This window comes from Clinocottus analis, unplaced genomic scaffold (genome assembly GCF_023055335.1).
Source record: "Clinocottus analis isolate CAN_PGR_092001 unplaced genomic scaffold, fCliAna1.0.p SCAF_13, whole genome shotgun sequence".
NCBI lineage: Eukaryota > Metazoa > Chordata > Actinopteri > Perciformes > Cottidae > Clinocottus > Clinocottus analis.
In genome coordinates this window covers 14,082,535-14,210,000 of record NW_027175854.1, presented here as the reverse complement: position 1 = coordinate 14,210,000, position 127,466 = coordinate 14,082,535, and the positions used below count along the sequence as shown (strand labels likewise).

The window sequence follows — 127,466 nt, the reverse complement described above, 5'->3', positions numbered from 1 at the left end:
AACTTCCACCGCCAGCTGTTCTGCTGGATCGACCGGTGGGTGGGCTTGACCATGGAGGACATCAGGCGGATGGAGGAGGAGACCCAAAAAGAGCTCGAGGAGGTAAATATCCCACAAATGATCCTCTCGGATCTACACAGGGGGGGCCCGGACTGAAGAGGTGCAGTGAGCGTAACCTGCGGAGGTCTCCCCCGCTGTGAATGGTGATGTCGAAACGACATGCAGCACTTAACCCTTTTTACTCCGACTGCTCTGATTAGATGCGTCAGAAGGGAGACGTGCGAGGAACCTCTGCGACGGACGTGTAGAGGCCGTCGCTGTAGCTCAAAAACACTAGTGGCAGGCTGAGTAAGTCTCACCGGAGGGCTGCATGTGCTCGGGTCATTCTCCACCTCCTCCATCTTCTTTGCATGTCTTCACTTACTCGCACCCTTTTGTCTTCTTTTTTTTTGTGCAACTTTCCACTTCATTTTTTCACGTCTGACATGTTGTCTGTCTTCATGTCACTAACCGTTGTCATGGACTCACCGCTCCACGTCCTCGTGCAGCTCGTCTTCACTTTGTTTTGCTGCTCAGTGTTTTGTGACCGTGTGACTACAGTCTGGGGTCCTTTTGTGTGTTTTTACTGCACTAATAGTATTAGTATTGTACTTAATAATATTGTTCCAGACTCCTGGTAATAATAACTCAACGGCAGTGTGTTGTAAAGTCCAAAAGTCAAAGTTTTAACAGACAGGTGGGTAGGTAGGTGGGTGGGTAGGTTGTGTTGGAAGGTAGGTGGGTAGCTTGTGTGGGTGGGTAGGTAGGTAGGTAGGTAGGTAGAAAGGTGGGTAGGTAGGTAGAAAGGTGGGTAGGTAGGTAAGTAGGTAGAAAGGTGGGTGGGTAGGTAGATAGGTAGGTGGGTAGAAAGGTGGGTGGGTAGGTAGATAGGTAGGTAGGTAGGTAGGTAGGTTGTGTGGATGTATAGGTAGCTAGCTAGCTAGAAAGGTAGGTAGATAGGTGGGCAAGTAGCTACATATGTAGGTGGTTGTGTGGGTGTTTGTAGGGCTGCAACTAACGATTATTTTATTAATCGATTAATCGGTCGATTATTTTTTCGATGAATTGGATTTAAAAAAAAATAATTATAACAATAATTTGCAACCTTTCATTACAAATCAGAACTCACAGTGCAAATTCACAGTGCAAAACATCTTAACAATAAAGAATTTATAAAAAATAAAGAAATACAAATCAGAAAACTTAACAGGATTTGTCAAAACTTGTTCTCTACACTCACAGGCATGCACACTCACAGACATGCACACTAACAGACACACACATGCAAAGACACACATGCACACTCACAGACACATTCACAGAGATGCAAACTCACAAACACACACACACACACTCCCGTACTCACAGACACACACTCACAGACATACACATTCAGAATTTAGAGAACAAGAGATGAGAATTCCAGAAGTAACCACTCAATGTATCAACAGATAACTTACGGACTGCATTTTACCTAAACAAAGGTTGTTAGTTAGAGTCGAACTACGGATCCCAGCAGCACTTCCTCTGCATGAAGCAACATTATATCAGACTGTTAAACGCAGGTCTGCCTCAGAGGAGATATTTACATGTTGCTTCTCTTGAAGCAACGTGTAAATATCTCCTCTCCTCGTGTAAATATCTCCTCTCCTCTGACAACAGTTAGCCTAGCTGTTTAGTTATTGTACACGCAACGCGACTATGCAGCGACATACGAGAAGGTACAGGGCTGCTTCTGAACCTCCTGGACCTGTGCGCTCCTCTCAACTGTTTTGTTCAATACTCAAACATCTCCGCGACTTATTGAGTGTCGTAATAATCGCGCGACACAACGAATCGATAATGAAATTCGTTGCCGAGTTTTTTAATAATTGTTTTTTATCGATTTTATCGATTTGTTGTTGCAGCCCTAGGTGTTTGTATACTTTATTTATTCCCAAGAGGAAATGGGTTTGTCACAGTAGCAGCAACTTACATAGAAGACACAAAAAAGACACAAAATTAAACGATAAAGAAAATGCAAAGTATCTGCAGTGTTATAAAGTAGAATCAGGACATGAAACATGACCACGGACTTTCCAACACTGGTTCAAAAAGGTTTGAGTGTAAATAACTAATAAAAGCCAGCGGGAGCAGGTCGAGCATGACGCTGCTGTTTGACCCTCTAACTCCTTCCTTCTCTCTCCTCTCCTCTCTCCTCTCCTCAGCTGCGTAATACAGGTCCGATTCGAGGCACCAGTGCTGCTCACGAGCAATGAGGCAAATCAACCAAACCCCGTCACGATGATGTCATCAGAGACACGTCCACCACGATGAGGAGGCGGCCCCGACGTTGCGTCTTCTCCTCCCCGTCTCACATGATTCATTGGGGGGTTTTGATGATGAAGATTGGTTACCAGTACTGTACAGATTCTACCCCGATCACAAGCCTCCTGCTCACCACAGAAAACATGTTTTTTTTTTTGCATACATGTGTGTGTGTCTATATATATATATATATATATATATATATATATATATATATATATATATATATATATATACACAAAACCAACAAAAAAAAGAAGAAAAAAAAAACTCTTTGCACAGAACGTAAATTGCCTGACATGTAAATTGTTAGTTGATTATTACGACAGGCTTTTGTTTTTATTCAGGTGTGTGGACCGAGACTCAGAAGGTCGAGCCTTTTTAAATCAATTAGAATGTTTTTAGGTTCCCACAAACATTTGGTATTGGAAGATGTCAGCAGATTATTGGTTCCTTTGTCCCGCCTCCCCTCGTACGTACGACACCCGTCTGTCTCTGCTCAGTGCTGTCTGTGTTCTTGTCCCGGTGAAGACGTGTCTGGACGTCCTCCCCACCCCCTCCTCTTCCTCGTCCCACCGGCCCCTCCGTCTGCCAGTTAGTCAGGAATACGGATGTTTTTATTTTATTTTTCATGTTTTTTTTCTTCATTTTGAGGCTACGGTTCACAGCAAAGTTACTGTTCACGCATGATGGATACTTCTCTGATATTGACCCCCCCGTCCTCCCATCCCTGCCCCCAATATTGACCCCAATCTTCATCATCACAAGCGCATGTGGACAACAGCAACTCTTCGCTAAACTGTCATTGCATGTGTGCAGCCGCTGCAGTGCAGCTGTCACTCAAGAGAGTCTGTACAATACGTGTGTGTGTGTGTGTGTGTCTGTGTGTCGGGGTGTGTGTTATCAGCTGCCTTCGCTCTTAACAGACCGTGGCCCTCGAGGTTGGGGTCAGGGTGGAGGCTCCTGCTGGTCCTCCAGCACTGGAAACCAGTTCGAACCTCCACCAGCTTCTTTCTGTTTCTTTCTTTCAACATCTCTATCAAACTGAAGCGCGTCCTCAGCCGGTTCATCTGTGTGTTTGCTGCCGCTGCGGAACGACGAGCGCTCCGTCTGAATGGTTCCTGGTTAACGATTCAATGGCTTACAGTTCCATCTTTTCTTTTTTTTTCTTTTTCTTTTTCAAATGCTGGACTGAACGAGAGCTCACGTCTTTATTTCCGGCGTCACGCGGATCCTCTGCAAGTGGAAGGTTCCATGTCCTCTCTGATCATGACGTAGCCGTGACCGAGAGTCATGCGAGTGTCTCCTTTTAGGTTTTGTGTGTGTGTGTGTGTGTGTGTGTGTGTGTGTGTGTGTGTGTGTGTGTGTGTGTGTGTGTGTGTGTGTGTGTGTCTGACCAGTTTAAAAGTGTACTTTATATAATAGGCCCATTGTAGAAATGGGCATCGTGTACATAGGAACACTGACTTGAATGGATCATTCACAGCTACTTAGCGGCGCCTCGGGTCGATCGTTCCATACCGCTGCAGCACGTGTGGCGTCCGGGCCGAGGGGGACGACGTCCTCGCGCTCGTGAATGTAACGCAGCCCGGAGACGGACGGATAGCCGGCCGCGTCGAGCCGTGCAGGACGCGTCCCGACTCGGACGCGTTTCCACGAGCGCGACGCGGCGCCGCTAGAGCGCCGACGCACATGGAAGGAGGAGAGAGAAGTTTCCTAAAAAAATAAAATAACGCAAATAAATAAACGAGTCCACATTCGGATCTGCATGCACAACGGCTTTTTATTTTGTTATTATTCTTTTCCTTTTGTCCGTGTTTTGATCAAGAGATGCTGCACCGGTGGAGAAAAGTCCTTTATTATTATTATTATTATTATTATTTTTATTTTTATTAAAGGGCAGGGTCGGCTCTTCCTCAGAATCAAACCGGACTCGGCTGGACCTCGGGGTCCCAGACGAGGAGCGACGAGCCGGACCCGGTTGGAGGACGACTGGAGTCGACCCGCCGGCTCGCGTACCGCGTGACGTGGTAGCATTATGGGATGCCGGCCCGGGTGCGACTGAGGGAGAAGAGCTTTAGGGAGCGGGCAGAGGCCAGGACACCGCTGTCTGCGTCGTAATCATGAATACGCACTCGCAAAAATCTACTGTTTCTCTCTTTCCTGTTCTCTTTCTGAAAGACAAAGAGTCACAACGTTTCTGTTTTCTGACGACAACATTCAGGGGATTTGGTAGTGAATGTAATACAATTAGTTCATGTTTTTATTTTTTGGTTTGTTTATTTTTCCACGGCTTTCAGGCTGTGACATGAAGGTCTAGACAAGGGACATAACAGAATATCTAATAAATTTGATCAAATAAGAAAATCAACGCGCTGCTTTATTGTTTTATTTGTATGTTTTAATTGTGAGCTTTTAAGCTCTTCACCTCGCTCCCTCAACATATATAGATATATATATAGAGATATAGACATATAGATATATCTAGATAAATATAGATCTATATATCTCTACATCTAGATCTATATATATATATATATATATATATATATATATATATCTATCTAGATAGATAGATATAGATATCTATATATAGATATCTATATCTAGATATATAGATATCTAGATCTATCTATGGATAGATATATATCTATAGATATATAGATCTCTATATATATAGATATAGATATATCTTTGCTTCCTCAATAGATTTTTTTTTATGTTAGAATTTGAACTTACTTCAGGCAGATTGAGACACTACTTTCAAGAGTCCAGTAGAAAACAACACTGTTTAAATAAATCCTTTGATGTTTTTACACTGACCTCACGTCTGTTTCTTCAGTCATGAAGCTAAACGTCTCTTCACAACTGAACAATGCATTGACAAATCATAGGGTCAATAAATTACTAAAGGTTTGCCACGCACACAAATTGGACTGAAAAAAGGTTCATTATAAAGGTAGACATTGCTTTCTTAGAAGTACAAATTAGAATATAATCGAAAAAATGTACCTTTGTACTTGAGTAAATGTACTCTTACATTCCACCACCACTGGATTACTCGATGTATGGAGAAGGAGAGGTGGAAAGTACATATTCTAAAGTACAGTACTTAGTACTTTGTGTGTGTGTGTGTGGGTGTGTGTGTGTGTGTGTGTGTGTATATATATATATATATATATATATATATATATATATATATATATATATATATATATATATATATATATATATATTAATGCAGGCTTTGAATGTAGTACTTCTCCACTGTTGTATTCCTACTAAGTAATATTCAAGTACTGCTCCCACCACAGACTGCGCACGCACGCACGCACGCACGCACGCACACACACACACACACACACACACACACACACACACACACACACACACACACACACACACACGCGCGCGCGCGCAGACACACATTTAACTTGAACCCATGCGCTCGGCGAGGCAGCTCCCATTGCGCATGCGTGAACATTTCCCCCCCAGCAGGTAAACTCCACCATGGCGGCGGCGCGAGGCCATGTGCAGGATCCCAACGACAGGAGACTCAGACCCATTTACGGTAAGGACTCTACGGGGACTTTGAGGTGTGTTTTCCGGGGGTGGACATCCTGGTTATCCGCGCCGGTGGGAGCTGCCGGGAGCCGGAGGGGCCCCGACGAGGCCCCCCAACAGCCCCAAGACCACGGTGTCTGCTGCCGTGCAGCCCCCAATGACAGTGCACCTTCCCCGGCCTCCCACCGATCGTTTGACAGCTAGCCAACATGCTAATCTGTCAGCTAGCTAGGCTGCAAGTCGGAGGCTTTTTTTTTTTTTTTTTTTTTTTGTTAAAGAAGAAAAAATAAACAAGTTGTTTATTAATGCGGTTTGTGTACCTCCTTGTTGATGAGGGTTTCCGGTCTGGATCCGGAGCTAGCCTAGCTCCCAGCTAGCATCAGGTTCATAACAGTGGAAGGACAATGCTTCAAGCTAACTGCAGCTAGCTAGCTAGCATGGAGCTGTCACATCTCAGTTGAGGAGAGAGGCTTACACACAATAACTCGCATTCACTAGGTGTTAGTGGTGGAGGACGTATTCAGATCAGGTAGTAATATTACACTAGTAGTACTTTACTCCAAGTAAAAGTCATGGCTTAAAGTATGAAAAGTAGAAGTACTCCTTGATCACTAATATTTGTTGTGTCAGTGTTTTACATTGTTCCTGGATTAATGTTTCTGCAGCTTTAATGTGTGTTGCAGGTTAACTCCTTTATATTCTGTTTCGTTTAATCTACAGCACCGCATCACATTCTATAGCAGCATCACATGTTTGTAGCATCTCTGTCCAGTGACTACCTTCTATCTTTACACTTCATCCTTCAGTTTATCACTAACATTCATCAACACATAAACAAACACTTCATTTTTCATTTTATCACTAACACTCATCATCATCACATCTGGAGATACAAGGAAACCTGGACATGAAAGGGATGAAAAACTCATCTTAGAAGAAACTAAAGCCGTCGGACAAATGAATTAACAAGTACAATATGTACCTATGAGGTGAAGTACAGTAAAACGTATCACTGCTGGATCTCAGCGGTGCGGTCGTGTTCCTCACGTTTCTTTCGGCCTTTGTCAACCTCTGGTTCTCCTGCGCTGCCGGTTGGACCGGAGAGAGAATAGACGTGACGTAACACACGGCGGGCCGTCTGGTTAAATTTGGCGTCCAGCTGTCCAGACGAGGCTGAACTGAAGTGTCTCCGTTTGTGTCTGTCTGCATACTTCACCGTTTACACAATCGTTCAGAAGAGTTGCGGTGACGGCTTTACTGGGGTTAAAGGGTCGAGCCCCCAAAAAATGCTAGAAAACGCAAAAAAAAGGCTTTTACAATAATGTAAAACCCAAACTAATGTCTTGAAATTACCCCGAGGAAGCAGCACATCCTCGTAACACAAGCAGGAGACACGTGGTGTTTCCCTTAAAATATGATTTAAATAATGGATTTATAATCCTATAATCTCCTAGATTTAGATACACACAGAATTATAACCAATTGCATTCCAACTCATATGTGCAATGATTTCATGTCTTAATTGTACGATCGCCATCATTAATGTGACGTCGTTTTCCCCAGATTACCTCGACAATGGCAACAATAAAATGGCGATACAGCAGGCCGACAAACTGCTGAAGAAACACAAGGACCTGCACTGTGCCAAGGTGAGTGACTCGGGGGGGTTAAAGTGTTGAGTTGTGTGTTTTCTGCTGATGCTAGACGTCTTGTATGGATCCATTTGATTCCTTGATTGGAACCTGCGCATGTAAAACGATTGAAGTCGTTGGATAATTTGTAAGAATTTGTCATTTTTCTTTGTGCTTCTCGACAAGCTTTTCCTAAAATAATGTCACCTTATACCCGCCATATATGATACAATGTTACTCAGGGAATAAATCAAGGAAGTAGTCATCTTATCAGACTTCTATACTACCAGAGGAGTCGCCGCCTGACTAAGGATAAATGTATTCATGTGTTCTTGTTGTGCTTCATGTGTTCCTCTCTTCTTCAGGTCCTAAAGGCAATCGGCCTTCAGAGGACAGGGAAGCAGGATGAAGCGTTCAGTCTGGCACAGGAAGTGGCCACGCTGGAGCCCACCGACGACAACTCGCTACAGGCCCTGACCATCCTGTACAGGGAGATGCATCGTCGTGAGTACACGCACGCACACACACACACACACACACACACACACACACACACACACACACACACACACACACACACACACACACACACACACACACACACACACACACACACACACACAGTGACAGTCGTGGAGCGGCCGCGTGTTGAATACGTTGTCATTTGTAGCGGAGTTGGTCACCAAGCTGTACGAAGCGGCGGTGAAGAAGGTTCCCCTCAGCGAGGAGTACCACTCGCACCTGTTCATGGCGTACGCCCGCGTCGGGGAGTACAAAAAGATGCAGCAGGTGAGGAAGCTCGCGTCCGCTGCGTGAACGTAGACAGAATAGTCAGAATAATGAAGAGGATGTTGATGACTGCGTCTTGGCCCTTTGCAGGCGGGGATGGCCTTGTATAAAATCGTCCCCAAGAATCCGTATTACTTCTGGTCCGTCATGAGTCTGGTGATGCAGGTATGGGCGGACAGTTTTTTTTAACGGTCACATTCTCTAAATATGATCATGAAATAAACCTGCATGCTTGTTTTTGTCGCGCAGGCCATCTCCGCACAAGATGAAAAACTGTCCCAGACCATGTTCCTGCCTCTGGCTGAACGCATGGTGGAGAAAATGGTGAAGGAGGAGAAGATTGAAGCGGAAGCGGAGGTCAGTGAAGTGACCTGAGGGATTATTGTGGAAGCTTAACCCTTCAGGGGGGTCTTCATCCTTAGAAACAAGAGAATAATGGCAAACTCAAACATGTCTTTAGTGCAGAATAACATGGTTTCAAAGACATAAATCATAAAGAGAGGCTTCTTCCCTTTTTCTCACTGTTAAATAGTTTTTTGGGAGCTTGATTACAGTGGTTTCTGCATTTAATCATTATTTTTTCTGTGACTTGTAGGTGCAGCTGTACTATATGATCCTGGAGCGTTTAGGAAAGTGTGTCGAGGCTCTGGACGTGATCAGGGGTCCACTTGGTGGTAAGTGTTCATCACGGGTCATCACAGGTCATCATCAACGACAATGCAAGTTACTACGAGGAGCTTTTAGCTGCTTGTGTCAGTCTCTGGAGCGGAAGTGGGTCACAGGAGAACCAGACTGTCGGACCCTGCTGCTGTTAAATGAGAGGTTTTCTAAAGGGACCTCAGAGTGCTCAGAGACACTTCGTCCACAGAGGGCGCCAAAATCAACACCACGCGAAAGCTCCTCGAAGTGACTTTAATCGGCATCTTTTTAAACGTGCCGGTGTTTTCAGTCCTTTTGGCAAGATGTCTTTTTAAAAATCAAAGACGTGAAGTTAAAAAATAACTACAATAGTGTGAACAAGACGGGACACAAGTCATGCAGAGCAAGTAAAACACTGATGCACGAAGGTAAAAACATCCACCATTCTGTATCAAAGCAATGGGATGCTATTAATAACCACATGTTGCACACAGCAGGAGGGCTAATAAATACAATATAAACTAATAATCTTGTTCCATATGAAACACAATTGAAATATATCACTTTTTATGATAAACATGTGATATGTATGTGTGTGTGTATATATATATATATACACACACACACACACACACACACGTGTTGTGTATGTATGCATGTATATATGTATATGTGTGTGTTCTCTCAGAGAAGCTCACCAGCGAGCTGCAGAGCAGAGAATCAAAGTGCATGATGCTCTACCGGAGACTGCAGCGATGGCCAGAGTGCAACTCACTGGCTCACAAGCTGCTGCTCAAGAAGTGAGAACATGTGCCTTTTTTCAATATTTATTCAAGCAAGACTTCTGCGACAGACGAGACAAACTTGTGTGTTTGTGTGTTCGCAGCCCTGACGACTGGCAGTTCTACCCCTCCTACTTCGACTCTCTCTTCCACCTCATCGATCAGTCGTGGAGTCCTCCGGAAGAAGGCGAGCAGTGAGTGCAAACAGTTTTTAATATTTGTTTTTGTAGGTTTAGTAGGAAAAGTAAGAACGATACACTGGTTTTATTGTCCAAAATATAACTGTGTGAAATTCAGAGCTAATATTGGTTATTAAATATTAAATATTAAAATATTGGTTATTAAAAAATCTGGGAAATTTGGTTAAAAGTTTTAAAAAAAAAGGTAAATTTGGGAAGAAATTTTGTTAAAAATCATATAAATTTGGGAAAAAATCTTGGAAATTTGATCAAAAGTCTTCTAACTATGGTTCAATATCATATACATTTGGTCATGGAAATCCGTTGGTCAAAATATATTGGTTAATAAGTACATGCGTTGATACCATGCATATTTATCTATTTTTTAATCAGAACATTGCATTCTCGTTGATCAAACTTCCTGTATCTTCATAGTTTCACTTCTTGTGTCGTCTGAGATGCATGTAAACTTCACTATTAATAAACCTGTCTATGAGCGGTGCGCGCCGTAATGTCTCCATATCTTCTTATACCCCTTCGTAATGGTTGACGGGGTTCCTGTGCATGTCTTCTGCCACAAAACTTAACTTGCCCTGCTCGTCCGTGTCTGCCTCAGCTGTCCGGAGGGTCCGGTCCACCACACGGTGGCCGAGGTGACGAGGTTCGTGGAGGAGAGGATTCTGGGAGAAGACGGCAAGGACTCGCGCTCGCTCAGAGGACCGTACTTAGCTCGGCTCGAATTAATGCACCGGCTGCGAGAGCGGGGCTGCCCCGAGGAGAAACTGTTGGGTAAAGAAAACACACAGACTTATTAGAAAAGAGTTTCTTTATCCCCACCCCGTCCCTCCTTTGGCCTGGTGCTTCAGCCTCTTTGTATGTGGCTCCAACAGGTGATCCTTTAGAGCTAATGGTGCAGTTCTTTGCCAAGTTCGGAGACAAACCCTGCTGCATCACCGACCTGAAAATATACCTCCACCTGCTCCGTCCCGAGCAGCACGTGCAGGTGAGTTTCCAGCAGCGGCGTCGTGATTGGTCGAGGCTGTGAAAGCACGCTCTCACCCCCCTCCCACCTTTTCTCTCTCTGTTGTCTTCTCTCTGCAGTTCATTAACCGGGTGAGCGAGGCGGTGCCGCTGGGCGAGCCGGGCGACGAGGGCTTTGCCTTCCCAGAAGACACCAGGGCGCTGCAGAGGCACCTGTGCGTGTGCCAGCTGAGTCGAGCCCTCGGGCTGCATCACGCGCTCGACCCCGACGGGAAGCTGCGGCTCATCGCCGAGCTCAAGGCGCACTACCGCCACGGGCTCAAGTTCGGTGAGATCTTAAACCCTTTTTCCTCAGCGCTTGTTTCGGGGATAATCGTTCACGGAGCGAAGAGGCGCGTAAATGAAGCTTAACTCTTTTGGAAACCCTGCGCCAAAATCCTCCCGCGCCCATTTTAAGTCCCAGCATGCCCCATTCAGACAAGGTGCTGATGGCAGCAGGGAGGAAGGAAGCTGTATAAAACTATAGGAATTAAACAACGTGAGCTGGACACAACTCTCCCGCAGCCATCTTCATCCCTCCATCTTAATGAATATTACACAAGTGTTTTGGCTTTTAAGGCTCAAACTTGAACTGTTAAAATCATATTTCATCAAACTGAGGACGTTTTCACGTCTTTGCTGCCACTGAATTGTCGATGAAGTTATGTTTTTAAATTGGCATTCTGCTCATTTTACACATTTTGTAAATTATGTATTCTTCACGTTGAGGTGCGTTTAATAGACGTCTGTGTTTTAGAAGCTCTGACTCTGTGACGTCCGTGTTCAACAGGGACGAACGCGCTGAAGACGGAGCTGCAGTTCTCGGACATGTACTGTCTCATGGCTGCACACGTCTACATCGACTTGTGGGAGGAGACGGGTGAGTTCCTGTTCTCTTGTGTCTAAAGACGAGGTTCTTACGGTCATGGAAAACCTGGAAGAGTCCTGTAAAAGTGTTATATTCATGTGTTCATGACAGTTATTTACGCAGGCTCAAAACAGGCTCAAAATATAAGCAGGCATACATACAGGCATCGATATCAATGTTTATTCTTTAAATCAAACTATAGTCTCTCATTCGTTTGTTTCATTTAAGGTTTACTGTATGCTTTGAATCCTCATTGTTAGTTTAAATACTACATTTTATCACTTTTTACTGTTTACACACAGATTTCACAAATGTTTGCTCATGGACATTTGGTTTAAAGTTGGAAATCTGGTAAAACAAATCATGAAAATTTGGTGAAAAATCATATACTTTGGTTTAAAGTCATGGAAACCCATTGGTCCGATGTGTATGACCCCTGGTTGTTGTTGTTTTCGTCGTCATCGTCGTTGTCGTCGTAGGGGATGAGAACATGGTGTGGCAGAGCCTAGGCGTCCTGCAGGAGGGTCTCTCCGTCAGCTCCTCCAACGCTCAGTTCAAGCTGCTGCTGCTGCTGGTTTACTGCCACCTGGGCGCCTTCGAGCCTGTGGTGGACCTGTACTCCAGCCTGGACGCCAAGCACGTGCAGCATGACACCATCGGGTCAGTGCAGCGACGCCCGCCGCGCCTCCAGAGTCACGGCGACGCGTCTGTCAGCGCATGTCGGGATTATATGAACATAAACGGGATTAAAGGGTTTGAATCCCCTCGGGACATTCAGTCTGTGAGCCCTTGGCCGAAAGCAGGTTTCATTTACACAAACGTCACACACCGTCGTTACGGTCAGATTTTCATCTTTCCGACGCCCCTTGAACACATCGCCTGTGACGGGGGAAAAAAAGCAGCCGAGACTAAACTTAAAACTGTGATATTTCACGAAAAATCTCCACTCTACGGGTCTCATTTAAAGATTATTGAGCTAAATAAACTGTTTGCTAAATTTTTACATTAGTACCACTTAAAACATGTTGTGTGTATATAAATTTCATTGTGTTTAAATTTTTGTAGAATAAATGATCAATTTATTCAAATAATGTTTACGATTTACACCATTTAAAACCGTGTGATTCTGCACTAAAAACACATTACAGTTCTCTCTACTTCTAGTCTAGAAGTCTAGTTATTTAAGAGCAGGGCTTTTATTTTGAAGGCAAGATCAAAGACCACCGACGGTAAAATGTGACGTGAGAGAAGGAAAAAAACAAGACCTCTCGATACCTAAAAAGACACTTTTTTGCGCTCTGCTAAATATCCGCAGGAATGGAAGTGATTTAAGTCAGTTCATCAAATGTTTTTAAAAACTATTTAACGCGCGAGCTTTCCTGCGGAGACGTTTGCTGGACGGCAGCGCAGACGAGCGTAATGAAAGAGTTTGAAGCAGCGTGTTCTCTCTTCCTCTGCAGCTTCCTGTTGACGCGCTACGCAGAGTCTCTGGGTCAGTTTGCTGCCGCCTCTCAGTCTTGCAACTTCTCCCTCCGGTTCTTCCACTCCAACCAGAAAGATGTGAGTCCCTCCTCCTCTTCGTCTTCCTCCTTCTACTTTCATCTTTATATTAAACCTTTCATCCTCCTGCTCCTCCCCCGCCAGACCTCAGAGTACATCATCCAGGCGTACAAGTACGGAGCGTTCGAGAAGATCCCAGAGTTCATAGCGCTCAGGAACAGGCTGAACCAATCGCTGCACTTCGCTCAGGTGCGCACGGAGAGGATGCTGCTGGACCTGTTCCTCGAGGCCGACATGTGAGCGCGGAGCATTTAGCATGTTTTACCACCGCACGGGTGTGTTGTTAGTGCTCATGTGTGTGTTTGTGTGTGTGTGTGTGTGTTTGTGTTTGTGTTTGTCTTGCAGTGTGTTGAGTCTGGAGGAGAGCGTGAAGGCCATGTCTTTGTCTCCAGAGGAGGACGACATCCCCTGGGACACCATGAGGGACAACAGGGACCTCACGGTGTTCACCTGCTGGGACCCCAAGGACAGGTGAGTCCCACCGGGACGCCGCTTTTATTCTCTCGTTTTAATACAGCGGCTCTTTAAATATTTTATTTCGGTTTTCTCTATAATTTTACTGCAAACTATGCTATGATTTATACATGTATTATTTATTGATGTACTTTATTTATATATGTGTATTTATTAATTTACTTTATTTATATATTATATTATTTATATATTTATTTACTTTATTTATATATTATGTATTGAGGAGGAGGAGGAGAAGAAGAGGAGAAGAAGAATGAGACTTTACTCTGCTCTCTACTTCAGATATTCAATTTATATTCTTGTGGAAACAATTCTTGTTTTACAAAGTTCACCTTTTTTATTTAGTTTTAATCCCATTTTTCATGTTTTTTGTGGACGATAAAGCGCCTCCTTCCTCTCCACAGGCAGCTGACCGAGGAGCACCGGCGGCGCTCTCTGGAGGAGGAGTCAGTCTGGCTGCGGTTGCGCTCCCTGACGCTGCGCCTCCTCGCCTCGCTGGCCTCGCCGGGACACGCGCCACCGCCGCAGAACTCCGAGACGGCCAACGAGAACGGCGTCGGAGACAAGACGCCGATCCTCAGCGTCCTGCTCGCCCAGCTGCAGCGCACGCTGCAGACGGCGGCGCAGGTCGCTGAGAAACGCACACGGGTACGAAGACGAGTGAAGCCGACGCTAAATTGTCTCGAAAGCTGTATTCTTTCTCCTGACCATCAGGGGGCGACTCTTCTCATTGTATAGAAGTCTATGCTTCATGTGTTAAAGCTGCATTCTCTCTCCTGACCACCAGGGAAAAGAGTGTTTTTAGTGTGTGACAGAATGTGGAGTTCACCGTTGTTGTTGTTGTTGTTGTTGTTTAGTATCCTCTCCTCGGCCCCCCCGCCACCCGCCTGGCCGCAGCTCTGTCCAGCGGCAGCTGCCAGTGTCAGGCCGCCGCCCTGCAGCTGTCGGCTCACCTGCAGGACCTGGAGACCGCCGGACTTGGTGAGGAAGAGACGCCGTTAGCTTTGAGGTCGCTGCCGCCTCCTCGTCCTCTCACTCGCTCTCTTTTCTCCGTTCCCCTCTTTTCAGATGAGTCGTCGGAGCTTCAAACGCAGATCTGTAACGGTTTTAAATCAATAGTAGTGCAGCTTCAAGGTGAGGACTCTCCCAACGCGGTGAAACTCCAACGCTTTGTTGTTACACTTCTTCATGTTTTTCTTTCTCTGCGCAGAAATACTGAATAAAGGAAAAGGGGATTTATTGGAAATGAAAGAGGGCAAATTAAAAACCCGGCCATCCTTATTAGAAAACCTAGTCTTCTTTGTTGAGGTGAGGTTTATCCGCTGCCACACACAATATTCCTGCCTGTCTGTCAGCTGTGCACCTGATGTATTCGTGGTATTACTCTGCACAGACGGTGTGCATAGTCTTGTGGATGGCGAGTCACTGTGCCAAGATCCTCCGACCGCTCAAGACGAGTTTACAGAAGAAGAAGAAGAAGAAAAAGGATGTGAACACGGCTTTGGTACTCGAGCCTCTCGCGCACGTTTTTTTCTCTCCAGTTTTTAATAAAAGTATTTCAGAGCTCACTCTCACTGTGTCTCCTGCAGCCGGCGGTGGTCTGTGGGTTCCAGGAGCTGACGGGGAGCTTGCAGGACCTGCTCACCCAGGCTCTGGACTTTATAAAGGGGCAGGAGGCCGGCATCACGGCCCTGCAGCTGGCCGGCTTAAGCCTGGAAGGAATCACACAGGTGAGTTCTTGTGAAGCCGATACCGTATTCTGTCTCCTGACCACCAGGGGGAGACTCCTCTGGTTGTATAGAAGTCTATGCTTCATGTGTGTAATATTATGGTCTTATGGTCGTCTCTGTTTCCTGTGTTTCAGGACGAGGAGTCGTTTGCGAAGGCCGCTATGGACAAAGTGCAGAGCAGTTACCTGCGCTCGCTACAGGAGGCGGGAGACCTGCTGAAGAAGAGAGCAGAAACTATAAAGAACCTCAAGATCTGAACCTCGACCCACTGCCCAAATCCCAAATATAGATGACCCCCCTCCTCCTCTCCCACCAGCTAACTGCGAGTCCTACGATCCAAATCCAGTCGTCTCTCACCTCCTTCCTGTCCTGCATATTTCTCAACTCAGCAGTTTGTGAGCTCTCAATCTGGATTTTTATTTTCTCGTCTCTCACCTCAAACACACACACACACACACACAAATTCACACACACATTCACACACACACACACACACACACACACACACACACACATTTGCTACTCTTCTAGCGCACAAGCTTGTAAGTAAACTCGTGAGTTTATACGGTGAAAATGAGGAATGCTCGTTTTTTTTTTTTAACAAAATAAACAAATAAAAAAGAAACATAAAAGCAAAACTAGGAACAAGTGATTCAGCGTTTTTAGATGAAGTAAATTATTGTACATAGTAAAGAACTACCACAACTTAAATAAGAATATAAGACACAATATTGTAAGTTGCTTCCTCGTATGCCTCACTTTTGTTTTTTTTTCTGGTGAGAACAATCAAAGCACACACACACACACTTACACACACTCTGGGACTGTTAACACTAAGAGGAGAGTGATGTCATCGCGCTGTTTGTTCCAGATGTTTCTGTCCGTCATCGAGCAAGAGAAGGAACGAAACATTCACCTTCACCGACTGAAGTTTCCCTTGTTCAAGAATTATTTTGTTACAATCTTTTATGGTGTGTGTGTGTGTGTGTGTGTGTGTGTGTGTGTGTGTGTGTGTGTGTGTGTGTGTGTGTGTGTGTGTGTGTGTGTGTGTGTGTGTGTGTGTGTGTGTGTGTGTGTGTGTCCCTGAAAGTAGTTGCAGTATTATAAAGAGCAGTAGTGGGATGAGTTAAAGGACTTCTTTTTTTTTTTTCTTTTTTTTGTAAGTCTGAATTATTTTTTTTACCAGTAGAAGTGATTTTGAACACGTCGACAAAAGACGCACAAAATAATTCAGCTCGACTGACGGAATCCTTTCACACTCTGATTTTATAATTATTTAAGAGAACGTGTGATCATATCATCACCAATGTTCACTTTTGTTTTTTTTTTAAACTTAAATCCATGAAATGTTACTGCAGTCATTAAAAGTCTTTTTTCAACAAAATGCAAAGATAAATTATCTCGTGACAGAAATTATAAGAGCAGAAATTAATATAATGTGCAAGTTTGCAAGTTTTGGAACTTGTGTTTTGTGTGAGATTTTTGACTTTGACCCAAAGTACGGAAGCCCAGAGAGGACAGTTAGGGGGGAAACGACATGCTGGGGCTTTATTGTCTGATGCAATCTTAACATTTAATTTGTAGAAACTGTGTTAAGAGTTCATCACTCTGCAGATTCAATACTGGCATATATTTCCGAAATTTGACATTGTTTAATAAAAAATGTAAAAGTTTCAAACTTAAAATTGGGAATACTGCAAGTACAGACTTCCATCAGTTACGAGACATTTCCTCCTCCACAGAAACAGTTCCAGGTTTCTGCTTTAAGAAACGGTATTTAAAAAAAAAAAGGTTTACCGAATAAATTAGTTAGTTGTTGTAGTACTCATTTCAGCCACAAGAGGCTGCTGCTCTAAAAGAAACTTTAAAACATGAATTATTTCCTTCGAGGTGAGTTTTTATTTCCTGTCTGAGATTTCTGTTACAAAGAGAAACATGGCCGTGGTGCACATCAGCCTCTTGTGGCTCTATTAGCATTACAACAACACCTTTTTTAATTCATTTTTTTAAAACCTGGACACAAAGATGATGTACAATAACCTGTTCTTAAGTCTTAAACACAGAAGAGAGGAAAAACAACTTGCATCAGAGTTTAAAAAATGGAGGATTTTATTTCTCACTTGACCCTCTGGGGCTTCCATACCGATCAGACAAATCAAATCCACCAAGAATGTAATATTTTGGACCTAATTGTAACAGTTGAGGCAGCAGAGCAGTAGATACACACAGATCTGTCCTGTCCGCTCCCCAAAAAAAAATATTTCATCAGCTTCAGCATCTTCTCAGAAGATATCATCTATTACTCATAACCAGAGAGAGACGCTGTCAGACATCGTTTACAGAGATCACGCAGGAGCACTGATGGACGACTAAAGTGCAGGTTTTGTTTATTTTGCTATTTTTTATTATGAGTTTGACAGCGATGTGAAGGTGTTGACTAAACGGTGACTCCTCCTTCCTGCTCCTCTTGTATCCGCATACAAATCACATCTGCTAATAATAAATGCCTTTTTCTTTGAACCCTGGAGCCGCGCCGTCTGTGTGAATGGCTGTAGAGAACGTTTGTTTGTTTATTTGTTTGTTGTTAGGGTTCAGAGTAGTAGTTGACAACCTGGAGCCTCATCTCACCCATCGCCTTCTTTTGCTAGAAAATGGAAAACAGAAACACTGGAATTTTTATTTTAAAAAAAAAAGAAAAAGTAATGGTGAGAATTTGGTTGTGAAATGTTTTCACCCCTTTTTATTGATTTATTTACTTTTATTTAAATGTTATAGAGCTGCAACGATGGATCAGTGTACGGACAGAAAAATAGCCACTCTTTTGATAATTTATTAATTGTTTCTGCTCAAATTATCTAATAGTCAAACAATTTAAAGTTGTAACCATCGCAAACGAAAAACGAAAAACAGTGGATTAAGACAATTGACATTGAATTCATCAATACAAAAATAGTGTCCAAAATAATAAACATAAAATGTATACAAAAAATATCTCAACTTGAATTTTACATCTTGAAATTTGGTGTAAATTTTGATTTTCTATCCCCATCTATTTACCTATTAAGGGTGCAGTACACATGTCTGTCCTTCAGGTGGCGATGACACACGTTGGGTTAATTTATTGCTGATTCACTTGGTTTGCACACGAAGAAGAGCAGAACGCCAGAAACAGCTGTGACGCTGACAGACCCAGGTAGCTAGCGAGGTCTTAGACAGCTACAGTGTATTATCTATTAAAACAAAAATAATAAAGGTAGATCGTAGCAGTCGGCAGACAACACTAGTGTGACTAACATACTGGTGCAACTGGGCCGGGGGACATTTTACATTTCCTGAGTTTAGATACGGCTAGTTGTTGTTTTTTTGGTAGCCGTTAGCTCGCTTTAGCTCGCTAGCTGTGTTGTTCTGTTCTTTGTGAAAGTGTCCGTTTCCTTTTGTAACACATGAGTGTGTCGATGGTCGTCATCCGTCTGGAGCTAGCCGACCAGTCTCCTTCTCCCCAAGGGTTCCAGTACTCAGCTGGTGAGAATATGTATACTGTACACATGTACACATTTATACACTTGTTCTGATTCTCACAGCTCACTGTTCTTGTGGCGAGTTAGCCGGGAAGCTAACGAGCTGTTAGCTAGCGTTAGTTGTTTACTAAATTAAATTCATTAAATCTATTCAGTGTACTATACTAACAATACGTCTTAGAGGTACATGTTGTACTTATTACTTAAATACATCTCAGAGGTCATGTACTTTTTTACTGTACTACATCTCAGAGGTTCATATTGTACATTTTACTGTGCTACATCTCAGAGGTACATGTTTGAGTTTTTACTGTACTACATCTCAGAGGTACATATTGTACTTTTTACTGTACTACATCTCAGAGGTTCATATTATACTTTATACTGTGCTACATCACAGAAGTACATGTAGTACTCTCTTCCCTGATACTTGTGGGTCCATCTTGTCCGTTCATGCTCTTTGAACTGTCCTGTCTCTGTGTCCTCGTCCCTCCAGCTGAAGACATGTCAGAGAAGGACCTGCAAGACAAAGCTCTAGGCGTCGCCAAACACACGCTGAGCGGGAAGACGGATCTGGAACGAGCCGCCGTGCTGCACCAGCACATCGGGAGCAGAGCGATGGGCGACATGGTGATAGAAACCTTTGAGCCCAGCCCGGGTAAACACCAGCAGAACGCTTTCAACAATAACGATATCTTTATAGTTCATAACAATCATATGTCATCAGATTAGATCTTCAAACAAGCTCTTAAAGGATGAGGAGGGAACGATTTAACATGTTTCTTAGTGTCAAAATCCTTACGATAAGACCAACAATGAATACATTTTACTACCTTGATGCATTTTGAGGAGCACTTTGAGTCGCCTTGTTGCTGAATAAGTAAACCGAGCCTTCAATAGGAACCAATGTGCTTGGACTCGAGAGACACAGGCAGGAAGTCAGACCGCATTGTGAGGCGGACCAACACAATGTTGGTTCTGGTGTTTTCATGAGATTTGTTCACATTTATATGAACCTATGAGCTGCTTTTCCCTTTTTCAACACGTTGGATAATGTTTGCACGCTGCTGACCCCCCGCAGATAAAGGAGGAGGTGAAGACCCCGGCGGTTCAGCAGAACAGGACGGAGAACCTCAGGCAGAAGCGGCCGTTCTGGAGGGAACCGAGGGAACCGAGGCCAGCGCGACGCCCGACTCCCCTTCCAAACAGCTGCCGGACCAGATCTCCTTCTTCAGTGGGAACCCGTCCGTGGAGATCGTCCACGGCATCATGCACCTCTACAAGACCAAGTGAGTGAGAGAGACACACACACACACAGACACCGACATAGTAATACCATGTAAATGTAATTTTAATAATGAATAATAAGTCAAATTTAATGATAAAGAATACATGTACTATTTATAACAATAGGAGCGAACTTTAAAGTTGCCTGTGTATAAAATAAAATACATTAAATACATTGATTGTATACATTTAAATAAATTGCATAAAATAAAATACATTTAAATGAATAAATAAATTACATAAAATAAAATACATTTAAATGAATAAATAAATAAAATAAATTACATAAAATAAAATACATCTAAATAAATAAATAAAATAAATACATACATAAAATTAATTTAAATAAACAAATTGTTCTCGCAGCAAAATGACGTCTCTGACGGAGGACGTGCGCCGCAGCGCCATGGTGTGCATCCTGACTGTCCCGGCCACCATGACCAGCCACGACCTCATGAAGCTGCTGGCGCCCTTCAACGACGTCATGGAGCACATGAAGATCATCCGGGACTCCACCCCGAACCAGTACATGGTGCTGCTGAAGTTCTGCACACAGGTGAGGGGGTAGGTCAAAGGTCAAAGGTCTCTGTGACCTCAAAGGCCTTAAGTCAAGAAAGCCAAGTGCCAGTTAGGAGATTGATCGTTTCAATGTCAGTCGTATCTGATGTGTTCCTTCTGCTTCTTCTTCCTCTTCTTCTTCCTTCTTTCTTCTTTCTTCAGGCCGACGCAGACAGCTTCTACACAGCGTGTAACGGCCGTCCGTTCAACTCCATCGAGGAAGCCGTGTGCCAGATGGTTTACGTGGAGCGGGCCGAGGTTATAAAGTCTGAGGAGGTAAATATACCCGTGAAAATTGAAAATAACCAATTGATGGAAAACAATAAATGACATATTTACACGCCCCTCCCCTCCAGGGAGCCAGCCTGCCGGTGATGGAGCTCACCGAGCTGCCAAAGTGCACCGTGTGTCTGGAGAGGATGGACGAGTCGGTGAACGGCATCCTCACCACGCTCTGCAACCACAGCTTCCACAGCCAGTGTCTCCAGCGCTGGGACGACGCCACGTGAGTTGTGCAGAGACATACACACCATACAAACGCACACACACACACATATATATATTACACGTAGTACTAAATATTCTCAATAAAAACCTTCTTTTTCAAGTTTATTGTGAAGACAATAATAAACAATAAGACAATCCAGTCATGTGATCTTTGTGTTTGTCCCTTTTAGTTATTCTTCTGTTTCTCTCTCTCTCTCACACACACACACACACATACATATATATATACACACACACGCACACACACTGTTTCCAGGTGTCCTGTGTGTCGATACTGTCAGACACCCGAACCCGTGGAGGAGAACAAGTGCTTCGAGTGCGGCGTGCAGGAGGTAGCCGATATATCAGTCCATCTTCTTTTTTAATTCTCTCTCGGTCTCTTACTCCGTCAAGATGTCTCTCTCGTTCTCTCACTCCGTCAAGACGTCTCTCTCGTTCTCTCCCCAGAACCTGTGGATCTGTCTGATCTGTGGGCACATCGGCTGCGGCCGCTACGTGAGCCGTCACGCCTACAAACACTTTGAGGAGACGCAGCACACGTACGCCATGCAGCTCACCAACCACCGGGTGTGGGACTACGCAGGAGGTACGGGGGGAGGAGGTGGAGGGGGTGGAGAGTGGAGCGGGTAAGGGTGTGAGGGTGTGAAGATGTGAGGGTGTGAGGGTGTGAGGGTGTGAGGATGTAAGGGTGTGAGGGTGTGAGGATGTAAGGGTGTGAGGGTGTGAGGGCTTATGAGTGTGAGATTATCTAACTTTTCATCTTGTGAGCAAAGAGACGTTTAAATCGGGGAATACAAATTTTTCAATAAATTCACCCAATTGTACAGGATATATCTTCATGGAGTCGTGGTGTTGTTGCTAGTATTCACTTCTCAGACTGTAGTATTATGTTAAACAGTGTCGAAGTACTCAGCCATGAGTAAAGTCCTGCATTCAAAATTACATTTTAGTAAAAGTACAAAAAGTATTAGCATCAAAGTGTACTTAAAGTTTCATATTACTGGATTAAAATCATTACATAATAATAATGTTAATGTACTGTAACGTTGCAGCTGGTAAATGTGGAGCTCATTTTAATGAGTTTAATCTTCAATAAAACATCATTAATTATGAGTTACTAATCTGTCACTACAGTTCTGTTAGATGATCTTTCTCTCGGTTACTCGTTTCGGCTCTATCGTCTGGCAGCGCTCAAATGAAACGTTCTCTCGCGTTCTCCGGTTCTAGATAACTACGTTCACCGGCTGGTGGCGAGTAAGACGGACGGGAAGATGGTTCAGTACGAGTGTGAAGGAGACACCTGCCACGCCGAAAAGATCGACGCGCTGCAGCTGGAGGTGAGCGCTTCCTGTTGTTGTCGTCGTTGTTTTTGTTTGTTTTGTTGCTGAATGAACACACGCGTGACGCTGACCGTCGTGTCCGCAGTACTCGTACCTGCTGACCAGTCAGCTGGAGTCCCAGAGGATCTACTGGGAGAACAAGATCGTGCACCTGGAGAAGGAGACGACGGAGGAGGTACCGTACCCAGAGCGCCGCTTCGGCCCGTTGAGAGCGTTTCCTTTGGTCTGACGGTGCTGCGCTTCCCCTCCAGATCAACAACATGAAGGTGAAGTTCAAGGAGACCCTGGAGCGCTGCGACAACCTGGAGCGCCGCTTCGGAGAAATAGGAAAAGAGAAGCAGAGCATCGAGAAGAAGTAGGTGGAGATTCTGACTCATTTTTTATGTATGTATATTTGTTATATATATATATATATATATATATATATATATATATATATATATATATATATATATATATATATATATATATAGATATATAGATATATAGATATCTATATATATATATATATATATATATATATATGTGTGTGTGTATGTTTCATTCTTGACATTACAACACAAATGCTGTTAAAACGTTTATTACTGAAGGAAACCTATGAGGAAGTGTGTGTGTGTGTGTCTGTGTGTCCGTCCGTCCTGCAGGTGCACTCAGCTTGTGTGTGTGTGTCCTGCAGGTGCACTCAGCTGCACACTCGAGTGGTGAAGCTGAGCCAGGAGCTGAAGGAGGAGCAGGAGATGAACCGCTGCCTGAGAGCCAATCAGACGCAGCTGCAGTCGCATCTGGCAGAGGAGGAGCGCAAAGGAAAGGAGATCGGTGAGTGAGGAGGATATGTATGTTTGTATATATATCTATCTATATCTATCTATCTATATCTATCTATCTATCTATCTATCTATCTATCTATCTATCTATCTATATCTATCTATCTATCTATCTATCTATCTATCTATCTATCTATCTATCTATCTATCTATCTATCTACACACACACATACACACACACACACACACACACATACACACACACACACACATACACACATACACACATACACACATACACACACACACACACACACACACGTACGTTCCAAAAATAATCCATTATTATACATGTTTTAAGGCCGTAAAACCCCTAACCACACACTTTTATACACTTTTCTCAGACAGGCATTAACATTTTCTCACATTTCTCTCTTATTTAAACACTCTCAAAGTTTTGTGGATTTAAAAAATAAGCCCGAACATGTTTAACAAATTTCATTTTAATAATCCATCTATGAGGTCCTCTGACCACGCCTCTTTGTCCGGGAGCCGCTGCGCTGACTTTTTACCCGGACGTATTCTGTCCTGTACAGGAGACACTGCACGGAGGAGACTGATTGACAAGGTGTACAGGACAGTCCCTCAGCTTGATGAGGCCGCAGAACGCAATGCGCGTTCATACTGTACGCTGTGAAAGAAAGGCAACAAAAAAAATCTGCGTTATTTTTCACAGCTCTAATATCTATCTATCTATCTATCTATCTATCTATCTATCTATCTATCTATCTATCTATCTATCTATCTATCTATCTATCTATCTATCTATCTATCTATCTATCTTCACTTCTGGCTCGAGTTTTTCGGTGTGTGTTTGGAGGTCAGTGAAGGTCGTTGTGGTTCGGTTCCTTCGTGAGACGTTTGTTTGCTTCGGTGAAGTTAAATCAACACTTTGTGTCGACAAAGACGATGTGCAGAGACGTGATTCTCCAGAGGATGTTCACCTTCACTTCTCCCAACAGGAGCTTCTGCCTCCTTTGAGTTCCCTGTTTATGATCCACCATCTTCTACCTCTGACAGCAGTAACTCTCATTTGAGTTTTTGACCGTTGTTGCTTCTCCCTGAAGGTCTGACTCTGATCTTTCACCATCTGGGTTTAGCAGCAGCTCTGGATGTTTACTACAAACTCCTCCTCCAGTCACGTAGTATAATAATACATTACTCATTGTTTATGACCATGTTGTAGTGTGTGTGTAGGTCTAAATGATTATTTGTCGTACAGACAGGAAGTTCACACAGCTGTGTACGAACCGTAGAATAATATGTTTGTCTTTAGAAGAGAGGGAGCTGAGCTGAGAGTCAGAGATCAGGGGATGCTTCGTTATGACAGATATTCTTATAATAACCTGTCTAAAGGTGACGTCAAAATACTGTGTGTGTGTGTGTATATGTGTGTATATACATTTTCTGTATGTATAGATCAACATAACTCAATATTCAGGGCCTCGTGACAGTTCACCCTCTATGTCGTAGGTTTCAGCAATCCTCTGTGAGCGTTGTATTGACATGTGTCGTACGGGGTTTCCCTGCAGGCGAGCGTAAAGACGGGGCCATCGGGGAGCTGCAGGAGCAGCTGAGGGACGTGATGTTCTACCTGGAGGCGCAGCAGCAGATCGAGCACCTTCCTCCGGAGGCCCGCAGCGAGATCCAGGAGGGGCAGATCAACATCGGCGCCGGCCCGTCGGACGCCGCCACCGCAGGCTCCGCCTCCTCGTCCTCGGTCAGAGGGAGGAGGGGCCGGGGCAGGAAGAGGAGGTAACGGCCCGCTCCTCCTCCTCCCTCCAAAAACTATCAGACGCTCTTTTTGGTTCACCAGAAGAAGAACGGAGAGCCGGACGCCCGAAAACACACGACGACGCTGACAAAAACACGTTGAAAACCCTGCTGTCGTACTTTCTCCTGACGTCTGTTTGAAGTGTAAAGATGCGAGAGAAACAGAAGCCTGTTTGTCTGTTTTCTTCAATCCAAAATGGTTTTGTTTTTTTTTTTCAACGTTTTTTTTCAGTCAATTGTTTCCAACAAAACTACAGCTGAACATTTCTTTATTTCGTGTTATTACCATCCAGGTCAGAGATTCTCAACCTCATGTACAAGTACCACAGAGAGGTACTACTGTGTCTACCAGGAAGTACCCGAAAGTATTCAGAAGTAGCTACGCCTACTTGTAAAAAGAAAATAATAATTTAAATTGAGGAGCATATTTATGATCAGGTACTTTTACTCAAGTAACGTACTTTAGTATTATTTTGTGGTACTTGAACATAACTCGAGTATTTCTATTCTGTTTTACGTAAAACATCATCATGAAATTCACCGTTAAAGATTTAATTTAAGTTGATTGACAGGAAATGAATCGACTATTTTGATCGTAAATCTTTTTTCTTTCAGTAAAACGAAATCCGAACAGAGGTGATGACCTCTTAAAGGGACAGTTCATTAATGTTTTATATATTTCTTTGAACCTATAACGTATAAGACGAACTGTCTCTTTAAGAGGTGATGACCTCTTAAAGGGACAGTTCATTAATGTTTTATATATTTCTTTGAACCTATAACATATAAGACGAACTGTCCCTTTAAGAGGTGATGACCTCTTAAAGGGACAGTTCATTAATGTTTTAAGAGGTCGTCGCCTCTTAAAGAGAATGTACGGAAGCCCCGAGAAACCAAAAATCTTTCCTCTTCTGTGTTTTCTACGTAAACAGGTGAAGAAGAAAAAGTGTTTATTGTTGTAATTCTCATTTTGGCCACAAGAGGCTGAAGTTGGGCCGCTCACATTTTCCCTCCCAGCTGAATTTTATATTTCTTCATGAACTCCAAACACGAGCTACATATATTGTTTATATTTCATTACATTGTGTTAAGTTTTGTCACGTCGGTGCGCTTCTCATTAAAAACGAAGTGACAGAAAACGATAATTAAATTATCTTAAATCATCTGGAATTCTTTTTTTTCACTTGTCATTTTCTCTTAAATTATCCCGGCTAAACTTTTTTTTTATTGTAAATCTTTATTTTCCTGTTATAAGACAAAATAAAATAAAGAAGTTAAAAAGATTAACCGGAAAGAAACTTTTTCCAGCAGTTCTTCAGTCGGAAACACAGGATGCTTTTGACCTCCATGAGAACTGACAGCTGTTAGCTTAGCTTAGCATAAAGACTGTGAAGTGGGTAGCAGACAGCTAGCCTCTTGTTTGTATGCTTTATGCTAAGCTAACATTTAACTCACAGACACACGAGTGCCTGTGAGTTCTTAGCAAAAATTATTCCCAAAATGTTGAACAAATGTTTTATTTATTTTTTAAAGAGAACATTCAGCAGGAACAGAGCTGGAGTCACTCTGTGTGTGCGTGTCTGTGTGTGTGTCTTGTCTTTCAGTCCGCAAAGAAAAATGATTCAGAATGTTTTTTTAATGTAAATTCAATTTTTGCCATTTCAGTTTTCTTTGTCCTCTTCAACCTTTTCAATAACGTTTCCTGAAGTTGCTCCGAGCTGACGAGGCGTAGACAACGCGCACAACGCACACAACGTGCTCGTCTGGTTAAAGTTCAAGAGACACAAACAACCAGGAAAGCAACTCATGTTCATGCATCGTGCTTCAAAAGAAATTCAAAAAAGTTATCATTAAAAAGTGCAGTTTTTTTTCGTTGTGTGATTGGCTGCTGCAGAAGCAACACGACCCCGAGGATGACTAATCCCTCCTCCTCCTCCTCTTCCTCGCAGCCTCAACAGTTTACTCCCAGCAGCCTGTTGAACGTAAACTGTCCGGACGCGGCTGCACGCAGGATGATGACAGATGACGGATGTTTCCGGCTCTCTGCTCTTCCTTCTCCTCCGTCGGCTGTCACGTCTCTGACTTCTGCTTCTGAAGTCTCATGAAGTCTGAGCGCTGAGCGGCTGGACGTGTTGCTCACACGCTGCAGGGAAGTGATGCAGCATGCAAACATCTTTGCATGTCTATTTATAGAAAGTTAGTACACACACACACGCACGCACACACACACACACCTAGCTGCAACTTGCTGTCACTTTTTATTATAACGTTTAGTCACAAAAATGAATCGCAGTTTCCCTCAAAGACAAAATATATTCTCTCCTGTCCGATCACAAGAGGAACATTTGTTTTTTTTGGTTTTTTTTTGCTTGAACAATTGTTTCAGTAATTTAAGCCCAAAAAAAAAGATAAAGATCTTTTTTTTTTTCTCAGCTGCAACCTCCTTACATCTCTGATAAGCTTGCAAAACTAAATGTGTGTAACATTTAGGTTTAATTGGCAGAAATTGAATGCACAATAAATATAGTACAGGAATGACATTCATAAGCATGTTACACACACATGAATGTGTACTTTGCATGTTTTTGATCCATAAAACAAGATTCTCTGCAGAATATCTGACCGATGTCTGAAGCGTGAACCTGAACGCAGCATTTTAATATGGATCTTAACTGCTTTATCTTTTACTTTATGTTTAGTAAAATCTAAATAAAATAACAAGTACAAATAAAAAAAATGTCTGAACAATATCCACAGGAACCATTTAGTATTTTCAGAACTTATGTTTTTAAACATATGAATAAACAAGTGTTGAATTAATAACTAAAGATTATTAAAGGGTAAAAAGAAGTGAGTGAAAGTGAAATCTGCTGACTGAAGCGTGGTGGAACGTGTCGAACTAGAAAGTGGAGAGAAAGAAGGAGAGAATAAAAGAGGAGGAAAGAGGAGGGGCCAGCGGGTGAGGGACAGGCAGGAGGCTCTTCCTGTGCTGAAGACTGAAGCTGCTGGACGCTTCAGCTGGAGGTAAGAGCTCTCCTGTACTCTCTTTACTTTCTTCTCTTCCTCCTTTTTCTGTCTCTTTCTTCTCTGTGAGCAGTATTCACCTGCCTGCTCTCTCCTGAGGGAAACCTCCTGACTTCTGTCTCTTCTGTTTGTGTTTCAGCTGCTTTTTGGGGTTTTTGCAGATAAAAACTCTCAAAGAAGTCGAGAGAGAAAAGCTCACGAAAGAGGTACTTTTCTTTTTTTCTTTTTTTACACAGCAAACAACATCAAAAGAGCTGTAAAATGTTTGGTATGCGGCTGGTCCTCTCAGATCTCTCTCTCTCTCTCTCTCTCTCTCTCTCTCTCTCTCTCTCTCTCTCTCTCTCTCTCCCTCTCTCTCTCTCTCCCTCTCTCTCTTTCTCCCGCTCTCTCTTTCTCCTGAGAGTTTTGCTAAATTCCTTCGTGCTGAAGTCAAAAAGTCTTCAAGACGTCCAGCAGCATACTCCTCTTTCTCTCTCTCTGTCTCTCTCTCTCTCACTCTTTCTCTCTCTCTCTCTCTCTCTCCCTCTCTCTCTCCTGGCCTCCCGGGCGAGAACAATGCCCCTGTCATCGCGGCCTCGTTGTTTTATTGTGTTTCCTCGTCGCTGTGGAGCAGAAACATAATCCCAGAGTGTGTGTGTGACGAGCTGGAATATGGATTGTGTTTTATTGTATTTGGCTCATTCAGTGTGCTCAGCTTGACCTCCTTCTGGGCGTAACTGATAGTTCCTCTTTTTCCCCGGTACTCACACACTCTCCACGCATGCAGTGTGTGTGTCCTGCTGCAGAATCATTTCAATTATGTGACGATTCAACTAAAGTCAGAATGAACCTCAACTTTATTGATTTAAAAGCTGCAGGAAGTTGTTTTTTGAGTTAATGATACACGTGAAGCTGTTAGAGCTCCTCGGGGTGCTGCGTTTGCTCGTGCACAAGCGAGTGCATGTGCACGAGCATCCGTTCCTGAACAGCACTTCCTCCTTCCTGCAGGAACGGTTCCAAAGTATTTCATCTGTTGATTTGAATGTGGCGTTCAAAGGAGAAGCAGCGGCTAGTGACGGATGCTATCGAGACAAGAGAGAGCAAGTTATGGTCTCTGGAGATGTTTCAACAGCACCCAGAATGCACTGCAGCTGCATCTGTCACACGCTTTCACTCGTAAATCTTTTTCCTCACCAGTTACTGTTATTTCACTGTGAAGCAATGTTTCCTCCAGACGAGAGGAAGCAGCTGCACGACGAACACTTCTGTAAAGAGGATGTAGAAGTACTAATACTCAACATACTGCAAGTAACAGCACAAAGTACCAAAAGTAATGCAGAATAATATACGTATTAGACTTGATTATAATTATAGATGCAATAATAACTTTCCGATTCCAGCTGATAAAGTTATATATATTTATACACGCGCAGAGGTTCATCATCTGCAAAGAGATAATTTTAAACTCCCCAAACCGGATATTCTGCTTCCCCGTGACCTCGCCCGAGGTCAAACCTGTCTATTGAGCTTTCAACCAGCAGAACACCATCCTATGTTTAGGCCTCTGCTCTAAAATGTCTTCCCCAAAACATAAAGGGTGTATCTCCGCAGTAACTAGGGCTGTTAGAAAAATGTTGGTCTTATAATAGAAGGAACACGTGTGAGATGTTGTTCAGGTGTGTAAATATTAGTCTGTTACTGGTTAAGAGTAAATAAAGATGACACACAGAAAGAAAGGGAAAGGTATGTGAATATGTGAACATTATCTTTGCAAAGGTTGACTTTGATAAAGTGAAGCAGAACAAAGTTAGAGAGGGTTTAATACAGAGAACATTCGGGTCCAATGGCTTTATTGGAGCTCATTGGGGCCATTGGGTGGCCACATGCACTCTATCATGTGGTCATTGTGAATATATAAAAACAAATACTTATGATGAGCTGCTTCCTCGCTGCAGATGAGCGACCAGGACAGCAGCACCTCGGCCTCCCATACGGAGGGAGAAGTCGAGGGAGAGATGGACGAGGAGTTGGACGGCGACGGCAACGGAGACGAGGTGCGCCGGGACAGTCCCGTCCCGAGCTTCTCCAGCTTCTCCTCGTCTCTGCACGCCGTCGTCCGCATCAAACAGAAGTACCTGGCCATGAAGAAGAAGCGGCAGGAGATGGCGGCCCTGCAGGCCCTCGGAGGAGACGGGAGCTTCTCGGGAGCGCCGAGGAAAACCAGCCCCAAGATCTTCACCTTCGACGGACTCACGCCGTTCTCCTCCACCCTGTCGTCCTCGTCCTCGTCCTCCGTTCCCCTAAAGAAGAAAAGGAGGAGAAAAAAAGGGGTGCTGTACCCTAACAGGGGGCGCCGGCGAGCTCCTCCCAAGCAGGAGCAGAGCCGAGCCAAGTACTGCCTCTACCTGCTCTGCGCCATCGTCTTCGTCCAGGTGAGAGGAAGCGAATGACGAGGGCTTTGTGTGACGTGTCGGTGTAAATATAGACGCGGTGCGTCAGTGTTTGTTCACTAGAAATGTGTTGCAGGTCAAGGTGAGCCACGCGTCATTAGGCTGTCTCATTCCTTCATAATCATAACTCTTTGTTGAGGTAATCCGGCAGCTCGGTTGTCTCCCGGCTTTATGAATGACAAAAAGATTCCTATGACAGTTTGCTGATGTTTGCAGCAGCTGAGCATGAATTAAAAAAAGGCGATGACACGGCTTTGTGTCATTGTGGTGCAACCAGGCTGCAAACCAGCCGATGCGTCATGTGTTAAAGCTGCATTCTCTCTACTGACCACCAGGGGGAAACTCCTCTGGTTGTATAAAAGTATATGCTTCATGTGTTAAAGCTGCATTCCTTTTTTGACACATGGCTCTCTTAAGTTGCAGTTTGATTGACATCCAAGTGTTTTTCTGTTAGTAAGTCAAAGTAAAGTGTGTCTTAACTTTATATTTTTGCATATCTGTCACTCCTCTCTAGGTATACAACGCCATAGAGAACCTGGACGACCACGTCCTCAGGTACGACCTGGAGGGGCTGGAGAAGACGCTGAGGCGGGAGGTGTTCGGGCAGCAGGGGGCGGTGGACGGCCTGCTGGCCCACCTGAGGGACTACCTGTCCACCTACGTGCACAACAAGCCCCTGGTGGTGTCGCTGCACGGGCCCAGCGGCGTGGGCAAGAGCCACCTGGGCCGCCTGCTGGCGGCGCACTTCCGCTCCGTGGTCGGCGAGTCGCTGGTGCTGCAGTACTACGTCCTCCACCGCTGCCCCCTGGAGGCCGACGCCCCGCGGTGCGCCCACGACCTCGCCGCGCTCGTCTCGGAGACGGCGGAGCGCGCCGAGGAGGAGGAGAAGATCCCGCTCTTCGTCTTCGACGAGGCCGAGCACATGCACGGGGAGATCCTGGACGCGCTGCTGCGGCTCGTGGCCGCCGAGCGGTCCAACGCGCACCTGAACGCCGTCTACCTGCTCCTGAGCAACCTGGGCCACGCGCACGTCACCAAGCACACGCTGCACAACTCCTCCAGCGTGCCCGCGGTGGAGGAGCTGGCGCCGATATTGCGCGACACCCTAAAGAAGCTCCACCCGCTGTGGGCGGAGGCGGACGTCTTGCCGCTGGGCCTTCTGGAGAAGAGCCAGGTGATGGAGTGCTTCCTGGAGGAGATGACCCGAGAGGGCTTTTACCCGGATCATGCCAACATAGAGCAGCTCGCGGGGGAGCTTGAATATTACCCCGAGGTCGGGGGCCACGAATACGCCAAGACGGGCTGCAAGCAAGTGGTGGCCAAGGTCAACCTGCTGTGAAGATCCTCTGCAGGATAAAACGTTTGGAAATGTCTTTTAAAAGCGTGAAGAAGAAACGGCGCATTAGGAAGTTGAGGTTAATCGAGAGTTATGCAACTTGAGCGACGCAACTCGGGAGATGTGGGGGGAGGAGGGGCAAAGCTTTTTCAAGAGCAGTTTCGCAAGAATTTGAAGGAAGCTGCAGACTCTGTGGTGGTGAAATGTGTCGTCAATCCTGTGAAGAGGTTTGGAGTTCAATTTTTTATATGTTTTTTATATCTGCCTGCGCCAGGAAAGTGAAAACTTGGTGACGTTGAGGTCCGGCGATTATCTCGGGGCGACGAAGCCGTCGGATGGATTGGCGTGAACGTCTCCATGCAGACGTGCGTGTTCCCCAGAGGATGAATCCCAATGTCTGTGGCAATCGGATGACTTTCAATCCAGCGCCACCGAGAGGTTGACATTTCTGGGTTTGAGTGAAATATCTCGGCAGCAAAAAGATGGATCACTGTGAAATATTCAAGGTCCTCAGAGGATGAATCCTTTTTGATTTCATCCGATCCCTTGACCTTTTTATTTTGTCCTGACAAGTTAACATGTTTTGTTTTCGAGTGAATCATCTCAGTAACTATTGGAAGGATTGGCATGAGAGTTTGTACAGACGTTCACGTTCCCCAGAGGATGAATCCTTGTGACGTCGGTGATCATCTGACTTTTAGTCTAGTGCCACCGTGAGGTTGACATTTGTAGGTTTTGAGTGAAATATCTCCTCAACAATTGGATGGATTACCATGTAATTTGGTACAGATATTCACGTTCTCCAGAGGATGAATGGTTGTGATTTTTATCAATGCCATGACCTTTTATTTAGTCTTACAAGCAGGTGAACATATTTTAGTTTTTCAGTGAATAATCTCAGCAACTATTGGATGGACTTTAAAGTTGTTTTTTCACAGATATTCATGTTCCCCTCAGGATTAACTGTAATATCTTTGTAGATCCCTTAACTTTTCATCTTTTCCATCATCAGGTCACAACTTGAATGTGCCCACTAGTTTGCACGCTAATATGCCAAAGTAAGACGTTAAACACGGGAAATCATAAACCTGCCAAACATCAGCATGTCAACTTTGCCATTTGGAGCCTGTTAGCATGCTGACGTTAGCTGACTTAGCTAACGTCAGCATGCTAGCGTTACCTAAGTACTGCACAGACGTACAGGCGCGGCTGTCGGCTCTTAGTCGTGTCTCATGGTATTTTACAATTTTGTGGCAGAAATCTCAGAGATGGATATTTAAAGTGTGTACATTTATGTTTTGTGCGAACTGACCCTTTAAACCTTTTTGTATCCATCATTAATTCGGCAGCTCAACCAGAAACGATAGGAAATGAATAAATCCAATATTCATTCATGTAATAAAGTTCAGATATTTGTAATGAATTACTTTCACACATTTCAGAACAATTGGAAGTTGTTGTTAATGCTTTCTGATATTGCTCAAGAATCTGCAATGTGGATTTACTTCAACGGTAACTACGTTTATTTATTAAATACTTCTGCATTTATATACTACATGTTATGACATATGTTCTTGACCTGATGAGATTAAATGACTAATACGTGAATGTCCTGTATTCAGGGATCTTAGTCCAAGTAGTAAAGTAATAAAAACTTTAATGTGTGCTTTGAAATTAAAGATACTATTTAAACTCAGATGTCAGATATTTCCTTGCAAAAGAACAACACGAAACAAAAACGGGAAACCTTGAAGGAAAAGTTTGACATTTTGGGAGACAGTGGCCACTTAGCTTAGCACAGCATAGATTAGCATAAAAAATGGTTAGTCTTTCAAAATCAAAGTTGATTTAATTAAAAAGACTAACTTATTCAATCTAATTAATCATTTTACTGAAATTGAGGATTTTGTGTATTTTTCTGTGGTGAAGTAAAAAAATAAAAAATGGCGCCGTTCAAAAACCTCAACAGAAGCTTAAAATGTAATAAACTGACGGCCCGAAGTCAACGTACATTTTCATCACATTCAGATGAGAAAAAAAGGACGACAACTCGCATGAGACATGATTTTTTTATTATTTGAATTCTCTTAATTGACATTGGAAGAAAAATGAGGTACTGTGTCGACGTGACGAAGAAAAACGAGCCTTAAAATCACGATGAGAAGATGGAGAAAAAAAAAACATTTAGATTTTACTCCCAAAAAAAGAAAAGAAAAGAATCATGATAGTCAAACGACGGCCCTCTTACGCAATCCTACGAAAGCCTTTCGATGGAAGTCACTCGGTGGACTGTATTTTATGTACAGGTCTGAGGAGTGGAGGTTGTTGTTGTTCTTGAAACAAAGATAGATGGAAACAAAACCGTAGAAATGCAAACTAACTACACGAGAAGATTCCACGACATTGGTTTCACCTACCGGACGCCTCACGGGGACCAAAGGAACGTTTTGGGAGCTTCTGAACGGACCTTCGTCCTTCCTTTATTTATTTAAATACATCCTTAATTCGACCGGAATCCCACCTGGATACTTCAGTCACGCGTTGGTGAAACGTTGAAATGGATTAAATAACAACGAGACGGCCCCAAAAAGTCCAAACAAAAAACACTCGGCACCAATTTATTAACTTCCTTTTTTTTTAAACCATAATCAGCTTCCGGCTCCGCACCCACGGTGTCACGCTCGCATGCTTTTAGGAAGACGCGACACGGCGACAGAAGCTACACGACCGACGGAAAACATACGGGTGGGGAAATAAATAGCGTCACTTCTTCCATGAACGTGAAATCCAGTCGTCTCTCGGGCGTTCGAGGCTTCAGGAAACGTGAGCGACGGGGGAGGAAGTGTGAGGTGTTGATGACGGGGGAGTCCGGAGAGAAGCGACAACATGGTGGAGGGCTGTGTGTGCGATGGCAGGGAGGGAGGGGGCGGGGCTTCTGGATGGTGGTGGGCGGGGCTTCTCCCTCCTCTTCCTCGTGGTCCTCTTCATCACGCCTCCAGCTCGAAGCCCATCCCGACCTTGTGGCCGCCGGCGTTGAAGTTCTTCCCGTCGATCAGAGCGGAGAGCGTGACCTTCACACCTGCAGGGCACAGCGACCGTTAAGCACCTTTTATTATTATCATTATTAATAATCATAATAATAATCATAATAACAGAATGCCATTTAATATGTGTTTGACGTGAACAGGACTCGAGTAAGTGGACGATATTTGACCTGTAAATATTTACTTAAGTCATTTAGTGATTTATTGCATTCCTCCTACAAGTACACTAGTTTTATATTTTTGTATACACTCATGTACATTTGTATACATATATATATATATATATATATATATATATATATATATATATATATTTATAAATATATACATATTTATTTATATATAAATATTATAAGTGTGTATATATATATAAATATACACAAAAATAGATATGTATAAATAAATGTATATATTTTGCATTTTTCTCAAAACTAAATTAAATTGTTTAAAACAAAACAGAAACATTTATTTAACATTTTAACTCTTTCTTTTACTACGTTACTGTTTACTTTGTACTGCAATAAACTTTCTTTACAGAAGCTCTGCATGCTGTTAATAAAACAATAAAAGCCTCTGTGTGTATTTTCATCTGTGTCGATGTGTTTCCTCTTAGTGTCTTAAAGGCTCGGGTTCGGCTCCGCTTCCTGTTTTTCCGGTCCGATCGGGTTCAGAGCTCAAACCGCTTCTCTTGCAAACCGGCTGAACGGCGTGTGTCAACGACGCCGTTAAACCGTTTTAATAAACGGAGGTAATTAATTTTTGAAGTCATTCATAAATCTGTCAAACTTCTGAACTCCAAAACAAACCCGCCGGCTGAATTAAAAAGCAAGTCCGTTAAAAAAAAAATATATATATAAATATATATATATAGAGAGAGAGAGAGATATCTATCTCTATATATAGAGATAGATATATCTATCGCTATATATAGAGATAGATATATATATGCCGTCATCATGATCTTTCCGATGGTCCTTGAACACACCGTGAGCAAACCACAGAGCGAAGCTTTCAAAATGTTATTCTACGCATGTCATTATTTATTTACTTTAAATAGATTCTGTAAAAACCAATAAATCCTGAGCTCCTCTGAGAAACTACGACGTCATGATTTATTCACCGGAGACCAACAGTCACGTGACAACAAATCATGGAAACTTGCTTACATGCGCACGGCTGTAAAAAAAAAATCTATATTTATAGCACGTAGAGTCTCGATTTTAATGAATAGATTCTATTGTTTCTCCCATTTTTTGTGATATAATACATTATCAGGTAAATACTGTTTTTTGTCTTTTTTGTTAATGATTCATGTCGTTCTCGTGGCGTTATTCTGCACTGAAGACGAGTTCTCGATCCCTCAGAGATTTTATATCACAGAGAAAATCAAAGAGCACAGAGAGTTGGGATGCCTCCTCGCGGTCGGGGGCGTGTCCTACCTGGCCGGAGGCTCTGGGTGTAGCCCACCCCGATCAGGCTGGCGTTGTTGACTTTGGCCTGCGGGTTGAGACCAAGATGAGAAGCGAACATGGCAGAAACATGACGTGCGCGCGTGAGAGAGACGTTTAAATTGCCTTTCGCGGCAGTCACTCACAGACAGAGAGGCGTCTTTGTCCAGCTTGTATTTGGCGGCGATGCCGAAGCGAGTGTTGTTGCTGCCGGCGGTCCACGCCAGAGTCACCGCCGTCTCCAGCTCCTCGTTCACCTTCTGGTAGATGGAGCCGCCGAACTCGGTGCCGTCGTTGCTAAGGAAAAAAAAAAGGACGCAGATTTTAAGTAATAGAACAGACCAGAGGAGTCGCCCCCTGGTGGTCAGGAGGGAGAATGCAGCTTTAACACATGGAGCATATACTTCTATACAACCAGAGGAGGAGCACTCACACGTTGGTGTGCAGCTGGAAGTCCCCGGCTCGGTATCCGAGGGCGAAGTTGTTCTGGGCCAGTTTGGACTTGGCGGTGTCGAAGGCCATCTGGTAGGCGGCCAGCCAGCCCTCGTAGCCCAGCACGGCGGCGGCGTGGATGATGGGACCCTCGAAGTCCACATCGCAGCCGAGGTTCACGAAGTCGCGCTTGTAGGCTGTCTTCAGCTTCCCGCTCTTCTTACTGGAAAAGTGATTTATGAACTACTTTTAGCTTGAGAGCTACTTTTAGATTGAGAGCTACTAGTACAGTTTAACATATTACAACACAATAAAATACACAACATGTACAATGTGCGTAAACCTGTACAATGTGCGTAACATTGATTATTATTATTATAGAATCGTGCAAACAACCGCCTCCTTACCCTGTGTTTGGTACAAAAGACGTCTCTAGGGCCACCTTCAGTCCTTGGGTTAGCTGCGCACACACACACACACACGCGCGGTGGTTAAACCTCGGCGTTAAAACACTGCACGATTTGAATCATCCCGTGAGTGCGAGCGCGTACCTGGTCCTCCACGGTGACCTCGGTGGCCAGCGTGTTGTCCGTGTTCCACTTCTGGTTGAAGCTCAGGCCGAGCTCCTTCATCTTGTACTTGGTCTCCAGGCTGCCGGCGGCCTTCCCCGTGTCCGTGTTGCTGGAGCCGGACGTGTTGAACTCCTGCAGGACGAGGAGGACGAGGAGGAAAGAAGACGGAGAAGTGAGACGAGAGGAACGAGAGCAGAGCGTCAGTGTTAAACTCACGAAAGGATCAGATCACTAAAGCTGATGTTGTTGCTTTTATTCTATTTGTAGAGATTCCAGAGGAAAAGTCCAAAGCGCTGTAAAGAAAATACTCATTCGCAACATGTTTTAATCTAAATATTCTGCTTGTTGGCGTTTAGCCTTCAAACTCATTTAATAAATAACCTCGTTATAATACTCTCCAGCTGCCTGCACTATTGTATTTTAACACAATAACAACATTTTCATCTTGGGGGAAAAAAAAAAATCTTACTTTTTTTTCTATATTTTTTAGGGTGAAGACGTCCTAAAACACGACAGACTTTTAATTCTATAGTGGTTTATGAATATATATTTATATTTTTAAAGATATTTGGTACAGCCCTCGCTATTATATAATATACAAAGTATTCTCCACAAAATATAGAGACGTTAAAAACATTTCAAAATCATTATTCAACTGAAATAAAACAGCAGCCCCTGAACATGAATGAATTCATGCGAGACAGCAGAAACATGACAAACACGAATCGACAGAAAAACACAAGCATGACAAGATGAATATTGATATATGTGATTTAAATTAAGATACATTATAAACTACAGGAACAATCTTACATTTATGTTTAGTTAGTTAGTAATTAGTGCTATTAATAATATTTTATAGAACGAACTATTTATTTTTTAAACACATCTTCAACGTGTCGTATTTATCTTGTGTCGTGCATCGTCCAAATAATCAATTTAGTGATGAGTTGAGATTTAATTGAAAACGTCATCCTGAACTAAAAGATGTCTTAAAAACAAAGACATGGGGGGTTAGATCTGAAGGTGATGAGGCAACACAGAAAGCAAATAAATGTTATTAAAAAAAAACATACTGACATTCATGCTGTATGAACGATCAACACAAAGATGAATAAAACAACAACAACATCAACAACATCGGTGCCACGACGAGACGAGAGAAAGAAGAAACAAAAAAAACACGATGTCAGTGGTTAAAGGGAATAAACGAGTCGTCAGCGCCGACACCCATCTTACCATCTACATTAGAGCGAGCAGTCCGGGGAGAAGAGCAGCAGCATGGAGGCAGAGCAGCGGTTAGGGGACACACACACACACACACACACACACACACACACGCACACACACACACACACACACACACGCACACACACACCACAAAAACAAACAAGGGTTTGTCGCTTTTCTTTTAGGAAAGAGAGCAAAGCACCGGCGACGCCTGTACGCCGCAGAGCGCCAGGTTACAGCCGGAGGATTATTGTGGAGGTTTGCCACGTGATGGCAGCACAGGAAGCGTTGAGAACATGACAACAGGTCAACACTAGAAGAAGAAGAAGAAGAAGAAGAAGAAGAAGAAGAAGAAGAAGAAGAAGAAGAAGAAGAAGAGTCCTCACCACTCCACTCTGTGATTTGGTCTTCAGGTCCAGCTTCACCACGCCAAAGCCTTCAGGTTCAGAGACACACAGGTGAGTGTTTGCAGGAGTCCAGAGCAAGAAGATGTAAAAAAAAAAAAAAAAAGAGGCAAAAAAAACACAATGAAAACAGGAGACGGCTATCTTAGCTTAGCATAAAGTCGTGCACCTAATAACGTGATTAAACATGAGAGTTATAACATGATAATTACAGCATGTTGGCGTGTTGATTATCATGTTTTAACCCTGAGAGCCGGGCTGTTTATGCTAAGCTAAGCTAACGATTCCTGGCCGAAAGCGTCACATTTTACAGAATAAAAATACTTGACTTTTCTATATGCTTCCTGGCATCGTTGTGATAAAGTATCTGCGTTTGCATTACATATTTTACCCGTTAATGAGCTAACAATTTGTTCTCCAGCACACTACACGCCAACTTTAAAGATAAAATATTCAAAGATTACAACTTTGGTGCTTTTGCCCCACTGGCACTAATGTCCATCAGTGAATTTACATCCAGGCTCCGGGGTTCAAGTTGGTGTTTTATTGTTCATGTGCCGGTTTGTCGCGGCTCGTCCAGAACTCACCGTAGCCTTTGCTGAAGATGTCCTTGGCAGCTTTGCCCAGGTCTGAGTATGAAGGAGGGACGGCCATCGTGCTGCAGGACGAAGAGCAGAGAAGATTAAAGCTCAGCTGCTCTGAACCCAGTTGTGATGATTTAGTACTAAAGTACCGAGCAGGATGTAAGCTAGCAGCTTTTAATGGAAGTAAATGAAATCAATACACAGCTCCACGTGTACTACACTGACTCTCACTGCCGATACGGTCATATCAGAGCTGTTATTCTGTGTAACAATGTCACCACATGGCTATATATGTTATGCATACCTGCGCTGTGTATTATATTTCATATACTCTGTTACAACATGTATACATCTCATGTATTAATACTCCTTATTCTGCATAAAACTATTCACTTTTATTATAATTTAATTTCATGTGCAATGTGTTTTTTTTAATAATATATGTACAAAACAACTTTCTCCTACTTATTTTAATTTCATTGACAAAATCTCTCAATATTCATCGATATCACTTTTCTATTTTTCATTAGCTTCCTATACACTTAATTTATCTGTATTCTTACTCTTATATTTATTCTTTGTTGTTTGCATTTTACTTTCCTCGTATTGCTATTTCTTTAGTCATATTGTTTCTTTTACACTTAATAAATGTCATTATGTTCTTCATTCATGTATATTCTATATATTTCTTATTCTTCTGTTGTAATATTGAATGAGACTCCGGCAAATTTCCTTTGAGGTTAATAATATCTCGTTTTATTTTGCACATCTGGTTAGATGCTGAACTGCATGTTGCAGTGCCTGAACTCTGTGCAATAAAGATGAATCTAATCTGATCATTATCATTATCATCATCATCACCATCATGGCAGCCGGTCACTACACATGAAATGATGCAGTAGAATATATAACATATGATGATATAGTAGTTTGCAGGTGAGCTACTGCAGCAGGGAACAAGTTGTTCTTTTATAATGGTATAAACAAAAAGCCACATATAAAGCAATGCATTCCCCTCACAAACAAATGTACATTTAACGCTGAATAGGAGGACAAAGATATACGGAAATACTTGAAATAGCAAAGAGAGCAGATGCTGCAGAACAAAAGGACCTCAAGGTTGTAAAAGAAGAAGGGCCCTCATCCTGCTGCTGATGGAGATGTGTGATCAGCTGCTTTTACATTTTATTTATTGTTTTAAATACTCCCCCACGTGAACAAAGCTGCACTTTCCAGCATGAACTCCATGATTTGGTGTTGCACCACTTATTTTGGGAGACAAAGGACAGCAGATGGGTGAAAAGAGGTGTGTGCTGCTCGCTAGCTAAAGCTGCAGCATCAAGCTAACGAGCAATAAAAGAAAGAGGACACAGATGGACACTAGCTAACTTGTGATAGCTAGTTAAGCTAGTTAGCTACTGCTCATTGCATTTACACATTCACTGGCGGCACACAGAGCTAACACAGTGGCCACATGCATGAATCTCTGCACTATTAAACGGGGAATCGTCATCAAAACGGTATTAAACTTTGCATTTAAAGCTATCACGTCACATTACATAACAGCGCTGCCGTTAGCTTAAGCGCTCACGATGCTATGCTAACCTTGGGGAAATTTGTCACATTAATCGTAACGCGCGTGTTGTAAAGCTACGTTTTAATAGTAATATAATTGTTTCGTCTCCCTACCAGTGCTAAGGAGTCTGGAAGGGGGAGTCTGTGGAGTCTGGACTGTCACCGGCGGGATGCTGCTGACAGCTAGCTTAGTGTAGGAACGTCTATAGGGCACAATGAAGGAGACATATGGAGCATGCGCAGTACCAGTGAGAAAGACGAACAAAGAGTCGATAAGGAAAGCAAGATGGTGATCCTACAGATTCCTATTATTCTTATTTTGTTAGTATTGGTATGAATATAGTGACCATAAGATTTAAAATACGACATGATAATATTTATAGAAAAGTCTAATAACAGTAAAAGTAAAAGTAGCAATATTGTAGAGTAAAAACACCTTTACAAGCAAGTAAGTAAAACTACTTTATTTTAATTGTACAGAAGTATTATATGATACAAATACTTAAAGTGACGAAGAGTACAAGTATAACTACAAAACAGTTGAATGGCAAGTTTCTAATTTTATTAGTATTCTATTATTATAATAATAATGCAATACAATAATATATCGTGTGTGTACGTTGTGTTATTTTTTTTACATATATATGTATGTTTATATAAATATATATATATATATGTATATATGTGTGTGTGTGTGTGTGTGTGTGTGTGTGTGTGTGTGTGTGTGTGTGTGTGTGTGTGTAAAAAAAAATATGAGTACAGTATTCATATATTAATCTCTAAACCAAGAGTGAGAGAAACAGCGCCTTCTGCTGGCGAGCCGTGGTATTTCAGGTAATTCAATCTCTCCGGTCCTCCTTAAATGTTTGTGACAAAAAACATGGCGTTTTTTCGTTTTTCCCCATTCTTCTTCCCTCCCCGGGTCGCGTCTCCGCCCCGAGCCAACACTGACTCGACGTTATCAGCCGAGGGAAGGCGATTTTTTTTTTTTTTACTTTTTTTTTTTTTTTTTACTAACAGTGCACAGACGTTATCAGCTGCAGATCTGCAACTACAAGTCCAACGGTCACTGCTCGTGCAGCGGAACTCCTCTTTGCACTCTGCATCCGGGGCTCGCAGCCTGCTGACTGGGGGTTTAAAGCCGCCGCGCACAGCCAGTACTGAAGGAAAAGTTCTGCAGGTGAAGCATCGCAGTCATGTCGGGACCAGCGGGCTTCCTGAGCCCATTCCCCAGGCCTCGGTGCCTGGCGGCGGCCGCGGCTCCGGCGGGGAAACCCAAGCTCACGCACCCGGGGAAGGCGATCATGGCCGGTGAGTAAAGCACAAGTTCACGCTTTCTCATGCACGCACACGCGCACGAGTTGTTGACAAAGTTTTAAGCGCGTGCACGCCTTAGTGTGCGCGCGCAGATTTGGTCCAGAGGCTGTAGTGGTGTTTTCCTATATGTTCTCTTGAACGCGTGTTGTACTGTGAAGTAACGGGTTCCTGCAGCAGCCCTTTCTTCTTTTACGACTTTGAACCTTGTAAGAGCTTCTCGACAGAGACTAGACCGACCTGCTGGACCCTGGTGGTCTCTGGTGGACCCTGTTATCTCTGCTGGTCTCTGCTGGGTCAATCAGTGACAACATGTCAGTGTAACGTTGCGACATCGGTATGACGTAAGAAAAACTTTGCGGCTTGACCCTTCAAAGCTCCTGTAGTTTCTGTGCATTACTCACATTATCATCGTATGTTTGTAATATGAGAACCTCTAAAAGTAAAGTAAAGTAAAAAAAGTACAATATGTACCTCTGAGATGGAGTACAGTAAAAAGTACAATTTGTACCTTTGAGATGCAGTCCAGTAATAAGTACAACATGTACCTCTGAGACGTAGTACAGTAAAAAGTCCAATATTTTTCTTTTGAAATGTAGTACAGTAAAAAAGTACCTCTAAGATGTAGTATGGTTAAAAAGTACCTCTGAGATGTAGGATAGTAAAAATTACTATCTGAAATGTAGGACAGTAAAAAGTACTATCTGAGATGTAGGACAGTAAAAAGTACCTTTTGAAATGTAGTATGGTTAAAAAGTACATCTGAGACTTAGTGCACAACATCATTAAATGGCATTAAATTTAATGTGTACAGTAGTATCTGTACTGTCAGCAGGTTGCTGCGTGTTCTTTCTCAACCTTTGTGACCTTGTGACCTCTCAGAGGCCTCTGTCTCCGTGTCCAGCTCCATCACCATGACAAAGCACTTCTCCCTCAGCTGTTGTACACAATGTGTACTACATGTACGGTGTTTGGTGAGTCCTGGAAGTAATTAAGAGCCACTTGTGTATTTTATACTGCTGTATAATTATACTCCTCTATGTCCCAGAAAAGTACTTTTTACTGTACTACATCTCAGAGATGTATATTATACTGTACTACATCTCAGAGGTATATTAAGTACAAAGTATAAAGTATATAAGGTACATGTAGTACTTTATACTCCTCCTTTACCAGGGACTTTCAAAATACCTGCACAAGTCTCATTCCATAGACGTGTGTGTGTGTGTGTGTGTGTGTGTGTGTGTGTGTGTGTGTGTGTGTGTGTGTGTGTGTGTGTGTGTGTGGATTAAATTGTAGGTCTCTGACTGGAGGAATGTGCTAAAGGCAGAAATAAATCTTGTGAACACAACTGATGTTTTGTGTTTCTCTGCACGACGTTCTGGTGGAACCAATGCATTTTAAATAAAGAGATCCTTTTATTTATTATATATATATATATATATATATATATATATATATATATATATATATATATATATATATATATATATATATTAGTGTATATACACGCACACTAACAACATATTAAACATTAAATAAACATGTTGAAGTGTAACTTGTTTGTTAGTTTTTTCTTCACGCTCACATGTGGAGCCCATCAGCTTAGCTGGTGTGTGTGTGTGTGTGTGTGTGTGCGTGCGTGCGCGAGTGTGTGTGTGTGTGCGTGTGTGTGTGTGTGTGCGTGCGCGAGCGAAAGGGCAACACCTCCCTCTGGTTTGTGAGTCAGGCCATGGGGTTGGAGCCTCTGTGGGCGGGGCCACACGGAGCTGCGCTCAGCCAATCAGCGGCCGGCTGCATATTCGCTATTGAACTGCAGATGTGTGACATCCGGGGTTTTAAGGTGGAGCTGCTCATTTATGTGTGTTGCACTGATCATCACTAATAAACTTGGAAACATATGACCTCACCTACTATATTGTTATTAATTGTTGTTTAGCTTGAAAAAAAATCGTTTTTGCACATACAAAGTTTGCAATTGTAAAAAATAGAAAATATGAACGATTAAAATATGACAAATAAACAAAGAATACATTAAAACAAGTCTGTTGTTAAAGTTTCATGCACGAAAGTATCCAAAGAAATGCATATTTCATGAGGAAAAACTACTTTTCATCAATAATCATGAATATTTCTGAATGCTTCTCTCTCCCTAAGAGGAGTGTGTGTGTTTGTGTGTGTGTGTATGTTGACAGAAATAAAAAAAAAGAGAAACCGTTAAAATGATGATGATGTTGTTGTTGTTGTTGTTTGTTCTCTCAGGAGGGATCGCAGGCGGCATCGAGATCTGCATCACATTCCCTACAGAGTATGTGAAGACGCAGCTGCAGCTGGACGAGAAGGCCAACCCGCCCAAATACAGAGGCATCAGTGAGTCAAGCACATATATATATATATATATATATATATATATATATATATATATATATATATATATATATATATATATATATATATATATATGTATATGTATATGTGTAAATGTAATATCTCTCTCTAAATCTTTAAGTGTTTTCTGACGTGAGGCCTTGTTCAGTTCCTGGTAATCTGTCCGGTGGTGAACTTTGTTCACAGCGACTTTGACTTTAGAAACGCTGCCGGAACGTTTCCTTGTTCTACACACGAGGAGCTTTGAAGCTTCTCTGCTACAAAGAGTTTTACCCCTTAAGGGGAAGTATCTTTCCTGATTGAAGCTACTATCCCTGAATAAAGAACAACATAAGAAAATACTTTAAAAAAGCAAGAGGTTCATCACAAAGCAGCTGACCTGTTTAAAGATTTAGCTTTTCTTCTGTCGTCAGTGTAGAAGTCGTTTACAGTATTTTTAATGTATTTTTAAAAGTATTTTTTATGCCTTTTTTAATGTGTTCTGAAGTCTTTTTAAAGCATTTCTAAAGTATTTTCTAATGCTCTTTTAAAGTGTTTTTTAAAATATTTTTAAAGTGCTTTTTAAAGTATTTCTAAAGCGTTTTTAAAGTACTTCTAAAGTATTTCTAAAGTGTTATCATTTCTCTCCTGCAGCTGACTGCGTGAAGCAGACGGTGAACGGTCACGGGGTGAAGGGTCTGTACAGAGGACTGAGCTCTCTGGTGTACGGGTCCATACCCAAAGCTGCTGTCAGGTACACACACACACACACACACACACACACACACACACACACACTCTTACATAAAGGTTTTGTGTCAGAATGGGGTCGTTTGAACCTTCTCTTTTCATTCAGATTTGGGGTGTTTGAGTTCATCAGCAACAAGATGCGCGACGAAAACGGAAAGTTGGACAGCAAGCGCGGCTTCCTGTGCGGCCTCGGCGCCGGCGTGGCCGAGGCCGTGTTCGTGGTCTGTCCCATGGAGACCGTCAAGGTATGGGATGTACCATTACCAAGCTTTTATTAATATATTACTTTCCCTCCTCCAGTTCTCCTCCCGCAGCTCGTCAGTGGTCCGTTTTGATTCTCCGACACAATTTATTAATCGTGTTTTTTTTTTAAATTTAAGGTGAAATTTATCCACGATCAGACATCAGCCAACCCAAAGTACAAAGGCTTCTTCCATGGAGTGAGGGAGATTATTAGAGTTGAAGGTAAGGACGATGTCTTCTTCTTTCTTTTCTTTAATATTAATAATAATAATCTTTACTTATAAAGCACATTTCATCCAGACTACGGAGCTCAAAGGGCTGCACGTTAACGAAAGGAAAAGAGAATGTGTTTCTTTTTACAGATAAAATAAATACTTTTTTTTGGCGTGTTATTAAAACATTTCAACAGATGAATGAGAGCTGGAAAAAAATGTCCACTAAATTTTATTTGAAGGAAACTGAAGGCACATAAAGTGATGTTTCGGGGTCATAACTAAAAAAAGCTGCATCTCCAATGGTTTGCTGCCTCTGGTTGTATAGAAGTCCTATGCTTCATGTGTGAAAGCTGCATTATCTCTCCTGACCACCAGGGGGCGACTCCTCTGGTTGTATAGAAGTCTATGGTTCATGTGTTAAAGCTGCATTCGCTCTCCTGACCACCAGGGGGTGACTCCTCTGGCTGTATAGAAGTCTTTGCCTCTGTGTGTTCTTACGTGCCTGTCACAGGAGCTGACTCTGTGTGGCTCTTTCACCGTGATTTGTCAATTCCGGTGTCCGTCGACATTTTGTGTGAAACTACCCAATGAACACTCGGGAAAATCCCTAAGGCCCCACCCACCTGGGAGAAAAAGGCCTGAGACCCTGAAGGGTTACAGCAGGATGGTCTTCCTGCTCTTGGTGACGGTGTGATTCTGTGTCTGCAGGACTGAAGGGGACGTACCAAGGCCTCACCGCCACCGTGCTGAAGCAGGGCTCCAACCAGGCCATCCGCTTCTACGTCATGACGTCCATGAGGAACTGGTACAAAGGTGCGTGGGCGGATCTCATGGAAAACCTGGAAAAGTCATGGAGTTTTAAAATGTTTTTTCCCAGGCCAAGGGGGAAAAAAAGATAAAAGTCATGGAAAACCATTGGTCAAAGTGTATTTGAACCCTGGTATCTTCTTATAATCAAAGAAACAAGACAATCATCTGTTTGTATCTTTTTCTACGCTGAAGGCGACAACCCCAACAAAGCCATCAACCCTCTGATGACCGGGCTGTTCGGAGCCGTAGCCGGAGCCGTGAGCGTGTTCGGGAACACGCCGCTGGACGTCATCAAGACCAGAATGCAGGTGGGTTGAGTCTCATGTTCAACCTGCTAGAAGAAGCTTTCACATATTTAACGTATTTAAACCCCCGACGTCCCGCATGTGTTGTTCCACAGGGTCTCGAAGCCCACAAGTACAAAAGCACGATGGACTGCGCCATCAAGATCATGAAGCACGAGGGACCAATGGCGTGAGTTTACACAGAGAATGACGAGCAACTCTCTCCTGACCACCAGGGGGTGACTCCTCTGGTTGTATAGAAGTCCATGCTTCATGTGTCAAATATGTTGTAAAATAATTATAGATGTATTTATGCCTGTAATACTTTCAATGTTTTGTATAGGAAGGCAACCAGATTGTGTGACAATGAATTATCTAAATAACCTTTTCTAGTGTTTGAAGCTTTTGCGTGCATCTTTTCGTTCAGGTTCTACAAAGGTACTGTCCCCCGGCTGGGTCGGGTCTGCATGGATGTGGCCATCGTCTTCATCATCTACGAGGAAGTCGTGAAGGTCCTTAACAAAGTTTGGATCACGGACTGAAAAGAAATAAAATGGCGAGAGCTCTAGGCCCCGCGTTCACATCACCGGTCTAGAGCTCTGATATCTACCTCCACGTGATTTACAGAGCGAGAAGAAAGGGATCGGTATGTTCTTTGATTTTTATTTATAGCGCAGCTACAAGTGGAAGTCTCATCTGCATAAAAACAACAACAACAACATCCAGATTGAAGAGTCGCTGCTTCCATTCGCTGTTTTTCTTTTTTCTTAAATTCCTAAAGGGGAAAGTTCCTTCAGCGCTCAGGAAACGGAACGGGGCTTTTATTCAGATCGACTCAGAGCTCTATTCATGTTTTATATAGTTAATATAAAGAGGAACCAAGACCCGACACAATGTGATTTAGACACCGTAGTGTAAACAAAGACGATTATACTTGAAAAGAGAGATTATACTAGAGATAAAAGATTTTAAAAGCCCTCTTTATATCCTAAAAGACATTTTAAAAAAAAGCAATATTTCATTCAAAATTTGATGGAATAGTTCATGTTCAGACATCTTATGCTGCAGGTACGTTAAGAACTAAATGCCTTAAATTACGATGGTCAGATTAATGGAGATTATAGGATCCGTAGAGATGCAGGGTTTTATTCTAATGTCGCTCAGCCTCTTTTAGAAATGCACATTTCGACTAAACAGCTGTTGAGGCGTTCACTTTTAGGTTTTAAATCGACTAACTTAAGGAGAGAACAAGAGTGCCTACGTGTTGATTTTTTAGATCTTTTGAGATAAAGGATGATTTAATGGTCTACGTGCTTCAGTCACTACAGGTGTTTTAATGGTGCTTTGGTGTCGGAGGTTCGATTCCAGGTTTCTGAGGTTTTTTTGCGAGACGTTTGTGTTTTTCTCAAATTCATCAAAACTGCTTTTTTTCAAATGAACAATTTTTTTGTGATTTTTTTATTTCATTTTTTTTTTTAATTTTCAAGTGGCCTTTTTGTCGCATAGACGTGCCTGTTGGAGAAGTGCCATTAATACTAGTGCCTTCCATCTCATTCCAGAAGAGGAGAAGTGCTCAAAGATAGATTTTTATTGCAGATTCTTGTTTAAAATGTTTAACTTTTTAATTATTGCCTTTTTACATTTTACACCAACTGACGAGCCGACGTGCCAAATGCTGCTCGAAGCAACGTGTTTCTACTAATTGTTTTACCAATGTTTACTCCAGCGTATACATGCAGACTCAAAGTCCAAGCTACTTTAAATATCTTTTTTCTTCATATCTATGAAAGGAAATGACAGTAATTCAAACCAAGTGTTGTGCCTTCAGTGTAATTCATTCTAACAAGCTCACAAATAAACATTTGATCAGACCGGTCACTTTGTTGTGTTCTTTTTATAACCATCATGTAGTATTTTTTTATTTGGGGTATTTATGTTGTAATTTATGTACTGTTTATGTAGTATTTTATTATTATTATTATTATTATTATTATTATTATTATTATTAATATATATATATATATATATATATATATATATATAGATATATATATATATATATAGATAGATAGATAGATAGATAGATAGATAGATAGATAGATAGATATAGATATATACACTTCAGCAGAGACCAGTGAACGACACAGATCCGACTTTACCTGCAGACTTCGACCTGCAGGCGAAGCTCCGGAGGGAGGAGGAGAGCTCTGTTCCCTGCAGCAGCGTCTCCTCCATCTCCTCTTCTTCCTCTCTGAGAGGAGGAAGGAAGACCGCTGCCATAGCCAGGACTGAGAGGATGAGGCTGTGAGACCCTGCTGCTGTAAATGAGAGGTTTTCACCGCAAAATTAAAGTCCCTTGTAGAGACTTCAACTAAAACAATCAATACTACATTGGAGAAATACTACAAATACTGGGTCCTACATTCAAAAGTTTCCATAATGTAAAAGTACAAAAGTAAAAGCATTAAAATATACTTAATGTAACAAAAATAAAATTACTCATTATGCAGAATGATCCATTTCAGAATAATACACATTTATTATTACTGGTGCATCAATATGTTCACTTTTATGTTGCAGCTGGTAACGAGCTGATTTAAATTATTATACTTGATTGCATAATCCATAATAATAATACTAAATACTACATGGAGTGGTATGTTGGGGAGTATAGTACAAAGTACAAAGTCACATAAAATGCCCATGCTATGTAAGGTACCGCAAATATTGCATTTAACTACTGCACTCGGGTAAATGTACTCCGTTATCTTTGATTCTGTGCATTTATGCACCGTGACCTTGCTTCGCGTTTTATTTTTTTGACCACCTCGCGCTTGCCGTAGTTGGTCGTGCGCGCCGCCGCTGCTAGTCGGGACCGAATGAAAGAAGATGTTTGTGGTCTCGTGGCGGTTTTAAGGCGTCTTTAAAAAATCATGTCTCTCAACGGAGGAGGAAGCCGGGGCTTCTACTTCAACACCGTGCTGTCTCTGGCTCGGTCGCTGGCGGCTCACCGGCAGGCACCAATAGAAAAGGTAACGACGAGCTTAACGACGACGGGCACGAGCTTTTAAAGTTACCTGTCGAAAAGACGTCAAAAGGCCCGTGTGTTTTAATAACTTCGCCTCTCGGCCAGGTGTGTGTGTGCCCCGCGTGACGGTGGATGGAGGACATGTCATTGTCGAGACGTAATGGCGGCTCTGTTTTTAATCTTCTCAAAGCCGGAGGCTCGACGTCTCCCGCTGGAATCAATAATCAATGCTCCCGACAATCGATATCAAGGAGGCTCCCGTTCACACAGGAAGCGGCGTGACGTCACTGTTTTATAACGCGAATGGATTCAAATCAGAATCGTGACGTAATGATGTAGTCCTGTCATATGACGTAATAACGTTAGTTGTTGTCCTATAATATGATGATAATAACCTTAGTTGTAGTCCTTTAACGTGACGTGGGCTAGTAACATTAGTTGTAGTTCTGTCACCTGGCGTAATGACCGTTAGTTGTAGTCCTGTCACGTGACGTATTAACGTTAGTTGTAGTCCTATAATATGATAACCCTTAGTTGTAGTCCTATAATATGATGATAATAACGTTAGTTATAGTCCTAGAACATGACAGTAACAACCGTTAACGGCTAGTTGTAGTCTATAACATGATGATATTAACTGTTAATAGCTAGTTATAGTCTTATAACATGATGATAATAACCGTTAACAGTTAGTTGTAGTCCTATATGACATAATACCATACGTTGTAGTCCTATAACATGCCTGTTATAACCGTTAGTCTGCAACAAACAGCCTCTCGGTCCAGTGTCCTCATTTAATAAAACAGTTTATTCAATTGTATTAAGTTTTCGCGGGTTTTCAAAACAAGAGCATTTTTTTTATAGGTAACTGAGAAAAGTGTTGCTGTCACTGCTCAAAATAAAAGCACAATTCTTCCTGATACGAGATGGATCAATGAATCTTTTAACTAATTGCAGCGTTTTTCCGAGTGACGAGTTGTCCATATGTGTGACGGGATCGATCGATAATCGATGAAGAGCTTAACTGAGAGGCGGGAGGCTGCACCAACGCCCTGGGGCAACCAAAGCCCCACATTCACTGTGTCACAGTTGCTTTTGCTATTTTTATTACTCTCAACTTGTATAAATGTGCACCAAATAAACTAGGTCAAAAACTAGAGGCCGGGCAGGACTACAGTCTAGACTAGTTAGTTTCTGTGTGTGTGTGTAAATTAAGGTGTCGTTATTATGTGTTAGGAGAGTTGTTATTAAGTGTGTCAGACAGCCACAACTTACAGTCCCACCGAGAAGATGTGATCATTAAATCTTGTGAAACATTGCCCGATGCACAATTGCTCAGGGTAATTATTTAAGAGTTAAACTCAAGTCGTTGCAACGATGCGGTTGACTGATACTCGCTCAAGAGGTTTGGATTTGTGGTGTCGGGGATTATGGCAAGGCCACAACCAACTGAAGTTAAAGAAAAATGGGGAAATAGTTTTGAACTATAAACAGGAAGTAAAGCCACAACTTACAGTCCCACCGAGAAGATGTGATCATTAAATCTTGTGAAACATTGCCCGATGCACAATTGCTCAGGGTAATTATTTAAGAGTTCAACTCAAGTCGTTGCAACGATGCGGTTGACTGATACTCGCTCAGGAGGTTTGGATTTGTGGTGTTGGGGATTATGTCAAGGCCACAACCCTTTTGAAGGGATTAGAAAATACACCCGCTGAAGTTGAAGAAAAATGGGGAAATAGTTTTGAACTAAAAACAGGAAGTAAAGCGCAATACGTGCCGAGTGTGATGAAATAACTGCGGGAGCAGTTATTGCTAACTGCGGTAGCATTAGCACTGTCCACCTCTTTGACCTAGAATACGTCGGGCTGCAATTATTATTGATTATTCTGCTCATTATTTTCTCTAAATCACTAGGGGGGGAGGAAACACCCAGGACTTTAAAACCACCAAACATTCACAGCAGTAAACCCTTTCATGTTGGCATATTAAACTGGTTGCCATCTAACTTTCATTGCATCAACTTAATCGATATATTGACTATTGTTTGCGCCGTTTAGTTTGCGATGGTCCGAGTTGTAAACTTTAAACCCTGGGGTTCTGGTTCAGCACAGGCGACTCTTTGTTTGTACAATAACCTCCTTTCAGTCGGCGCCAGAACAGCCGTTGGTACTTAGGAACATATTGCATTTCAACTACTTTTTCATTAAAATGTTCTTTTTCCTGGCTCAATAAGAGGTTTAAGGTTGTTGCCGCCCAAACACAACAAGCTAAGCTTTGGCACACAACCAACTGAACCCCAAATCTCTTCATCTCTAGCTTAGCTTAGCGCTCCACAAACAGCATCCTCTGCATTGCGTATCGCATAGGGGGATAAATCCATCGCTCAGCTAATTAATGCTAAAGGCCGGTTTGGCTGGATTCCTGCAGCACATTTAGCCCCCTCTCCATCCTCCTCCAAAAAGAAATAAATCATCATCGCTAATGGAGCCCAGACGTGAGCGATGTGACTTGTTTCATCCGAACAGCTGGAGTCGGCAGTATTTTGATGGGCGTATCGTCCTCTCACAGGTGCAGAAGCTACAATGCATGTGCCCTGTGGACTTCAGAGGAGTCTTCCAGCTGGACGAGAGGAGGAGAGACGCCGTCATTGCACTGGGCGTCTTTCTGGTGGAGTCAGACCTGCAGGTGAACAACGTTTCTCCGACTCGCTTGCATGGCTCCACCTCGCGGGTCCGTTTGTTAAGCTAATGCGCCGTGAAATGCTCTGTGTTGCAGCACAAAGACACCATCGTCCCCTACGTCCTCGGGCTGCTCAAAGGGCTTCCTAAAGTCCAGTGGATTGAAGAGAGCTCAGAACGCAAAGGAAGAGGTAACGATACACCTGGAATATATCGCATAGTATTCACTTTAACCGTGTGTGATTTGGTACGCTTTAAGTGGAGATGACCAAATTATTTGTTGAACTTTGTGTCTTGCAGAGACACTTCCTGTCGCAGAGAACTTCACCTTTGGTCTCGTAACTCTCCTCTCAGACGTCGCCCAGCGGGATGAGACCTTGCGAGGACAGGTGTGTGTGTGTGTGTGTGAGAGAGTGTGTGTGAAGGAGTGTTCATATATTTGTGTGTATTTTTGGTGGCTGATATTAGTTCCTCCTCCTCATGCCGGCTGACACTCGTGCGAGATTTCTCTTCAGAACAAGAAAAAAATCAAAAAAATCACTTTTAGTGGACGTGCATTGACGGGAGCTGAATTGCACATAAGTATTACATTTTAATTTCACTGTTGGTGTCGTGGCTGCAGTGCTCTCGCTCATTACTCGGTCAATTTCAAGTCATTTAGACCCAAAAACATAGGGTTCAGTTAAAAAAACAACGTGTAGCTCACCCTTTAAGTTATTATCGTGACGTAATTATGACATCTTTGTCAGATCCTGGAGGCGATCATGGACATCATGCATGTCCTGCAAGACATCTGTAAGAATCCAGAGGCTCATGATAAAGGTACTGACATAACACGCCTTCTGCTTCCTTTGCATGTAGTTTAGCTTCTTGTCTGGACCTTTCTGTAAGGTTGTTTTTTTTCTGAACAGAATACCTGTGCAGGTACACCGTGCCCACCTTGCTGGGCGTCGCCCGAGCTTTTGGCCGATACAGCAACACCGACGAGCCACTGCTGTCCAAGCTGTTCCCTCGCCCGGTGACCCCCGTGCCGCCCTCGGCCGACGACAGCGACGCGACGCACCGCCGATCCTTCAACGACTTCCGCTCCATCCTGCCGAGCTCTCTGCTCACGGCGTGCCAGGGAGACACTCTGAGGCGGAAAGGCTCCAGCCAGCAGGTGCGGATCATTTTGGTAGAACGAAGAAACCTGAACCCAAACCCTGTCAATGAGAGAAGTGTTTTCACGAGCACCTTTTCCCTGTTTTCAGGCCAGCCCAGAGAGAGCCTGTCTGACTCCCATCTCACCCGCTGACCCTTCTGCTCAGTACTTTGAAGGTGAGCACCGGAGTGGAAACAGCTGAACTCTAAGGGTTAGCTTGGATGTTTGGAAGTATTAGGTTCTTCTCTATTGTCAGTGTATGGATTACGTTTGGAGAACCAGCGCAAGAGCAAAGTAAAGAAAACGGCTGTGATGTATTTTACCCACCGAAAATAATCTATTTGACTTTATGTGAACGCTATATTTTCTCTTAATCTCGCTGTTGGACAGAACTTTCTGTTGGGGACTGAAGCGGTGTTCCATGGCTTTTAATCAACTTTCCATGAAGTGAAGCTCTACCTTCACTTCCAAGACATCAGACTCCATTGAAAAAACATGCGATTTTTACCTGTCAGAACTCAGGACCTGCTGGTAAACCGCTGCCTTGATGGGTTAGTTAGTTTGTGTTATTGTATGACTCTGCTGAATGTAAACTAACTCGTTCAAACACAAAAGTCACACAATAACACAAACAAAACCAACAGTCGGAAGCAGCTGTAGACAAGCAGCTCCTGCGCTCTGAGAGGTAAAATTACTGCTTTAGTGAATGAACCCTTGTGGCTTTGGGGAGATCGTAGCTAACGTCTTCACCTCTTTCTCTGACTGCCAGATAAAGTAGTAAAAACCCCAAATAATCCCTTTAAATCCTCCTGCCTTCCCTCTCTAGGCTCCTACCTCCCCGATGGCAGCGCGGTGGACCCCGACTACTACTTCTCCACCATCAGCTCCAGCTTCTCTGTCTCCCCGCTCTTCACCGGCAGCAGCTCTGGGGAGTTCCATGTCCCTCTGGATATGCTCAGACAGCTCCTCCACATGGTCAGCAGGCACAGCAGATGCGTTTGAGAAGAGCAACAACAATTAGACAAACGTGCGGTTTCATTCTCTCCGTTTCTCTCCGATAGGTCGAACAGTTTGTGTCCGAATCGTTTTTAAAATCGCTGGATGAATCGCTGGCAGAGCTTCTAGAGGTATGACTGTTTGTCCTTTTTAATTCAGGGATCTTTCACGATCATGGAAAACCTGGAAAACTCATGGACTTATTTTAATGGTTATTTTCCAGAACTGGAATTATCCTCGTTTGCTCATGGACATTTGGTTTAAGTCATGGCAAAGTCGTGGAAATTTGGTTGAAAGCCATGGAAAGTTGGTTTAAAGCCATAAAAAGTTGGTTAAAAGCCATGGAAAGTTGGTCAAAAGCCATGGAAAGTTGGTTAAAAGCCATGGAAAGTTGGTCAAAAGCCATGGAAAGTTGGTTAAAAGCCATGGAAAAGTCATGTAAATCCATTGGTCAGAATGTGTATGGACCCTGTGAATAGTGTTTGTCCACCACTGGTCCTTTGATATGTTTCTGCTTCTTTCCTGTCAGTTGAATCCTGGTCTTCACCTCTACTACAAAACCTTCAGTGATCCTCTGTACGTCGCCATATTCAAAATGCTCAGAGACACTCTGTACAATTTAAAAGGTAAAAAAAATAATATCTCCTTTCTTTCGTAAAAATGAGCCGCATTTCCTTATAAACTCTGACGTACTCATATATACTCCCCAGACCTCCAGACGGACTTCGTGAAGGAGGTGCACGACTTCGTGCTGGAGCAATTCAGCAGCAGCCAGTCGGAGCTGCAGAGGATCCTGCACGACGTGGAGTACTTGCAGAGCGAGCTGAGCCCGCTGAAGCTGCGCTGCCAGGCCAACGCCGCCTGCGTGGACCTCATGGTGTGGGCCGTGACCGAGGAGCAAGGTGAGCGGCGCAGAAGCCCCATCGCCTCAAAAGTATAATGTTTCTCTTTCTTTTATTTATTTATTGATGTATTTTCCCGCCAGGAGCCGAGAACCTCTGCACCAAACTGTCAGAGAAGCTGCAGTCCAAGACGTCCAGTAAAGTCATCATCGCTCACATGCCGCTGCTCATCTGCTGCCTTCAGGTACACCATGGAAAGAGGAGATTCTGATCAGTTAAGCCCCGATGCTTTATTGATTTGATACAAAACACATGTAAACATTACATTTGCTGATTTGGATGATTTGTACTTCACTACATTTATTTAAAAGCCTTAGTTAGTACTTACTTTTCCAATTATTTTATTAAATATAATATTAAATTAATATGATTAGCTTAAGTATGTATATAAAGTAATTTAAGATGAGCTCCATTCTTAACAGCTGCAACATTAAACACAATAATTATAATCCAATAATTAAATATATGTTATTCTGGAAATGGGCCGCAAAATGAGCACTTTGAGTTTCAGTACATTTTGATGCTCATACTTTTGTACTTTAATTATTATTTAGCTAGTTTTTCTTATACCTAAATACTCGTACATTGACTACTTCCTGTTTTAATCCATTGTGTGTGTATGTTTCTGTGTGTGTCTCTGCGTATGTGTGTGTGTGTCTCCAGGGTCTGGGCCGTCTATGTGAGCGCTTCCCCGTGGTGGCTCACTCCGTCACTATGTCCCTGAGAGACTTCCTGGTGGTTCCGTCTCCGGTTCTGGTGAAGTTGTACAAATACCACAGCCAGTACACGACAGGTGAGTCTCATCAGGAGCATCGCTACCTCCCAGTTCCATCGCTTCATCACCAAAATACTCATTCCTGCGTCTTCTTCTTCTTCTTCTTCTTCTTCTTCTTCTTCTTCTTCTTCTTCTTCTTCTTCTTCTTATTCTTCTTATTCTTCTTCTTGTTTTGTAAGGGGGCGGTGAGATAAAGATCCACGTGACCAACGAACATTCCCAGTCAACCCTCAGCACTCACTCGGCCAAGAAGAGCCAGCCGTCCATGTACGAACAGCTGCGGGACATCTCCATCGATAATATCTGCAGGTGAGTTCACACACACGCATACCCTACTCTATATATAAATTTTAACACTTACAGCGGAAAACACCAAACACAATGAAAACAAATCATATTTTTTATCTATCTGTGCTCCATAAACTTCCCTTTTATAGTGAAAGCTTGTGATTTAGGCACTATATTGCAGAACAATGACACTTTCACACGTTAATTAATTAACTATACATATATATATATATATATATATATTTTATAATTTCTTTTTATTCTTTTCTTTTTAATAAATATGTATATTTTATTTTATTCATTTATGTTTTAAATAAACACATATATAAAAAATGTAATTTCTTTTTTTAATAAAACAAATATATTTATTTTATTTAATTTTTTTAAATAAATAAATTTAAAAAGAAATAAGAAATTAAAAAAAGATATGTATATATGTATTTTATAAAAATATATATACTTTTTTTAAATAAAAAAAAAGGATATATTTATATATAAATGTTTTTTATTCCGTGTTCTGCACACACCCCTCCCTTTGTCTGCAGGTGCCTGAAAGCCGGACTGACGATGGATAACGTCATTGTCGAAGCGTTCCTCGCCAGTCTGTCCAACCGCCTCTACATCTACCAGGAAAACGACAAGTGAGTCGAGTTTACCGCGTTCCTCTTGACTCGTTAAAGTCGAGACGTTAAAGTCCTCGTTTTGAAAAGCGTATTGTATCGACGGTGCCCCCTCTCGTTCACAGGGACGCTCACCTGATCCCAGACCACACCATCAGGGCTCTGGGTCACATCGCCGTGGCCCTGCGGGACACCCCCCGAGTCATGGAGCCCATCCTGCAGATCCTCCAGCAGAAGTTCTGCCAGCCTCCCTCCCAGCTGGATGTCCTCATTGTAGACCAGCTGGGCTGTATGGTCATCACAGGCAATGTGAGTGTTTGTACACAAGTGTGTTAACTTTTTAACTCTCTGAGGTTTTTGGGTGTTTTTTGTTTTTTTTTGCTCCCGTCACATTATTTATTTAGTGGATTTCTCTGACAGAAGCATTCGGAAAGATGAGAAATCTGACAATAATGCTGGGTTCTTAAAGTAAATAAATAAAATCCCCAAAAGTTTGCTCATTGACATTTGGTTTAAAGTCATGAAAAATTGGGTTAAAATGTGTATGAACCCTGTTAATGTTATTTTTCTTACAGCTTCTGGCTGGTGTTGTTTTGGCAATTTGTGTAAAAAAAACAAAGCCTCTCCATCACAAACTGTCATTCTGCTTGTGTAAAGGTTTCCATCATCTCTAACGTGATAACTTGTCTCCTAACCTCAGCAATACATCTACCAGGAGGTATGGAATTTGTTCCAGCAGATCAGCGTGAAAGCCAGCTCCATGGTCTACTCAAACAAAGACTACAAGGACCACGGATACAGGTGCGTAAATGAGCCGCTCGCAGCCCTTTTAAAGTGGGGGATATGCTGTGTTGACGCTCACTCTCTCCCCCGCATGCAGACACTGCTCTCTGGCTGTGATCAACGCTCTGGGAAACATAGCGGCGAACCTACAGGCCGAGCAGATGGTGGACGAGCTGCTGGTCAACCTGCTGGAGCTCTTCGTCCAGCTGGGTTTGGAGGGGAAGAGAGCCAGCGAGAGAGCCCCGGACAAAGGCCCGGCTCTGAAGGTACGGCGCGCACACGCACACACACACACACACACACACACACACACACACACACAACTACAAACAAATGCAAATGCAAAGTCGTGCAGCTGAAAAGTTGATCACACATAATGATATTTTGACGGCATATTTACATCACGGCAGTTTCACAGCCATGAAACAAGTTTCTGCTTAATTCAACATTTCCTGTTTCAAAATAAAAGTCTGTGTTAATATTCCCTTCTTTTGTTAGCTTAAGACTTTTATTTTTGATATAAATGTTAAATGTTTATGAGTGAAAAATATCAACTTGACCTGGAGTGTGTGTGTGATTGTTTTGGGCTTCCTCTCCTCCTTTTTGTCTCCGCAGGCGTCGAGCAGTGCTGGAAACCTCGGGGTCCTGATTCCGGTCATTGCTGTGGTGAGTGTTCATTGTTTTTTATCACCGTCTCCTGTCACGTTTCCTCTTTTTATGTTTCTATATACATATATATGGGTCATGGAAACCCAGCAAATTAGCTCAATTCAGCCTCTGAAACTGTGATAAAGCCCTGAATGCATTTTTTAACACTGTTTTTGTAGAGCATGCACATTCAAAAAGGGAAATACACTCACACATAAAAAGGATCCGGATTTCTTTTTGCGGAAGTCTTCTCCCCCTTCACATTACCAAACTAACATACATAACTTATACAATATATTGTACATCATGGCTCAGAAGTTTGACTATAATTATGTGGACATTTCCCCATGAATGTACAATTTCAGGACATGACTAAATACATTTGCTGCTCCTCAATCCTCAATTTCCCCTCAACACGGTAACAGACGGATATTTGCTTGTAATTTGTTGGGAAATAAAGAATATATTTACATTCTTCCAACGTGGTTCTCTTCAAGTACGCGAGGAACGTTGAGGACTGTTTCTCCCTCCAAATATACAACAATCTTTTTACCATTTCAGTTTCAAATGTTGATTTAAATCATTTTTCCGTTCATTAAATAATAGTAAATGCTGTTCACTGTTAATAACCACCATTGTATTTCTCTTCTTTCTTTCTTGTTCTTGTTCTTCTTTCCTTTTTTTGTTCTTTTTCTTGTTCTTCTTTTTTTTCTTGTTCTTCTCCTCCTCTTCTTCCTCCTCCTCCTCCTCCCTGTCAGCTGACGAAGAGGTTGCCACCGATCAAGGAAGCAAAGCCTCGCCTGCAGAAGCTCTTCAGGGACTTCTGGCTGTACTCTGTGGTCATGGGCTTCGCCGTGGAGGGCTCAGGTACAGCTAACGACTAACGTCCGATCGCGTGCTACGTGCTTCAGTGGATTTTCATTTTGCTGACACTTCGTTGTACCTCTCCAGGCCTGTGGCCGGAGGAATGGTACGAGGGAGTCTGCGAGATCGCCACCAAATCGCCGCTGCTCACGTTCCCCAGCGGGGAACCTTTACGCTCGGAGCTGCAGTACAACTCGGCGCTGAAGAACGACACCGTCACCGCGGTAAAGGGCGGCACACGCAATAGCCCGCATATAACGCTTTCCGTGAGGTCGACCTCCCGGCTCACAGGTGGGTTCGTTGTGGGTTTCAGGCGGAGCTGAACGACCTGCGCAGCACCATCATCAACCTGCTGGACCCTCCTCCGGAGGTGTGCGCGCTCATCAACAAGCTGGACTTTGCCATGTCCACATATCTGCTGTCCGTTTACAGATTGGAGTACATGAGGTAGGTACGTCGGCACTGTCGCACGCTGTCATGCGTGTGATTTAAAATTTTATATATACATCTTCATCTATTGCTCTGCAGGATGCTGCGGGCGCTGGACTCGGACCGCTTTCAGGTCATGTTCCGATACTCTGAAGACCGAGCGATACAGAAGGATAAATCTGGTGAGTCTGGAAAAGTCTTTGAAAAAAAATAAAAAACCCAAAGTGTAGTAAAAGTCCTGTAAACATGTTATATTCATGTGTTCATGATATGCTTTTAAAAGAAAGAGGCTCAAAATATAAGCATACATACAGGTATCTATATAAATGTTTAATTTTTAATCAAACTATTGTCTCTCTTTCATTTGTGTCATTTAAGGTCTACTGTATGCTTTGAATCCTCATTGTTAGTTTAAATACTACATTTTATCACTTTTTACTGTTTACACACATATTTCATGGACATTTGGTTAAAAATATGATTTAAAGTCATGGAAATTTGGTAAAAAGTCATGGAAATCCATTGGTCAAGATGTGTATGAACCCTACACGTGGTATTACTTCTTCTTGTAATCATATTTATTATCTTCTATTCCAGGCATGATGCAGTGTGTGATTGCTGTTGGCGACAAGGTTTTTGAGGTCTTCCTGCACATGATGGCTGAAAAGGTAACCCTGGTTTAATATGTTTTGTACGGAGTTCCTGTGCAGAGACGCAGAACATAGACGAGGGAATAAAAACATTAATACAAGTCGCTGGTTCATCACTGAAACTGTGTTCATCATTTAATGTCTGATGAAAGCAGAGAGAAACGGGGATGAAGTCTGAAATGTAATTTTACTGCCTCACAGAACAAGAGAGAAACATTTGCATTTTTCAGATTATTTTATTCATTTTGCCTGACTTCAGTTTTCATCCTTCAAAGGAGTTTACTGGATCTGCAACTATTTTGATAATCTCATACAAAAAAATACAAAATCTCCAGCTTCTCAAATGCAATTTGCTGCTTTTTCTCTGTTATTATAATCCATTGAATCTGTGTACTTTCAGCCCAAAACCAAAGCCCACGAGGAAGAGCTGGAGCGCCACGCCCAATTCCTCTTGGTCAACTTCAACCACATCCACAAGCGGATCCGCAGAGTCGCCGACAAATATCTATCCGGCCTGGCTGAAACGTGAGAGCCGACCCGACGGTTCACTCAGAAATACGACGCAGGGATTTTTTTTTTTAAGCGCAGAAGCCTCAACGGTGTTTTTCCCCCTCCTTCAGTTTCCCGCACTTGCTGTGGAGCGGCCGCGTGCTGAGGACCATGCTGGACATCCTGCAGACGCTGTCCCTCTCGCTCAGCGCTGTGAGTCACGAAATCATGGAGTGGCTTCAAGCTATATATATATATATATATATATATATATATATATATATATATATATATATATATATATATATATATATATATATATATAATTCAGTTCAGGAATTTACACTTGTATTTTATTGAATTTTTATCCCCGAAAAGAAATGCTGAAGGATTTTTGAATGGGTGTTTCTCAACACAACTAAAATAATTTTAACCATGTACTATTTAAAAACATTTATTTAAACATGATAGTTTTAACGCTCTAAGACCGAAGTCTTTGCTTCTCCAAAAGAGAATGAACGCTCAAGCTACAATGTTTTTTATTCAAGATTTATTTAAACAGGATCATGCAAACAACGATCTCCGGTCTGTTTTTGAAGGGTGAACGCGGTGTGTGAAAGAGTGTGTGTGCACCACGTCCATAATAATAATTCTTATGCTCTATTGCAGGACATTCACAAAGACCCACCGTACTACGACATCCCCGACACGCCGCACAGAATCACTGTCCCAGACACGCACGAAGCCAGAGAGGTAATGATGCTTCATTAGGAACCACGTCTCCTCCGGCTGTATGTGTAATATATATTTTTTTTAAAAACAATAAAATCATCATATCTTTTTAATTTTAGAGCATAGTGAAGGATTTTGCTGCACGTTGTGGGGAGATTCTGAAAGAGGCAATGAAGTGGGCGCCGTCCGTGACAAAATCCCACCTCCAGGTAACGCGATGTTACAACACAAGTAAACAAAGCACACATGGTTAACAAAGGCAACATTGTGGCCTTAAACGTGTTTGTAATCGCTCTCTTTCAGGAGTATCTGAACAAGCATCAGAACTGGGTGTCGGGTCTCTCGCAGCACACCGGCCTGGCCATGGCCACAGAAAGCATCCTGCACTTCGCCGGCTACAACAGACAGAGCACAACCCTGGGGGTAAGTCACAGACGCGCCGCTGACGCTGCAGGATCTTTGAGTCAGGTGAAGCGGCTCCAGAACGGAGCTCTGTGGGACGCCACAAACTGTAGCTGCTTTACAATGTTACGCACATTTATTTGCATCCCGAATACTCAGTTTACATAAAAGTCACTTTTACATAAAAATCACTTTTCAGAATCAGCTTTAATGGCCATGTACATTTTCACATTACATTAAAATCACTTTGTCATTTTTACATAAAATCACTTTTAGTCACTTTTGCATAAAAGTCACTTTGTCACTTTTAGTCACTTTTACATAAAAGTCAGCATTTGGTGTTTCATCTCTGAAAAGAGCCCAATAAAGTGGTCATTAATTTGTTTTCCCCTGTAGTCCACTCAGCTGACCGAGAGGCCCGCCTGTGTGAAGAAGGACTACTCTAACTTCATGGCCTCCCTCAACCTCAGGAACAGATACGCCGGAGAGGTAAAAAACACCAAATCTGAACCGTAATTCAACCGGATCCTGTGGGACGTGAACTCTGAAACTTCTGCTTCTCCCGGCTCATGTGTGCTCTTCTTCTCTTTCCTCTGCAGGTGTCGGGTATGATCCACTTCGCCCAGGCAGTGAAAGGACACTCCGATCTGAGCCGGCTGATGATCAAGCAGATGGGGGAGGCTCTCGACTCATCTCAGCCTGAGGGCTTCACCGAGGCCATGTTTAAGCTGGCCGCCTTGCTCATCAGCACGAAAGGTCTCTCTCTTTCTCTCTCGTAAAAGAGGCTTGCAGTGGTGTCATTATAATATCATATATTAAATCATTGGCTCCGTCTTGTCTTTAAAATGTCTGGACTTCTTTTGTGGTGTCTCCAGAGTGCGACCCTCAACTCCTGCACCACCTCTGCTGGTCTCCTCTCAAGATGTTCACGGCGCACGGCATGGAAACCGCCATTGCCTGCTGGGAGTGGCTGCTGGCCGCTCGAGTGGGAGTGGAAGTACCGGTACGTCCTTTTTTATTATTTTGAAGGTATTTTAAATGTGCATGTGTCCCCGTCAATGCATTTGTACATTTGAATTTTCTCATGTACCAGCCATATATTTCACTTGTATATTACTTATGGTGTTCAATACATTCAAATATAGCAGTTTTGGTTCTATTTAACATATCTGATTGTGATTTACAGTTTTAACAAACAATCTTTTATAAAATCCTTTGATAAAACCCTCTAGTTCATGCGTGAGATGGCGGGCGCCTGGCAGATGACCGTGGAACTGAAGATGGGCTTGTTCTCCGACGCCAAGGTGGAGGCCGACCCTCTGGCCGCATCGGAGGAGAGCCAGCCGATCCCCTGCCCTCCAGACGTCACCCCTCACCACATCTGGATCGAGGTCGGAAATGAAAAAACACATTCTAACTCGTCCGTGTCCATCGTCTCCTCCTCCGTTATTTTCGTCTCATATCTGAATAAACCTCACTTTTATTCACTTTTACATAAAAGTCACTTTTAGTCACTTTGACGTAAAAATCATTTTGACATAAGTCACTTTTAGTGACTTCTACATTAAATTAACTTTTAGTGATTTACATAAAGGTCACTTTTACATAAAGGTCACTTTTAGGCACTTTCACATAAAAGTCAGTTTTTTTCCTCTCATGCCTTGTCCTTCCCCTCCCACCTTTCTAGTTTCTGGTCCAGCGGTTCGAGATAGCGAAGTATTCCAGCGCAGATCAAGTGGAGATCTTCGGTAGTTTGTTGCATCGCTCGCTGTCTCTCAACGTCGGTGGGGCGAAGAGCAGCCTGAACCGACACGTAGCCGCCATCGGTCCTCGTTTCAGGTCCATGAACTAAGTTTAAAAAGGTGGAACGGTCTTCTTACCTGTTTGTGCTTATCTCATGTGATGTCCTCCTCTGCGCTCCAGGCTGCTGACTCTGGGTCTGTCTCTGCTGCACTCTGACGTCCTCACCAATTCAACTGTCAGAAATGTGCTCCGAGAGAAGATTTATTCTACGGCCTTTGATTACTTCAGGTAACACACACATTTGATTAATCAATTAATGTGTTTTTCTTTAATTGTTTTTTGCAGAAATAAGGTGTAAAATGTCCTGCAGTTTGAGTCAACTTTTGAGTCAACTTGTTATCATGCTAATGTTAGCATTTAACTCAAAGCACAAAGGATGGTACGACGGTTTCGTAAAAACTCACCGATTGTAATTTGGTTTCATTTTTTTCTGACCTGCCAGTTAAAAACTATTGTTGACTTTTCTTTCATAGACATTTAAAATTAAATTTTATGTTCATAACGTCTAAATTTAGTTGTTCCAAATATTACGATTCTAGGCTTATTTTGGACTTTTGATTTTCAAGATATTGAATCAGGAATGAACAGCAAACTTACAGTTAAAAATAAGACAAAAAAATAAAATATGAAATCAATATATATGAACATACATTAGCGAGGCAAGTTTATTTGCAGAGCACATTTCAACAACACAGCAATTCAAAGCATCCAAACATAATCCAAGTAAAACATAAAAAGCTAAAAATTAAATAAAAGTTGCAGTGCTGATTAAGAAATAAAATGCAGCGGTGAGATGCAGAAATGAATTAATGCCCTTTAATCTGGTTAAATTGAAGGCAACAGTACATAATGTCATAGCACAATAAAATCACATGCATTACAGGACAAAACATGTCACATAATGAAATAAAATAAAAAACAGATTGTGATTGTTCAACCCTTCTCTCTCCGTCCCTCCAGCGCTCCACCAAAGTTCCCCACCCAGGGGGACAAGAGTCTGCGCGAGGACATCTGCATCATAATTCGCTTCTACGCCAGCATCCTGTCCGACAAGAAGTACCTGGCAGCGTGCCACCTGGTCCCACCCGGTGAGCTTGGTACTACCCCGGCCCCGAGCACGCTCTCTGCCGGGATATTCGGATCGCTTATCGTGTCCAGCACTTCTCCGATTTCGCTCTTAAGTAAGCCTAAAGCGGTGGAGCTCGGACTGCACTGCCGCAGGGGCATGCTGTTTCTACGCACTGGCAAATCTGACGCTGTTGGTCCTCACGATGCTGCAGATAGATCCCGGTATCTATCCGCACCCTATCCGTCTCTTCATGTTTTCATTGATTCTTCTTTTTGGTTTTCTTGTTTTCTCCTTTTATTCCTCTTTCTTCGACTCCTGTCTTCCTTCTCATACCTTTTACAACTAATCTGTTTTTCATCCTTAAAGTGATGTTTAGACATGTGTTTGTATGAGGTACTTCTACATAGTTTTACTACAGCATATGGAGCAAAGCAATGTACTGCTGTGGACGTATTTGAAACAGCTGAAAGAGTCTCTATCAGTGTACATTATACGTATAATATGTTCACCTCTTTACTTTTTCTGAAGCTGTTATCTCGGCTCTCTTCAAACACACCAGACTCCATACACAAAAACAGCGATTTAAGCTTCCAGGACACGGGCGCTGCTGGTCTCCTGCTGGTCTCCTGCTGCCTCCATCTGTTGGTTTATTTGTGTTTATGTAATTTCATGTGATGTGAGTCTCCAAATATCATAAATAAACCAACAGATGATAAATAAACCAACAGATGGAGGCAGCAGTAGATCAGCAACTCCCCCGTGTTGCATGAGGTCAAATGATTGATTTTGTCAATGGAGTCTGGTGTCTATTGCTAAACTGCTGCAGTAAAACAACGCCTGTGGAGGAGAACCTCATGCAACTCCAGCTTCTAAACATCCAAACTATCCCTGAAAGCATCTGTGAGGAAAAGCGCAAATTTGTCATCCGCGTTAAGATGCATGATACTTCATCGTGTCAGCCCCACCCGTCTGCCCCTTCGCTTTCTACAGAAGTTAAAAAAAACAAAACATATATAAAATATTCTTTCTTTCACCCCAGAAAATCCTCTCCTCTTCATACCCGACGACCCCGAGAACAGAAATGGTCTCATTCTCATACACATCAAAGCGCTTCAGGTAGACGAGTCCTCGATACCGCTGATCCTGGAGCCGATCCATCCACACACCACCCGCGCATTAACAATAACATCTGACCCAGTATCAGTGGTTCAAGGCAGCTTCTACCGACATGTAAACCCTGCTGGTTCCCCCCCGCTTTCAATCGCATGACATCACGCCAGCAGAGGAGTAGCCGACGCCGCTCATCTCGCTCTCATCATCGACCATTTTACCGCTTTCTCTCGCTCAGACTTTGAACCCTTTTGAGTTTGCTGCTTGTGTCTCGGGCAAACTAATTGTGTGTGTGTGTCTGTGTGTGTGTGTGTGTAACAGACAACCAGGACCCGTCACTAAACAGTCTGTCGGTGATGAACGCCGCCGACCTGCGGAGCAACGTGGACTCCAGTGCTCGCTCCCAGCAGAGCAGCCAGGGATGGATCAACACGTACCCGCTGTCCAGCGGCATGTCCACCACCTCCAAGAAGTCAGGTGTGTATTGAGGAATACGTAAATAGATTATTTGACAGTTAAGAGTGAAGATTTTGAATCAAAGGAGTTAAAAATCTAAAATAAACACCCCAGCTGTACATGTGATGCACATGAAGCGCTGCTCCGTCTGTTCTCACGATAGTTCAGGGTTGTGTTTGTGCCGGAGAAAAAAATACCGAAGGCGTTAAACAGACCCGAGGTTTTTGTCCACAATCTCAGGGACATCCAAGAAGAGTAACAGAGGGACGCAGCTCCACAAGTACTACATGAAGCGCAGGACTCTGCTGCTGGCCTTACTGGTGAGGGACCACGACCACAAGGACCACGACCACGACGGGCTCCTGGTTTTAACTCTTCTCTCTCTTCCGGTCCTGCAGGCCAGCGAGATCGAGCGCCTGACGACGTGGTACAACCCGCTCTCCACTCAGGAGCTGGCCATCGCCACGGAGCAGTCGGTGGAGACCAGCATCGCCAACTGGAGGTCCAAATACATCAGCCTGACGGAGAAGCAGTGGAAGGACAACGTGAACCTGGCCTGGGGCATCGCGCCCTACCTGGCCATGCAGCTGCCCACCAGGTTCGTTCTCTCTCTCTCTCTCTCTCTCTCTCTCTCTCTCTCTCTCTCTCTCTCTCTCTCTCTCTCTCTCTTTCTTAAAGGGACACTACGCCAATTCTAAATCAACATTTAAAAGCAGCTTTCTTTTTCTATTCATTCTGTTTTGATGAGTTTCTATTGAATCTATGAATCTATTTGTAGAGTTATATTTCAGTTGTGGCTTTGCAGGATTGTTTCAGATTTTGTTTTCAAAATGTTCCATTTAGAATGTTGTAGATTCCTAAATGTATCATTTATTAAAAAAAAGATTTAGAAAAAAGTGTTTTATGGAACTAAATATTCTGCTTCAATCCATATTTTTTGGCGTTAAGGCTTCAAAAAATCGTTTTTATTGCAATTATTATTACCCATGTTATTCATATATTCCACTGCTTTTGTGGACCTAAGACCTTTGGTAAACCAATCACCAAAACAGTTTATCCACATGAGTAAAGTTATGTTTTCACAAGAGATATGAAGAATTTCCAAAATCAAGCTTCAATTTTTTAGCTTTAGGGCCATATTATCATGTTATACTTGTGCCTTTTGACAACGGTTCCCCATTACAGAAAGAAGTGAAAGAAGTTTGTAATGTAAAAATAAAAGACGACGTTCATGTATTTCAGCTTTCTATTTTCTATCTACCATGAAGTCTTGCTCTCACAGAAGAAGAAACTAGTGAAAAACACTGGTTTGTTTATTATTTTTGACCTCCTCGGTTTGCAGATTCAAGAACGACGCCATCGTGGCTGAAGTGACCCGGCTGGTGAGGCTGGACCCCGGAGCCGTCAGCGACGTACCTGAAGCCGTCAAGGTGAGCCCACTCAGTCCCATGAGGGGTGTGTGCGTGTGTGTGACTGTGTGTGTGTGTGTGTGTAGTCACATTTCCTCATGGTTTTGACCTCCTAGTTCCTGGTGACGTGGCACACTATCGACGCCGACTCTCCTGAGCTGAGCCACATCCTGTGTTGGGCTCCGACGGACCCACCCACCGGCCTGTCCTACTTCAGCAGCATGTACCCTCCTCATCCTCTCACGGCTCAGTACGGCGTCAAGGTGCTGCGCTCCTTTCCCCCGGTAAGCCACCCAGTCAGAGGGCGCGGTAGACTTTCAAAAGAGTCAAGTCTCAGCTCTTTTTGACGTTTCCTTTTCTCTCGGTAGGACGCCATCTTGTTCTACATTCCTCAGATTGTTCAGGCTCTCCGTTACGACAAGGTGAACGCAAACTTTCTGGATGTATCAGCTGGTTTCAGTCATCCTTTATGAGGCGGCGGCTCTAAACTCTGCCTCTATGTGTGCCGCTCAGATGGGCTACGTGAGGGAGTACATCCTGTGGGCGGCCCAGAAGTCTCAGCTTCTCGCCCACCAGTTCATCTGGAACATGAAGACCAACATCTTCATGGACGAGGAGGCGCACCAGAAGGACCGTGAGTGCAAAATGAACCCCACTATTTACACGTTTGAGACGCACAATTTCTTTTCGACACTTTAGAAACAGGAGGTGTTAAAAATAATTTACATTTGAGTGAATATTTTGCAGCCAAATTAAAACAAAACAGAAAAGAAATGCTCATACTTAGAGGGTCAAAGATTCTTAAAATATCACCAGGTAATCACATACATAATGAACTTTAATGCCATTTTAAAAATGTCTTAGAGATCTGTGTCTAAAATCCGACTCTGTTCCATAAGAAGAGTGATGCATGAGCGGGATGTGATGTTTTTTTGATGAAACGCATGAATATTTGTACTCGTTATAAACCCTGCATGTCCTTTAATCGTAAATGTACACGCTCGTAGCCGACATCGGGGAGCTGCTGGAGCAGATGGTGGAGGAGATCACAGGTTCTCTGTCGGGTCCGGCAAAAGACTTTTACCAGAGGGAGTTCGACTTCTTCAACAAGATCACCAACGTGTCCGCCATCCTCAAGTAAACGCCATGACTTGACACACTTATCAGCAGAGACGGGAAAAGGGGTTTCCTGGTGAAACGTAAACCATGATGTGTTTTCCTTTCCAGGCCGGTTCCAAAGGGAGAGGAGAGGAAGAGGGCGTGTCTCAAAGCTCTGTCCGACATCAAGGTCCAGCCAGGTGACGTACTCTTCTCTGCAGAGATCACAGATTAAAATATGTCTTTTTCCATTAAAAAAAACAGAAAATGCAACGTCATTGTGAGTCTGTCCACTTTTTTTTTTTTCAGGCTGTTACCTACCAAGTAACCCTGAAGCCATCGTGCTGGACATCGACTACAAGTCTGGAACGCCCATGCAGAGGTAAAAGGGGAGACTTCTGGGATCTGTGCAGATTAGAGTTATATTTCCAGGTATCTGAGTTCTGACTCCACTGAATTAAGAACCTTTATGTGAAGACCCAACGTACTCACAGATCAATTTTACCACCCTCTACTGGTAAATACAAATCTATTGGTTATCACACTGTCAAAAAAAAGTGTCCAAACCGAAGCAGACAAAACAAATTACGGCACTATTACCTGTAAATAACGAAATATCTAGTCTCACACTTTTTGGCAAGAAAATGGCAAATACATATGTTCATAACCACAAAAAAAACACACTTAAATGAAAGCAGAAGTCCTGTGATATGCCAACATGGAGCATTATTACCCAATATAACGGTGTGATTGATTAATCGGCTCCAACGCGTCGTCCTCTGCAGCGCCGCCAAGGCACCGTACCTGGCCAAGTTCAAGGTGAAGCGCTGCGGGGTGAGTGAGCTGGAGAGGGAGGGCCTCCGCTGCCCGGCCGACTCCATGGACGACGGAGAGGAAAATCCGGATGGGTCACGCCGGATTTGCTGGCAGGCGGCCATCTTTAAAGTGGGAGACGACTGCAGACAGGTACGGAGCTCAGTCGCTGGGGAGGAAACTTCTCTCAAGACCTTTTTATTAACTTTAACTTTTTTTGTATCCAGGACATGCTCGCGCTGCAGATCATCGGGCTCTTCAAGAATATTTTCCAGCTGGTCGGCCTGGACCTGTTTGTCTTCCCCTACAGAGTGGTGGCCACCGCACCCGGGGTAAGACCTCTGGTTGTATAAAAGTCCATGCTTCATGTAGTGAATTGACAGGTTGACACCAGAGACGTATATGGTGTCTCTACTCCTCCTCAGTCCTAATATGTTGACTGTTTGCAAAAGAATCCAAGATGACGGCGGCCAAAAACGGGTAATTATATTTCCATAACCGGGTGTTTGTTGTGGTCCTCAGTGTGGCGTGATCGAGTGCATCCCGGACTGCAAGTCCAGAGACCAGCTGGGCCGGCAGACGGACTTCGGGATGTATGATTACTTCCGCAACCAGTACGGAGACGAGTCCACCCTCGCCTTCCAGAAGGTGGGCGGGCTTTACATGTCTGTGATGTCATCGTGCAGCAGCGAAACCAACTTCAAGATATTATTAGAAATCATTCAATAATAATGCTGAATATTCTTCTGTCTTCTTATTTCTGTCTTCCTCCTGCTTTCTTCCTTCTTCTTGTTTCCTTCTTTCTTCTGTCTTCCGTCTTCTTCCTCCTCCTTCCTTCTGTCTTCTTCTGTCTTCTGTCCTCAGGCTCGCTATAACTTCATCCGGAGCATGGCCGCCTACAGCCTCCTGCTGTTCCTGCTGCAGATCAAAGATCGGCACAACGGCAACATCATGCTGGACAGCAAGGGCCACATCATCCACATAGGTGTGTGTGTGCGTGCGTGCGTGCGTGCGTGCGTGCGTGCGTGCGTGCGTGCGTGCGTGCGTGCGTGCGTGCGTGCGTGCGTGCGTGCGTGCGTGCGTGCGTGCGTGCGTGCGTGCGTGCGTGCGTGCGTGCGTGCGTGCGTGCGTGCGTGCGTGCGTGCGTGCGTGCGTGCGTGCGTGCGTGCGTGCGTGCGTGCGTGCGTGTGCCACAGAGCCCTATGACTCAACTTCTTTGGGTTGCTTTCTTGTTCATTGCTCTTCAGTCTGGTGCCTCCTATCAGCTCACCTGTCGTTCAGCCCTTTCCAACAACAAAGACATTGTGTAATGTTCACGCCTACCTTGGTTTTGGTGTTTATTTCCGTTCACAGACTTTGGCTTCATGTTTGAGAGCTCTCCTGGAGGAAACCTGGGCTGGGAACCAGACATCAAGCTGACCGACGAGATGGTGATGATCATGGGCGGCAAGATGGAGGCCACGCCCTTCAAGTGGTTCATGGAGATGTGTGTCAGAGGATACCTGGCCGTACGGTGAGGAACGGGAGAAGGAGATGAGCCGGTTATCCACACGGAAAGATACCTTTTTGTGTAACGTCGTTAACTTTCGCCGTTTGTTTGTTTCCTCTCCGATCGTGAAGACCCTACATGGACGCCGTGGTTTCTCTCGTGACGCTCATGCTGGACACCGGGCTGCCGTGCTTCAGAGGACAGACCATCAAACTCCTCAAGTAAGTCAGTGGAAGACATCTGATACCACTGTACAGGTATACATGAACAATTTGTGTGTTTTTAAAGTTGGCAATACGTAAGATTTCAGACCTGGAAAAACAATGAAAACTCTTCAGCATTGTAGGCTTAGTTCCATTCTTCTGTGCAAATAATAAAAGAAAAAATACTTTTTTACTTAAAACTCTAAGAATATCACCACAGAAACCCAGTTCATAGTACTGCAAATATATTAACATTGCAATATTTTCATCAGTCGGCTCGATCACGATTGTGTCACCTCCTTCAGCGGAAAGATCGTGAACATTTGAGTTTTTAACTTTATTGATCCTATTTTAACTTTGTATAAATACATCAATCTTTTGTGTCTATTGTTGAGTTCAAACGTTAGACAAAAATAGCTTTAACCGTGTCATATTAAATGTGTTATGTAGATTTAAACATTCAGCTAACAGTGAACAAAGTGGAGGGTTCAGCAGCTAAAGATACCTTTCCCTGAGGAAGTGGAGACCAAACACGGAGCCAGAAGAGAAGAAAGAACGCTTTACATTCATCAGATGTTGATGGTGTTCTTCTTCTTGCTGTGTATCCGTTGTCAGTGCATTTTCTTCTGCATCTTTTAAATGTTAATTTGTATCTTTTCTGTCCATCAGAGGACGGTTTAATCCTCAAATGAGTGAGAAAGAAGCGGCAGCATTCATCATCAAAGTCATCCAAAGCTGTTTCCTCAGCAGCAGGTATGAAAACTCCCCTCCTCTCTCTCTCTCTATCTCTCTCTGTCTCTCTGTCTCTCTGTCTCTCTCTCTCTCTCTCTCTCTCTCTCTCTCTCCTTCTCTCCCTCTCTCTCTCTCTCTCTCTCTCTCTCTCTCTCTCTCTCTCTCTCTCCCTCCCTCTGTCTATACACGCATACTGATGTATTATTTTAAAATGGATATTTTCCTCAGCGTTTTAAAAATACATTTACATTTTCTGGTTGCAAAAAAAAATCTAAGATGGCGACAACCAGAATGCCGCACTTGAGGCTTCTGCTAGTTCTCGGCTGTAGCAAGCTAGTGCTGCTGTTAGCTTGCTACAGCGGGGAGCTAGCGCTGCTGCTAGCTTCCCGCTGTAGCTGCTGCTACTGCCCGCGGGGCCGGAGCTGGTCCCGCTACCATCGGTGGTTGTCGGGGAACTAGCAGCAGCGCAAGCTGGCTACAGCGGGTAGCTAGCGGGGACACCCACCAAAGGTAGTAGTGGCTCGTAACCCGACTTTTGCGGTAATCCAGGACCTTAAGTCTATGATAAATTCACATAAAAGGTTGGACCTTCCAACAACATAGAGGAAAATATCCATTTAAAAACAATATTTCTCTATATTTCTGCACGTGTCACATGATACGAACTCACATGTTTGACTTTGTTTTCCAAACAGGAGCAAAACCTACGACATGCTGCAGTATTACCAGAACCAAATACCCTACTGAGAGTCTTCACGCCGAACCTCCACTGGTCTCCTCACAAGAAGCAAAGCAAAACTTTTTCTTTCTTTTCTTTTTGATGATTTTTAGAGGCGCCGGGTGCTCGTCACTTTGATCCCCCCAAAAAACGCTCTACCTTTTTTTTCCTTCCGTAAATCGTCGAATTTTTATAAATAATGTACTTCTGCGTTTTTTTAATTAACTCAAGAGTAGAGAACAATGTGCGACTTTTACCAAGCGATGAATTTGAATCGCCCTTTAAGTATTTTCTTGATTGTTGCTAACGCTAACAAAAGGGAGCCATATTTACCATTCGTTCGTCATCGTTAGCGCTTTCCTTTTACGACGCCGTCATCCACTTTTATGCACTTTATATCGGTCGCAGTACTTCATCGGCTTCTCCTGCCGTCTGACCGCGAGCTTGAACCACCGAGATCAAAACAATCTGAAGTTTAATCAGATGATCAAAAACGGGGCAGGATTTTAGATTTTTCCTTTTTTTTTTGTAGAAGACTAAGCTGGTGGATGGAGGAGAAGTCGAAGCAGGAATCAATCGGCATTTAATCCAACGGTAGTCTTTAGGAATGTAACGGTGTTGTAGAGATGTCACTACGCTGTAGTATTTACTGTAGTATTCACTGTAGAATCACGTCACGCTGAACTCGTAGAGCTAAATGTGAAAAACATAATCAAAAGATTCTAATAACTGTGCGACTGTGATCCTCAAAAGCCGGTCATGTCTCACCTCCACGTGTCAGCTTTTAGCTTTAACTTATATTTAACTTTATTCAGAGTTTTTATTTTTATTCCCACTACAGGAACTTAACGACCCGCAACCTGAACGTTTGAGTAGCTGCGAGGTCTTTTGTTCCCACTGTTTGAACAAACCCATGTGGGCTTTACTACTTGACTACTTCTTTCCTGGACGTATAGAAGTCTATGCTTCTTGTGTTAAAGCTGCATTATCTATGCTGACCACCAGGGGGCGACTCCTCTGGTTGTATAGAAGTCTATGCTTCATGTGTTAAAGCTGCATTCTCTCTCCTGACCACCAGGAGGCGACTCCTCTGGTTGTATAGAAGTCTATGCTTCATGTGTTAAAGCTGCAGTCTCTCTCCTGACCACCAGGGGGCAACTCCTCTGGTTGTATAGAAGTCTATATAAATGACTCTGCTTCTCTCTTGATTCATTCCCTCCTCCTTGTGTATATATATGTATGAGTTTTTACTACTGCAAATGTATAAATATTGCAATACTTTCCTCAGATCGTGGCTTTTATTAACTTTAAAAAATCTTTTAAGTTCCTGTAGTGGGATTTTTTTTAGAATTTTTTTTTTTACATCCAACATATTTGGACCCGTCTAATAACACAGTACCGGCATCATGTTTGCGTTCCCTAGTCCGGGAACATTCCTGTGTGTATCTGAAATATATGAATCCCTAAAAGCCATGTCTGCTGCCCGTAGAGGTAGAAACTGACCGTCGTGATACTTGACAGAACAGAAACCTGAACCTTATGCAATACACGTGTGAATATTGACGCTGTGTTTGTGGTGTGACTCCTTTCCATCCCGATGCCGACGTGCGAGGAAGTGGTCTTTGTTTTTTGTTGTTGCAGGTTTACTGTTGTTACATAATCAAGTGTGTTTAAGTACACAGAAAGTACTTGTGAGGGGAGAGTTGTTGAACACAAAAAGCCATTTTTAATGTAGTGGGTTTCAAAAATGTGTACAAATCTATAAACGTGTGTTCAGAGATCATGCGTGAACGCTTCTGATTTACAGATTAAATGTTCCAACAGTCTTTTGATTCATGTCTCTGTGTCTGTCTCTCTCTCTTTCCTGTCTGTCTCTCTTATCTGTCTCTCCAACTCTTTCCTGTCTCTCTCTTTATCTCTTTCCTGTCTGTCTCTCTCTTTATCTCTTTCCTGTCTCTCTCTTTCTCTTTATCTCTTTCCTGTCTGTCTCTTTACCTCTTCTCTGTCTCTACCTCTTCTCTGTCTCTACCTCTTCTCTGTCTCTACCTCTTCTCTGTCTCTACCTCTTCTCTGTCTGTCTCTATCTCTTTTCTGTCTCTGCCGTTATCTCTTTCCTATCTCTATCTCTTTCCTGTCTCTCTCTTTAACTCTTGTTCTTTCTTCATGTGATTTTCTTGCTCTGGTGTTTCTCAGTGAGATGTTTAATTAAAGGACAACACAAGTTAAAGTCTTCTTTTTTTCTGTCTTTCTCCTTGTCCGTGTCTCTCGTCTTAAAACAGTAAACATAAAGTTAAGAGCTGAGAGACATCGGTGCCTTGAGCCTGGTGGGTAAGGGTGGAGCTGTTATCCGTTAGGGAGGAGGAGGAGTCCTGAGAGTCTGTTGTATCTCGAGAAAGCGGCAAGCAGTTTAAAGAGGAGGAAGATTCAGATAGCGTCGGCTTAGTTTGTGATTTGTTTTTAGACTTTTAGCAACAACAAAAAAAACACACTTTTGCAAACCTTTTTGTGTTTTTCTTCTCTTTTGGAATTAAAAGGACTAAAGTCTACTCAATAATAAATAAAGTATAGGTAAAAGCACTACATTTGCCTCTGAGATGTAGTAGGATTAAAGTATAAAGCAACACAAAGTGGTAATACTTGATAAGTACGTAGTACTTGATACCTTTTTAGGTGAGTACTTTATGGTTACCTCAGGTGTCGTCTTCAAACAGGTAAATAAGCCCCGCCCCCTCCCCTGCCGCTGTTTGAGTGACGTCACCGGGATGGGCAGGTCACGTGGTAGCGTCAGAGGGGAAACTTGTTGGTTTAATGTTCCTGAAACGAGAGAAGAAGAAGAAGCGAGGAGAGGAAGCTAAACAAGGTAAGCGGAGCACTAACTAACGGACTGTTTTCACGTCCCGTAATCACTCGTATCGATCCGCGCGGCTCGATGTAATCGATCAGGAGCTTTTACCGGAACTTTAGAGAACTTTCTACTGCCGAACTTTCTTCTTCTGGCGAAGTTTAGCGGCTGAGAGCGAGACTGGACTACCAGAACCAGCCAGCGACATTTTAAAAACACAGCTCACACTGTGTACTACTATCAAGTAGTACAACTACTACAACACTGTAGTTAGAGCCATCTGGGTACTCGGCTTTTGACTGCACGCAGTATATGTATATTTATATTGTTATTGTATCACCTGTATAAATACACCTATATCGTAATAGCACCGCTTCCTCATCACAGGAGGAGCCGTCTGGCTACCGGATGATGTACTAGTACACAAACAAGGTGGGCCGTTATCCTAGGAGGAAGTATTCTCATCATCTACTAAAGTAAAAAGTACTAATGCAACACTGTAGAAAATACTCTGCTGCAAGTACAAGTACAGCACGGAAAACCTCACTCAGTGCATGAGAAGTACAAGTACTGTCTGTGTCAGTGTTTTATACTAGCACATGTTTTGACCATGAAGTACAAAGTACTAACGCAACACTGTAGCAATACATAAAATGTACATAAAGTAGGACACATAATTACTCGATGTATAGTAAAATGTGTTTTACATTGTACATGTTTTATGTATTAATATTTCTGTACTTGCATTGACAATATGTTACTGAAGTAAAGGAACTATGTACTTAAGGTATTAATAAAGTAAAAGCTTGTCATGCAGAATATATTTAGAATACTGCATTATATCAGTTTCATCACTTTTCATGTACATTAGTATTTAAAGTAAAAGTACTCAATGTAGAAAAGTGTGCTGCGACTGTTCTCTTACTAAATATTATATATTTAGATAATTATGACTTGAATGAAGATTTTACTGTTTGAGTTTACACTATTAATTCCTATTTTTTATTATAGATTTATTGATGATTGATTGTTTGTTGTTTAAACGTCCCAATGTTTGTTTTGTCCCAAATATACATTATTAATTAAACATCACAGTTATTGACAATTTAAGAAGAAGAAGCAAATCTTCACTGTTATGAAGCTGCAACGTTACATTTTAACAACAACATTGTTGCCAATTAATTGTCTGGTTTCATCTTCGGTCGCCAACAACAATTCAAATTATTGCTGAAGTGAAAAAAGCTTTTCTCTGATTAGGATCTGCTGCTTTTTCTCAGCTTTAAATCCCTCTGAATATAAATATATATACATTTGGACAAAACAAACAATGGAGACGTCGCCCTGTTGGACGTTGTGATGCTTTCTCTCCTCGTCTCAGACCCTCCTCTGTGTTCAGGACCCTCGGCCTCCAGGTTTGCATTCTGCGCTGCGGGCCAATGTAAGTGGTGCTGAGTGACTGCGTGTGAAAGAGGTATTCACAGTTCATACTCTCCTTAAACCTCTCGGTGATCGCTTCACATCTAACGGGCTTTTCAGGACTGATTGGGTTGTCAAGAATGTATTTCTGTGCTCCTGGTAAGTTTAGCATTCTGGGACACGACACACAAGTGCTTATTATTATTATTATTATTATTATTATTAATATTATTAATAAACTACAAAGACAGAGCTACGTATTTGGTTGCAGCACAAAAATGCATTCTTGACTCTGCTTGCATGGAGGATAACATGTTTCTCTGGTGACCTCGGGTACTTTTCTGTTTGTGGAGTAAACGTTGCATGACTTGTACTCGTGAATTTCTAATTTTAATTTCTGCTCTGTTGTTTTTCATCTTCTGGCTTCTTCCTTTTCTTCTTCTTTCTTCTTCCTTTGCTTACTGTTCATGGTTATAACTTGATGAGAGCTCAAACAATTAATTGATTGACATAAACATATGTAACTGGAACAATTTAGTTAACTGATGAAAGATATTACTGAGGATTTGCTGCTTTTCTGCCCTTTTATGATGGTAAATTTAATCACTTTTAGTTTTGGACTATTATTTCTGCCAAACAAGACATTTAAAGATGGAGGAAACATCTGGTTCTGACCAGTGAAGTCGATGCTTCTCTTAAAGCTGCGTTCTCTCTCCTGACCACCAGGGGGCGACTCCTCTGGTTGTATAAAAGTCTATGCTTCATGTGTTAAAGCTGCATTCTCTCTACTGACCACCAGGGGGCGACTCCTCTGGTTGTATAAAAGTCTATGCTTCATGTGTTAAAGCTGCATTCTCTCTACTGACCACCAGGGGGCGACTCCTCTGGTTGTATAAAAGTCTATGCTTCATATGTTAAAGCTGCATTCTCTCTACTGACCACCAGGGGGCGACTCCTCTGGTTGTATAAAAGTCTATGCTTCATATGTTAAAGCTGCATTCTCTCTACTGACCACCAGGGGGCGACACCTCTGGTTGTTTTAAAGCAACAAATCCTCAGATTTCATTAGATGGAAGCTGCAAATATTTGGCCTTTCTGCAAAAAAGTTCAAAATAGATGCCGATCAGCTAATTGTTTGAGTTGAAATAAAGAACAATGACTGGCAGCTGAAATTGAAAGACGTTTAAAGCATTGCCTAATGACTTTCATGTGCATCTCAGGGACCGACGCCATCCTCATGTCCAATGGAGGCTTTTACGGACGCACTGAGCGCACCCGCCAGTCGCCGCTCTACGACCGGGTGCCGCCTGACTCGCTGCCCCGAGCCGACTCCTACGACCGGCTGAGAGAGCAGCGTGGAGCCTCTCCCCTCGCTCGGAGCGCCGACCCTTTACCTCCTCCGCCTCTGCCGGACCAGCCGCCCGTGGGCCGCGAGTTCGACCCAGGCAGTGAGGACGAGGACCTGGACCGCGACGACGAGGACCCGGCCCTCGACATCAAACCGGTCCACCGTTTCGTCCCCGACTCCTGGAAGAACTTCTTCAGGGGAAGCAACCGCGGCAGCAACACACCGGGTTCCTCCGAGCCTGCCGCGCCCGCCTCCGAGCCCGCCTCCTCCTCATGTAACAACAACAACAGCACCAGCGGCGGGGTGCGCTGCTCCCCGCCACGCTCCCCCTCCGTTCCTGGGTCGTATCGCGACCCGTATGGCGGCTCGGGCGGCAGCTACAATTCGCGCAAGGAGCTCCTGGAGCTGCGGGACGCCCGCGAGTCCGAGTCGGGGCGCTCCCACCACACGGGCCTGACCTACGGCGAGCGGGTGGAGGAGTACCATCAGCGCTACGGCTTCATGAAGTCCTGGTCCGGGCTGCTGAGGATTCTGGGATGCGTTGAGCTGCTGCTCGGGGCGGTCGTGTTCGCCTGCGTCATCGCGTACATCCACAAGGACAACGAGTGGTTCAACATGTTCGGGTACTCGTCCCCTGGGGGAGCGTACGGCGGCGGGTACGGCGGCATCACAGGCGGGTCCTACTACTCGGGCCCCAAGACGCCGTTTGTGCTGGTGGTGGCCGGGCTGGCCTGGCTGGTGACCGTCATCGTGTTGGTGCTGGGCATGACCATGTACTACCGCACCATCCTGCTGGACTCCACCTGGTGGCCTCTGACAGAGTTCATCATCAACCTGGTGCTGGCGGTGCTCTTCATGGCTGCAGGTGGGCTTCTTTATTCATTTTATTTTAAAGAGACACGTGTACAACATTCAGGGTTCTCACGGTCATGGGAAAAAACTGAAAGAGTCGGGGGATTTTAAAAATAGTTATTTTCAGGCCTGGAAAATCCTTGAAAAAAAAATCCTTCTTAAATCAGTTCTTCTTACAAAGTCATAATATAGAGTTGTGAATATCTACCGTAAAAGTCATGTTACAAGCCGCTACTATCTTCGGTGTGTGTCTATGCTAGCTCCCCGCTGTAGCCAGCTAGCGCTGCTGTTAGTTCTCCGCTAGCTCCCCAACAACCACCGAAGGTAGCGGGGCCAGCCCCAGCTCGACGCCCGACTTGGGCAGCAGCAGCGGGGAGCTAGCAGCAGCAGCGCTAGCTTACTACAGCGGGCAGCTAGCTGAACACCCACCGAAGGTAGTAGCGGCTTGTAACATGACTTTTACGGTAATTTAATAAAGTAAAATGAGTCTGTTTTTCCACGCTAAATATTTGTTGTCTTTTGGTGCGCCAGGCATCGTCTATGTCCGGGACACGACCCGCGGAGGCCTCTGCTCCTACCCGGTCTTCAACAACGGCATCAACGGGGCGTTCTGCCGCACGGAGGCGGGCCAGACCGCCGCCATCATCTTCCTTTTCGTCCTTCTGGTGGTGTATCTGATCGGAGCCGCCGTGTGCCTCAAGCTGTGGAGGCACGAGGCTGCGCGCAGATACCGGGAGAAGCACGGCCGCGAGGTGAGCTTTTATTTTAAGCCTCGGGATTCTTCTCAAAATCAAAGGATCCTTCATGCTGACGACACACACACACACAGACACACAGACCACAATGCAACAGCAAAACCACAGATTCTGCAAACAGGCTTTCAAGGTTTGAGTCGGTGGAGTCCTGCTGGGGGGCAAACCCTGCACATTGTTTACTGATTTCTATTGTTACAAAAGTCCTTTTTTCATGTCTTGTTTGTTCCTATTTTGGTCTTTTAAAAGAGTTGCATTCTGGGACATTTGATGTGCTTTCTTGCTCAAAGTTTAACGAGAGGATTGATACCACTCTTGTGTCCGTGGGGTAATTAGGAAGCGCAGCAACCAGGAGACAGGTAGCTTAGCTTAGCAAAAAGACTGGAAACGAAGGAAACGGCTAGCATGGCTTCGTCCATAGGGGACGAAACCCTCTTAAAGCTCGTTAATTAACCCTGTGTTTTGGCTGTTTTACTCCGTACAGAAAGAAATGTGAGTAGTGATGTAAAGTCTCTGTTTTGTGAGTATGGTCCTCTACATAATTACATCAAGTGTCGTCCTTTTTCCCGAGGGCCAAAAGACGCAAAAGCAGAGATAGTGAACAATGTGACAGCTATTTTATGTTGTTCAATACATGTAAAAATGACACGTTGGCGCTAATGGGGCCATGCTACCTATTTCCCCGCCGTTTCCAGTCTTTATGCTAAGCTAAGCCAACCGTCTCCCGGCTGCAGCTTCGTATTCAACGCCCAGACATGAGAGTGGCATCAGTCTTCTCGCCTCCTGTGAAGCGTCGTCATTGGTTCCTTGTTAAATGGGGTTTTGTTTTTTGTGAACACAGATGTATCCCACCGACACTCGAGCGGCAGAAATCTTGGTGAGCGGCTGGCAAACACAATCACATCTGGGTTGACGAGCTCAATCGGCACGACGACGTTGACTCTGTTTGTTTGTTTGTTTGTTTGTTGTTTTTCCTTAAGATGGCGCCTGTGCCAGCTCCGGCTCACAGAGCTCCAGTGCAGGTCGAGGGCTCTTCGGTGGTTCCCATCAGAGCCGCCGCTCAGAAAGCGGTTCCGCTGCACATTTTACAGGGAGCGATCCCGTCGGGACACATTCCCAAACCGGTCATTGTGCCCGACTACGTCGGGTAAGAAGCTGATATAGTTCTCTTATAGACGCTCATATCGGTTCTTGTGTGAGAGAAAATATCAATTCATTTAAAATTAGGAAAATAATTGAAATTTCTTCGTTGTTATTTTATGTCAATAGTCTCTCTTGAGCAGCAACACCAGAAAGTTACAGATTTCCAGAATATTAAAATGTTTTGTGCAACAATTATAGTACAAAAATACTACTACTAAAATAAATAATAAAAATAATTATAAAAAATAATTATGAATGAGTAAAAATATACAAACAAAAAATGTATGAATTAAGAAAAAAAATGTAATTTTATTTTCAAATTAGTATTTATTACTTATTTTAAATAACATATATACATTTTTGTAAAAAAAAAGGTTTGCATTTTCCTTTTTAATTTTTTTTTTTAATTTTTGAATGTATTTATTATTATTTATTTATTATAAGCTCTGAGTTTCTTCTGAAAAACAAGTGTGTTTAAAAATGAAATGTATTATTATAGTTATTATTTTTATTATTATTATTATGACCGGCGTGACTTCCTCCTCCTGCAGGAAGTACCCGACCATCCGGGCGGACGAGGAGCGGGACCAGTACCGGGCCGTGTTCAACGACCAGTACTCCGAGTACAAAGAGCTCCACGCAGAGATGCAGGCCATCCTCAAGAAGTTTGACGAGATGGACGCCATGATGCGCAGTCTGCCTCAGCAGCCCGCCAGCCAGAAGGTGATCGAACCCTCGAGTCTCTCTGCTCTCTATCTTCTGACCTATAGTCCGTGTGAAAGCCTCTTTCTTCTCATTTTCATCACTATTTTTACTTATTTATGTATTTAACTTACCATTTAATAGAGTGTATGTTCACTAGGCTCTCATGGTTTCGTTGATGTTGCAATGCATCATGGGAATTGTAGGAACCCAGGGATTTATATTCTCCTCAAAGCTGAGGTGTGTGTGTGTGTGTGTGTGTGTGTGTTTAACAATTCCAGAAGTTACCTTTTGCATCTGTATATGTGGCACCCAATTGCATTATGGGAACTGTAGGATCTTGTATTTCTGTTGCTTTACGTGTGCTACTTCTCCTCAAAAATAAGGACTGAATTTCTCGTGTTGTGTGTGTGTCTAACAATGGCAAAATTATCCTTTAACATCTGAATGTGCAGCACTCTTAATTATATGGACTGTATATATTGCATTATGGGAATTGTAGGCTCGAGCTGGGGATTTAAATTCTCCTCAAAGTAGAGGCTTACAGTTCAAAGGTCGTCTCCAGGTCATCAGGTGTTTGTTGGCGCTCTGGGGGAACATTCTGCAGTCTTTGTCCCTCGTTACTTCCTGTGTTTGCACTTCCTGTTCCCGCTGCACTTCCTCCTCCACCCTCAGATTCCTCCTCTGCTCCGCCCGGCTGCTGATTTAAAAGTCAAATTAAAGGATTGTCTTGCGCTCCTTTTCTTCACTGAAAACCACTTGAACTCTTTGTCTCTCTTCTCTTCTCCTCTTCCTCTCTTCCTGCAGGAGGTCGATCGCATCAACAGAATCCTCCAGGACTACCAGAGGAAGAAAAATGTGAGCGTGTGTGTGAATGTGTGCGTGTTTACACACACATATATATATATATATATTATAGCGAGAGAAAGAGAGATATAGATATATACTTATTTAAAAATATAAAAATTCATTTATATATCAATATATTTTATACATGAATAACCATAAATATATGTGTGTATATATATGTGTATGTGTGTATATATATATATATATATATATATATATATATATATATATATATATATATATATATATATATGTGTATATATATGTATGTGTATATATATATGTATGTATATATGTATGTATATATATGTATGTATATATGTATATATGTATTAAAAAAAAAATATATATATATATATATTTTTTTTTTAATACATATATATATATATTTTTTTTTAATACATATATATGTATGTATATATATATATATATATATATATATATATATATATTTTTTTTTTAATACATAAATGTATAAATATATTTTGATTTCTACGACCCTTAATCGTGAACCTCTTTTTAACTTTTAGTAACTGACATCGTGGACTGATGATATAAACACTGTTTACACATCTAGAAATTAAACAAAGAAGCTCTATAAACAGGAAGTGTTAAATCTACATTTGAATAAATATTTTTCAGCCAAATCAAATAGTTACAGGATAATTCACCATTTTGTTTCTTTATAAGTCATTTAATACTTGACTTCTTTCTCTACAGGGTTTGCATAAAGGTAATAAAGTAGTTTATGAATTTGAGCTATGAGTTTACAGATGATTATAATCCCTCCTCTCTATAGTGGAGGTTCATGGAGTTCCACTTCAGTTCATTTAGTTTGTACGCCCTCTGGTGTTTAGGAGAATAATGCAGCTCAAAGAGAGTAACACCAACAAACTGAAATATACTCACTGTTTGAAGCGAGTGAATGAAGTTTATGATGCATTAATCTAAGAGAAAAACGTCTCATTTGTTTTTACAAATTTAGAAAATTTGGCGTATAGTCAAGCATCAAAGGATCCGTCTGGTGGTTATTTTTTTGTTTTTAGTATCATTTATTTTTGTAACTGTAAAATGTGCTCATAAATATAGTTTTATTTTATGAAAACTACTACTCACAAATATATTTAACAGTGCATTTGTTTGGGACTATTTTCAGCGGCGGATGAACACGTGATACTTCGAGTGTATTAGTAGTAACTGCTGCTCCCTGAAATAACCCAGAAAACGGTGAATAAAGTGTGTTTCTGCGTCTTCACACCAGGACCCGACCTTCCTGGAGAAGAAGGAGCGCTGCGAGTACCTGAAGAGCAAACTGTCGCACATCAAGCAAAAGATCCAGGAGTACGACAAAGTGATGGAGTGGAACGACGGCTTTTAGCTTAACGCCGAGTGAAGGAGTGACACTTCGGCCCGTTAGCGTAGCTTAGCACAAAGACTGGAAGCGGAGGGGAACGGCTAGCCTCGACAAACAGAATCAGCCTACAAGCGCCTCTCAAGATCACAGATTTACTCGTGATTAGTTAAAAACAACTTTTAAATACAACTATATAACAATAAATATGAAGTTGAAGAATATTATTAATATTGTTTTATTTTTATTTTACATCAATATGTGGATAAATATATTAATACATTTTTAAAAAAAAGTTAATTAACCTCATTATTTTGGTCTTGGCGTACAGATATTCTTTTGCTTTTTTATAGCGTGTAAATCTTGATTTTCATAAAGATAGATTTAAAAATAATGTCTGTTAATAAACTATCTGTCGCTGAAGGAGGTAACACGTTGACGATTGAGCCAACTAATCAAAGTATTGAAATATTTCTATATTTCACGTCTTATGAGACGATTTTCTTTGGAAAAAATATCCATTAGTGGAGTTTATCTCTGTATTATTCCCATAAAATGATTAACTGAAGCACACAATTCAGAAAAAAAACTTGTTAGCATTGAATTACAGACACGATCAAAGACTCCAGACTAAAAAACTTTGAGGGCAATTAATTAGTTTTGTCTCAAATAGAGTTTCTAAATCAACCACAACACACAAAATGTTCTCTAACGAGCTTTCAAAGGTGCCGGTCAGCGGCCTTTGGCTAGCAGTTTCCACCCGTTCCCAGTCTTTATGCTAAGCTAACGGTCTCCTGGCTGTTTAAATGACGTGAGAGAGTGCCGTCAATCTTCTCATCAATCGCTCCAGCTGCAAGCAAATAACACTATTCCTTTTTACTGAATATGCAAGTACCGTAAAAGTTGGGTTACAAGCCGCTACTACCTTTGGTGGGTGTCCCCGCTGTACCCAGCTAGCGCTGCTGCTAGCTCCCCGAGGCTGCTCCCGCTACCTTTGGTGGTTGTCGGGGAGCTAGCAGCAGCGTTAACTGGTTACAGCGGGAAGCTAGCAGCAGCGCTAGTAGAGAGCTAGCAGCAGCACAAGTGGGGAGCTAGCAGCATGTTAGCTGGCTACAGCGAGGACACCCACCGCATGCAGTAGCGGCTTGTAACCCAACCTTTACTGTGTGTGTGTGTGTGTGATACTGTGATTAGCTCTTAAACTCACTGATTTCTGCTGTGAACGTGATTTTTCTGTGGAAGGTGGAAGAACAGAAAAGGTAAAGAAATAAAAGCCGCTGCATAATTTTGCCGCGACACAACTTTCACTATATGACAAATGAACTGCTTTGTCCAGACAAATCCCCAACGAGCCCGTTTACTTTTAATTGCACAGTGTCTTTTTTTTTTACTGTATCTTTAAATGTTTTCTTTATATAATTGTAAATGTTGTATGTTGTGACACTTTCGTTCTACCATTTCACACCGATTCAACATTGTACTTTATAGTCACTTAAGTGGCTGAATCTCTGCTCTTCATTGGACCTCGCGGTCGACAGGAAATGACATCACAAAGTCTGTGTTTTCCTCCGGTCGCCAAGTACTTACGTTGCTGTAAATGTCCGTAGTATTTCGTAATTTAAAAGTGATTATTTGGTGCTTTCTGTCTGCTGAATACAGGTTTTGTTTCTGCGTTGACGGTCTGTGGTTTTCCCCTTTCTTTGATCAGTAGACGGTTTTGTTTTACGGGAAAATGGAAGGAGGAAAAACTCAGCAGAATAAATTTACTTCTGTTAATTTTAAGTCTTTTGTTCGAGTCATTTTTTTCCATGCAAAAACATTCATTGCAATCTTTCAAATGTGAGGATTTGTTTGTTTTCTTGGTCTTTTCATGTTTAAACACAACTTTTAATGGAGTCATCTGTGATAACAATCATAAGCTAAAAACAACTGCATATCAATTATTATTCAGTTGAATAATTAACAATAAAATAAATATGAAGCATTATTTTCCTTCTGATCTTTTTAGGTTTCTTTCATCCATCACCAACTTAGTTGTTAAATTGATTATTTTTATTTATCCCAAGACAAAAAAAGTTGAAAAAATAAGTATATATATACTATTTTAATGATTATTTTACTTAATGAGTGTACATAAATGTCTTGCAGTATGTAGACATATGTATATTCTAAATAAGTAAACATATACATTTTATTTATTATATATATGAAATATTTCGAGACATTTCCTTGAGGATTTCCGGTGATGTTGACGGTAACGTGACACCTGTGGGAGGGGGCGTGGCTACGCTGGTTGAGAGCGGTGCTCACCTGGGTGTGTCCGGGGTTGTTATATTTTTATCAGCGGCTGCAGTTTCAGTTGAAGCATTCGAGGTAGAGCAGATACACGCAGACAGGTGAGTGTCCGCTTCAGAGACCCGCGGGCTTCAGAAGGCTCGGTACCGTGTTACCTGTAACAGGTGTGTCGTTTGGAGACAATATTTAATCAATCATTTCCTCTCCTCTCCTGAGTTGTCGAAACATAATGTTGTTGAATTGTGAAAAAGTGCCGTTTTATTGTGAATTAACCCAGTAATTGTTTGAATATGTCGTTTGTCACTTTATGTGGATTAAACATGAAGTTTTGTGGTTTTGAAGTTTTAAATAACACGAATTTTGAGGCGAAAATACTGCTTCAGTTTGGGCTGGTTTACTGTCGCCGCAAAACCCGGTTGGGAAAAATCCCGTTTAAGAGACAGACGGCATGTTTTGGAGGTTTTGGTATAATTGTAAACAAAACTGAAACTATAAATCGATTAGTTGATCGACTGAATAATAATCGGCTGTTTTTATTATGAAATGATCGTTTACGTTATTTGTCTTGCAAAAATGCCTAATAAATTCCCTTGGCCCAGCCTCTTTACAATGGGAGGAAATGCTTCATGTATTTGTTCTGATGTCATAGTAGACTTACTTATCTCGTATCTTTAGGTTCAGGAGTGATGATTGGACGAACTACTAAGAATGTATCTTTAATACTCAAATACAGAACTCAATCTGCAGATTAATCAATAAAGACCATTTTCATTAGTTGCTGCTTGCTGTTAAACATGTTTTTTATTAAAGGTAAAAATCTTCTTGCAGATTCCTTTCACGGAGCAGCACCAGTGGATTCAGCAGTCATGTCCTCCAGGCCCAATGGGAGTCCACCTCCCTACGAGTCGGATACTGGATAGTGAGTCTATGATTTATTGTCTTATTCACAGAGCTCAAGTTAAAGACCGACTGCATGTAAACAAGTGCCTCAAATATGGAAGCAAAGAAAGGCCACAATATAGGTTTGATTTAAATGTTGAGAAATTAAACTTAAAATTTGTTATTTCACAGATCAGGAAAGAGAATTTACATGTTTACGTCTTTAATCTGAATTATTTTCTTGGTTTTAATGTTCAATTTGAGCACCTTGATGTTGTTTGCTGTAAATAACAAAATTGCACAACTTTTTGACAGGATGTTTTCCAAATAAAATCCAAATATTTTTTTAATTGAATATTTTCCTCTCAACCATGCAGGAGGAGGAGGGAGGGGAAGGGGAACACATATTTTTGAAAACGCTTTTTAAGATATAAAACACGAGTCTTTTGGGATAAGTTGACATCTTTTTCCCGCCTTGCCGTCTTATCTGGCGTGAGGCTGTTCCTGAGCGGCCACAAGATCCATATTTTGTAGAATAAGACTTGTTTTCTCGTGCTTTTCACGCCTTTTTTACAGTGCAAAATGTACTAAGCTAAGCTAACCTACCGATTCGATGCTCTTCTTTAGTAACGTCGCTCCCCAGCCGGCCTACTCCTATTACCCAGACGACGAGTTCCAGCACTTCTACCGCTGGACGTCTCCGCCGGGCATCCTCAAGATCATGTCCATCATCGCCATCGTGATGTGCGTGGCCATATTTGCCTGCGTTGCCTCCACGCTGGCATGGGACTCCCAGGGAGCCATGGGCGGCTTCGGCGGCATCGGCGGTGGCTACGGAGGAACGGGCGGCTTCAGCGGCGGCTACGGCAGCTTCGGTAGCGGCGGCGCATACGGAGCTGGGAACAGCTACGGCTACGGCGGGATCGGGGGGAACTACAACGACCCCCGAAAAGGCAAAGGGTTCATCATAGCCATGGCGGCCATCACGTTCATCGCCTGCTTGGTCATCTTCATCATCATCGTGTCCCACCAGAGCCTCTCGGAAAGCCGGAGGTTCTACCTGGCGGTCGTGATTATCTGCGCCATCCTGGCGCTGCTCATGCTGATAGCCGCCATCGTCTACCTGGTGGCGGTGAACCCAACGGCGCAGTCGTCCGGGTCGGCCTATGGCAGCCAGATCGCCGGCCTGTGCGCACAGTACCAGCGACCGCAGACTTCGGGAGTGTTCGTCAACCAGTACCTTTACCACTACTGTGTGGTGGAGCCGCAGGAGGTGAATGCTTCTTCCTTACGTGCACAAATAAAGATTTTATGTGTGGGTTTTTTGTAACTTGGTGGTTTTTCGCGTCCTCTTCCAGGCCATTGCGGTGGTGTTTGGCTTCCTGGTCGCCATCTGTCTCATCATCATGCTCGTCTTCGCTCTAAAGACTCGCCAGAAAATCAGTAACTTTGGCAAGAGCAACATCTTGTGGAAGAAGGTGAAGGTCATCAATGAGATGGAGCCGCCGCAAGACGTGGAGGCGTGGGTGAGTTAACTGTTTAGAACTAAAACGATTCATCGTTGTTTTGGGCTGTTTTTAAAGGGCCAGCGTGTCAAATTTAGGGCCATCTGGTGGTGAGGTTGTAGATTGCAACCAACTGAATGCCGCTGCGCTTTCTCCTGCGTTGGCGGTACCGCGGTTTTTACTCTCTGCAGCTCACGTTACTACGCTTCATAAGATTTATGTGCTAAAGCTGCATTCTCTCTCCTGCCATGAGGGGGCGTCTCTTCTGGTTGTATAGAAGTCTATGCTTCATGTGTTGAAGCTAAAAAAATCTTGAAAATGCAAAAACTTGTTTTGAAGGTATGTTGATTCTTTAGAGGCGGAAATGGTTGCTTCCATTCAGTCAATTTGTTAAACAATCAGTCTATTTTAACATTGATGTCAGTTTTTTTATGCTTTCTTTTCATTCTGAATGACACATTTTAGAAGAAACTCGTGAGCACACAACATTTAAAGTGGTGCTTTTTTGCGATCACGAGCGTCTCCTAGAAGGAGAAGACAAGGGAGTCGGGTGTTTTTGTCTCAGCCGAAGTGGTTCAACCTGTTGGCTGTCACCTGGTGATCAGCGGGGGAGGGGAAGCACCGGCGGTTTCAGGGTGTGGCTTTGACACAGACAAGAGTTTCAATGTCATGCGACGAACTCAAACAACAGTAAAAACCTGGACTTTTATAACGGTCGAGTGTTTAAGGTCTCGACTCTCTAGAGGACTCCGGCCTCTTGAGGAGCCTCGCACACGGGGAGGCCCTCTGCTCAGAGTTAGGGAGTCACGATGACTTTCTGCTGCCGCGGAGAGGAGGAACCGGTCGGACCAAAAGCTCTGGAACAAAGCCCACCAGTTAGAACACACACACACACACACACACACACACACACACACACACACACACACACACACACGCATAGAGACAGGCGCACACACAGAAACATGCACCCACATGGGAGACACACACACACACCCCCACCAGTAATGCGACACTGGGAACCAGAGGTGTTTTTTTATTCTACTGCAGCTCGTGGGAAGCCGTCAAAGTGCTGAGGCGGCACATTCTGTACCACATGCATGTTGTGCTGCAACACAACATGCATGTTGCGCTGCAGCGCAACATGCTGCGGGTTAAGTGGGACAAGTCCATGCAGGTTTCATCATTCCAGAGTTCAATCCGTCCGTACAGCAAGTCACACGTGTGGTAACAAACGTACAGATTCCAGAGGCACTTTATTTCAGTCCAAGTTGTTTCATCAAATAACCCCAAACTGTTCATTTTAATATCGTATATTACACAGAAAAGCATCAAATCGGCATTCCAGAAGCGAAAATGACCAAATATTTGGCCTTTGATGTTTAAAAAGTATTTTAAATGGTTATTTGCTTAATAAAATAGTTCTAATTTTACATAAAGAAATACTGAAGTTGTATATTTTGGTGTTTTTCTTCCTCCTGAAGGTGAACAATGTGTCAGCGGGCCCTGAGGTGCTCCCGATGTCGGACTACCCCGAGAAGCTGCGCGGCTCCAGGAGCCACCTGGACGACGAGAGCACCAACTACGACAAGCCGGCCTACAGCTACTCGCCTCCGTGGGTACCGCTCACCTCACGCTGCCGTCTCATGCATCATGTCTTTATTGCGGCAGTAAAACCGAGTGAAATACTTTAGAGCTGATTGTTGGGAATCGTCACAAGAACACGTGATGGAAACAGGAAGTCACTGCTGGTGCACTGTGTACTTCCTGCTGTGTCACGTGATCTGTGAACCACAGTTCATTGTCATGGATTCTGCATCTGTCCCACTTCGTCCCCGCAGGCCTTCAGAGGAAGTCCTGCCCTTGCAGAACGGCGCCCCCTACGGCACAAACTCGGAGGTACCGAGCTCCACCGGGAGGCCCAAGAAGAGGCGCGCCGGCCGGCCGCGCCGCACCGACGGGAACGACACCGACTACAACTCCTCCGGAGACGAGCTGGACGACAACGAGTTCGACAGGTAGGATGAAGCTTAAAAAAGGCTTCAGGTCCTTTTTAAAATGCTTCTATGAAGATCATTTGCACTTTATGTGAGCTGGTTGAAACATTTTATTTATTTATTTTTATTTATACAACACATTATGAATATGTTATTGAATCCTAAAAGTTAAAAAGTAACTTACTTTATTGACAAAAAACAACATAACTTTTTAGAAATTTATGTGAGAACAAACAAATAATCAGTGAGGTGTGTAAAATTGTGTTGGTCTGCACCTCCCAGAACTACGGTGGCCTGCAGGGTTTGGTTTGTCCCTTCTGGGCTACCGTAGGAACATGGCGGACTCCGCCTCCCTAATGTAGATATGGAGGGAACGAAAATGCAACGATTCTTAGTTTCAGGTGATGATATACAAATAAAAACAAAGTTAATAATGTCATATTACAATCTCTTCTATAAATCCTTTGAAATGCTAAAAACTGGACCTTATTAAAAAAAAAAACACCAAGCACTTAGTTAAAAACTTTTCCTGTAGAAGTACAGAAAAACGATCAGGCCATCGTACAGAAATGAATATTATATTACATTTCTGCTCATTTTCAAAATGGCCCTTTAAATACCTTATTTAAATACATTTCACTTTGTTCCCACCACTGCCAACTGAAGCTGGTCGTCTAATATATATATTTTTCTGTAATTTAAGTCTCCTCTCTCTCCTCCTCCTCGTTTTCCTCCAGTGAATTCCCTCCGATAGTGAACGAGCCGGACCGCAACGATTACAAGCGTCAATTCGACCGCGACCACCAGGAGTACAAAGACCTGCAGGCCGAGCTGGACGCGCTCAACAAGAGTCTGTCCGAGGTGGACCGCGAGCTGGATGACCTGCAGGAGGGCAGCCCGCAGTACCTGGTGAGCGTCTGGCGTGTGCATGCACTCGCTTGTTCATATTTCTCATGTGACGAGTGCCATTATTTTATACTTGAGGCATTTTTTGGGATATTTAAACAAATTGAAAGATGATTTTCTGGCAGCAAGGAATGTAGCTTTAATCAATATTTATTTACTAATATTATGAAATGGATCAATGTGAAAAGAATCGATTTACAGAGAGAGTTATCACCAACTTTGCAGTTTTAGCATCTAATAACTCATCGTTTTGTTTTTTTTAAAGCCGACAAATAAAACGTGTAGTCTCAGCGCTCTCGTTTATGCAGCAGAGAGTTAGAAACCAGCTGGTCAACAAAGTGGAGCAATAAGCAGCTAAAGAGACCAGCGTTTCCCTCAGGAGGAGGTGGAGACCAAAAACGGAGCTAAAAGAGAGAATATTGGACTTGTGAGCGTCTTCTTTTGTCCTCCAGTGGCCACAAATGTTTGTTTTTTGAAGTCTTTTACACACTGAGGGAGATTATTTGTATTTGTGCAATTATTTAGCACATTACAGGGCGAAAAGGTGCTTTTACACTACAAATAAATGCGTCCTGCAAGGAGCGGGTTGAGTGGCATCTTTATGAATCAACAACACAGTCTTCACTGTCCGAACCAAGAAAGTAAACTTTATTACGGCGCGCGACGCCGCAGAATTTTGTTCCAATCGGATGCAAAGAAGTGACACAGGGCCAGAACCTTTTTGAAATCAAAAGCAGCTCGCATAAACTTTCATGTTTCCACTGTTTATTACTTCATCACATGCATGTTAAAAACACAGGACAGTTTGTTTTTTTTAATGTATTTATTTAAATTGTTGTGTGTGCAGAGAACAATAAACTGAAGCCAGAACAGGAGCGGGTGTAGAAAACAGAATCTGATCCGTTCTGTTCTCACGTATTGATGTGTTGACTCTGGAATCGATCGTCTAAACGAGAGAGAGTCGTCCGTATCCATCCGCCCAGCCCTATTTAATCCTCCTCTCAACGTTAACAAAGGCAGTGCAGACCACATCCGCTTCCTTCAGTTCGTACCTTTCACAATAAAAGCCCGAGACGCAAAACATTCGCTGTGCAAAGGCCTTTAGGCAGATGGAGTGCAGACTAAATAAAGCTTATTTTTCAGTGAAAATCTTAAATGTGATATTTTGACTCTTTGACAGGATGCTCTGGATGAGTACAACAGGATAAAGAACATTAAGAAGGTATGTGGGATCTTTGTCGAGGACCGATTTAGCATTCTTAAATTTATTTTTTACAACTTTCTGATCGTATAACTCATCCTCACGCCTCCTTCCTGTTCTCTTGTCGTGTACACAGTCTCCAGACTATCAGGTGAAGAAGCGCAGGTCTAAATACCTGAAGTCCAAACTGAATCACATCAAGAAGATGGTCAGCGACTACGATCGCCGGGCCTGAGTGACCACGAGGATGCTCACGACCAAATCGGGACACGACAAACTAAATTTACGACGGCAGACGTTGGAGGACGGAGCGACGCTGATCAAACAGACACACACACACACACCTCTGTATTCTCTGTTGTTATGCCGCTCTTTGTATTATGAGTGTCAGCTGCCATAGACACTGTCATATGTATTTATTTCTGCAGTGAACACACAATAAGACGTAATCCCTGTTTTTTGTTTTTAAAAGCTATTGTCACAATGACTCATTGTAAGACGTTAAATTTTTTTAATTCTTGCTTTATTTTCATCTTTAATCCTGTCTCAGCGACATAAACTTGTAAATATGTGGGAAACAGTTGTTTTTTTTTAAACGTTTTAAATTTTTTTTAGCATGTATGTGTTTCTTTAAGGATAGTAGGACATTTTTGTGTGTTCAATACGATGTGCTATGAGGTGTGATAGCTTTTTATTGAAATAAATACCTTATTGAATACTTTTTCTGCCTGTTCTTAAACAGTATGTGGCCGGTCACACCGAGATGACTCGCTAGAAGTAGCTCTGCTCGTAGATGTCACTCTTAACCGAGCCAGCCAATCAAAATTAAGCAAGAGGCAGGCGTTACTACTTTGCTATTGACTTCCTGTCCCCATAATTTACTAAATGAACATCATGCTGTATTGAAGACTTGAAACTAGAGATTGAGACATAAACTCATGTTTACAATGTTTGCTGAAGAAATACATAAAGAGAGAAGTAGTCCTTTATATAGACTTCTATACAACCAGAGTAGTCGCCCCCTGGTGGTCAGAGAGAATGCAGCTTTAACACATGAAGCGTAGACTTCTATACAACCAATCGGTAGAGAGGATGCAAGTTTTAAGACTCTCCACTCGGCAGAACTGGAGGTTGTTGCCAAGTTTGCGACGCGTCTGTGTGATCGGCCTCTAAACGTTGTGAATGACGACGTATACCGGAGACTCCTAGAGTGTGAAAAAAGCCCTCTTGATTTAAAGCCTCTACATGCAACAGTTTCACATGATTAAAGCAGCTTTCAATTCATTTTGATGGCTTTGTGTGTTGAAAATTTAAGCAGTGCTTGTTGCTGTCGTCCACGGTGGCTTTTAATACCCGAAGGACAATACGATACCCAAAAGAAATGCATATGGTAACGTAAATCAGATGTATTTTCAGCTTATGCTGCTGCCCCTAGTGGCCAAACAAAGCAATGCAGGTTTCAAGGAAGTGTTACAAAACTGCCCGCTGACGCCACATGACAACGACACACGGCACACTGAAGCAGAGGAAGGTCCCGACATCAGTTGGGATGCTTTGTTTTTCTCATTTATCCCGTTTTGGTTTTCCCTCTTTTGTAATTTCCGCACACTGACACGAAACATTTCACATTGAAACGCACTGAACCCGGTTGGAATTTTCAGGCCGTGGTTTTGAACTGTTCGGTCTGCATCGAGTGTCTCCGCAGAAGCATCCTCCTGGTCAACTCTTTGGGGTGGCCGGGAGGAGCGGAAGGGAGGAAACCCCTCGCCCCGGACTCTTTCTCACAGAAACCACCTCCGGCACCGGAGTTGAGGTTGTACACGTTGGGGTTGTTGGCTGAGTTAAGCGCCAGAGGTGGCAGAGATCTAGGCTTGGCCTGGGAGATGTGGTCCAACAGGAAGGCTCCAGATCCTCTGCGCTCGTACCCGGATAGCACCCTCCGACTCGGGCCCGACGTGGCCAGCGACTCCCTGGAGCCCAGCATGCTGGAGCAGCGTAGAGGGGCGAGCCTCTTGCCCTCCGTCAGGTCTCTCGCTTTCTGCTGGGACTCCTCGGGCAGATTGCGGACATTCCTCGCGAGCTGCGGGTCCGAGCTGTAGATGTCCCCGAGCTTGCGCCTCTGGATTACATTGTGAAGGCTTGACGAGGCCATGCTGTGAAGCGGAGTGCTAAGGTTTTTGGCACCGGAGAAGGACGACGAGGAGGCGAGAGAATCCGTTCCGAGGTTTGCAGAGTGGAGGTTAGGGTGGGAGGCGGAGTGGGACGACAGGAGACCCGGTAAGGAGATCTTTTGTCCCGCTTGTTTGGCACATTCATTCTTTACTTCCACTTCTTTGTCCCTCGCTGAGCTCCCTTCATACCACTTGAAGCCGTCGCTTGTTATATTTGTGCCGTCTAGTTTGTGGATTCTGAGGGCGAGGTCCTCAGGGTGGTAGAGGTCTTTGCTGTTTTCTGAAGATGATGCCGCATTAAGCTGCTGGCTGAGCAGAGATGCTGGGATCTTCAGCCAGGGCTCGGAGTTTAACCTCAGGAGGGGCTGCTGCAGGCCGTTTGGCGCAACTTGGCCGAACCTTTGAAACCGGGATGGGGAACAGGGATGGGAGCTCACGCCACTGTACTGGGCTTCTTTGAAGGAGAAGACGGTCTTTGGGGGACATAAGGAAGGGGAGGTAATGAGCTGGATTTCTGAGGGAGACGCGGGAGCCGCTGATGCCATTTTGTCGGTCCGATCGAGAGGACCCAGGGAAGGGATGCCGAGGTATTGCTTGGCTTGCAGTTTCCCACACGGGAACTTGTCGGTGGCTATGATGATCACCTCCTTGCCCTTAGCCTTGCACGTGTCGAGCAGCAGCTTTAGAACCTTCCAGTCTCCGGCCATGACCGCGTAGACCAGCGCCGACGTCCCGGACTGATCCTCCAGGCCGACGTCCGCCCCGCTGGCCAGGAGCAGCGATGCCACCTCGGGGCCGGCTTGCTCAAGGCAAGCGTGCATCAGCGCCGAGCGGCCCTCTTTGTCCTGGATGTCCGGGTCCGCTCCCTTCTCCAGGAGAAACTGGACCAGCTTGACCCGGCTGGCGCTCTGGGCGTCGGTATGCTGGGTCCGGCAGGCCACCATCAAGGGCGTCTGGCCTTGGCCGTCGCTTTCGTTGACGTAGGCGCCTCCCTCCAGTAGCAGCCGCGTCAGTCGCAGGCGACGGAGGAAAACGGCTCTCAGCAAAGGGTTCCCTGAATCCATCGCCCCGGGATTACTGCCTTCTCCCTCCATCCCTCTTGGTCCCAGCTGGCAGGTTTTGGAGATGTATTTGGGCAGGTTTCTGTGGAAAATAACAAAACACTTTTAGAGAATTATTTATGGTATATATATATATATATATATATATATATATATATATATATATATATATATATATATATATATATATATGTGAAACCAGTAGTTTAGGTGTTGGAAAAGCAGAACATATAAAGTCATTGTCTATTTTTTCTTGCATATAGGATCCATTCAACAGCTCCTTTTCATGAGCTCGTCCTCCGCAGCACCAGCAGAGGCAGAGACGCTTTCTTTCAGCCTTTGTGCCGCTTGTCCTTGCTTCTCTCGGTTAGACCGGATGAGGTGGCCGATGTTAACGTCTCAGACGGCAACACAACGGATGAGTCACGGGCGTGAAATCAAAACACAGCAATGATGACGATGAATGACACACTGAACAAGCAACAAGTGTGGTAAGAAGAGTTTGAGTGATTCAATTTAACAAAACGATTCTTCTGTATATTAAGATTCTGCAGAGTATATTGCTGTTAGCGATATAGTGTAGCCCTGGTCCTCTATAGACTTCAGTGTCGTTCTGGTTCTCGACATTCTCAGTGTCGTAATGGTCTTCTATAGTCTTAGTGTAGTCATGGTCTTCTATAGTCTCAGTGTTGTCATGGTCCTCTATAGACCTCAGTGTAGTCATGGTCTTGTATAGTCTCAGTGTCGTCCAGGTTGTCTATAGTCTCAGTGTAGTCATGGTCTTCTATAGTCTCAGTGTCGTCCTGGTTCTCTGTAGTCTCAGTGTCGTCCTGGTTCTCTATAGACCTCAGTGTAGTCATGGTTTTGTATAGTCTCAGTGTCGTCCTGGTTCTCTATAGTCTCAGTGTAGTCATGGTCTTCTATAGTCTCAGTGTCGTCCTGGTTCTCTAAAGTCTCAGTGTAGTCATGGTCTTCTATAGTCTCAGTGTCGTCCTGGTTCTCTATAGTCTCAGTGTAGTCATGGTCTTCTATAGTCTCAGTGTCGTCCTGGTTCTCTGTAGTCTCAGTGTCGTCCTGGTTCTCTATAGACCTCAGTGTAGTCATGGTTTTGTATAGTCTCAGTGTCGTCCTGGTTCTCTATAGTCTCAGTGTAGTCATGGTCTTCTATAGTCTCAGTGTCGTCCTGGTTCTCTAAAGTCTCAGTGTAGTCATGGTCTTCTATAGTCTCAGTGTCGTCCTGGTTTTCTATAGACCTTCATCAGTAACCAGACCAGCAGAGAGAAGATGGTCTGGTTCTAGAGGGTTCTTCTTAAAGGTCCTTATCGGAGCTACCGCGTCAAATTCCAGTAAAACCAGATGACATCATTCAGGTTCACCAGAACCTCCTTCAGCTCAGACTCCAGCAGAGACCAGTCTATGGTGGACAGATCTAGATCCAACAAAGAACAGTCCACTTCTGAGACCCAGGACATATTTTTGGACCCGCAAAAGGGAACGGGGGCGTGGGAGAACCAGAACTAGGACTGAGACGGGACCTTGACGTATTAAATGAGAGTTTTTCTCAAGGGATCCTGGTGCTTAGAGACACTACCAACTTTAGTCCACAGGGTAACTTTGAATCAAGGATCTCAGCTTTTCTGGTCATCTTTAGTTCTTCATCACATCCCAGTTAAGAGGCTTTTGTTTTCCGTCCTCTTATTCTGCTTCATCATGCCGTCATCATCACGATCATCACTAAAAACAAGCGAGCTCTTTCTTTCTCCGGCAGCCACTCGAGACAAAACACCACCTGCATGCGCCATGTCTGACAGATGAGATGGAGGTGGTGTGCATTTAGTCATGCTGCTCCTTTTTTATTCTTCTTTCGCTTTTGTCTCTCTGTCACTGTTCAATCATCCAGTCAGTAAAACACTTTGTTACAGGACTACAGGTTCTGCTTTTAGTACCTGACAAATTCAATGTACTTGTACTTTTAGTATATATATAACCTGCTACTTTCTCTTCCACTCTGAGGTAAATATGTGTGTGATAAACTGAAGGATGAAGTGGTGCTTTTTTGTATTGATGATGAATGTTGGTGATAAACTGAAAGATGAAGTGTTTCCTTGCAGACATTCATGTTATATAAATGAGGTTATAAAAACGGCCTTTAAAGAGATGTTTCGTTACATTACACACACTCTGAAGACGCTACAGGTGAACAGGGTCAACACATGACCTCATAGATATCACCATGAACTATATCACTGACTGAGAGGAGGATTTATTGTATCACAAGTTTTATGAAATGATATTTTTTTATGTATGCAAATAAGGCGTTATGTATTGTTAACTTTTGGTGAATTTATGAGAAATCTAGAGACACAAAAAGATAAAAAAAATAACATTTGTTTGTTTTAGTCAGAAAGGAAACATATTATGGAAGATAAAATGTATTAAAATGTAAAACACATTTTAAAATGTTTTCCTGTCCCCTTTAAGTGAAACTAGCAATTAATAACAACTGTTGTATTAGCAAAGTATAAAGTAAAAGTACACACTTCTAAGGCAAAATGGCCCCTGTCAGAGACATGTAATATATTACACTATTTCACAATCATCGCACGCATGCAACATGCATCTAAGATATTTTTGATGCTGAAATGTTTTTATCTGCAAAGTGAAAACAGCTGTCCGGTACATTGAAGTAAGAAAAACACTATTTCCTTCTTAGAGGTGAGGGACCGGCAGGAGGAAAACGTTTCTCTGGCCATCATGATGGGAAACCACAGCCTGCAAAACGTCACAGCTACACTCAGCCTCACATCCTCCGCTCCGACTCTTTAGTGCGTTAAGTAACAACAACACACAGCCGGTCGTACCTCGGGGGCTCGAGCTCCTCCAGGTGTAAAGAAAGCCTCCGTGCTCACCTGATGCTGCTGTTAAACCCTCACACTGAAGATAAAAGTCTGCACTTTCTCCCCATTATGTGACCACGCAATTCCCTTCAAAATAGGCGTGGTGATACTTACACACACACACACACACACACACACACACACACACACACATACACTGTACAGCTCTTATTCTGCAGTGTTGTGTTTGCAGCCCGCCTGCAGAGAATAGAAAGTCTCCACTTCACCTGAACACTCGTCCTCTGTAAGAGCTCTCTAACACCTCTGTGTTAGAGAGCGTGTGTGTGTGTGCGTGTGTGTGTGTGTGTGTTTGTTCGTGGCGCACACGTCCGATCTCGAATAGATAAAATGTGTGAAAATGCTGCAACAAAGGCTGCACATCAAGCCAGACCAACCTTATCCTGACAAAACAATGAAGTTTAGTTGATACGTGTGTGTGTGTGTGTGTGTGTGTGTGTGTGTGTGTGTGTGTGTGTGTGTGTGAGTGTGCGTGTGTGTGTGTGTGTGTGTGTGTGTGTGTGTGTGCACTACTTACCAACAGCAACAAGTCAGGATGAGTCCGAGTCCTCTACTGTAGACATTTATGTTGCAGATCAGGCAGCGCTGAGTCGTGTGTGTGTGTGTGTGTGTGTGTGTGTGTGTGTGTGTGTGTGTGTGTGTGTGTGTGTGTGTGTGTGTGTGTGACAGTAAGTCACAGCAGCAGCAGTCAAGGTTCCTCCGCTTGTGTTTGCTCCTCACACAAAGTGTCCGAGCTTGTCGTCAGGCAGGTGTGAGAGACGGTTAATCCATCACGTCTCTGCAGAGTCACAGAGGGGAAGAGAGGAAGAGCAGGAAAAAGAGAGGAAGAGCAGGAAAAAGGTTGAATAGAGATGAGAGAGATGAAGGTGAAGAAGCACTATAGCAACCCGGCGCCACGCAGCGTCTGATTTGCCTCCTCTGATTCACTCAAAGGCCTTTTTTTTATTTTTTTTTATTGTGAGACTCAGAGCACTTTTTATTCTCTCTCTCTCTCTCTCTCTCCCTCTCTCCCTCTCTCTCTCTCTCTCTTAGTTACACACAGAAAGAAAAACTGTTTTGTCCACCTTGCCAATGACATCTCCATGACAACCATCAAGGAGGCCGGATGACGGCACATGTTGAGAAACTGTTCTTTGTGTGTGTGTATGTGTGTGTGTGTGTGTGTGTGTGTGCGTGTGTGTGTGTGTGTATGTGTGTGTGTGTGTGTGTGTGAGAAAGTGTCCATGTGCTCTGCTCGCATTAGTTATATTTATTGTGATATCAGAATATGATTTATTTATTAATAAAATGACATTAAATAACAAACAATGTGTTGTTTTATTTACATCCGACCGTGAGTAAAATAATAGCAATGATAATAGTAATAATAATAGTAATAATAATAGAGTCCAGCTGTAACTGCGGCAGTTCGTGCACACCTGTGTCGTGATTTAGTAAAATTCTGCATGAACTCAAAGAAATAAATAATAAAATAAAAAACGCTGTTCTTTGTAGACATTACTAACCCAGCTGTTAATTGTCAAGACCCGTAGCCATAGCAACACTGACTTCACGGTGCAGTTCACGCAGCCGCCACCAGGTGTCAGCAGCTGACAGCGTGTGTTCTTACGTCAGCTGTAACGTGACCTGCAGGTTTCGACAGGTGTATCTAATAAACTGAACGTCTCAACTCTAATGAAAGAAGATCTAAATGACAGCAAGTTACTAAAGTATTACACTTTAGTAACTTTAGACTTATTGTCTGAATTAAATGAAAAATATACTCTGAAGGGCCGGGTGAGAAATTTTATTTAATTGTTTGTTTCCAAATACATTACACTAAACCCTAACCGGCTGTTGCTGTATTTTCGCGAGCCCTCCAGATTGGTCATGTCCAGGATGATTCTTTCTATGGCCGGCGTGACAAACATGCGGAACGTCGATGCGATGTCGCGTGCGCAGGACTTTGCATACTCGGTGGGCCCCCGGGTCGCCGGCGTAGCGTTTCGCAACGTTTTTTGACAGGAAGGTCTGTCTTTCGCCTCGAGAGGCGTCCTCTCCGTCAGTGTCTGCTTCCTCCTCGTCTTCTTCTGAAGATCACACACATTGTATAATTCCTTGTCTTCTTGTTCTTCTCGGTCTTCTAGTTCTTCTCCTTCTCCTGACGGCGATACATCAGCACAGGGTCGACCAGCATTCTGACACACTGAATTATGGCGACGAGACGCACGGTCGTGTCGGCTTTGGCAGAGCGGTGGACAGGATCACCACCTTTTTCTTCTTCTTTTTCTCCTTCTCCTCCTCCTTCTTCTTGAGGTGAAGCTTCGCACACCGGGTTGACAACTTAACTTCTGGTAAAACGACGCGCTGTCCTGATGACTTTGGCAGAGTTTTGGAGAAGGCCACCTCGACCACGACCTCGACCACGACCACGTTCTTTTTCTTCTTCCTCTGACGACGGTGACGCGTCGCTCACTGGGTCGACCAACATTTTGACGAGCTGACTTCTGGTGAAACGAGGCGCTGTCATGTTGACTTTTACAGAGTGGTGGAGAGGCCACCGCCACCAGCAGCAGCACGACTGGACACCGAGTACAGAAAATATGTAAACACTGGGCACCGGACAGTTTTAGTTAGAATGTTTTATTGACACGTACGCGGGGTAATGTTGAACCCGAGGGCGACGGGATGGTTGGTGAGATACAAATGGGGTGAGGTGGAGACTCGTGGGTGGAGCAATATTGTTTAGATAAACGGAAGACAAGTGACCCCTGACATTGATCACCGCTGGAACTCAGAAATGTCTTCCATGAACGGAAGCAAGAATATACCGGACTGTGACGATTCCCCGATGGCCCGACAAAAGCGCGGCTCTCCGAGAAAGCAGAGGGCGACGACGCTGCACCACCGCCTCATCCGAAGACGGTCTCGCGGGCTGAGACTCGAAGAAAGAGGCCGCGGTGGTAAACGACGAAGCCACGCCCTACCTCAATGTCGTCCATGGAAACGGAAGATGCAAGGCCAATGGCCCCGATCCGTACTGGGACTCGGGCACGTCCAAGCTCGTCGACTGGATGCAAGCCACGGACAGCGGCAAGAATATACCGGCTGGTGACGATTCCCCGATGGCCCGACAAGCCCGATGGAGGATGCTTTAGGCTGTTACTATGTTTTCTCACAAAGCGAAGGCCGCATCGGACGACTCGGCGCGACCCCGTCCAGTCGGATAGAATGGGCTCGAGCCACGACCGCACCGGCCTTTGACGATTCTGCGTTTGCCCGAGAAGCCCGACGGAGAACGAGTTCTCGGAAAGTAGACGCCACGACCGAATCCGAACATCGGTTTGCCCGTTTGGCCGAGCAGGGCTCCATGGATCACACGGGGCCGGGAGACACTCACCGATGTGCCAAGTGTGACCTGAACATCTCGACCTGGGTGCCGGGCGACACGTTCCTGAATCAGCTACACCCATGGAGGGTGTGCCTACCTGAAGGCGACGTACACTGCGGAGCGTCTGAAGCTCGAGATCGGGCAAGAGATTCCGCAGAGGGTTCGTCGCGCGTCCGAACGCCATCGCGGCCCTGACGCGGAGTAATGAGGTTTCATTTGAAGCATGGAGCTCGCTGTCAATCTGACACGTTGCTTTATTGTTCATGAACTTTGGATTCAACCTCCAGCAGTATTCCAATGAAAGAGTAGCTACCCATGATGCAGTGCACTAGTGTGCCTCTTCATGCAGTCTGCTCTGGAGGGTTGCTGTTACCCGTCATATTTCTGTGAAACAATCACAGGAACACAGATCACATGATGTACATTGTTGTTGTATTTCACACAACATTGAAAAGTTGAGTAATAACGACTTTATTTTGGATATGTTACATTTGGCCATTTATGTAGTATGTGTGTAAAATGGTTTGAAAGAAAGTGAGAAACTTATATAATATAAATAAAAACAAAACAATAAGGATTTGTGAAAAAAAAGCCACAATTGTTTGAAAACTAATACAAATTAAAACCTCTATGGCCTTGCATAACAAAGGCCTCCAAGAGAACACACTGGAGCCATGTCTGCAGGGTGAACATCAGTCTCTATCACCTGCACACTACGCAGGAAGTAGAATAACTTGGCCTGCAGAGCGCTCTGCATCAGTTGAATATTAAAGTTCTGGTCATATTGTGACGAATGACAACTGTCCGTCTGTTTCTTCATCCACTAAAACACTCGATCAAACTCCGTCTGGCTGGTGGTGGCTGGGTTTCTGTTCTGGTTGGGCTGCTGCTGCGGCATGTGACCTCTCCGTCTGGGCGGGGCCAGATATTCAAACATGGAGGTGTTGTGGGTAGAGAGCATGTTCTTCAGGTCGGACGGCATCGGGTCGGACCAGAAGAAATCGTGGTTAAGCGCGTCGTCGCTGTCGATGCGCTGCGCCGGGTCCAGGACCAGGAGCTTATCTATCAGATCCAGAGCGTACGGGTCTTTGACGTAAGCCTTGAGGCGGTCCTTCACCTTCCTCTTTTGGCCTTTCGGCAGCTCCATTTTCTGGTACAGCTCATACTTCTTATCCACGCCAGGCCACACCTGAAGAGAGCGACATGGTTCATAAGCCAGTGTGTCACAAAGCACCTTCAGTCTACAGGACGTTCCTGCTGTGGGCTCATCTTACCTCAGCAGTGATGGACCCACAGAGCTGGCTGATGAGAGTGAGCTGATGCTGCTCAGTGTTGCCTTGCATTATGGGACTTCTGGTCCACATTTCTGCCATGATGCAGCCTGCTCCCCATAGGTCAATGGGGGGGCCGTAGTCCCGCTCACCTATCGGGAAGAATAATCATGTTTTGTATCGTTTGTGATGCACTTTGGAAACTCGGCATCAGTGAGTGCTGTGATACAGACAGTGCATCCGGAAAGTATTTACAGCGCTTCACTTTTTCAAATCTATTCGAAATAAAGAAGTTTATTTTCGTTCTTTATGTCTAACACATTTGCAAGAAATTCCCCTAAACTCTTTTTAGGGGAACAGCTTGTCATTTCTGTCTCTACGTGGTCGCCCGTAAACACTTCTCCTCTCCTCTCCTCTCTGTATCGCGCTCGGCGTTGTTCCGTCCCGATGCGCAGAGACACGTGCGCGCACACAGGTGAGCGCTGAGCACCCAGCAGCGGGCAGAGAACGTAGAAAAATATGTCGCGTGAAAAGCAGACAACTATAGCAACAGTGGCCCTCCTGCAAGGAGCACCAGAGCAGCTCTCTATACCCGGAGCAGCTCTCCTGCTCAGTTTTCCAAAATGAGCTATTTAGTAGAAAGTACATATAATTTATTTTTTGCACAGATAAAACAATGAAAATAAAGTTCTAAGTGATTGCAATTTTTGTCTGATGGGACAATTTGGCTAAATTGAAAGTTATTTTCCTTTACTCTGTTATTTATAAAAGCACAGATGGAGTCAAAAAATGATGTTAATTACAGAAAAAGTAATGCTTTTGGTGTTTGTGGCATTGTCTGTGTCGTAAAGGTCCCCCCCCCACCGAAGCTGTAAATCTAGGGAAAACATTGAAAAGGTGCTGTGAATACGTTCCGGATGCACGTGACTGAATGTCTTTATGACATTTGTTGACAATGATGGAGATAAAATGTGAGAAGAAGAAATGAGCAGACAGCCGCATGCGATGGCTGTACACAACACTGCGACACCCGCCCAGTCAACGAAGGTGACTTGCACTGCACCCATTAATAGACGGCAGTAAGATGAAGGAGTGCGTGTCTGTCTCTTACCCAGCAGCAGCTCTGGAGGTCTGTACCAGAGTGTGACCACACGGTTGGTGTAGCGGTTTCCCTGGCTGTTTTTAGCCAGACTGAAGGCTCGAGCCAAACCAAAGTCTGCCAGCTTCAGGACCCCGTCTCTGGTGATCAGCACGTTGGCTGCCTTCATGTCTCTGTGAAGGATCTGATCCAAGACATTGCACAACACAATGATGAACACTACAAGGAATGGAGTGAGAGTAATGCATGACAACATAGGTGTTCTTTCTTTGGTCGAAAAGGTCAACAGGATACTGTACCTGCTTTAAAGCAAAAGGGGCCTGAGGTCATTTTCTTAATTTTACAGAATTCATTTGCATATGATACAGTCTCAGCTCTCCATATGATGAGGCACCTTTGTCCCAAGGCACAAGGGTAAAGAGAGATTATAAGCTCAACAATGGATGTTCAATACCAAATTGTGTATTATCGTTTTTTGGGTAGAAGTGTTAAACTGTGTTACTGTGTGTAACGACAGACAACACTTCTACTCAAGAAACAACAACAAACAATTTGGTATTAGACAATTATTTCATTTATTTCCTTTCATATAATCCACTGCTTTTGTGAACCAATTTCAAGAACCAGACAGAGATAGAAAAGAGATCATCAAGAGATTTGAAGAATTTCATAAATTGAGCTTCAATTTAGGGCCATGTTATTTCTTTACACTTGTGCCTGAGAACAATGGTATATTATATTATTATATAGATAGCTGAAATTGTTCTGCAATTTTGTATGTAACACAAGGGTATACATCTCAAATGCAAGTGATTTTAAAAAGGTGAATTTAAGAAATTAAATAAAATTGAGACCCTGAAGGGTTAACATACATTTCTTTTAAATCCTAAATCTGTGAAAAGAAGAACGCATGGTCACCTTCATCAGACCTCACCTTGTTTCTGTGGATGTAGTACAATCCATTGAGCAGCATCTGCATGACCTTCTTGATCTCCGCAAGGGTGAACTTCACATTGGCATTGCTCAACAGCCCGGCCAGGTCATGCTCACAGAAGTCAAACACCAGGTAGATGCTGCCTTTGTATCTGTTGAACTGAGTAGCTTCAAGACAAGGACAGGGAAAAAAGAATGAAAACAACGAACAAAGAAATGTTTACGCAACAGGCTTCTTGCTCCCGTCACTGGAGAAAGACATTCAGGTTTGGCAAACGAGTAACGAGCACACAAAGCCAGAATGAGGACAGAAATGGATGGCTTGCTTGTAGACTGGAGACTTTTGACACTAACCTTTGGTTCTGCAGATCTCAATCAGGTTGACCACATTCTCATGTTTGAGGAGCTGCAGGATCTTGATCTCTCTGAGAGCTGTGATTGGGAACTGCAACAAAGCAGCCAAAGAAAACCTCCAGAATGAGTGTGCACCAACAGGACTTCAGCAAGTTGTCAACACTTAGTTTTCTGAGGCCAGAGCAAGGACAAGCAGTACTATGAGCACAGGATATACACCGCAGGTTGACTCCACAGAGGTCCAGTTTAAGAGGCAGGCTCTGCTTTTAACTCCATCCTCCCGTCCCTGCTGCAGGATAAGCTGTCTCAGCTGTGGATCACAGACTTCCTGTGTGACAGGAAGCACCAGCACCGATTCCCCCCCAAGGCTGCGTTCTTTTCCTTTATACTAACAGCTGCACCTCCAGGCACCAGTCATCAAGCTCCTGAAGTTTGTGGATGACACCACCCTCATCGGACTCATCTCTGGTGGGGATGAGTCCGCCTCCAGGTGGAAGACTGACCACCTGGTGACCTGGTGCAGCCACAACAACCTGAAGCTCAACGCTCTGAAGACAGTGGAGATGGTTGTGGACTTCAGGAAAAGCGGAGCCCCACCCACCCCTTTCACCCTGTGTGACTGCCCCGTGGACGCTGTGGAGTCCTTCCTCTTCCTGAGCTCCATCATTACCCAGGACCTCAAATGGGAGCTGAACATCAGCTCCATCACTAAGAAGGCCCAGCAGAGGATGTTCTTCCTGAGGCTGCTGAGGAAATTCAACATGCCAAAGACAATGATGGTGCACTTCTACACTGCCATCATTGAGTCCATCCTCTGCTCCTCCATCACCGTCTGGTACGCTGCAGCCAGTGCCAAGAGCAGACTGCAAAGCATCTCACCTCTGCTGAGAGGTGGTTCGCTGTAATCTGGCTGTAATCTGCTGTCCCTTCAAAACCTGTTGGATCCTGAAGCGAGCAAGTAAGATTGTAGCCTCCTTACCTTCACAGCTGATTTCTTGTCAGCCGTCCTTTCTGTATTTGCCAGTTTGCACTGAAATATGTGCTAACTTCTGTGTATTCGTCAAATAGTATAGTCTTCTCTTTGTTTATGAAATGTGAAGAACAGATACACTGGGTATGTTGAACTCCTTCGTAGTATACACACCCTTTTCTCTGAAACTGAATCTTGGTGGTTTATTTAGAACCAGTCTGTCTTAATTGCAATGTTTATTGCCCCATCTGTCTTCATAATAATATAATAACTCATATGAGACTCTACCTGTAACCAGAAAGACCAAGTCTGTCATATGGACCAGACATTTACGCTGACTCCACATCAACAAGTTCATTATTATACTGAGTGGTATCTCACCCCTTCTTTCTCATTTTCCATCAAAACCTTCTTCAGGGCGACCTTCTTTCCAGTTTGTCTGTGCTTGGCTTTGAACACCTCCCTTCAAAGTGAATATTACAACAAATCAAATACTTGGACTTTGCTTACAAACATCATTTTTAAAAACCAAGTTGTAACTATAAACAAGATGAGCATAATAATTCTCACATGTAGTGCTAACAGTCATTTCCAGTGTATCTTTGTTTATGAGTTCATACTTTTCCTTTACAATTGTAGTGTTACTTTTAAAGTGATTTGGGAAGTTATAAAAAAACAACGAACATAACCTACAGACTACAACGTCCCTCTATCAACTAGTGTACAATCCACACACTTCTACCAAGTTCAAAGACTTTATAAGCTACACTTTCAAAACGTTTTCAATGCGGAGGAAAACAGAAGTACCTTAGCATTACTTGTCATGTAAGCAGCTAGCTACAGAGAAGTGACTTAGCATTACTTGTTTCAACAAATAAACAACAAGCGACGTTTCAAACCCGAGTAGACTATTTTCCTCAAAAGACTATATAACGTCTCGTCCGCTATGTTTTATCAGAGACTGTTCACGAGAAGGTTTGACATTGAATTAAACAATAAGGCTTTCACGAGGACAGCTAGGTGTTGTCTTCCCATTCTTGACCGCATACGGTCGAAGGTTTCCAATCAACAGGCCTGTTAAGCCATAACACCGGTCCTTCCTTGTATACCGTCTATGCGTCAGCCACACAAACACACAACAGGTATTCGCGTGAGACTCACCCAAAGGTTCCTTGTCCTATTTTTGCCATTTTTTCATATTTGGAGAACTCGTCACAGAAAGGAAATTCAACTCCATCGTAGTATTTCGACATTATGGCGGCCTCCCGGTCGGGCCTGATGAGATATTTATTTAATATTAGAGCGTTATGGTTATAAACCAAGCTACATAGAACACGAGTCACAGTAGTTACATTTATCAAAACACAAATGTTTTAAAAGTTTAACTGTAAATAGCTGTATTCTTACTTTTCAGCCGCGCCGGCGTTGGTTGTTTTGTCTCGCTGCATCTCTGATTTGAGTCTGCGCTGCTACGTACTGCGCATGCTCCGAGACGGTTTCCGGGTTTCTTCTTCTTCTTTTCAGTTAATTGGCAGACTACAAACCAACGTGTAAGGTGCGTGCCGCTGCCTACTGTACTGGAGTGTGTAACATCACGACTTTGTGACGATTATGAATTTTAAATATATATATATATATATATATATATATATATATATATATATATATATATATATATATATATATATATATATATATATATATATAACAGAGACTTCATATATAAGTTATATTTTAGACATTAAACCTGTTCCATTCAAAATGTTAATAAAGCCCTTTTAACCTGAACCGGTTTGTCCCCTGTCAACAGTCCTGTGATGCTCCACTCCCTTCCAGCTACGAGGTCTAAAACCACGGCCACTGATTTAAATAATATACTCAAGCCTGAGTTTTTTTCTCTCAATAGTTTATGCTCCAGAATATATGCATTCTCTAGGATTGTTTGTGCACAAGCGGAAAAAAACTAACATGGATTTATTACATCGACAGGTGGTTCTCTGTATGGAGTTCCCAGTGGAGTGTTTGTCTGGGACTGGGATCAGCACAGGCTCACACCTTCTTGTGCTTTTGTTCTAAAACAAACATCCTGTTTGCTTCGCAACGTGTGTGCTGCACACGTTGTGTTCGACTACCGTCCCATTTAGTATGCCTGAAAAATATTTAGCATGTCCCACATATGCGTATGGCAAATGCAGTGTCCCAAGGAAGTACCAGGATTTCATGTCATGCTCATTGTGCCCGTTGGTCCTCTCCTGCCCTCCCTCTGCTGATACAGCAGCAGTATTACGTCTGCCTCACTTGAGTCTCCCAGTGTACGTCATTTCCTCCACTTAATGCTTTCTGATGGGCACGTGTTTGTTTATTCTTGTCATGGTAGTGCCCATATTTTTTTATTAAAGAGGCTGCATGTTTGCGGATTATTATCAGTCCTCCTCTGGTGCTCTAAAAGTCGAGTGTGGTGACGCTCAGTGTGAATGTAGCAAAATATATGTGTTTTAAAATGCAACTCCCACGTGAGGACGACAGGGATTAAACCTGCTATCATGTGATTACAGGGCGAACACCCTACCACATGTAGTTGTGTTTTTAATGAAGCTCAGTGTAGCCAACACATTACTATTTTCTCCTCTTCATGAGAGTTTGATAGTTATAAACAGGTAAAATAGCAATACAATGTCAAAAATGGTCTTTATTCTTGTTCTATAATTTCAGAAATACAACTATAGTTTTTTGTACATGTAATATATAAAACTTTATAAGCTGTGATATCAAATAGCTTTTGCAGCTCAAGACACATTTTTTGGGTGCAAAAGGGCAAAATGGCTCTTTGGAGGGGAAAGGTTGCTGACCCCTGTACTAGCCATCCTTCAGCCTTTCTCTTCCCACATTGACCTTATTATCAGCAACATACCTTCCAAATTTAAATTTGTGATTTTGGGCTATACAACATAAACTGAATTGAACTATTGGCAATAGTCTGAAACAGTGGCCATCCTCTAACCATGGCACTCCAGGCACTGTCAGCTATAAGGAGAGGACAAGTGGAGATATCATCATTGTATTTTAGCCGATTGTTGTAAATGACTAAAAAAGTAAATATTTGGAAAGAGTACATTTAGTTTTTATTTTTATTTTTATAAACCAATCATACTAAAATAAAATGGATGAGAAACGAAAAAGGACAACGTGGCGACTGTAAGGACGCAGAGAACGGGGCTCAGTTGCGTATGCGTTAAAAAAAAACAACTAATTAAGTTAATCATAATGCGTTAACGCTCTAATGTATATATATATATATATATATATATATATATATATATATATATATATATATATATATATATATATATATATATTTGATATGTTTGATATGGTTTTCCATATCCAGGCAGGAGAAGATGGTTGGTTGTTGTGTCATAAACATAAACAAGTTCCGGTCCACATGGATTATCACCAAGACACCATCAAGGTACCCTGCTAATCGAGAGCCTGATGAAATAATACCGGGAAATATAATCAAACATATTTTCTATAAAAGCTGTAAAGTTTGTAAAGAAGAAGTTGATGATGGGGCGTGTCGTGACGTCAGCGTGTTGCAGCTTCCTGTGACAGCTCCACGTGACAGCTCCATGCGCCGAGATGCTGTTCCTGTGGAGCGCGTGGCAGCGGGGCTCCGTGTTGGCCGCGCGACTCCGAAAGCACAACTGGACCGGTAGCCTGCCGGGCCTTTCAGTCCGGTACTACAGCACCAAGGCGGCCCCGAAGATACCCGGCATGGAGTACCAGGTACGCGCTTCCCTCCCGGTCGGTCCGCGCCAGCTGCTAGCGGCTAGCCGCCACCGCTAGTTGGACAAGTTAGTAGAAGAGTGGCGCGTTTGGAGACGATAGAAACATGGCTGACACTTCATGAGGCTTTTGGAGGGACCGGACCGTGAAAAGTTCCCGTATGGACCGAGCCCACGTCCACCGGCCAGACGGGACTGAGCCCGTGTGCGGACACGTGGTCTGGACCTCTGCTGGACTCACACCAAGAGCAAAGTTAGCAGCTGCTCGTGTGTGTTGTGTTTGGTTTCTACTCAACATTAGTGAAACTACTTGAGCTAAATACACAAGCATCTGTCAACACCGCCTCAAGAAAGACCCGTTTATCCTGTCTCTCTACACACACACACGCACACACACACACACACACACACACACACACACACACACACACACACACACCTGTGAATGGTTCTACATACTAAATATTTGTTAAAGTTGTTATAGTCTCTTTATTGTACAGCACAATGAACAGTCACATCCTGTTTACTTCTCTGTCCTAAAGGTCCCAGTTTGTGGTTCTAAACTGCGGTTGGGTCCAACTGGTCCTTGACTGGGACCAGTTGCCAGCACCTTGTTCTTGGCGCAGCAACAAGTCAAAGGCTGTGGAGCAGCAACCACGCTGTGCTCGTGTGCTGTGGCTGTAAATGCATAACTCTTTGCTTTCTCTCCAGGATGCCATTTGCACTCTTAACACACTACAGACCAACGCCAGCGCCCTGGAGCAAGTCCGCCGGGAGCGGAGCCACCCTCAGCTGCAGCTCCAGGCCATGAGAGGCTTCCTGGAACGGGCTGGCCTCACAGTGAGTCCGTTAGCTCGGTCCAGCACTGCTCGTGTCCCAGGATTACAAAGCGTGTCATGTGGTCTGGTGGATAGAGTCTGTATTTCTGTGTCTAATCTGGTGTTGTGCCTGTTTGAAAGGTGGAGGAACTCGACCATCTGAATATCATTCACGTTACAGGAACAAAGGGCAAGGTGAGCCGCTTGAGTGTTTTCCATGGAGCATTTTAAAGAATGCTTTGATCATACACGCGTATTGACATATTGGTTGTTTACGTTTAGATCCAACACTATTCCTAAGTTCACATTGCGTAATCTCTGGCAGGTCATGTAAGCTGTTGTGAAACGTGGCCTCTAAGTGTTTTCATTTCCTTCAGGGCTCAACGTGTGCGTTCACCGAGCAGATTTTGAGAAGTTATGGCTTCCGCACAGGATTTTACAGGTAAAACTCCAGCTCATTGAATACAGATGGAGGAAGGGGTCTGTGCATGGCCTCGTGCTTTTTGTTTTGAAACCGTAGATGGTATTGAGCAACATAACTGACCTCTGTCCTCTGCTGAAACGTAACGACCCGTAACTTAAGGGGAAGTCATTGGCATTCTTCTGTCGTGGCGCTGTGGAGACGTTCAGGGGCACGAGGCTTCAGGTTGTTCTTGCAGTCAGTGATTGCCTTAAGTCTCAAACCCGTAGTCGTCACGAGACACTGAGTCTCTCATGAGATGTGTTGCAGGTCTTTCTTTAGCCTTCAGGTGCTGCTTGTTTGTCGTCTTTCTGCTTCACTTTTCATGGAAAAGCTCACTTGGGTGGCGATCAGGTGACTGACTTGGCCATTGAAGAATATTCCATGTATTTCTCTTGAGAAGCTCTTGGGCTGTTCTCAGCGTGTTTCGGGTTATTATCCATCTGTCTGGTCAGCACTGTCCAATCAGTTTTGAATCTCAGTTGATCGTATCACATTAAACACCTCAAAACTCATCCTGCTGATTCGATCAGCTGTGACATCATCAATGAACACCCGTACTCACCCTTCCAGCCCGTGATGAGGATGTGCTTTGCTTCGGATCAGGAGCCGCTCCTTTCTTCTCTACACTTTTCTCTTCCCATCATTCTGGAACAAGTTCATCTTGGTTTCATCTTCCAGAGAACCTTTATTTAAACACATTGTGGAGTTTGACTTGTTTTTTGCATCATTTCATTAATGACCCATTTTAATAGCATTACCTGCATTTATTAAAAAGTACCATATGTTGCCACCGACATCATTGATATTGGTCTGTTACATAGAGCTGCAAGTGTAATACAACTATTTCACAAGTGACCTTCATATTGATGCAACTTGCCATGGTGTTTATCTACTTATGTTTCAGTCAGAGTGACTAAACACACCTTTTCATTTCCCTTGCTTGGTTGTAGTTCCCCACATTTGGTACAAGTCAGAGAGAGGATCCGGATCAACGGACAGCCCATTGGAAGAGAGCTCTTCACTAAGTACTTTTGGCAGGTTTATGGACGACTGGATGAAACTAAGGTAGGTAGAGATGTTAAGCTTGAAAAGGCGTTCCCTTCTCACTTTGACATGTTGTGTGTCTGTTTGACTGAAGATGTCCAGCTGGAAAGCAACCTGACTTCCAGACACGGCTACTCATTAGCGTCACAGCCTGTAACCAAGTTAAATAGTAAATGAGAGCCCTCATGTCAGGATGAGCATGACCAGCATGTGACACATTAACAGAAGTCAATGTGCAGTTTGAGTCTCTGGATATTTTAGACGATTTAGGTAATTATTTGAACTATACACTTAGTGTGAGCCATAGAGAAGTAATCCCACTGAGAGACTAGAAATGTATTTTCGGCAGAGAATGTGTGTGAATGCTGACGGCTGAAATAAATCATGACAGAAATCATAAACGCAAATGCATTGAACTGCGCAGTCCTGAAAAACAAAAGAGACGAAAGCTTAAAGAATTGGGGCTGGTCTCATATGCCTGGCGGAGGCCACAAAGGTAGTCGAAAAGCTCCTTGGTGGCAAGGTGCCGGGGGGGGTGAGATAATCCCTGAGGTCACCAATTCTGGGTCAAGACCAAAAGAACCAGGCCTCAGGTACAAGCGGCCTGTGATGCCGCGCAGTGGCGTGTATAAAATGTAAAACCGGGGTCGGCTCTGGCATGAAAATAATTAAGGTGGTGTTTTTAGTGTCCAGTGTGCAGTTCCTGCTATTCATGCCTCAGGTCCAATCGATAATGATCGTTGTTTCTCTGGGTTTATGTTGACTTAACCATCAGGGCTGTAAACACAAAATCTGACACATTGCAATACTTTTATATGAAGTCACTGAACTTCCCGTAGCGGTGTCTACTGGTGGGCAGCACCTTAGTCTCGACCCCTTAATGGGTGATGGTGACAAGTACTCTTGAATGCTGGGACTGGTCAGAAGAGAAAGAACCTCTGCAGAGCTGAGGGAATGATTAACTTTCACATTACACAGTAATCAAGTCATTTGAATAGTTTACCTCCTTTGATTAGTATAGCTCCATGTGTAAACTTTGAACTCTTGATTCTGACACAATGGAGCGATCAAACAGACCCTGGCAGATGAATGGCTTGACTGTAAAGGGATTCTCGCTTCCCCCAAAACACGTATGATGCTGTAGTCTGTAGTGCTGGGATTACGATTTAAAAATACAAAACGCCACGTAAACTCTTGCATCAACTGGTCTATTATATTGCTTATGTACTTTGCTAACAAGGTTAGCAGTCACCTTCTCCCTCTCTTTGACCCCTTCAGGACGCCCATGGAGGGACGATGCCGGCATACTTCCGTTTCCTCACCATCTTGGCCTTCCATGTGTTCCTTCAGGAGAAGGTATGCTAGCAGCCCTCTGCTGTCTTCTTTAGCAGTCAGCTCAGAGGAAACCAATGTTTCTTGGGCATCTACACAAGTTAGAGACTCATCATTTGGCACTAAAGGTAAACACTTGTGAACATGGTCACTGTTTTGAGTCTGATGAGATTCTACTCACTTGTTTTTAGAGGTGACCTGTTGTGCAACATCACAAAAGCTGAAATGGTCCAGAACGAACTCTCTGGCCTGTAGGTTGTGTTTATGTCATGTGTTGCATCATTGCGTTTGATGGACAGACTAATCGACTGACTTCTTTATCCTCAAACATACTAGAAGGCGGAAGGTTTTTACTTGAATGATTAACTTCATCTGACTCTAAAGATCTCTGTTGGTCGTCCAGGTGGATTTGGCTGTAATAGAAGTTGGGATTGGAGGTGCATATGACTGCACCAACATTATACGGTAAGACTCAATATTTATTAAACCATGGTAATTTACTTTTGGGCTGGTAGTACATTTCATTGAGCTGACGCTTTTATCCAAAGCGACTTACAATAATTGCATTCAACCACGAGTACAAACTCAGAACAAAAATCCACAAAGTTCAATTCAAGCCCAAAAGTACTTTTTTTATTGATTGTCTTTTTTACTCAAGATGTATTTGGATAAAAGATGCGTTTTTAATTTGTGGCCGAAGATGTAGAAGAAGAGAGTTTCTGCTGTCCTGATGGTACGTCCACCATCGAGGAGCCTGATAGTTTGACATTTTATTAAATATACTCACTTCCTGTAGTGTGAGTGATGGTAAAGCCTGACGCTGTCAATGTTAAGCGTTTGGATAGAAGTGTCTCTCTGGTGAGGACCCAGGTGACATCAGGTGACCCAGTGAGTGCTCCTCCTCCAACAGACCATATCTGTTTTGGGCCAAAGTCTAAAGCCCCACTGATTACGCAACGGAGTGCTTTGCTATGTTTTAAGTTCTGTAAAATATTTACTAAATGTGATAGTGCTTTAGCAACACGGATGTTGTTAGTCGATTGGGCATTGTCAGCCTCATATTGTGTTGAATTTAAACATGAAGACAATGTGGAAGGTACTTTTAACTGTAAAAAACAAAATGTCCACGAATAGACTCTTTTGTTACGCTCCTGTTTCAGGTCCCAGGAATGTGTCGACCTGCAATTTTTGGCATTTCAAAATGGTCCCTTCCTGTTTTTTATTTTCATTTTCTTTGCGTATTTGTTACACTTAAATGATGCCCTGATAACCAGAGTAAATACAAAAGCTGGTTTGATAAAATGATTTCATTTACTGGGAACAAAAGCTATCCAAACCTACCTAGCCCTGTGGGAAAGTAATTGCCTCAAACCCTAATGACTGGCTATGCCACCTTTTGACGACAACAACAACAACAACTGTATCCAAGCGTTTTCAATAACAGTTTTCTGTATAAGAAAGTGAAATCTTTAGAAATATCACAATGCCCGGACACCCAACAGGATGCTCATAAAGTGTATCCATTGGTTAATGGATTGCTGCGTGCGTGTATAATGGTGTAGGATGTATAAAAAAACGCATGATAAAATAATTTCTTGCATTGGGAGGGGCTTAACATTACGCAGCATTGATGCAGCAACCAGCGTCCTTAATCCAACGACTGCCGGAGCGCGTGAGCCTCTAGACGCACCGTCGTCAGGAGAATACAAGCTGTATGAAACGCAGCGCACTACGTTACAACGAGCAGCAGCTGTTGCTCTCACTGAGACTGCTGGACATCACTGTTCTCTCAGAGTTACACGCAGTAGCGCAACCCTCCGACAGACGAGTCTTTAAACACCGTAGCTTTAGCCGTTCAACGGTTTCAACTGTTTCTCGCCTTCAAGATAAAAGCACCTCATCTTAAAACAGGGTTGGACACAAGCTGTTCCAACTCCTCCCCTCTGGTATGCGCTACAGAGAACACTGTACGCCAAAACCACCAGACACAAGAACAGCTTCTTCACACTGGCTGTCAGTCTTTTGAACAACTGAACAATTAGTCAGTCACTTCCACCACTAATTATATGAATGAACTGGCTGCTGCTTCACATGCTTTGACTGCTTGTGAATTCTTTTGAATGTTACTGTTTGAACATGGACAAAAGGAGACCCTTACTACTGAACAGACTGTTTATGTTGCTGCCTGATGAAAGGCAAATGATTCTTCTGGTGCCTGTTTATAAAAAAAGAAACTGATTTATATTCTTTTGTGAACTTGCTGTTGCTCACAGAGAGCCTGTTGTATTGTCCTGATAGCATTACTTTGAAAGTTTTTTGCGCATAATGCAGTTAATCACAGAAAAATCATGCAATTAATCAAATGGCCATTCTTATTCTGATCGGTTTAAAATCCCAATAATATGGTGTGGTGACTTGGGTATTGTGCTCATATGGTATGGTGAAGCCTCTAGTGATCCCATCCCTATTCATCACCACCTGAAGTTATGGATTTGCTGTCAGCATGAAGTTTTGCTCTCTCCTCTGGTTCTGTGTCCAAAGGAGGCCATGGGTGTGTGGCATCTCCTCTCTGGGGATAGACCACACTCAGATTCTTGGTGACACCATTGAAAAGATCGCCTGGCAAAAAGGAGGCATCTTCAAGGTGTGTTGACTGTACTCCTCCGTAGTAATAATACTTTAATTTTATAAAGCGCTTTTCAAAATGCTCAAAGACGTTTTACATAGGACAAAGCACACGGAACAAAACAAAATATAAAAAGACAATGGAGCAAACTAAAGTGAAGAAGTCCTTTGGTGGAGGGTAGGGAGCAGGGAGCAGGGGTTAACAGGTGAAGAGCAGGGGTTAGCGGGTGAAGGGTAGGGAGCAGGGGTTAACGGGTGAAGGGTAGGGAGCAGGGGTTAGCAGGTGAAGAGTAGGGAGCAGGGGTTAGCAGGTGAAGAGTAGGGAGCAGGGGTTAGCAGGTGAAGAGCAGGGGCTAGCGGGTGAAGAGCAGGGAGCAGGGGCTAGCGGGTGAAGGGCAGGGAGCAGGGGCTAGCGGGTGAAGGGTAGGGAGCAGGGGTTAGCGGGTGAAGAGTAGGGAGCAGGGGTTAGCGGGTGAAGGGTAGGGAGCAGGGGTTAGCGGGTGAAGAGTAGGGAGCAGGGGTTAGCGGGTGAAGAGTAGGGAGCAGGGGTTAGCAGGTGAAGAGTTTGAAGAGCTTTGACAGCTCGCATAAATTATGATAAACTGAGTAAACTTCATCCACTGATGAAAAACGTGAATTCTATTTGAAAGTGCTGAAAAATGCTTATAAGTACTTTAAGGTCAAGATTAAACCTAAACAGTTAGTTATGTTTTTTCATGCTTAAATTCTGCCTCATCAGATGTTAAGATTACAAGGACTCATTGTTGTGCAGTATAGTTCTACTTGTCTGCTGCTCTGTGAGCCCATTGACTGGTCCTCATGTGGGTGTGTTTCCAGCCTGGGGTTCCTGCCTTTACAGTCAAGCAGCCAGAGGATGCCATGGCTATGCTGGGGAGCAGGGCCACAGAGATCAGAGTAAGTTACCAAGTCACACTCATGCTGAGTTTTCAGTCAGGAACCGAAATCTCGCCTCCAGGTTCCTGTAATGTGGTCTAAGCTGTTGTTTTGTCGTAGTGTCCTCTGTGGGTGTGTCCAGAGCTGGAGGACTACCAGGCAGACTGTGGACCTTTGCGTCTGGGCCTGGCAGGGCAGCACCAGCGATCCAACGCCTCCCTGGCCCTCCAGCTGAGTCATTCTTGGCTGCAGAAAAGATGTCTACCAGGTGGGATGGGAGATCTGTATGTCCCATCACAAGAGAGCGCTCCTCTTGGTGAGGGACAGAAGAGGGTTGGAAGCAACCAGCTGTGTCTTGTTCTATGAATGTCCTCTCATAAAGCCGAGCTAACGCCTACGTCTGACTGTATATTCCATGTGGCTATAGTCTTCACTTCTCCTGCTCAACAGATGAGAGCTTTCTCTCCCCCGGTGATGAGAAGCCAGCAGTGCGGCAGGTGCTTCCCTTCAAGCCCAGCCCCATCATGATGAAAGGTGAGTCCTGAAGAACATCTGAACAAAAGGAGATCAGGAGATTTAGGTCTTGGCCTGAGCTGTAACCTCACAACTCGTATTGGGACATACATTTGTCTGCAACGTGAGCAGCTATGAAAGTAATAACATTTTAGAAATAATAATCTTCTATTAGTTGACTTGAACAACATCCAAATGGTTTACAAGGTCCTGCTTTGATGTGTGATTAGACAATGATAGATTAGGGTTATTTCAGTTAAAATAACTACATTGCTTGGATTTTTTTTTTAATGAACGGATGTTGTGTATTGTTTAAGGAACTAACAACCCTAGTGCCTTTTTTTAATGTCTGCATTAAGAAATTATCCCAAAGCAGTGACTACATCGACATATTAGGCTTGGAGGCAAGGTCATATTTACAAAATGTAGGAATGACATGTGGTCTTTGTTTCAAACGTTGTGATATTAGTAAAGTTTGATCTCAGGTCTGGCAGACACGGAGTGGCCTGGAAGGAATCAGACTCTTAAACACGGAGCGGTCACCTACTTCCTGGATGGAGCTCACACCATGCGCAGTATGCATGCCTGTGTCCACTGGTTCAGAGACATGGCAGCGCAGCATGAAAGGACGGCCAGGTGAGTGGTGTACCCGCATCTATCTAGCAACCTGATGGCTCGCTGTACGGGTCACTGCTGGTGGGATGAGTCCCTTCACACAGTCTGTGCTAGAGGTGCTCTAGAAATGAAGCGCTCCAGCCTACTGGTTTAGGGCAGTGGCACGAGACTATATGTTAAAAGGTTGTTACATGAAGCTGTAGCCCAGCTCACTCATCCTCATGTTGCTTTGCAGATGTGAACTGAGCTTGGTGGAAAAGAGAAATCAGACTGCGTGATTGTTTCGGATTCTAGAGAAGCAGACTTTATTTTTTAAACGGGACTGATTTAATGCCATGACATGTTTGTGTTGTAGTGGACCTGTGGCCAGAGTTTTGCTCTTCAATGCCACCGGAGAGAGAGACTCGTCAGCTATGCTCAAACTACTGGTGGTGAGTACAAGGCCATTGTCTTCACAGCTATTACAGGTGTTAAAGTTGACATTCACAGCATTGATACAGTATCTCCTCATCGTCAACTCTCCATTTAAATACAGTGTCGTGGAGTCTCCCTCTGTGCTTCTCCTCTCTCCATTAACACATGCATCCCAATGCACTGCTCTCCAGAATACTTTGAAGGGTCAGATGTTGGGTGGCCTCCAATGTCTAATGTTTATAAGAGGCTTCTTCAGGACTGGAAGCTGTATGTGTACTGTCTTCTGTCTCCCAGTGACTCCAGGCAGACTGTGTATTGTAATCAGATGGCTGTCCACCAGGATACAGAGCAGCCAGCCATGAGCAAAAGTAGCTAGCTTGGAGGGGCAAGTACTCCTGGAGAAAGTAGTGGCTGTTCCTCTGACACTTTCTAATGCCACTGTTTTCATCATTTTCACCGACCTTATTGATGCTATATTGTATTGAGTTTAATGATGGTAAACATAGACTGGATTATTGTAAAGTAGGATTAGGCTTCTTGTGCCATTTGACTCACGTGGTCTGTCAATCAGTACTCGGTGACGTCTTTCCTCTCCCTATACTCTCTGAAATCCCAGCTGAGCGAGATAACAGCAGCTCAGCGTAACTGAAGGCTTTACCTCCATACATCACCACACGCACATGGACCAATGGAGAAGGATTCAGGTGGTTACTGATGGAATCATATGGACGCTTTAACCAAATCAATGTCTTCATTTTTATATCCATGATTTGGACCATATTAGAGCAAAACTTCTAACAAATCTAACCTCAAACTTGACCACATAGTTTGATAATAAGCATTTGCACTGGATTGCAATGTGTTTCAAGAAGAGAAAACACGACCATGATGGCAAAGGCAGAACATGGACTTCTAACCGAGCTGTCTGAAGTCTGTGTGGTCATAGCAGGTGACTTCCTGAAGGTAGACTTCTCAGAGCTGCTGCTTGTGTGGTCCGGTCTAGTAATGACCTGTCATCTCAAACTGTACTACTACTGTATACACTAATGTATAGAGCTGTATGCACTACTGTTATGCAATAGGCTATTTTATACACTTACAAGTGTCAACCTGCTGCCACTTCTTTGGTGCTTTAGTAAAGATAGTTACAATGTTAATAGGAAACTTTTTTCTTTTACTAACATGTTGATTCTGGTTCCTTTTAACATTGCTAAAGATAATTATTACTGCTATATGTGTTTTTTATTCCAGAGTATAGTTACATAGCTACATACTGTCAGTACACACGTCAGCTGACATTCATGTTTTTTACTTTCTCTTTTCAGCCGTGTCATTTTGATTTTGCTGTGTTCTGCCCAAACATCACTGAAGCCATCACTTCTTGCAATGCAGGTGAGGTTGTGGAGCCGGTTGTTTCTGTTTTTTGACTCAAACGTTGAACTGTTAAACCATGAAAGGACCATACGTGTGCTTCACATGAGCTAGTATCAAAGCATACTGTTGAGGCCCATTCCCTCTTCTGGACAGGCAGTGTTTTGGTCAATGCAACGAACACTGAACCTCGGTTTGACATCCTAACCTCAGCAGGCGCAGTCACTGCACCTCACAGTTGTTGGGGCAATACATAAAACAAACCAGTTGTCTTAAAGAAAGCCAATAAGCACATCCGAAATGTTGAACTATTGCTTTAGATATCCGTTGCTGAAGATAGATTTGAAAATGGTCCTATCTGTAATACTTTGCCCTCCTGTGAACAACATTGATTCCTGTCATTCCCTCACTTCAGACCAGCAGAACTTCAACGTCTCGGTGGAGAACATGTTGACTCGCTGCTTGGACAACGAGAGAAGCTGGCATCTCCACAACGGCCCGGGCCATACCAAAGGTCCTCAGCTGCTCATTGAGGACCGCCTGGCCCCTGAAAAGAAGGCAGACACCCTGGTCTTTCCCTGCATCCTCAGTGCCCTCCAGTGGATCACCCAGGGCAGGGATTCAGTGCTGGCAGACCCAGCCAAGAGAGACGTACCAGTTAAACCCAGCATCATGGCCAAAGCTGCTCTGCTCTGCGATGCAGCCGAGATCCACATCCTCATCACCGGAAGCCTCCACTTAGTGGGGGGGGTCCTCAAACACCTCGACACGGCTTCCTCTAAGTAAACGTCAGTCAATGTCAAACAGTCAGATGATGGCACGCTCTGCTTACATGCACATGGACCTATTTAAAGGAAAAGTGACTTGTGACTGTATCGAAAAGGGTTTTGGCGTCCTTGCTCTTGGACAGTGACTTCAGGTGTGTACCTATATGGGATTAGCTCGCCCAGGTATCGGAGCAGACGCTAGGAGCCCCGAGTTTGGACCGAGGCCGCTCCAGTCCTCACGAAAGGCCCAACTTCACCCAGAGCCTTACGGACGACAGCACAAGCGCGTGGAGCTCACATCTCTCGTCTTACTTGAAGCCAAATATGTTTACAGGAAGTGAAAAGGGCACTTCCTTTACACGACAATGTGAGCTGACCCCCTGTGCTCGCTCCTTACAAGATTCACTTAATTGCACCAAAAAAGAGCTTCATGGAGTTGAGTTTTTACTTTCGATTTGGAACTCTTGACCCTTTAACTTTTTTTTTCTTTTTTAATTAATAAATGAAAGCCATTTTCATTTGACATGGTTCCTACTTCTGTTTTGCGTTTCATACACATGGCCTACACATTTCTTTTTCGAGAAGTGTACATAATCCAACAGTGTTGGCACAGGATGGATACATGTAACTCCATCAAGTTCATCCGTTTTACACTGGAACGACCCCTCATCTATCTCACAGTCCTACATACAATTATTGTATGTATCATTTTGAAAGAAATTGGAACTGTATAAAATACGGAGTGTAATATGTACTAATTATGTCTTAATGTTGCCATGGTGATTCATCCAGTGACGCTCACAGAGCTTGACAGGAAGTTCGTTCATATCCATCCACCCTTTGACCTCAATGGAGTTTCAAATCCAGACGTGAAGAAAATGCACTAAGATGGAACTTGTCCAATAGGGGCATGTCTTTAAAATGAGTCAATAAAAAATATAGATCTGTAAATTGTGTTCATCATTTCTTTCAATTCCTGTCTAAATGTTTTTATTTTTGTATGAACTGTAGGGAAAGTTCCGTTTACTACCCTCAGAGGGACCCTGAACTCACCATCTGCATGTCATCAACATTTGTGGGGTTGGCCTGCTCCTCCTGAGCCACCAGTACAGACCGCTAGGTGGCGCTGAGGCTCACAGTATTTGTATCTATTGACAAAGACGTTATCTCGGAGGCAGTAGTGACTAAATAGTTCCACGTGAAGCTGCTGTGACGTGTAATCTCCACAAGGGGGCGCCAACTGGAGACCATGAACTTTCAGGAAAAGTTGAATTATAATACAAACGTGTTCATGCTTATGAGGTGGACAATGTGGTCCTCTGGGGGCCAGAAAGGAAGGCAGACCAGCTTCTGGTCCTCTGGTCCCCAGAAGCTGGTCTGCCTTCATTTTCAATGTGGAAGTCAGAACTGGATCACCGGCTCTGAAACCGAAAGGCAGAGGAGAGGGGGACTCAGGACCTACTGACAGTGTTTTGTCCATGCTAAAAAAGAAGTTGTTGCTCTTTGTATTTATTTTGCTCATGGGCTTTATCAGAATCAGAACCATTTATTGCACGTATGTTAACAAAGACGAGGTTCAGCGCTGCGGGTGGCGTGGTGATGGGCCTTCCGGCTCTTTTGGCTCTTCAGATTTTTTGGTGCTAAAATTAATTTATTACCAACAACAATGTCAAATTATGCACAATATGAATTACTAATGTAAAAAAAAAAGCGCTATATCAAATGTTTATTATATAAATACGCTTTTATTTATACACTGCGTCAGGTCTCGCGCACGTGTCCGTGTATACCTGTTGGAGGAGCTTCTCTTTGAGGGGCTGAACCGCTACAAGGCCCAGTCTCTCTGCCACCTCATGAGTCAGGTGTGGGGACACTGAAGCCTTGGCCTCCCACCAGCTCAGTGGGTCTGCACTTCTCTGGAAAAGGGGCTCCTCAAGGTCGGATCTCACTTCCAGAATCGAATCAGCTGAAGGATTCCTTCTTGTGGTGTCTCCACTTGCTCTTTCTCCAAACAGCAGACGCTTGTGGCTCCTCTTGTTCACGCTCTGTTGCCTCGTCTTCCTCTTGGCCCTTTGGCGGTGAAGTCGGCTGGCTGGGTCTTGCTGCTGCAGTTACTCTCTGAAGAGCTTCATCAACCGCTCTGTTGTCATTGAAGGCCGGCTTCTTGAGTCAAGAACGGTGCATTCTGGGAACAGTGTTGTATTCTATGGAACTTCCTGTCCAGGATGCTCAGAGAGCAGCCATTAACTCTCCCTGTGGTTCCTAAAAGGAGTAAACAATAAGTGTTAACATGATGCTTCGTTTTATTTAGCAGTATATATTATTACTTCTGGTCATGTCTAATTCGCTTTTCATATCAATAATGCAACAACTGACACTAGCACTAATAGCAATAATGTGATAACGTGTTCACTCCACCTGTCTGCACTGATCTCCACAGTGACTGCTCGCATGGCTCCAGAGCAGTGCAGATCTCCTGCAGTATCTCCATTCCTCTGGGCTCAGAGGATCAACGGATGCACTCATAAGAGGGTATGACTGCATCCTTGGACTCCAGAATCCGCTTCAGGGTTTTAATATGTTTGCTGCGTTGTCACCAACACAGCAAACCACTCTTTAGCCACTTTGAGCAGCTCCTTTGCTAAGTTGTCAGAAGCGTCTGCCACTGGACTCAAAACAATCCAGAAGACAGGACACCATTTTGTAACTTTCAACAAAGTGACTTGTAACTGAGCAGCAGGATGTGGTGGGACGGGATGCCTAGGTGTCAGTTGTTAGACAAACTGCTGTGGCTTTTTTAACCCTCTCTTGCAGTGAAGCATGTTGTCTGTCATACAGGCCTGGGATGATTGCTTGGGAGTGTTTTCCTACTTGGAATTGCATACACTGGATTGAGTTACAGTTGCAGTAGACATTCTGGCATATTCATTAATATCAGGTTCACTTGCTTGTCTTTTTTCTTCCAATTGCACTGTTGGATGAACAGTTCTCACGAGCCTGTGCAGGTTGTTTGTGGAGCCAGCTCGATACAAGATTTTAGTCTTGCAGACTCTCCATTCTGCCTTAGTTTGATCAATGTAATGGAAATGTGTCCAGATTTGGCTGCGTTTCCTGTTTACACTCATTTTCTCTACTTGTTTTACCAAAGTGTTAGCATGTATATTTACTGGAAGCCTGGTGTCGCCTCCAGAAGGATTCAGATCAACAACTTCTCATGTTCTCGTAATTTATTTCCTCGATCACAGGCAAAGCAACAAGCGCTGCAGTTGCAGAGGCAGGGTGTCGTCCAGTCAACGCAGGTTGACCGTCCACAACAACATCCAGAACAGCCGGAAATTCGGCTCTTTAATACACGGTTTTCCGTCACTAACATATCATAAGCAAAGCAACATTTAATTGGCTCTAAAATGTCAAGAGGAGGAGAATCCCGTGTTCTCATCTTTTCTCACAGAAAAGATCTGCTTCTCTAGTGTCAACGTCCCGATAAACAGGTGTGTGTGTTGAGTGCAGGCGTGTAACTAAAGTTCCCTTGAGAACCGGACTTTTCTAGACACGACAGCTGCATAACTGTGTTTACTGACCTCGCTAACCTGAACTTCACTAGGCATGAATATGAAAAGCATCTACAGACATTTTAGATTTATAATATCACTTTCCAGTCTAACTCTCTCTCTTTCGTGACCCGTCTCCCTGCCTCCCGTTCGAGAGCGCGCGCGCGAAGCGGCTCCCAATCAGGAGCCGGCTAGCAGACCCGTTTCGTTCGCGACCGACACGTCACTACGTACGGCGCGGTGACGTGTGACGTACGGCGCGGTTACGTCGCTGACGTGTGACGACGGGGCGCCTCGCTGCTTGGCGGTGAGTTTAAAGAGTCTCGGTGGTCGGAGGGCAGCAGCGGAAGAAGCTCCCGGACTCACCCAACACGGTACCGACTCGGCTTGACCCGGAGGAGATGCCGCAGCATAGGTACGGGACACGTGCACGAGACCTGACGCAGTCTCGTGAACACTCGGCTCTCTTCTCCGCCAACGCTTCTCGCGCTTCACATCGCGCTTCAATTATTACAAAATACCGCTAATGTCTCAAAACGTCGCACCACGAGACCCGACGGGAGCAGACGCGGCTCCGTGCTCCCGGTCTGCTCCCGTCGGGTCTTGTAGCGCTTGTGATCGCCATTGTGAGCAGCTTTAGTTTAAACGAGCAGTCAATGCCGCGCTTTCACTTGAGTCAGGCCTCTGCAGGTCTACGTGGACCTCCTCCTGGTGCAGAGTTAGCCCGGACTAGGGTTAGCCCGGGCTAACTCTGCGTGCGTCTTTGAGATGGAGGAGACGACGTATTTGCGCTTGTTTGTAGTTTTGCGCGGTCGCGCCGCATCAACATGGCGGCAGGGGGAAGCTAACGGGAGGCCGGTCTGTTGCGTCCTCTTTGGTGCGCCACTTGTAACCCGGGTTGGTTTCTCCTTCCTCCTCCAGCATGCCACTGCAGGACCTGCCCAGCCTGAGCCTCCAGGCCAAGAGGACCCACAAGCGCAAAGCTCGAGGAGGCCTCAGTGACGGCCCGGACATGGAGTGCACCCCGACAGAGCTCGTCCAGCAGCGGGCCCCGCTGCTCCAGCACCAGCGGCTCAGCAGCAAGGGCAAAGAGAACGAGCAGCGGTTCGTCCTGGCCAGGAGGTCCCGCAGGAAGAGGGAGGCCCTGTCATGTAAGCCCAGACTCCTTTGAGCAGTTGTGAGTTTGGAGCTGGCACCTTTGTCACTGTGCTGCTCTTCCTCAGCAGACCTTTCATGGGACCACCTGCCTGACGAGCTGATCCTCCGGATCCTCTTCTACATCCCTCTGCAGGACCTGCTCAGGATGTCCACCGT

At 43.6% G+C, this 127,466-nt stretch overlaps 13 protein-coding genes across 22 annotated transcripts in view; 10 read left to right on the top strand and 3 right to left on the bottom strand.

Annotated features, from left to right (window-relative positions):
• Positions 1-2,501, top strand: part of pitpnb (phosphatidylinositol transfer protein, beta) — a 13,314-nt gene extending 10,813 nt beyond the window's left edge. Inside the window, exons 10-12 of the mRNA XM_068574055.1 lie at positions 1-102; positions 261-348; positions 2,247-2,501. The exon at positions 1-102 is cut by the window's left edge and continues 21 nt beyond it. Coding sequence (XP_068430156.1) covers positions 1-102; positions 261-308 — 150 coding nt within the window. The 3' untranslated portion in view covers positions 309-348; positions 2,247-2,501. The remainder of the gene's footprint in view (positions 103-260; positions 349-2,246) is intronic.
• A 3,309-nt stretch (positions 2,502-5,810) lies between these two features.
• Positions 5,811-18,109, top strand: naa25 (N-alpha-acetyltransferase 25, NatB auxiliary subunit). The gene is made up of 24 exons (XM_068574546.1): positions 5,811-5,917; positions 7,474-7,559; positions 7,907-8,045; positions 8,212-8,330; positions 8,421-8,495; positions 8,580-8,687; positions 8,926-9,004; positions 9,658-9,769; positions 9,856-9,945; positions 10,547-10,719; positions 10,821-10,933; positions 11,032-11,239; positions 11,741-11,830; positions 12,298-12,478; positions 13,279-13,378; positions 13,463-13,614; positions 13,724-13,849; positions 14,257-14,500; positions 14,710-14,833; positions 14,921-14,986; positions 15,063-15,160; positions 15,246-15,356; positions 15,442-15,582; positions 15,717-18,109. Exons 1-24 carry the CDS (start codon positions 5,857-5,859, stop codon positions 15,837-15,839), a joined length of 2,919 nt encoding a protein of 972 aa, XP_068430647.1. The 5' UTR covers positions 5,811-5,856; the 3' UTR covers positions 15,840-18,109.
• Positions 18,110-18,756: 647 nt separating this feature from the next.
• On the top strand, positions 18,757-26,715 carry brap (BRCA1 associated protein). 2 transcript variants are annotated; one of them, XR_011077383.1, is made up of 13 exons: positions 18,757-19,104; positions 19,597-19,758; positions 20,182-20,389; positions 20,754-20,943; positions 21,108-21,221; positions 21,302-21,450; positions 21,709-21,784; positions 21,900-22,038; positions 22,680-22,789; positions 22,878-22,967; positions 23,044-23,147; positions 23,437-23,608; positions 25,149-25,286. XR_011077383.1 is itself a non-coding variant. In XM_068574823.1 (13 exons), exons 1-13 carry the CDS (start codon positions 19,026-19,028, stop codon positions 25,373-25,375), a joined length of 1,788 nt encoding a protein of 595 aa, XP_068430924.1. In that variant the 5' UTR covers positions 18,757-19,025; the 3' UTR covers positions 25,376-26,715. The 2 variants fall into 2 exon arrangements, 1 of the variants encoding a protein (XP_068430924.1); XM_068574823.1 differs by having other exon boundaries at positions 23,469-23,608; positions 25,149-26,715.
• A 1,676-nt stretch (positions 26,716-28,391) lies between these two features.
• On the top strand, positions 28,392-33,891 carry tor4aa (torsin family 4, member Aa). The gene is made up of 4 exons (XM_068574400.1): positions 28,392-28,413; positions 28,553-28,619; positions 30,348-30,824; positions 31,357-33,891. The coding sequence occupies exons 3-4, from the start codon at positions 30,348-30,350 to the stop codon at positions 32,179-32,181; spliced, it is 1,302 nt and encodes a 433-aa protein (XP_068430501.1). The 5' UTR covers positions 28,392-28,413; positions 28,553-28,619; the 3' UTR covers positions 32,182-33,891.
• Positions 33,892-34,229: 338 nt separating this feature from the next.
• zgc:56235 (Voltage-dependent anion-selective channel protein 2-like) lies at positions 34,230-41,675 on the bottom strand. Of its 2 annotated transcripts, XM_068574133.1 has the most exons (9): positions 41,582-41,675; positions 39,896-39,966; positions 39,291-39,340; positions 37,654-37,806; positions 37,510-37,562; positions 37,104-37,325; positions 36,817-36,967; positions 36,662-36,719; positions 34,230-35,257 (listed from the first exon to the last, which is right to left on the bottom strand). In XM_068574133.1, exons 2-9 carry the CDS (start codon positions 39,960-39,962, stop codon positions 35,166-35,168), a joined length of 846 nt encoding a protein of 281 aa, XP_068430234.1. In that variant the 5' UTR covers positions 39,963-39,966; positions 41,582-41,675; the 3' UTR covers positions 34,230-35,165. The 2 variants fall into 2 exon arrangements, with proteins under 2 accessions (XP_068430234.1, XP_068430235.1); XM_068574134.1 differs by lacking the exons at positions 39,291-39,340; positions 39,896-39,966; positions 41,582-41,675 and adding an exon at positions 38,914-39,010.
• Positions 41,676-42,371: 696 nt separating this feature from the next.
• Positions 42,372-49,321, top strand: slc25a1b (slc25a1 solute carrier family 25 member 1b). The gene is made up of 9 exons (XM_068574076.1): positions 42,372-42,778; positions 45,044-45,151; positions 45,803-45,902; positions 46,005-46,143; positions 46,279-46,363; positions 47,065-47,169; positions 47,359-47,474; positions 47,567-47,640; positions 47,878-49,321. Exons 1-9 carry the CDS (start codon positions 42,664-42,666, stop codon positions 47,990-47,992), a joined length of 957 nt encoding a protein of 318 aa, XP_068430177.1. The 5' UTR covers positions 42,372-42,663; the 3' UTR covers positions 47,993-49,321.
• A 973-nt stretch (positions 49,322-50,294) lies between these two features.
• On the top strand, positions 50,295-75,785 carry pi4kaa (phosphatidylinositol 4-kinase, catalytic, alpha a). 2 transcript variants are annotated; one of them, XM_068573711.1, is made up of 54 exons: positions 50,295-50,482; positions 53,050-53,166; positions 53,257-53,350; positions 53,460-53,548; positions 53,909-53,981; positions 54,071-54,318; positions 54,410-54,476; positions 55,127-55,275; positions 55,362-55,427; positions 55,826-55,922; positions 56,007-56,198; positions 56,282-56,382; positions 56,862-56,991; positions 57,153-57,282; positions 57,807-57,902; positions 58,007-58,190; positions 58,582-58,682; positions 58,762-58,930; positions 59,280-59,330; positions 60,071-60,179; positions 60,264-60,400; positions 60,490-60,623; positions 60,705-60,787; positions 61,203-61,273; positions 61,656-61,780; positions 61,876-61,957; positions 62,414-62,497; positions 62,596-62,685; positions 62,780-62,899; positions 63,275-63,367; positions 63,478-63,634; positions 63,754-63,881; positions 64,111-64,269; positions 64,566-64,717; positions 64,802-64,909; positions 65,642-65,769; positions 67,182-67,337; positions 67,557-67,636; positions 67,715-67,914; positions 68,659-68,746; positions 68,842-69,009; positions 69,094-69,147; positions 69,239-69,359; positions 69,733-69,862; positions 69,953-70,023; positions 70,133-70,205; positions 70,609-70,789; positions 70,864-70,968; positions 71,159-71,284; positions 71,501-71,621; positions 71,990-72,149; positions 72,257-72,346; positions 72,998-73,081; positions 73,756-75,785. In XM_068573711.1, exons 1-54 carry the CDS (start codon positions 50,384-50,386, stop codon positions 73,805-73,807), a joined length of 6,273 nt encoding a protein of 2,090 aa, XP_068429812.1. In that variant the 5' UTR covers positions 50,295-50,383; the 3' UTR covers positions 73,808-75,785. The 2 variants fall into 2 exon arrangements, with proteins under 2 accessions (XP_068429812.1, XP_068429811.1); XM_068573710.1 differs by having other exon boundaries at positions 65,642-65,862.
• Positions 75,786-76,567: 782 nt separating this feature from the next.
• On the top strand, positions 76,568-86,815 carry marveld2a (MARVEL domain containing 2a). Of its 4 annotated transcripts, XM_068573570.1 has the most exons (10): positions 76,621-76,638; positions 77,008-77,052; positions 77,999-78,058; positions 79,257-80,249; positions 80,768-80,988; positions 81,830-81,865; positions 81,969-82,135; positions 82,683-82,854; positions 83,641-83,691; positions 84,944-86,815. In XM_068573570.1, exons 4-10 carry the CDS (start codon positions 79,274-79,276, stop codon positions 85,058-85,060), a joined length of 1,740 nt encoding a protein of 579 aa, XP_068429671.1. In that variant the 5' UTR covers positions 76,621-76,638; positions 77,008-77,052; positions 77,999-78,058; positions 79,257-79,273; the 3' UTR covers positions 85,061-86,815. The 4 variants fall into 4 exon arrangements, with proteins under 4 accessions (XP_068429668.1, XP_068429670.1, XP_068429672.1 ...); XM_068573567.1 differs by lacking the exon at positions 77,008-77,052 and having other exon boundaries at positions 76,568-76,638; positions 78,017-78,058; XM_068573569.1 differs by lacking the exon at positions 77,008-77,052 and having other exon boundaries at positions 76,574-76,638; positions 78,017-78,091.
• A 568-nt stretch (positions 86,816-87,383) lies between these two features.
• oclna (occludin a) lies at positions 87,384-94,515 on the top strand. The gene is made up of 9 exons (XM_068573573.1): positions 87,384-87,429; positions 88,157-88,247; positions 88,835-89,480; positions 89,566-89,733; positions 91,197-91,327; positions 91,554-91,730; positions 92,447-92,618; positions 93,796-93,837; positions 93,953-94,515. The coding sequence occupies exons 2-9, from the start codon at positions 88,195-88,197 to the stop codon at positions 94,049-94,051; spliced, it is 1,488 nt and encodes a 495-aa protein (XP_068429674.1). The 5' UTR covers positions 87,384-87,429; positions 88,157-88,194; the 3' UTR covers positions 94,052-94,515.
• Positions 93,453-100,566, bottom strand: ankrd34ba (ankyrin repeat domain 34Ba). Its single transcript, XM_068573572.1, has 2 exons — positions 100,481-100,566; positions 93,453-97,130 (listed from the first exon to the last, which is right to left on the bottom strand). Exon 2 carries the CDS (start codon positions 97,079-97,081, stop codon positions 95,474-95,476), a length of 1,608 nt encoding a protein of 535 aa, XP_068429673.1. The 5' UTR covers positions 97,082-97,130; positions 100,481-100,566; the 3' UTR covers positions 93,453-95,473.
• A 3,222-nt stretch (positions 100,567-103,788) lies between these two features.
• On the bottom strand, positions 103,789-109,448 carry cdk9 (cyclin-dependent kinase 9 (CDC2-related kinase)). Its single transcript, XM_068573574.1, has 8 exons — positions 109,368-109,448; positions 109,122-109,235; positions 108,342-108,423; positions 106,991-107,081; positions 106,638-106,804; positions 105,716-105,887; positions 104,608-104,756; positions 103,789-104,522 (listed from the first exon to the last, which is right to left on the bottom strand). Exons 1-8 carry the CDS (start codon positions 109,406-109,408, stop codon positions 104,157-104,159), a joined length of 1,182 nt encoding a protein of 393 aa, XP_068429675.1. The 5' UTR covers positions 109,409-109,448; the 3' UTR covers positions 103,789-104,156.
• Positions 109,449-111,599: 2,151 nt separating this feature from the next.
• fpgs (folylpolyglutamate synthase) lies at positions 111,600-123,535 on the top strand. 3 transcript variants are annotated; one of them, XM_068574668.1, is made up of 15 exons: positions 111,600-111,746; positions 112,457-112,585; positions 112,705-112,758; positions 112,941-113,005; positions 113,977-114,091; positions 115,349-115,426; positions 115,806-115,867; positions 117,944-118,046; positions 118,865-118,942; positions 119,042-119,189; positions 119,372-119,455; positions 119,920-120,070; positions 120,405-120,480; positions 121,789-121,855; positions 122,250-123,535. In XM_068574668.1, exons 1-15 carry the CDS (start codon positions 111,600-111,602, stop codon positions 122,618-122,620), a joined length of 1,728 nt encoding a protein of 575 aa, XP_068430769.1. In that variant the 3' UTR covers positions 122,621-123,535. The 3 variants fall into 3 exon arrangements, with proteins under 3 accessions (XP_068430769.1, XP_068430770.1, XP_068430771.1); XM_068574669.1 differs by having other exon boundaries at positions 111,604-111,746; positions 119,042-119,237; XM_068574670.1 differs by lacking the exon at positions 111,600-111,746 and adding an exon at positions 111,768-111,998 and having other exon boundaries at positions 119,042-119,237.
• Positions 123,536-126,434: 2,899 nt separating this feature from the next.
• skp2 (S-phase kinase-associated protein 2, E3 ubiquitin protein ligase) overlaps positions 126,435-127,466 on the top strand; it is a 5,826-nt gene continuing 4,794 nt past the window's right edge. Inside the window, exons 1-3 of one of the 2 annotated variants that reach the window (XM_068574420.1) lie at positions 126,435-126,567; positions 127,074-127,303; positions 127,379-127,466. The exon at positions 127,379-127,466 is cut by the window's right edge and continues 24 nt beyond it. In XM_068574420.1, coding sequence (XP_068430521.1) covers positions 126,554-126,567; positions 127,074-127,303; positions 127,379-127,466 — 332 coding nt within the window. In that variant the 5' untranslated portion in view covers positions 126,435-126,553. Of the gene's footprint in view, positions 126,568-127,073; positions 127,304-127,375 lie in introns of both variants that reach the window. The other variant, XM_068574419.1, reaches the window with a different exon arrangement.

Coding starts and splice junctions, on each gene's coding strand:
- naa25 (XM_068574546.1), top strand. CDS start 5,857: ATGGCGGCGGCGCGAGGCCATGTGCAGGATCCCAACGACAGGAGACTC. Junction 8,331..8,420: donor AGTACAAAAAGATGCAGCAG/GTGAGGAAGCTC, acceptor GGCCCTTTGCAG/GCGGGGATGGCCTTGTATAA. Junction 12,479..13,278: donor GTGCAGCATGACACCATCGG/GTCAGTGCAGCG, acceptor CTTCCTCTGCAG/CTTCCTGTTGACGCGCTACG.
- brap (XM_068574823.1), top strand. CDS start 19,026: ATGAGTGTGTCGATGGTCGTCATCCGTCTGGAGCTAGCCGACCAGTCT. Junction 19,105..19,596: donor AGGGTTCCAGTACTCAGCTG/GTGAGAATATGT, acceptor TCGTCCCTCCAG/CTGAAGACATGTCAGAGAAG. Junction 21,451..21,708: donor CAGCGCTGGGACGACGCCAC/GTGAGTTGTGCA, acceptor CACTGTTTCCAG/GTGTCCTGTGTGTCGATACT.
- tor4aa (XM_068574400.1), top strand. CDS start 30,348: ATGAGCGACCAGGACAGCAGCACCTCGGCCTCCCATACGGAGGGAGAA. Junction 30,825..31,356: donor GCGCCATCGTCTTCGTCCAG/GTGAGAGGAAGC, acceptor ACTCCTCTCTAG/GTATACAACGCCATAGAGAA.
- zgc:56235 (XM_068574133.1), bottom strand. CDS start 39,962: ATGGCCGTCCCTCCTTCATACTCAGACCTGGGCAAAGCTGCCAAGGAC. Junction 37,563..37,653: donor AGGTCACCGTGGAGGACCAG/GTACGCGCTCGC, acceptor GTGTGTGCGCAG/CTAACCCAAGGACTGAAGGT. Junction 37,326..37,509: donor TCTTTTGTACCAAACACAGG/GTAAGGAGGCGG, acceptor TCACTTTTCCAG/TAAGAAGAGCGGGAAGCTGA.
- slc25a1b (XM_068574076.1), top strand. CDS start 42,664: ATGTCGGGACCAGCGGGCTTCCTGAGCCCATTCCCCAGGCCTCGGTGC. Junction 45,152..45,802: donor GCCCAAATACAGAGGCATCA/GTGAGTCAAGCA, acceptor TCTCTCCTGCAG/CTGACTGCGTGAAGCAGACG. Junction 47,170..47,358: donor CATGAGGAACTGGTACAAAG/GTGCGTGGGCGG, acceptor TCTACGCTGAAG/GCGACAACCCCAACAAAGCC.
- pi4kaa (XM_068573710.1), top strand. CDS start 50,384: ATGTCTCTCAACGGAGGAGGAAGCCGGGGCTTCTACTTCAACACCGTG. Junction 53,351..53,459: donor CTCAGAACGCAAAGGAAGAG/GTAACGATACAC, acceptor TGTGTCTTGCAG/AGACACTTCCTGTCGCAGAG. Junction 60,401..60,489: donor AGAACGACACCGTCACCGCG/GTAAAGGGCGGC, acceptor TGTGGGTTTCAG/GCGGAGCTGAACGACCTGCG.
- marveld2a (XM_068573567.1), top strand. CDS start 76,587: ATGTTCCTGAAACGAGAGAAGAAGAAGAAGCGAGGAGAGGAAGCTAAA. Junction 76,639..78,016: donor AGGAGAGGAAGCTAAACAAG/GTAAGCGGAGCA, acceptor CTCTGTGTTCAG/GACCCTCGGCCTCCAGGTTT. Junction 80,250..80,767: donor GGTGCTCTTCATGGCTGCAG/GTGGGCTTCTTT, acceptor TTGGTGCGCCAG/GCATCGTCTATGTCCGGGAC.
- oclna (XM_068573573.1), top strand. CDS start 88,195: ATGTCCTCCAGGCCCAATGGGAGTCCACCTCCCTACGAGTCGGATACT. Junction 92,619..93,795: donor AGGGCAGCCCGCAGTACCTG/GTGAGCGTCTGG, acceptor ACTCTTTGACAG/GATGCTCTGGATGAGTACAA. Junction 93,838..93,952: donor GGATAAAGAACATTAAGAAG/GTATGTGGGATC, acceptor TCGTGTACACAG/TCTCCAGACTATCAGGTGAA.
- ankrd34ba (XM_068573572.1), bottom strand. CDS start 97,081: ATGGAGGGAGAAGGCAGTAATCCCGGGGCGATGGATTCAGGGAACCCT.
- cdk9 (XM_068573574.1), bottom strand. CDS start 109,408: ATGCAGCGAGACAAAACAACCAACGCCGGCGCGGCTGAAAA. Junction 109,236..109,367: donor AACGCCGGCGCGGCTGAAAA/GTAAGAATACAG, acceptor ATATCTCATCAG/GCCCGACCGGGAGGCCGCCA. Junction 104,523..104,607: donor GTGGGTCCATCACTGCTGAG/GTAAGATGAGCC, acceptor CGCTCTCTTCAG/GTGTGGCCTGGCGTGGATAA.
- fpgs (XM_068574668.1), top strand. CDS start 111,600: ATGCTGTTCCTGTGGAGCGCGTGGCAGCGGGGCTCCGTGTTGGCCGCG. Junction 111,747..112,456: donor TACCCGGCATGGAGTACCAG/GTACGCGCTTCC, acceptor CTTTCTCTCCAG/GATGCCATTTGCACTCTTAA. Junction 115,868..117,943: donor GACTGCACCAACATTATACG/GTAAGACTCAAT, acceptor CTGTGTCCAAAG/GAGGCCATGGGTGTGTGGCA.